Below are 144,179 nucleotides of genomic sequence, written 5' to 3' on the forward strand. Positions count from 1 at the left end.
ATTTATAGAACTTTTTATATGGTATGTGATATTTTTGTGTGTCGCAGTGAAGGGAGACAGTGTCTCTACCTCATACAGGTCTCCGATCAGTGTGATCCCCAGGGGTTCTATGGGACTTTAACTTTCATTACTGGTATAATGCATTGCCTTGCACCAGCATAGCAATAACTAACACCTGTCAGTGACAGAAGCCACTTAAACCATGGCAGAACATGGTCTAAAAGGCTTGCCGTCGTTCGCTGACCTAGAGGTCATCATGACATCCTCGGGGCATAGCAATGATGTTGCAGGGTGCTGATCGGATGGGAGAGGGAACGCAGTCCCTCTCCCAGCCTACTCAAGGTTGTGATCGATATCGATCGACGCATTTAGGGGGTTGAACAACCAGGGGCAGTTTCCAGATCTAAAACACCCTTTAGAGGTCCAGGGGATTGAGGGAGAAGGCATCAAGAATGGACAGTGGAAGGCGGAGGAGTGCACCTGGGAATGAGAAAGTGGAAAAACGGTATTCTTGTTTAATAAGCCCACCCTCAGTAAGGATAGACCCAAGCAATCATGACGTCAGGATTTGGGTTGAGGTAGGGGGACAAATTATTTTCCTATTGGTGGGCCCTGTAACCGGTTACTCAAAGGGCAATGAATACTCTTAATCAAAGTGTATGTATTACTTACCCGACTCCCCCCGGTAATCCCTACCATTACTTTCCTTTTGGGCGTCCAGCACTGACATCCATGCGGCATCAGTGGAAGGCCTGAATGATCAAGGCTGCGGCTTCTTTCATGGCTAGACCGTAGGTTTCATGACACCCCCCCCAACCGACCTGTTCCTTCTCCTGACTTTCCCCCCCCTCCTTACTTACTCAATTACGGCTGATGCTTTGTCTTCCTTTCTGCCCTCACTTCTAATGACCTCTCTGCATCTCAGAAACCTCCCGGTTGCAGTTGTCTGAGATACAGAACTAGTACTAGTCCGATTTCCATTTTTAGGCCAAATTATTACCGTATTTTTCGGACTATAAGACGCACTTTTTTTCCCCCAAGTGTAGGGGAAAAGTGAGGTGTGCGTCTTATAGTCTGAATGTGGCTGCGGGTAATGAGGGTGCTGCGGTGGAGCGGGTCATTGGGGGCACGAGCAAGCTGCATTAGCGCCTGCCGTGACCACGTGGGCCCGCTCATTACATATGCACGCCCGTCCTCCCGCCCATCATCCCTCAGCGCTGAAGCCAGGGCTGACAGGTGGGCGGGGGGGTGCGTGCATAATTAACAGCCGGCCCGCACGATCACCCCTGGCAACTACAGCCTGGAGTGATCATGTGCAGCTGTATTCACTGCTCACCGCGCATCATCATCATCAGCGTGAAGCGCAGTGAATATTACGGTATACTCACCGGTCACTTTCCTGCAGCATCACGATCTCCTGTCTGCCGGCCAGCTGATCTGTGTAGAGAGCGGTGAGCACAGTGATGACGTCATCGCTGTGCGCGCCGCTAGTCTCCACGCAGGTCAGCTGACCGGCAGACAGGAGGACGAGCGATGCTGCAGACAAAAGGTAATGGCTCTACACAGATTAGCGGCGCTGCTGCCGTCACAGACGGGAGGAGGAGCGATGCTGCATGGAGCGAGGAAAGGTGAGTATAAACGTTTTTGTTTTTTTGTGACACAGGATACATGCCATATAGCAGGATGGATGGGGGTATAAAGTATTCCAGGATGGCAGTATATAGCATGATGCCAGTATATAGCAGGATAAGGGCGTATACCAGGATGGGGTACATATATACAAGGATGGGGATCATATACAAGGCAGGATGATCATTACCAGGATGGGATACCTTAGTAGAGAATTTGAGGACATTACCCCCCCATAAGTGTCAGCAGCAGATCCTCGCCTCATAGCAGTGTCATGACCACATTTTTTGCTTAAAATTTTATTTTCCTCCTCTAAAACCAGGGTGCGTCTTATGGTCCGGTGTGTCTTATGGTCCGAAATATACGGTATATGGACAACAATTCAAAACAATTTACACTGGAGTTTTTGTTTAAAAGAAAACTTTTCTCCGCATCTTAGGAATATGGAACTTTATTGTACAGTATCCTTAACTTAAGTGAACAAAAAAAAAAAAATCTCTTGGGGCAGCGTCCTCCATATATGACCTAGGACAGTCCATAGTGGAAAAGAATAGATAAATTACAAAGGGGTTCAGTCTTGGTCTTCATCCCAGTCCTTCTTGCCCGTCGGTGCCTTGGGGCCACCTGCTGGTTTTGCCATAATAATCTGATGGAGAGAAATATAAATAAAAAATAAAGTAAATATATGAGGCGATTACCAAAATGTTCTGTTTCCGGCATGCGGCTCCTGATAACACACATCATTACCTGCGATACATAAAACCATCCTGTGACCTGTAATTCCAGGATTTACCCATCCTTCAGAAAACAAAGAGCCGGCAACGTGCTTCTTGGAATCTGCCAAGTGGACGGGCGACTGTCCAGTGTACCGGCGACTGTCCAGTGTACCGGCGACTGTCCAGTGTACCGGCAGACGCTCTTCTCCAGAGTCTCCCTATGTAGCCACCATTGTATTAGGTGGACGGCTATGCATCCTGAATGGCTGCCCAATAATACATGGCCGCTACAAGGGAAGAACCTGGACCTCCGTTGCATCCCCTTGGCTAACAACTTTCAGGCCACTTTTACACTGCAGCGTGAGATTTCAGGGGCTGCAAATCTGATTTGGAGCATTATATCACCCCCCACCTCTGATGTGGATAAGCTTAACATCCAGAAGAAGCCATCATACATGCAGTGTAGGTGAACTACTTCTCCTAGCAAGGCTGTGAGAGACAGAAGAGGGCTTCTTTCCCCCTTTAGGAGCAGCGTCTCTCTTGTCCATAGGCAGCGTGTGATATCGCAGCTCGTGACCAGGTCAGCGCTGTAATATCAGACCCAGCCTATGGATAAGAGAGGCGCTGTTTCTGAAATATTTATCGTTTTCCTGCTAACTTCAAAATTATTAACACAACACATCAGAAGGCACACCAGGCTGTTAGTAAATGTGACGGCATGCAGTGTGTGGTCCGTGCAATGCACACCATATGGCACCTGCTCTTTTTACAAGAGACCTATGGTTGTTCGGGCTCATCCTGCCAGTCATCTTTATCCCAGTGTCCTTGCTGCTTTGGGGCTCTCGGTCCTCCCGCTGCTTTTGCCATTATAATCTATAAAGGTTTTACAGAGTTCAGCATGAAATAGAAACCCCATAAAGACGCCCCCCTCCACGTTCCTCATCAGCCATGACACTGCACGACAAGGTCTCGTGAACACTTGATTGTCCCGATTTTGGTCCTGTATATAATTAATTCTTATACAATAACACATGTGGTTCTGCACCACTGCGTTATACATTGAAATGGTGTAGGGAAGGAGTAGGTAATGCGCAGGTCTTTATCCAATAGCACAATGGTCATGGGTGCACGTTGAAGAGGAAGAAGGGAATTTTGTTTACTTACCGTAAATTCCTTTTCTTCTAGCTCCAATTGGGAGACCCAGACAGTGGGTGTATAGCTACTGCCCTCTGGAGGCCGCACAAAGAACTACACTTAAAAGTGTAAGGCCCCTCCCCTTCTGGCTATACACCCTCCCGTAGGAGTACAGATTCCTCAGTTTTAGTACCAAAGCAAGAAGGAGGAAAGCCAATAACAGTTTCAAAAACAAATTCAATCCGATAACACGATCGGAGAACTTAAGAAACAACATGAACAACATGTGCACCCGAAAAAACGAAACCCTAAGAACAAATAGGGCGGGTGCTGGGTCTCCCAATTGGAGCTAGAAGAAAAGGAATTTACAGTAAGTAAACAAAATTCCCTTCTTCTTTTTCGCTCCTAATTGGGAGACCCAGACAGTGGGACGTCCAAAAGCAGTCCCTGGGTGGGTAAAAAGATACCACATGAACGGGCTGTCAGACAGCCTCTTCCTACAGGTGGGCCACCGCCGCCTGAAGGACCTGTCTACCTAGGCTGGCATCTGCCGAAGCGTAGGTATGCACTTGATAGTGTTTGGTAAACGTGTGCAGACTCGACCAGGTAGCCGCCTGGCACACTTGCTGAGCCGTAGCCTGATGCCGTAATGCCCAGGACGCACCCACGGCTCTGGTAGAATGGGCCTTCAGTCCAGATGGAATCGGAAGCCCAGCAGAACGGTATGTGTGAAGAATTGGTTCCTTGATCCACCGCGCCAGGGTGGATTTGGAAGCTTGCGATCCCTTATGCTGACCAGCGACTAGGACAAAGAGCGCATCCGAACGGCGTAGAGCCGCCGTGCGAGAAATGTAAATCCTGAGTGCTCTCACCAGGTCCAACAGATGTAAACCCTTTTCAAATTGGTGAACTGGATGCGGACACAAAGATGGTAAGGTGATATCCTGATTGAGATGAAAGGAAGAAACCACCTTGGGAGAAAACTCTGGAATTGGACGCAGTACTACCTTGTCTTGGTGAAACACCAGGAAGGGAGATTTGCAAGATAACGCCGCTAGCTCGGACACTCTTCGAAGAGACGTGACCGCCACAAGAAAAACTACCTTTTGTGAAAGCCGAGAAAGGGGAACCTCTTTCAAAGGCTCGAAAGGCGGCTTCTGGAGAGCAATGAGAACCTTGTTCAGATCCCAGGGTTCCAATGGCCGTCTGTAAGGAGGAACGATATGACAAACTCCTTGGAGAAACGTGCGTACTTTAGAAAGCTGTGCCAAGCGCTTCTGAAAGAATACGGATAGCGCGGAGACTTGACCCTTAAGAGAGCTAAGCGACAAACCTTTTTCCAACCCAGACTGCAGGAAGGAAAGAAAAATTGGCAATGCAAATGGCCAGGGAGAAAACCCTTGAGCCAAGCACCACGCTAAGAATATCTTCCACGTTCTGTGATAGATCTTAGCTGAGGATGGTTTTCTAGCCTGTCTCATTGTGGCAACAACCTCCTGAGATAAACCTGAGGCCGCTAGGATCCAGGACTCAATGGCCACACAGTCAGGTTCAGGGCCGCAGAATTCAGATGGAAAAACGGCCCTTGAGACAGCAAATCTGGACGGTCTGGTAGTGTCCACGGTTGGCCTACCGTGAGATGCCACAGATCCGGGTACCACGACCTTCTTGGCCAATCTGGAGCGACGAGTATGGCTCGATGGCAGTCGGACCTGATTTTCCGGAGAACTCTGGGTAACAATGCTAGAGGTGGGAACACATAGGGGAGTCGGAATTGCGACCAATCCTGAACCAAGGCGTCTGCCGCCAGTGCTCGGTGATCGTGAGACCGTGCCATGAAAACTGGGACCTTGTTGTTGTGCCGTGACGCCATCAGATCGACGTCCGGCGTCCCCCAGCGGCAACAGATCTGCTGAAACACGTCCGGGTGAAGTGACCATTCTCCTGCGTCCATGCCCTGGCGACTGAGAAAGTCTGCTTCCCAGTTTTCCACGCCTGGGATGTGAACTGCGGATATGGTGGACGCTCTGCTTTCCACCCACGTCAAAATCCGTTGGACTTCTTGAAAAGCTTGGCGACTGCGTGTTCCCCCTTGGTGGTTGATGTAAGCCACCGCCGTAGAATTGTCCGACTGAATCCGAATCTGCTTGCCTTCCAGCCATTGTTGGAAGGCTCGCAGGGCAAGATAGATTGCTCTGATTTCCAGAACATTGATCTGCAGGGTGGACTCTTCCAGAGTCCACATCCCCTGAGCCCTGTGGTGGAGATACACCGCTCCCCACCCTGATAGGCTCGCATCCGTCGTGACCACTGCCCAGGACGGGGAAAGGAACGACTTTCCCTGTGACAATGAGTTGGGGAGAAGCCACCAACGGAGAGAGTCCTTGGCAGTCTGAGAGAGGGAGACAGTCCTGTCGAGGGACGTCGATTTCCCGTCCCATTGGCGTAGGATGTCCCATTGTAGAGGGCGCAGATGAAACTGCGCGAACGGGACTGCCTCCATTGCTGCTACCATCTTTCCTAGGAAATGCATGAGGCGCCTCAGTGAGTGCGACTGGCTCTGAAGGAGAGATTGCACTCCAGTCCGTAGCGAGCACTGCTTGTCCAGTGGAAGCTTCACTATCGCTGATAGAGTATGAAACTCCATGCCAAGATAAATCAGAGATTGGGTCGGGGTTAGATGAGACTTTGGAAAGTTGATAATCCACCCGAAACTCTGGAGAGTGTCTAGTGCCACCTTCAGACTGTGTTGGCATGCCTCTTGAGAGGGTGCCTTTATAAGCAGGTCGTCTAGATACGGGATGACCGAGTGACCCTGCGAGTGCAGAACAGCTACTACTGCTGCCATGACCTTGGTGAAGACCCGGGGGGCTGTTGCCAGACCGAAAGGTAACGCTACGAACTGTAGGTGTTCGTCGTGTATGACGAAGCGTAGGAAACGCTGATGCTCTGGTGCGATCGGCACGTGGAGATACGCATCCTTGATATCTATTGATGCTAGAAAATCTCCTTGAGACATTGAGGCTATGACGGAGCGTAGGGATTCCATCCGGAACCTCCTGACTTTTACGTGTCTGTTGAGCAACTTTAGATCCAGGACGGGCCGATACGATCCGTCCTTTTTTGGGACCACAAACAGATTGGAGTAAAGACCGTGACCTTGTTCCTGAAGCGGGACGGAGGTCACCACTCCTTCCGCCCTTAGAGCGGCCACCGCCTGCAACAGAGCATCGGCTCGGTCTGGTGGTGGAGAAGTTCTGAAGAAACGAGTTGGCGGACGAGAACTGAACTCTATCCTGTACCCGTGAGACAGAATATCCCTCACCCAACGGTCTTTGACGTGTGACAGCCAGATGTCGCCAAAGTGGGAAAGCCTCCCACCGACCGCGGGTGTGGGAATCGGAGACCGCAAGTCAGGAGGACGCCGTCTTGGCAACGGTTCCTCCGGCTGTCCTTTTTGGGCGTGACCGAGACCTCCAAGAATCTGAGCGTCTCTGGTCCTTTTGAGTCTTTTTTGACGAGGCGAATTGGGACCTGCCCGGTCCTCGAAAGGACCGATAACCAGACTGACCCTTCCTTTGTTGGGGTTTGTTTTGTCTGTGTTGCGGTAAGGATGAGTCCTTACCCTTGGAGTGTTTGATGATTTCATCCAAACGCTCTCCAAACAATCGGTCACGAGAAAAAGGCAAATTGGTTAAGCACTTCTTGGAATGAGAATCTGCTTTCCAATGTCTCAACCACAGGGCCCTACGCAAAACAACGGAGTTGGCTGACGCCACTGCCGTGCGGCTTGTAGCGTCAAGAACAGCATTAATCGCGTACGACGCGAATGCCGCCATTTGCGAGGTCAATGGTGCTACCTGCGGGGCACATGCACGTGTGACGGAGTCAACTCGCGCAAGCCCGGCTGAGATAGCTTGGAGTGCCCATACGGCCGCAAAAGAAGGCGCTAATGACGCTCCAATCGCTTCATAGATGGATTTCAGCCAGAGCTCCATCTGCCTGTCAGTGGCATCTTTAAGTGCCGCTCCATCTTCAACTGCAACCAAGGATCTAGCTGCAAGCCTGGAAATTGGAGGATCCACTTTTGGACACTGGGTCCAACCCTTGACCACCTCAGGGGGAAAAGGATAGCGTGTATCTTTAAGCCGTTTAGGAAAACGCCTTTCAGGATAAGCGTGGGGTTTCTGGATTGCGTCTCTAAAGTCAGCGTGGTCCAGAAAAGTGCTTAAAGTACGCTTAGGGTATCTGAAATGGATTCTCTCGTGCTGCGAAGCTGACTCCTCCACAAGAGGAGCTGGTGGGGAAATATTTAACATCTTATTGATGTTAAATATAAGATCATTAACTATGGCGTCACCATCTGGTGTATCTAGATTGAGAGCGGTCCCAGGATCAGAATCCTGATCAGTTACGTCCGCCTCATCACCCATAGATTCATCTCGCTGGGATTCTGACCATTGAGATGAATGTGAAGGCCCGTCATAGCGAGCCCGCTTAGGCTGCCCGGGGCCATCGTCCGAGTCAGAGTCTTCACCCTGAGGTGTATATGCCCGTCCCGGAGCTTGGAGCTGAGGGGGACCAGGGGGCAATGATTGCACAGTGTCCGTGGCCTGAAGTACAGGCCTAGCTCGCAATGTGTCAAGAATTTGTGACATAGTGAGAGACATTCTGTCAGCAAAAGCTGCAAACTCAGTTCCTGTCACCTGGACAGCATTCACAGGTGGTACACCCTGGGTCACGTCCAGCAGAGGTCCCGACTGTGCAAGCGCCGCAGGGGCCGAGCACTGCACACAATGGGGGTCCGTGGAGCCTGCTGGTAGAAAAGTCCCACAAGCGGTGCAGGAAGCATATAATGTCTGTGCCTTGGCACCCTTGCGTTTTACGGACGACATGTTGCTGGCTCTCTGCAATGTGAGAGAGTCTATAGCCAAAGGGCGCCCAGCGCTATGCAATACAAAGTATTTGTATAAACAAAATACTAAGAATAATACTGGCACAAGAGGGGGCTTACCGCCCGCTGAATAGCGGGTAAGAGGCTGCAGATTCCCTGTCTGGGTCTCCCCGGCTCCCCTCTGCAGCTCAGCGTGTCAGCAGGAATGGCTGCCGGCGTCTGTGGAGAGGGGCGGTCCGTGGGAGTTCCCAAACAAAAGTGCGGGAACAGTGTCCCCTCTGTGCCGATTGTGAGGGCTGGAGTATGTAAAAACGACTCCAGCCCTCAGCGCTGATGCACTGGCCAGCGTCCCGCCCCTCTCCTGACTGGCAGGTCTGGGGGCGGGAACGAACGGAAGCAGGCCGCAAAAGCCGGGGACTCGAGTTATCAGCGCGGCCGCCGTAAAAGCGCGGGCCGCGCTGAAGTCCCCGGCGCACCACAAGTGTCAGCCGCGCCGCAGTCCCAGCGGCCGGCATGACCGTTCCTAGACGTGGCCAGCGTCCCGCCCCTCTCCTGACTGGCAGGTCCGGGGGCGGGAACGAACGGAAGCAGGCCGCAAAAGCCGGGGACTCGAGTTATCAGCGCGGCCGCCGTAAAAGCGCGGGCCGCGCTGAAGTCCCCGGCGCACCACAAGTGCCAGCCGCGCCGCAGTCCCAGCGGCCGGCGCGACCGTTTCCCGCTAGTGTGCCTGCTTCAGCGAAGCTGAATGAGGCCTGGCACAAGCGCCGTAGCGCTGATGTCCCCCGGCGCACTACAACACCCAGCAAGCTGCGGTGTGAGCGCCTGCACGGGGACACAGAGTACCTTGAGGATGCAGGGCCATGTCCCTGATGTACTCCGCTCCATCCAGCATCTTCTCCAGGGGCTGTAGATGGAGCACGGTCTCAGTGCCTGGAGACCGGTAAATCCCACTTCACCCAGAGCCCTGTAAAAAGGGATGGGGAAGGAATCAGCATGTGGGCTCCTGCCGCCGTACCCGCAATGGGTACCTCAACCTTACAAACACCTCCGACATACAGTGGGGTGAGAAGGGAGCATGCTGGGGACACTATATGTGTCCTCTTTTCTTCCATCCGATATAGTCAGCAGCTGCTGCTGACTAAAAACAATGGAGCTATGCGTGCGTGTCTGACCTCCTTGCGCACAAAGCTAAAACTGAGGAATCTGTACTCCTACGGGAGGGTGTATAGCCAGAAGGGGAGGGGCCTTACACTTTTAAGTGTAGTTCTTTGTGCGGCCTCCAGAGGGCAGTAGCTATACACCCACTGTCTGGGTCTCCCAATTAGGAGCGAAAAAGAAAAAGAATTCCAAAAGGAGTTCCAGGAGATCAGAAGACAACGGCACAATCCATTTGATATCCAAAACGTGGTTTATTTAATCCAAGAAGTGCATTAAAAAGCGGGGAGAGAGCCGGGTGCAGGCCCCCAGGGGACAACGGCCATTTCGCACCTCACTAGTGCTTCCATGGGTCCACTCTGGACCCGTGGAAGCAGTAGGAGATGTGAAACGGCCGTCGTCCCCTGGGGGCCTGCACCCGGCTCTCTCCCCGCTTTTTAATGCACTTCTTGGATTAAATAAACCACGTTTTGGATATCAAATTGATTGTGCCATTGTCTTCTGATCTGCTGGGACTCATATAATTAATTCTTACCAGGATTGTAAGACAAAAAGCATTCCTCTTATCCAAAGACCATGTCTGGTATTGATCCAAGCCCCATTCAGATGAATATAGCATAGGTACAATACCAGATACAACCCAAGGAGGAGTATAGACTAGAGCCGGTGTGGGTCATCCCATACAGATTATTTTCTATCTAGTTTATTACCGGAGCTTCAGCTTAGGTACCTGCCCAGGAGGAGACTTTTTTTTCTTAAGGTTGTAATTCTACGCGTCAGCCTCCTGGTGGCAGCAGTGTACAGCCTGTGTCCCCCAATGAAGCACCAGAAACAGGCTTTTTACCGAAACCCCCTCTCCCTCAGTTGTGTATGGTACTACAGCTCAGTGACATTAAATAGGGCTGAGCTGCAATAGCAGATACAACCTATTGTCAGAGGGTGGCACTGTTTTTGTAAGTTTAGGTTTACACCAATTAGTGTACAATTACTACGGTCCCCCAAGGAAGAATACGAAACGTGCGCGTCGGGGCACGTTACAACAGAGTGTATAACCTAACATGGGTGAGTTATTATAGATTTAACTTAATTGCTTAGAGGGTTTTTTTTACCTCCTGATGGTGTTACATCAATGGACTTAATGCTATGGTGGATTAAGTTATATCTTTAATAACATCTTCTTGTGGGATGACATTTTTCACACTGTGTGTGGTCATTAAATTATTATAGGAAATAGGCCTGGACTATATATAGGAATCATCTCGCAAAATAGTGATGTATGTGATCTTTTTTTGAACTAGCATATATTATACCCATCTATTTATGTGTATTAATGAAACACTGTCATGTTTCACATCTAGTGTTTTTCTTAGGGATTCCCTATGTTTACTTGATCTTTACTGATTGGATTTTATCTCTTGCCGTGATTGGTCATTTGTATGGCTTTGACCACTATAACCCCTTGTTCTCTTATTCTAACCATTGATGAAGTTTCGGCTTTAATAGGAAGCTGAGACCTGTCGTCCTTATCAGGAAGGGTAGATTAGTGACCGGTGACGTGATATAACCATCTGCCGCACCAGTCCTGATGGCCGCATATCACCCAGCACAAAAGCGAGGCGGTGATCTGCAGGTTATCGTGGTGTCTCTTACCTGATCCACTCGCAGGACAGTGACGGCAGCATTTGTGGCGAGCTTGATACCCCAGTATTTCAGAAGGTATGTGTCCAAGACGTTACTCTCCAGCATGTCCTTCACTGCAGCGCTCTCAGCCTGGAGGTAAGCAGACATCATCATTATGTGCAACGGCTCTGGCCGCAGAATGAAGCTGATGTCACAGATTAGTGTCAGACCCCCCCTGCCACGTCGTCCCCCCCCCCTCCTTTACCTCTATGTCGAAGCCCACATTCTTGTTTCCCTCTTGATGCATCGCGTACAATTTTGAGATCACTTCATTTGCCTTCACCCCAGAATTTTCGGCAAGAGCTCTGGGAATAGACTCGAAGGCTTCTGCAAACTTCTTGATGGCGTACTGGTCGAGCCCTGGACACGTCTAGAACCAGAGAGTGACGTGAGCCGCTATGTACGTACATGTGCAGGTTACGAGCCGCGTCTGCTCGGGTGGTGCGGCCTTACCTCTCCATAGGAAGTAATATGCTTCGCCAATTCAATTTCAGTGGCGCCACCGCCTGGAACGAGACGCTTGTCCTTTATGAAGAAAGAAGAAATACGTGTAAGCAATCTCACATGTAACGCTGATGAGATGAGCAGTTTCTTTGCTGCTACACCCATATATGATCAGGGAATTGCATACATAATTCCCTAATGGAACCATTCATTCCCAGTCCAGTCCCATCTATTTATCGGCTGCAGTGGGACTTTAGTCTGTGCCCAATCTGAATACTCTGGGGGCCTTATACGTATATTCAACAATATAAATTTGTTCCTACGTCTCCATGTGGCTTTTACTCACCCTGGTGAGGACTTTGAAGGTGTTGACAGCATCGTCCACCGCGCGCTCCACGTCGTCCATCAGGTTGTCTGTAGACCCTCGTATGACTATTGTAGCAATGGCACCGTCTTCTTTTTCTAGAAGAAAAATAGACAAATATTGTATAAAATATTGAGTTTCTTTGTCGCTCCATTGGGAGACCCAGACAATTGGGTGTATAGCTTCTGCCTCCGGAGGCCACACAAAGTATTACACTTTAAAAAGTGTAACCCCTCCCCTCTGCTATACACCCTCCCGTGCATCACGGGCTCCTCAGTTTTATGCTTTGTGTTGAAGGAGGCACACATTCACGCAAGCTCCACGTTTTAGTCAGCAGCAGCTGCTGACTTTATCGGATGGAAGAAAAGAGGGCCCATAACAGGGCCCCCAGCATGCTCCCTTCTCACCCCACTCTGAGTCGGCGGTGCTGTTAAGGTTGAGGTACCCATTGCGGGTACACAGGCTGGAGCCACATGCTGTTTTCCTTCCCCATCCCTTAGGGGCTCTGGGGAAGTGGGATCCTATCCGGTCATCCAGACACTGGGACCGGTCTCCCTCCGCAGCCCCTGAGGGAATCTGCCGGACAGGAGACGGAGTATCGTCAGGGACATGGCCCTGCATCCACAGGTACTCTGTGTCCCCGTTGGGACGGCGCATAAAGCACCTTGGGCCCAGACGCTGCAGCGACTGCGGCGTGGGTATGTGTACGGGACTACCGCGCCGACCGTGCACAGCCGGCCGGCCGCGGTTTTAACTTTAGTCCCCGGCTTTTGCGGCCTAGTATGGTATTCTCCCGCCCCCAGGCCTGCCAGTCAGGGAAAAGGGCGGGACGGTCGGTATAACGCCGACAGTGAGGGCTGGAGTACACTGAGCTGTCCTCCGCCCCCCTCACTACTCACGCTGGGGCACCAGATTCCCGCACTTTTGTGACTACGCCCACGCCTCCCTCCTCCTCAGAGAACGCCGTCAGCCATTTTTTTTCAGCACATTCTGCAGAGAACTTCTGGCTGCAGCTGAGGGAGACCCGGGTCAGGGAATCTGGTGGCCACAAGCCACATCCGCACAGGGACATGGCCCTGCATCTACAGGTACTCTGTGTCCCCGTTGGGGCGGTGCATGAAGCACCTTGGCCTCAGGCGCAGCTGCGACTGCGGTGTGGATTTTTTGTCTGGGACTACCGCGCCGACCGTGCCTGTTTGCCGGCCGCGGTTTTTACTTTAGTCCCCGGCTTTGCGGCCTAGTGTGTTAAACTCCCGCCCCTGAGCCTGCCAGTCAGGGAGAAAGGCGGGACGGTCGGTAGGATGCCGACAGTGAGGGCTGGAGCGCACTTCGCTGTCCTCCGCCCCCCCTCACTGATCACTATAGGCCACCAGGTTCCCGCACTTTTGCGGTTCCGCCCACGGCTCTCCTCCCCTCGGAACGCCGGCAGCCATTGTTATAATTCTGCCGGTGGAGGATCTCAGAATCTGCTCCACTGCTACAGGGACAGAGTTTGCTGGGAGAGGGGGATCCTAACCGGTCGCCATGCACTGGGACCGGGCTCCATCCGCAGCCCCTGGGGAAATCTGACGGACAGGAGACTGGACATCATCAGGGACAGAGCCCTGCATCATAAGGTACTCTGTGTCCCCTGAGGGACGGTGCATGCAGCATCTGTGTTACAAATGCCGCAGCGGTGGCTGAGTGGTTTGTGAGACTGGGACTACCGCGCCGACCACGCCATGTTTGCCGGCCGCGTTTTTAAATTTAGTCCCCGGCCCTTACGGCCTAGTGCCATATACTCCCGTTCTCGGGCCTGCCAGTCAGGGGTAACGACGGGACGGCCGACTGGACGTCGGTAGGGAGGGCTGGAGCATACGTTGGTATCCTCCTTCACCCTCACTGAGCACTGGGGGGGGGCACCAGTTTTTTTCAGGTGCTGTTCCCCCCTTGGTGCCGCAGTATATATATATATATATATATATATATATATATATATATATATATATATGTTTATTTATATGGTATATGAGCTCACTGTTCGGCAGCATTATTTGCTTTTGGCTGTATACCCTCACTGTTTACTCTGCGGACGACATGCTGTTGTCTGCTCTTAAAGAGTAAGGGTGCCAAGGCACTGGCTTATTTTACAACCTGTACCTCTTGTGCGGCTATATTACAGGCACTGCACAGATGACAGCGACAGAGTTGGCATGTTGGAATCAGCATATCTCTGAATAGCTTTCACATTCCAGGACTCAGTCTATGGACAGAGGGTCTGCTAAGATACTGGAAGCCTTGCAGTCCAGACCGATAACACAGGGCCAGGGAGCTGTGAGTTCATCGCTCCCGGGTCCCTCTGGGTCGGTACAACATCCTGAGGTAACACCCAGATCCCACGGTGAGAACTCCGTCACGGATCGCGGCCTATGATAGGCTAAGCGGGCCCGCTGGGAACCTTCCCCGACTTCATCAGGAGTGTGTGTTTCGATCACTAACTCCAGAGGGGCCGTCCAGTAGCACAGAACTTGACGGACAAGCGCTTACTAAGCGCCTTATTGACACGCGTTACCCTTTTTTCCCCCCTGACGTGCTTAAGGGTTGGGCTCAGTGTCACAGGGTGGATCCTCCAGTCTCTAGGCTGGCGGCTGGATCCGTAGTATTAGTGGCAGATGTCCATCTCTCACGAATGCCACTTACAGGCAAATAAAGCTTATGATGAAATCCATCTATGAAGCCATAGTCGCATCTTTTGCTCCAGCCTTCGCAGCCGTGAGGGCACTCCAAGCTATCTCAGCTTCTCTGGCTGAGATTATTGCGGTTGCACATACCTCTGCCACGCAGGTTGTGTCCTTCACTTCTCAGGCATAGGTTTTTTCGTTCTATGCCATTCCTGGACTCTGCGAGCCGTACAGCGGTAGCATCCACCAATTCGGTGGCAGTCTGCAGGGCCATGTGGCTACGTGAATGGAAGGCAGGCTCTGCTTCCAAGAAGTTCTTAACCGGTTTGCCATTTTCTGGCGACCGTTTGTTTGGCGAGCAATTGGATGAAGTTACTAGACAGTCTCGTCCTTGCCCCAGTCAAAGACCGATGGGTGAGAGACATTCTGTCTCACGGTTACAAGATACAACTCGTCCTCCGACTCGTTTCTTCAGAACATCTCCACCCCACGAGTGAGCCGATGTACTTTTTCAGGCGGTGAACACTCTGAAGCCTCGATGTCACAAGGAGACTTCCTAGCATCAATTGACATCAACGATGCTTATCTCCATGTGCCGATCGCACCCGAGCCTCAACGCTTTCTGAGTTTCGCCATCAGGGACGAACACCTTCAGTTCGTGGCTCTGCATTCGGCCTGGCGACAGCCCCACGGGTCTTCACCAAGGTCATGGCAGCAGTGGTGGCGGTCCTACAGGGCCTCTCGGTGATCACTTACCTAGACGATCCTCTAGTCAAGACACCCTCCTGGGGGGCATGTCAACACAACCTGACCATTCCTCTGGAGACTCTCCAGGGGTTCGGGTAGATCATCAAAATTCCAAGACTTATCTCGGGATGGAGTTTTATACTCTCTCAGCGATAGTGAAGCTTCCGCTGCATAATCAGCGTTCACTACAGACAGGGGTGCAATCTCGCCTTCGTGCCCAGTCACCCCTTGAGGCGCCTCATGCACTGTCTCAGGAAGATGGTGGCAGCAAGGGAGGCAGTTCCCTTGCGCAGTTTCGTCTGCGTCCGATTTTATCGGACACCGCAAATGGGACAGGAGGTCGACGTCCCTAGACAAGAACGTCTCTCTTTCCCTTGCAGCAAAACCTTTCTTCAGTGGTGTCTTCTTTCCACTTCCTGGGCGAAGGGAAAATTTTTCCGGCCCCCAGCCGGGGCTGTGGTCACGACGGACACGAGTCTGTCAGGGTGGGGAGCGGTCTTCCTCCACCACTCGGCTCAGGGAACCTGGACTCCGACAGAGTCCTCCCCTCGGTTCAATGTTCTGGAGATAAGGGCAGTGGATCTAGCCATAAATGTGTTCCAGCGGTAGCTGGAGGGCAGGCAGATCCGAATTCAGTCGGACAACGCCAAGGCGGTTGCGTACATCAACCACCAGGGCGGCACACGCAGTCGTCACGCCTTCCGAGCAGTTCGGCGGATTCGGCTGTGGGCGGAAGCCACAGCCTCCAACATCTCCGCAGTTCACATCCCGGGCGTAGAAAACTGGGAAGCAGATTTTCTCAGTCGCCAGGGCATGGACGCAGGGGAATGGTCTTCACCCGCACGTGTTTCTAGAGATCTGTTGCCGTTGGGGAACGCCGGACGTCGATCTAATGGCGTCTCAGCACTACAACAAAGTCCCGGCATTCATGGCTCGGTCCAAGGATCACAGAGCTCTGGCGGCAGACGCGCTAGTTCACGACTAGTCGCAGTTTCGACTGCCTTATGTATTTCCTCCTCTGGCATCACTGCCCAGAGTGTTACGCAAGATCAGGTCAGACTGTCGCCGCGCCATCCTCGTTGCTCCAGACTGGCCGAGGTGATCGTGGTACCCGGATCTGTGGCACCTCACGGTGGGTCAACCGTGGACTCTCCCAGACCGACCAGACTTGCTGCCTTAAGGGCCATATTTCCTTCTGAATTCTACGGCTCTAAACCGCACTGTGTGGTGGTTCCTAGCGTCATCAGGGATATCTCCAGATGTCATTGCCACCATGAGACAGGCCAGGAAACCAACGTCCGCCAAGATCTATCACAGGACTTGGAGGATCTTCTTATCCTGGTGCTCTGATCAGGGTTTTACTCCCTGGCCGTTTGCCTTGCCCACTTTCTTTCGCAAACGGTGGCCTTCCTAGTGGCAGTCACATCACTCAGAAGAGTATCTCAGCTGGCAGCGCGGTCATGCAAAGCCCCCTTCCTGGTGTTTTACCAGGATAGGGTGGTTCTATGTCCAGTCCCGGACTTTCTCCCTAAGGTATCCCGTTTCGTCTTACCCTCTTTGGGTACGCATCCAGTTCACCAATGTGAAAAGGATTTGCATTTATTAGATCTTGTGAGAGCACTCCGGCTCTACATCTCTCGCACGGCGCCCCTGCGCCGGTCTGATGCGCTCTTGTCCTTATCGCGGACCAGAGTAAGGGATTTCAGGTTTTCAAGTCAACCTTGGCTCGGTGAATCAAGGAACCGATTCGTGAAGCCTACCGTTATTTTAGGCTTCCGATTCCTGCAGGGCTGAAGGCCCATGCTACCAGAGCCATCGGTGTCCTGGGCATTGCGACACCAGGCTACGGCTCGGCAGGTGTGTCAGGCGGCTACCTGGTCGAGTCTGCACACTTTCACGAAACACTATCAGGTGCATGCCGAGGATTCGGCAGATGCCAGCCTAGGTAGGCGACTCCTTCAGGCGGCAGTTGCCCACCTGTAAGAGGGGGCCGTTTTTCGGCTCTTTTTATCGAGGTATTCTTTTACCCACCCAGGGATTGCTTTTGGACATCCCAATTGTCTGGGTCTCCCAATGGAGCGACAAAGAAGAAGGGAATTTTGTTTACTTACCGTAAATTCCTTTTCTTCTAGCTCCTATTGGGAGACCCAGCACCCGCCCCTGTTCCCTTCGGGCTGTTGTTCTTTTGTGTACACATTTTGTTCATACTCAATTGTTCTTTTGGTTCATGGTTCAGTTCTCCGAACATCCTTCGGATTGAATTTACCTTAGACCAATTTATAAGTTTCCTCCTTCCTGCTTTTGCACCAAAACTGAGGAGCCCGTGATGCACGGGAGGGTGTATAGCAGAGGGGAGGGGTTACACTTTTTAAAGTGTAATACTTTGTGTGGCCTCCGGAGGCAGAAGCTATACACCCAATTGTCTGGGTCTCCCAATAGGAGCTAGAAGAAAAGGAATTTACGGTAAGTAAACAAAATTCCCTTCTTTTCGTATTAACTGTCAAGGTAGAAATTTGGGTAAAGACTGCTAATGGAGTCTGTGTTTAGGATATTCAGAGGCCGGTGCCGTATTAGCTATACATCAGTGCCGATATTAATGAATTGGACAATGATTACACAAGACATGTTTTCTGTTTGAGCTCAGGCTTGCGTCTGACGTATATTCGATAGATCCAATTATACAGCATGCATCAATAATCTTGAAGCCAGAACACAGAGTTTAGGGAGGATTTCACTCCCCAATTTCTCCCAGCATGTTATAAAACACATCTCTGTTATACATTCTTTTTGTGTGAATCTTCTGATAAGACTTTGCAGTTTCACATTCTGGCTTCATTATCTTTGGTTAACTCCTTCATGACTATACAGCTTAGAATTATATTATGGGTCTATGCGATGGCTACATAGACAGATTATTATGCAACTACATCTACATTTTGATTATTTACATATACAGATATTCTTATTACGTTTGAACAAACAAGCTATAGCTCAGACCACCTCCACATTCCTACTTCATAATGATCAGTATTTTTTGTAGGTCTCCTGCAGGGAGTATGTGGACGCACAGTAATGGCGGGCGCGTTGTAATACTCACCATGTTTAAATACAACGACTTGTGTGTCCCCAACTTCAGACAGGTACACACTGTCACAGTGTCCCATTTCTTCCGGCGTTGGTGCCGTCTACAGGAGGGAAATCACAGAAATAACATCTTGGCTCTGAGGGGCTTGTGCGGGCTACAAAGGCAGAGCCGCTGAGATCAACAATTGTCTGCAGCGTTGTCAGCGATTACTGAAGCCAAACAGGAAAGCGGTGGAAACATGGAGGTAGACCCCCAGAGGGTAAGAAAAGCTGTGAAATTCAGAAGAAGTTTTCTGAAAGAGTAAACCACTTTAAATGGGCCACAACCACATGATAGGTGACCTATCGGTGAGGTCCACAGGGATCCAAAGAATGGGTTTTAAGAGACCCGGGTGGAAAGGAGCGATGGCCATACAGTAAACACCACTGCGACATATGGCATCTGTATGACTGATCAAGATGGTGGGGGTCTCAGTGGTCCTACAGCGCTTTGTATCAAAGCATTTCCTACACACTGGTGCTCCTGGTATTCAATACAGTTAAAGGGGATTTCTGGACATAGATTACTATGAGATTGTGGGGGTGGGAATCAGACTCTTGACACCCTGCTGATTAAAGATGTAATCGCGTCCCTGTGATGGTGTGATATTGTGTAGGTTCATATTGTAGGCGTGGTTCACTGTCTATTCTCTGTATTGCTTGTATGTACATTGCATTGTCTGTAGATAATCACCCCCTGTAGTGTTCCTGTCCCTACGTCTGGGGGAGGGGGCCTGGGATCCACCTAAACTCTCTGCTTACCTGAATAATTGGGCAGTCTATTTGAGAACTTCAAGGAAGAAGATTGATCCTTTGGGCTGAAGCTGCGGCTTCTCAGAGAGACCTGGACATTTATCGCTTTCTGGACTATATTCGTGTTTCTGAACTAATTTTACCCTCTGTATTGTGGATTATGTTACGGACCGTTTGATTTGCTTGGAATAAATATTCTTGGATTGCTCACTCATCTCTCGCTCTGTTGATTGTGTGATATGGGAGAAGGACCCAGTCACAGCCCCCTTCTGCCCTTTGTAGTGGCTTGGCCTTATTTTGCAGCTCTGGATTGCTCCTTTAAGTCTAACAGAGGTGAGAATCCTCTTACCAGCCTCGGCAGGGCGGTGGCGCTCACGGTTTTGCACAGTCTTCTCAAATCCCACTTAGAATTTAACCTAAAAAAAAACAAAAATCATCAGAAAAACAAGAGCATAAAACACATTAAGCAAAATGGCTACAACTATGGACTACTGGTCATATCAGTCGCAGGGCTCACCTGACCACCATGAGGTTGTACTTGTTGGCATAGTGCAGAGCCATGTCCGCCACTTTGCCGCCTGTGACTACGATGTTGGCTCCGCTATCGGCGATGGCTTTGACTTGCTCTTCCATGAGGTTTTCTTCTCCTTTGCTGAAGTCCATCAGCTCCTGTGCACTGTTAATGAGCACCGTGCCCTGTGAATGAAGGCATGTATATAACAGTTGTGACGACATGGACTGTCAGTGCCTAGCATGGGTTAAGTGTCTTAAAAATCAGTCAGACATGATGATATCTTGTTTATAAACGGGTGATGAGCCTCTCATTGTTTCTACAAGACTCTAAGGCTATGTGCACACGGTGCGTTTTTCTCGGCGTTTATGCGCGTTTTTCGGGTGCGTTTTTGGCCTCAAAACTGCATGACTTTGCTTCCCCAGCAAAGTCTATGAGTTTTCATTTTTGCTGTTCCCACACAGCGTTTTTTTTTCAGCTGCGTTTTTGTGGTGACCACAAAAACGCAGCATGTCAATTATTCCCGCGTTTTTCACTGCGCTTTTCATCCATTGAGTTCAATGGGATGTTGAAAGACGCAATGAGAAACGCAAATAGCTGCGTTTTGGTGCGTTTCTAAGACCAAAAACGCAGCTATAAGCGCAGGAGGTGGGTAGTAAAGTGACGTGTACAGGAAGAGGATTCCTTCTGTCAGTAAACACAGAAGCGTGAATCCTCCCGGTACCGTCACCGCCGCGTCCATCTCCCGTCCTGTGCATGTATGCTGCCGTGCGGCGCCATGTACAGGCAGGAGGTGGAAGCGGCTGCGAAAACAAAAGTTAACAGTAGAATAAAAAAAAAAAAGTTATACTCACCTGTCTGCAGCCTCGCGGTGCCATGCCCGCTCCCAGCTCCTGTCACGGTATCGCCGCTCCCGCTCCGGCTGTGTGCAGTCTCCCCGGGGCAGGACCTTGCTTCCAGGACCTGGCGATGGATCACCTGATGCAGTCACCTGACGCATCAGCTGATCGAGTCTCGGGCTGACGCGGGCGCCCGGCCGGTATCAGCGGATGCGTCAGGAGACTTCATCCCTGATTACCGGCAGCTGCTGCAGCGATCGGACAGGATCAGACTCTCGCCCCATCGCTCCGGGAGCTGCCGGTAATCAGCACATAAGTGAGTATTATTTTTTTTTTTTTCTACTGATGCATCTGCTGATTGTATAATCGGCTTTTATACAATCAGCTGATGTGTCATGTGATTCAGGCACTTGATCCTGACACATCATCTGATCGCTTTGCCTTCCAGCAAACCGATCAGATGATATTGGATCCGGATTGGACGGCGCGGGACCCTAACCCAGGATTACTGCGGAGGGGGGTTCTTTATTTCAATAAAGATGGAGTCACTAATTGTGTTGTGTTTTATTTCTAATAAAAATATTTTTCTGTGTTGTGTTTTTTTTTTTATCTTTACTAGAAATTCATGGTGGCCATGTCTAATATTGGCGTGACACCATGAATTTCGGGCTTAGGGCTAGCTGATAATATACAGCTAGCCCTAACTCCATTATTACCTGGCTAGCCACCCGGCATCAGGGCAGCCGGAAGAGTTGGATACAGCGCCAGAAGATGGCGCTTCTATGAAAGCGCCATTTTCTGGGGTGGCTGCGGGACTGCAATTCACAGCGGGGGTGCCCAGAAAGCATGGGCACCCTGCACTGTGGATTCCAATCCCCAGCTGCCTAGTTGTACCCGGCTGGACTCAAAAATGGGGCGAAGCTCATGTCATTTTTTTTTTTAAATTATTTCATGAAATTCATGAAATAATTTAAAAAAAAAGGGCTTCCCTATATTTTTGGTTCCCAGCCGGGTACAAATAGGCAGCTGGGGGTTGGGGGCAGCCCGTACCTGCCTGCTGTACCCGGCTAGCATACAAAAATATGGCGAAGCCCACGTCATTTTTTTTTTTTGGGGGGGCAAAGAAATCCTGCATACAGTCCTGGAAGGAGGATGCTGAGCCTTGTAGTTCGACAGCTGCTGTCTGCTCTCCTGCATACACTATTGGATGGAGGATGCTGAGCCTTGTAGTTCGACAGCTGCTGTCTGCTGTCCTGCATACACTATTGGATCGAGGATGCTGAGCCTTGTAGTTCTGCAGCTGTCTGCTCTTCTGCATACACTAGTGGAGAATGAAGAACACATTGAAGAAGAAAATGACATCAGACCTTTTTTTTTTTGTTCACTGATAAAAAACGCATAAGGACGCAGTGAGCAAAAACGCAGCAAAACGCAGCAAAAAACGCACCAAATCGCGGCAAAACGCGTGCGTTTTTTGCCGCGTTTTTTCGACGCAGGTGCGTTTTTGTGCGTTTTTAGCGGCCAAAAACGCACAAAAACGCAGCGTCAAAAAAACGCAGCGTGTGCACATAGCCTTAGGAGTCTAGTGTTAAAGTTCTTGTTGACTCATGTATATGCCTTGGCCAGTGAAGGTCAGATACCCAGACAAATCAATTATGCGAACCTCCCATTGTATTGCTGGATGTGAGGTGGCTTGGCCGTCTCTCCCTTGTCACTGTCAGGGACCATTACTACTAGGGATATTTTGTATTCGGCTTCAAATCTAGCCAATAAGAGCCCAGTCTTATCCACCAATCGTGAAGACCCCAATGGTCTGAATGGAGAGCTCAGGGGTATAAGTAGGACTGTCCATTGCCCGGGTAGTCTCTTGCTACACGATACCAATCTAGGATCTGCAGATCTGATTGGCAAGCCATAGCTGAACCTGGATTATAATACTACATGGACTTCAGCATTGAATGCAAGGATTCGGCTGATCTATCAAGGACTACCTAAGGAAGGAATCCAGTTTGGGACAATCCCGTCACCTGACTACAGGTTTTGCAGACCTCAGCCAGCGTTCTAAATCCAGCGTTATTCCATTCTTGGTGGGTGCCCGCCGAAAGCGGGGTGCTGCTGGTTTGGAGTAAGTAGCCCTGGAAGCTCTGAGGCACGGACAGTCTAATCCCTGGTGAGCCAGCGGAAGGGGGAGAAACTGTGCCGGTTACATTTGTGTGTTTTGCTGGTTATGTGCTATGTGCTGTTAATATTGTGACTCCCTCACCCTGTGTTGTCTGAGTAGTGTTCCACCCACGGGTAAGGAGGTCGGACGTTCAGTTGGGATGCCCCCTGGGCCATGCGGTCTTTCTAAAGGCGGCCGGGCCAGCGGACGAGAGCACCCACTGACCCCCGTGCCTCCACAATAGTGACAATAGTGACCTAACAACTGCAGCCCTTCCTGACAGAGGGTGTAATAATACCTCTTATATCTGGTCCCTGTGTATGGAGCGGGCTCGGGAGCGGAGCCTGCACCACATGCAGAAGACACTGGCTCTGTTAACTCAGCCGACACCCTGTGACAACAAGGACCATTTAATGGCATTGCCATCAGATGACATCATATGTACCCCAGAATGAGATCAATAAAACTTAGCACATCACAGCCCAAAAAATAACTACACAGGTTTATAATCGTACTACTGACCTAAGAGTCGTGTTCACACCTGGTCATTTATTCTGAACAATTAACCAAGTGAGAAAAAATAAAAAATGGCAAAATTGTCTTTTCCTACCATTTTACTTCACTTAGATTTTTTCTTTCCTGTTTTCATTTTATTATCTGGTAAAGTGAAAAGAAGGGAATTTTGTTTACTTACCGTAAATTCCTTTTCTTCTAGCTCCAATTGGGAGACCCAGACAATTGGGTGTATAGCTTCTGCCTCCGGAGGCCACACAAAGTATTACACTTTAAAAAGTGTAACCCCTCCCCTCTGCCTATACACCCCCCCGTGCATCACGGGCTCCTCAGTTTTGGTGCAAAAGCAGGAAGGAGGAAACTTATAAATTGGTCTAAGGTAAATGCAATCCGAAGGATGTTCGGAGAACTGAAACCATGAACCAAAAGAACAATTCAACATGAACAACATGTGTACCCAAAAGAACAACAGCCCGAAGGGAACAGGGGCGGGTGCTGGGTCTCCCAATTGGAGCTAGAAGAAAAGGAATTTACGGTAAGTAAACAAAGAAGGGAATTTTGTTTACTTACCGTAAATTCCTTTTCTTCTAGGTCTAATTGGGAGACCCAGACAATTGGGTGTATAGCTACTGCCTCCGGAGGCCACACAAAGTATTACACTTAAAAGTGTAAGGCCCCTCCCCTTCTGCATATACACCCCCCGTGGGATCACGGGCTCCTCAGTTTTAGTGCAAAAGCAAGAAGGAGGAAAGCCAATAAACTGGTTTAAGCAAATTCAATCCGAAGGAATATCGGAGAACTGAAACCATTCAACATGAACAACATGTGTATACAAAAAAACAGGGGCGGGTGCTGGGTCTCCCAATTAGAGCTAGAAGAAAAGGAATTTACGGTAAGTAAACAAAATTCCCTTCTTCTTTGTCGCTCTATTGGGAGACCCAGACAATTGGGATGTCCAAAAGCAATCCCTGGGTGGGTAAAATAATACCTCGTGATAGGGCCATAAAAACGGCCCTTTTCTACAGGTGGGCAATCGCCGCCTGAAGGACTTGTCTACCTAGGCTGGCGTCCGCCGAAGCATAGGTATGCACCTGATAATGCTTGGGAAAAGTGTGCAGACTCGACCAGGTAGCCGCCTGGCACACCTGCTGAGCCGTAGCCTGGTGCCGTAATGCCCAGGACGCACCCACGGCTCTGGTAGAATGGGCTTTCAGCCCTGAGGGAACCGGAAGCTCCGCAGAACGGCAGGCTTCAAGAATTGGTTCCTTGATCCACCAAGCCAGGGTGGATTTGGAAGCTTGCAACCCTTTACGCTGGCCAGCGACAAGGACAAAGAGTGCATCCGAGCGGCGCAGAGGTGCCGTGCGGGAAATGTAGATTCTGAGTGCTCTCACCAGATCCAACAAATGCAAGTCCTTTTCACATTGATGAACTGGACGAGGACACAAAGAAGGTAAGGAGATATCCTGATTGAGATGAAAGGGGGATACCACCTTAGGGAGAAACACCGGAATCGGGCGCAGAACCACCTTGTCCTGGTGAAACACCAGGAAGGGAGATTTGCATGACAGCGCTGCTAGCTCGGACACTCTCCGAAGAGACGTGACCGCTACTAGAAAGGCCACTTTCTGTGAAAGGCGAGACAGGGACACATCCCTCAAAGGCTCGAAAGGCGGCTTCTGGAGAGCAATTAGAACCCTGTTCAGATCCCAGGGCTCTAACGGCCGCTTGTAAGGAGGGACGATATGACAAACCCCTTGCAGGAACGTGCGTACCTGAGGAAGTCGTGCTAGGCGCTTCTGAAAAAATACAGATAGCGCAGAGACTTGTCCCTTAAGGGAGCCGAGCGACAGACCTTTTTCCAACCCGGATTGCAGGAAGGAAAGAAAGGTAGGCAAGGCAAATGGCTAGGGAGAAACTTCCTGAGCAGAGCACCAAGCTAAGAATATCTTCCACGTCCTGTGGTAGATCTTTGCAGAGGTTAGTTTCCTAGTCTGTCACCAGAAAATGGCAAACTGGTTAAGCACTTCTTGGAAGCAGAATCTGCCTTCCATTCCCTTAACCACAAGGCTCTGCGTAAAACTACGGAGTTGGCGGACGCCACTGCCGTACGGCTCGTAGAGTCCAGGACAGCATTAATAGCGTAAGACGCAAATGCAGACATTTGAGAGGTTAAGGACGCTACTTGTGGAGCAGATGTACGTGTGACAGTGTCCATCTGCGCCAGACCAGCTGAAATAGCTTGGAGTGCCCATACAGCTGCGAATGCAGGAGCAAACGACGCGCCGATAGCTTCATAGATGGATTTCAACCAGAGCTCCATCTGTCTGTCAGTGGCATCTTTAAGTGAAGCCCCATCTTCCACTGCAACTATGGATCTGGCCGCAAGCCTGGAGATTGGGGGATCCACCTTTGGACACTGGGTCCAGCTCTTGACCACGTCCGGGGAAAAGGGATAACGTGTATCCTTAAGACGTTTGGAGAAACGCTTATCTGGATAAGCGTGGTGTTTCTGGACAGCCTCTCTAAAGTCAGAGTGGTCCAGAAAAGTACTCAATTTACGCTTGGGATACCTGAAATGGAATTTCTCCTGCTGTGAAGCTGACTCCTCCACTGGAGGAGCTGGGGGAGAAATATCCAACATTTTATTGATGGACGCTATGAGATCATTCACTATTGCGTCCCCATCAGGTGTATCCAGATTGAGAGCGGTCTCAGGATCAGAATCCTGATCAGCTATCTCTGCCTCATCATACAGAGAGTCCTCCTGCTGGGACCCTGACCAGTATGATGAAGTCGAGGGTCGCTCATAGCGAGCTCGCTTAGGCTGTCTGGGACTGTCGTCCGTGTCAGAGCCGTCACCCCGGGATGCCTGGGACCCCCCCGGAGCACGGATTTGTTCCAAATGAGGGGGGCCAGGGAGCATTGAATCAACAGTGCCCATGGTCTGAGTTATCGGTCTGGACTGCAAAGTCTCAAGGATTTTAGTCATAGTCACCGACAATCTATCAGCAAAGACTGCAAACTCCGTCCCTGTCACCTGGACAGTGTTCACAGGTGGTTCTCCTTGGGCCACCTCTAGCAGAGACCCCGGTTGAGCAAGTGCTACAGGGGCCGAACATTGCACACAATGGGGGTCAGTGGCACCTGCCGGTAGAACAGCCTCACATGCGGTACAAGTAGCATAGAAAGTCTGTGCCTTGGCCCCCTTGCTTTTTGCGGACGACATGCTGTTGTCTAGCAATCTAGGAGGGTATATAGCCAAGAATAGCGACCGTACAGTGCAATGTACAAATGAACACTGCGGCACTAGTGGGGTCAGCACCTCAGGTGCTGCTTACCGCCCGCTCAAAAGCGGTTGTGTGGTCGTCAGAATCCCGTGCCTGGGTGTCCCAGAGCTTGTCTCCCTTCTCCACTCAGACTGCAAACAGGAATGGCTGCCGGCGTCCTGTGAAGAGGGGCGGGCCGTGGGCGTGCCCCAGACAAAGTGCGGGAAACTGGCGTCCCACTGTGCCCAGTGAGGGGGGTTGGAGTATGCTAAGCAGACTCCAGCCCTCGGCGCTGATGTTGTGAACAGCGTCCCGCCCTTCCCCTGACTGGCAGGCCTGGGGGCGGGAACGAAACGGAACTAGGCCGCAAAAGCCGGGGACTCGATTTATAAGCGCGGCCGTCGTATAAGCACGGCCAGCGCGGAAGTCCCCGGCGCACCACAAGTCCCAGCCGCGCCGCAGTGTAAAAAAAACGCCAGCAGCGGCTGGCGCGGCAGTTCCTAATACATAAACTCACTCAGCAAAGCTGCAGTGAGTAATAGCACAAGCGCGCCGCGCTGCTGTCCCCGGCGCACTAACACACCCAGCAATGCTGGTGTGTGTGTGCGCGATCTGTAAGGGGACCCAGAGTACCTTAATGTAGCAGGGCCACGTCCCTGACGATACTCAGCTCCATGTCCAGCAGATTTCCCAGGGGCTGTGGACGGAGCACGGTCTCCTGTGCCTGGAGACCGATAGGATCCCACTTCACCCAGAGCCCTAAGGGGATGGGGAAGGAAAGCAGCATGTGGGCTCCAGCCTCCGTACCCGCAATGGGTACCTCAACCTTAACAAACACCACCGACAAAAAGTGGGGTGAGAAGGGAGCATGCTGGGAGCCCTAGTATGGGCCCTCTTTTCTTCCATCCGACAAAGTCAGCAGCTGCTGCTGACTAAACAGTGGAGCTATGCGTGGATGTTAGCCTCCTTCGCACAAAGCATGAAAAACTGAGGAGCCCGTGATCCCACGGGGGGTGTATATGCAGAAGGGGAGGGGCCTTACACTTTTAAGTGTAATACTTTGTGTGGCCTCCGGAGGCAGTAGCTATACACCCAATTGTCTGGGTCTCCCAATAGAGCGACAAAGAAATTCCCTTCTTTGTCGCTCCATTGGGAGACCCAGACAATTGGGACGTCCAAAAGCAGTCCCTGGGTGGGTAAAATAATACCTCGATAAAGAGAGCCGAACAGCGGCCCCCTCTTACAGGTGGGCAACCGCCGCCTGAAGGACTCGCCTACCTAGGCTGGCATCTGCCGAAGCATAGGCATGCACCTGATAGTGTTTCGTGAAAGTGTGCAGACTCGACCAGGTAGCCGCCTGACACACCTGCTGAGCCGTAGCCTGGTGCCGCAATGCCCAGGATGCACCCACGGCTCTGGTAGAATGGGCTTTCAGCCCTGAAGGAATCGGAAGCCCAGAAGAACGGTAGGCTTCAAGAATCGGTTCCTTGATCCACCGAGCCAAGGTTGACTTGGAAGCCTGCGACCCCTTACGCTGGCCAGCGACAAGGACAAAGAGCGCATCAGAACGGCGCAGGGGCGCCGTGCGAGAAATGTAGAGCCGAAGTGCTCTCACGAGGTCTAACAAGTGCAAATCCTTTTCACATTGGTGAACTGGATGAGGGCAAAAAGAAGGTAAGGAGATATCCTGATTGAAATGAAAAGGGGATACCACCTTAGGGAGAAATTCCGGAACCGGACGCAGAACCACCTTATCCTGGTGAAATACCAGGAAGGGGGCTTTGCATGACAGCGCTGCAAGCTCTGACACTCTTCGGAGTGACGAACTGCCACTAGAAATGCCACCTTCTGCGAAAGACGTGATAGAGAGACATCCCGCAGCGGCTCAAAAGGTGGTTTCTGAAGAGCCCGTAGAACCCGGTTAAGATCCCAGGGTTCCAGCGGCCGCTTGTAAGGTGGGACTATGTGGCAAACTCCCTGCAGGAACGTGCGGACCTGCGGAAGCCTGGCTAGACGCTTTTGAAAAAGCACGGAAAGCGACGATACTTGTCCCTTGAGAGAGCCGAGAGACAAACCCTTGTCCATTCCGGATTGAAGGAAGGAAAGAAACGTGGGTAAGGCAAACGGCCAGGGGGTAAACCCCTTATCAGAGCACCAGGCTAAGAAGATCCTCCAAGTCCTGTGATAGATCTTGGCTGACGTTGGTTTCCTGGCCTGTCTCATAGTGGCAATGACCTCTAGCGATAATCCTGAGGACGCTAGAAGCCAGGACTCAATGGCCACACAGTCAGGTTGAGGGCCGCAGAATTCAGGTGGAAAAATGGCCCTTGAGACAGCAAGTCTGGGCGGTCTGGGAGCGCCCACGGTTGACCCACCGTGAGGTGCCACAGGTCCGGGTACCACGACCTCCTCGGCCAGTCTGGAGCGACGAGGATGGCGCGGCGGCAGTCGGACCTGATCTTGCGCAACACTCTGGGCAGCATTGCCAGAGGAGGGAATACATAAGGCAGTCGAAACTGCGACCAATCCTGAACTTAAGGCGTCCGCCGCCAGAGCTCTGTGATCCTGAGACCGTGCCATGAATGCCGGGACTTTGTTGTAGTGCCGCGACGCCATGAGATCAACGTCCGGCGTTCCCCAGCGGCAACAGATCTCTTGAAACACGTCCGGGTGAAGAGACCATTCCCCTGCATCCATGCCCTGGCGACTGAGAAAGTCTGCTTCCCAGTTTTCTACGCCCGGGATGTGAACCGCGGAGATGGTGGAGGCTGTGGCCTCCGCACACAGAAGAATCCGCCGAACTTCTTGGAAGGCTTGACGACTGCGAGTGCCGCCCTGGTGGTTGAGGTACGCGACCGCCGTGGCGTTGTCCGACTGAATGCGGATCTGCCTGCCCTCCAGCCACCGATGGAACGCTTTTAGGGCTAGATACACTGCCCTTATCTCCAGAACATTGATCTGAAGGGAGGACTCCGTCGGAGTCCAGGTTCCCTGAGCCTTGTGGTGGAGAAAAACCGCTCCCCACCCTGACAGACTCGCGTCCGTCGTGACCACAGCCCAGGATGGGGGCAGAAAAGATTTTCCCTTCGACAGAGACGTGGGACGAAGCCACCACTGAAGCGAGGCCTTGGCTGCCAGCGAAAGAGAGACATTCTTGTCTAAGGACGTCGACCTCTTGTCCCATTTGCGAAGAATGTCCCATTGGAGTGGACGCAGATGAAACTGCGCAAAGGGAACTGCCTCCATTGCTGCCACCATCTTCCCCAGGAAGTGCATGAGGCGCCTCAAGGGGTGTGACTGGGTCCGAAGGAGAGATTGCACCCCTGTTTGCAGCGAATGCTGTTTGTCCAGCGGTAGTTTGACTATCGCTGAGAGAGTATGAAACTCCATCCCGAGGTAAGTCAGAGATTGGGTCGGAGTCAATTTTGACTTTGGGAAATTGATGATCCACCCGAACCTCTGGAGAGTCTCCAGAGCCACGGTCAGACTGTGTTGACATGCCACCCGGGAGGGTGCCTTGACTAAGAGATCGTTTAAGTACGGGATCACCGAGTGGCCCTGAGAGTGTAGGACTGCCACAACGGATGCCATGACCTTGGTGAAGACCCGTGGGGCTGTCGCCAGGCCGAAAGGTAGTGCCACAAACTGAAGGTGTTCGTCCCCGATGGCGAAACGCAGGAAGCGTTGATGCTCTGGAGCGATCGGCACATGGAGATAGGCATCCCTGATGTCGATTGACGCTAGGAAGTCCCCTTGGGACATCGAAGCGATGACAGAGCGGAGGGATTCCATGCGAAACCGCCTGGTTCTCACATGTCTGTTGAGCAATTTGAGGTCCAAAACGGGACGGAATGAACCGTCCTTTTTTGGTACCACGAACAGGTTGGAGTAAAAACCTCGACCCCGTTCTTGAAGGGGAACGGGAATCACAACTCCTTCTGTCTTCAGAGTGTCCACCGCCTGAACAAGTGCTACGGCTCGCTCGGGGGGCGGAGATGTTCTGAAAAAACGAGTCGGAGGACGAGAGCAGAACTCTATCCTGTAACCGTGAGACAGAATGTCTCTCACCCATCGGTCTTGGACATGTGGCCACCAGGCGTCGCAAAAGCGGGAGAGCCTGCCACCGACCGAGGATGTGGTTTGGGGAGGCCGAAAGTCATGAGGAGGCCGCCTTGGAGACGGTGCCTCCGACAGTCTTTGGAGGACGTGACTTAGACCGCCATGCAGAAGAGTTTCTCTGGCTCTTCTGTGGCCTGTTGGACGAAGCGGATTGGGATCTGACTGAGGGCCGAAAGGACCGAAACCTCGCTTGAATTTTTCGTTGCTGGGATCTCTTTGGTCTGGGCTGAGGTAAGGACGAGTCCTTTCCCTTGGATTGCTTAATAATTTCATCCAATTGTTCGCCAAACAATCGGTCGCCAGTAAAAGGCAAACCGGTCAAGAACTTCTTGGAAGCAGAGTCTGCCTTCCATTCACGTAGCCACATGGCCCTGCGGACTGCCACCGAATTGGCGGATGCTACCGCTGTACGGCTAGCCGAGTCCAGGACAACATTCATGGCGTAGGATGAAAATACAGACGCCTGAGAAGTCAAAGACGCTACTTGCGGAGCCGAGGTACGGGTGACTGCATTAATCTCAGACAGACAAGCTGAGATAGCCTGGAGTGCCCACACTGCTGCAAAGGCTGGGGCAAAGGACGCACCTATGGCTTCATAGATGGATTTCATTAGGAGCTCTATCTGCCTGTCCGTGGCATCCTTGAGCGTTGAACCGTCCGCCACTGCCACCACGGATCTAGCCGCCAGTCTAGAGACTGGAGGATCCACCTTGGGACATTGAGCCCAATCCTTAACTACGTCAGAGGGGAAGGGGTAACGTGTGTCATTAAGGCGTTTAGTAAAGCGCTTGTCCGGGAAAGCCCTGTGCTTCTGGACAGCATCTCTGAAGTTCGAGTGATCGAAGAAAGCACTCAGAGTACGTTTGGGAAACCTAAACTGGTGCTTCTCCTGCTGTGCGGCCGACTCCTCTATAGGTGGAGTTGGGGAGGAGAGATCTAGCACCTGGTTGATGGACGCTATAAGGTCATTTACTATGGCGTCCCCTTCAGGTGTATCAAGATTGAGAGCAACGTCAGGGTCAGAGTCCTGGGCTGCGACCTCCGCCTCATCCTCTATAGAGTCTTCAAGCTGAGACTCCGAACAGCGTGATGAAGTCGGGGAAGATTCTAATCGAGCCCGCTTAGCCGGTCTGGGACTGCGGTCCGTGCCGGAGTTTTCCACGTAATAACTAGAGGCCACCTCAGGCGCACGCTTGGTCGCGGAGCGAGAGGGGCCTGGGGGCGATCCCGCAGTGCCCGGGGCCTGTGTAAGGGCCGGTCTGGACTGCAAGGCTTCTAGTATCTTAGCAGACCATTTGTCCATAGACTGTGCTATGGATTGTGACAGTGACTCAGAGTTTGTCAGCTAAAACTGCAAATTCTGTCCCTGCCACCTGGACAGGGGCCACCGGCGGTTCTACCTGGGCCGAGGGCCCCACCATTGCCCCAGGCTCCGGCTGAGCGAGTGCCGCAGGGGCTGAGCATTGCTCACAGTGAGGGTAGGTGGAACCTGCAGGTAGCATAGCCGCACAAGAGGTACAGGTTGCAAAATAACCCTGTGTCTTGGCGCCCTTGCTCCTTGTGGACGACATGCTGTTGTCTCCCAGGAGCACTGAGGGATATATAGTCACAAGCTAACAATACAGCCGAACCGATAAAAAGTATACAAATATAATATATATATATATATATATACACAATTCGGCACTCTATGGGGTCCAACACCGTGTGACCGGTGTGGCTTACCGACCGCTTAAGCGGTGTGTGGCCCCCAGATTCCCTGCCTCGGGTCTCCCAGAGATGCAGCCAGAAGTCCTCCACCGGCAGAATGTGCTTAAAACATGGCTGTCGGCGTTCACAGGGGAGGAGGGAGCCGTGGGCGTAACTACAAAGAAGGGAATTTTGTTTACTTACCGTAAATTCCTTTTCTTCTAGCTCTAATTGGGAGACCCAGACAATTGGGTGTATAGGCTATGCCTCCGGAGGCCGCACAAAGTATTACACTAAAAGTGTTAAGCCCCTCCCCTTCTGCCTATACACTCCCGTGCTCCCACGGGCTCCTCAGTTTTAGTGCAAAAGCAAGAAGGAGGAAAAGAAGGGAATTTCTCCATCGTTTCATTGGGGGACACAGGACCATGGGTTATGCTGCTGTCACTAGGAGGCTGACACTAAGTAAACAGAAAAAGTTAGCTCCTCCTCAGCAGCATACACCCTGAGCCGGAGGCGGACTCAATCAGTTTTTAGCTTAGTGTCGTAGGAGGCTGATGTGGGCCGTCTCGGCCTCCCTCAGCCATTTGTTTTTTGCGCCTTTTTTCCCTATTTTCGGCGCCGCTCATCGCTCTCATACCTGTCTTCTTGTTTTCTGCAGGTATTTTCTTCATCATCCTCCGCAGCCCTGTGGGTACCACTCCCCAGGGTCGCAGGGGTTTCAGACTTTGGGCCCTCTCCCCCGTCCATCCCCATGGTACCACTCCTGGGGGTGTTCGTGTGGGCAGGTTGTCGTGGGCACCCCTGATTCGCCCTGCGGTATCACCCCAAAGGGCGTACGGGGGGCATACAGCAGGGATGGGACCTCAGCAGCGCGTCTGAAATCTGATGGGGCCCGCATCGCTGCCTTCTCCTGAGGGGGGGCTCCTTCCCCCATCATGATGCCCACTTCCCTGCCTCAGCACGCTGCTCCCCCGGAGCCAGCAGTCTCCCTGGACGGGGGCACGGCACACAGGCAGGGGCAGGGCGCCCTGCCTGCACCGCATCCATTTCTGGACCAACGCCACCGAGATCAGGTAGGACCGACCTTCTCCTACCTTCTTCCCAGGCGGCTGCAAAATTGAGGCCCCGGTCTCGGCCTAGTCTGCGCCCCGGCCACATCTCAGCAGTCGGCGGCGCGCGCCGGCTCAAGCCCACAGCTCTCTCTGGGCGCTCCGGTCATCGCCGCTGCCCCACCACTGTTTGCAGGTAGGACCGCCGGTCTCTACCTCCCCGCGAGCCGGCAGCCCCAAAATTTAGGCCCCGGCTCGGGCCTTGTCTCCAGTGTCCCAGGCCCGCCCTCCACTACAGTGCGATTGGTCGCCGGCCGGCCGTCTCCGCCCTCCGCTCTGCCCCAGGCATCACAGGGGGGGCGGTGGCTGTGTGTTTTCCCGCTCTCCAGACTTCATCTTATCAAAAAAAAAGTAGAAAAGAAATAGAACTCCCGGTGTGCGGCTTGCTGAGGCTGCAGCAACCGGTTATAACAGTTAAAACAAGCCCTCAAAAGAGCCACAATCATATGAGGATTGTGTTTTTATAGTGTTTTCATGTGCATGTGTGTATGTGTATGTATATATATGTATATATATATATATATATATATATATATATATATATATATGTGTATATATATATATGTATGTGTATATATATGTATATGGGTATATATATATAGATTGATTTGTACAGGCAACTAGTTGGCTATAGATACAGACTTATAGAAGGGAACGGTGGTTTTTTCACTGCCAAGATATCTTCCCAGAATAATACCTCAATTGTGAATTCACCCAAATCTTTCAGATTTAGTGATCACAGCCACCGCAGCCCCTGACACAGCAGGTCCCGGCATCCCGCCCCGGCCGGCTGGTTAGCGCCCCGGGCTCAAACCTTAAATCCCCTCGCTGATGTCTTCGGATTGGTGCGCATACGCTGCGTCCCTGGCTGACGCTCTGTCATACCTACACAGGACTGGCGCAATCCCCTCGGGGAGTTTTCACCTTCATCCCCAGGTCCAGACGGCTGCTCCTCCGTAGCCTTTCGACCTCTCAGGTGATGGCCCAAGCGTACCGCCTCTGCTGGATTCCAAGCGGGCGCATGATGTTCGGCACATGAGAATAGCCTGGTAGAAACGGTGAGTCAAGCCATAAAGGTGCGAACAGCCCTTTTTTCTTTCCGGGCACGCACAGGGGGAGGTGAGTCCCGTACCAGGGGCCCCCTTTTTTCCCCCGCTCAACGCGGACCCGCTAGGTCTCATCTTCTGCAGGCCCCCAGGTTTTTCACCTTAATTCCCAGGTCCAGTCTGCCTCTCCTCCGGTAGCCTTTCGACCTCTCGGGTGATGGCCCAGGCGTTCCACCTCTGCTGGACTCCAAGCAGGAGGACCCGGATGTTTGGCGCATAACGATTAGCCTGGTTGAAATGATGAATCAAGCCTTAAAGGTACGGTCAGCCCTTTTCTCTCAGTGCACTCGCCGGGGGAGGTGAGTCCCGTACCAGGGACTTTATCCACTACTCGAAGCGGACCTGCCAGGTCTCGCCTTCGGCGCCTCCCCCTGGTTTTTCCTTCATTCCCAGGTACAAGCTACCGCTCCACCGGAAGCCTTCCGATATCTCTGGTGATGACCCAGGCGTACCACCTCTGCTGGATTCCGAGCAGGCGCCCGATATTCGGCGCAGGGCGAATAGACTGGAGGAAATGGTGAGTCAGACCATAAGCGCACAGATAGTCCTCTTCTCCTCTCTGAGCACACAGGTTTCCTTTAGGACTTTTCCGGCAATCCCGTGATGTATTCAGTGGACATCCAGTAGTTCGCCGATTTGCTGCATCATCACAGACAACAACCAGACATGACGTTTACCAGCGGTAAGTCTTGTATTGTCATTATCCCTTCTCCAAAGGGGCTCCGGAGAAAAGGGGCATGCCCCCCTGTGATCGGCCCGCCAGGGTTCCGCCTGGCTTATCATCCCTAACGTGACGTCTCTCAGGGACTCCACGGACACCGTTCCATCTCTGTCCAGCGGACTACGTTCCATCTCTGCCGATTCAGGACTGGTTGACATCTTCGGTAAGTACCTTATCATCACAGCCCTGGCGTCTGCCAGCTGCACGGCCTGAGCCTATAGCAGCAGTGTGACCACCCGTCGAGACCTCTGACTCAGGATCTGAAACGCGGAGGCGGCATCTAAGGAGTCGCTGACTTCCCTTACGCCCTTAGGTGGCCGTCCCGTCGGAGATAGGCTAATCCAGTGGATCCCCTAGGCTACGTGAGGGTGGAATACTCCTTCCCCTAGGCTACGTGAGGGAAGAGCACAGCTCTTCCCAGCATCAGCCCAGACGCTCGGGATCGTCGCCTCACCGCTCGATCCCAGTCTGTTCGAGCCGCAAACGTCAGGGCGCCGCTATCTCTCAGCAGTCCCTCCGCCTTGCATCGCTGCGGACCATTCCAGCTTTGTTTAAGAAGCGCTTGCAGGGATCAGGGCGGCTGTCCCTGCACAGCCTACTCGACAGGGCCGCTAAGTTCACTCCACCCAGAAACGACCTGGTGGTTTAGACTTCCCCCTAGTCTTGGGGTTTAGACAGTCACTGTTACTCCTCCGCTACTAGGGTAGCTGAGCTACCGCTTGGAGTCCTATCAGACCCCGGCCCGGTAGATCATTCCTTTAGGCACGGTATTCGAGCCCGTCCGAGGGAAGTTACTCTTCACGCAGGAGTAGTTTTCTTCCCCGCACCGAGTCGGGTTCGGTATGCGAGTCCTTGGCTGTTGGTGGAGGTGATAGCAGCGGTACACTTACCAATTTTTCATCTTTGGCCTTCCACGGGATCCCACTGAAGAACGAACACAGGTAGCTTCCGTTTGCCCTGGGAACCCCCCAACCCCTTCCTAGTGGACCAGTCTTCATAACCGTCCCTCGGGAGGGTCCTCTCTCCTTCTTCTCTGGAGGATAGTATCTACCGTCACCAGTCTCCTGTGCTAGGGTACGCTATCCCACCATCCCACAACACGGTCCCGAGGGTCACCACTAGAGGTTGCCCCCCCCTTTTCAACATTCCGGAAGCCAGAGCCATCCGGTTAGCTGGTTACGATTTTCTTCACTGGGACGAGGTTACCCGGTCAGGTTCCAGTCGAACCATGCCACAGCGGTGGCGTGCATCATACACTGGGGAAGCGCAAGGAGTGTCATGTCAAGGGAAGAGGTTAAGAGGATCTTGCTCTGGGCCGGATCTCGTCGCTCTCTAATCTCGGCAGTACAAATCCCTACCATGGACGTTTGGACGGCCGTTTTTTCCCGGCAGAAAGAGCCTCGCCTAGGCAAATGGCTTTTCAACAGGGTCGTCACCAGCCAGATCTACGACGAAGGGAAACCTACAGTCGTGGTCCTATGGACCTCCCGATCCAACTTTAAGTCAACGGGGCATCAAGGGTGTCCTCCTTCTCTGCACTAGGTGTCGACGCCCCCACCCAGCCGGGAGGCCAGTTCAATCTCTTGGGCATCTTCCCACGGCTTCCCATGATCTCGAGGGTTCTCAAGTTGGACCAAGGCAGAGGGTGGCTCTGGAGTGGCCCAGGCGACCATAGTTAACAAAACTCACTCAACTCCTCGCAGATACTCCGTGGCGCCTTCCAGACCGTCCAGTTCTTCTGAGTCGGGGCCCTCTCTTCCACGAGGTCTCAAAGGTCCTAGGTTTGCGGCCTTAATAGCGGATCCCAGGTACTTGCTTGCACAGGCCGGTTGGCAAGAAGGATGCAAACAATGATGGAGACCGGGAAGATGGTTTATTACCACACGTGAAGAGCTCTTCCGGGATGTGAGGAGCGCATCTTCTCTTCTCTCTCTCTCTCTCCCTCCCTTCCGGCACTGCTACCATGCTTGCAGTCAGATCTGGATGCGGTTTTTTCTAGCGCGTCCCGCTAGGGGCCGAGTGTCGACGCGGTCATTTCAATTTCAGAGACTTATCACTTCTTGTCACACGATCAGGTTTTTCACGCAGAGAAGCGTCCGTCTGGCTCGGCAGCATCACCGTCCACTAGAAACGCGGGACCTGGCTCCCGGTTTGGACCTTGCCGAGTGCTTTCTACTCCCACCTGTTTGGATGGGTGGGCTCCTCGTGGCCGTCTCTTCTGCAAGGGGCATCAGGGCGGACAGCCCTCTCTTGCTGCTTTTTCCCCCCTTTTTCCGGGTCCTCCAGCAGGACAAGGGGGGTGCTCCGGCCACAACTCCCCCTTTTCGATCCAAGGCAACTGCCTTCCTTCCAGATAAGGAGATTGAGTTTCGAAATCGGTCCTAGTCTCTTCTCTCAGCCTAAAAAGGGGGCCTAGTTTGTTCCTGAGCTGGTTCGTGCCCTCAGTCGTTTATGTCTTCAGGACCGGACTTTCGGTTTACGCCGGCAGTCAGTTCCTCTTTTCACTCGCTCCCCGGAGTCGCATGCCAGCGCCCAGGTCCAAGATGGCCACATGGATTCATTCCGTGATGTTGTGAAGCCTATTGCATAGTGGACGGACCTCTACCGCATTCTACGGTCCAAGGGGAGCCTCTTGGAGGATTGGACTTCAGACGTTGGTCGTCCATGTCCACCGGGCCTCCACCTGGTCTACTCGGCATACCTTTACTAGTTCCTATCAGGTTCACACACATGCTTTGGCAGAGGCCAGTCTTGCTGTTATCTTTGCGGGCGGCAGAAGCACACCTGTACCAAGGTAGGTCTTTGTAGGTCTGGGTCAAGCCCGACAGGAGGAAGCGGTTTCCTACCGATCTCCGGTGATGGTTCTCTTCCCACCCAGGGACTGCTTTTGGACATCCCATGGTCCTGTGTCCCCCAATGAAACGATGGAGAAAGATAGATTTTTGTGTACTCACCGTAAAATCTCTTTCTCTGAGTCTTCATTGGGGGACACAGCACCCACCCTGTTTGTGTTTTTTGGTTGCATATTACCTGCCTGTTGCCTCAGTGGCCATATTCCCTGCCACTGGTCGCATGAATAATTGCTTATAGTTTTTACCTAGTTTGATCTAGAGTTGTTTGGTTCTCCTCCTACTGCTTGTGCACTAAACTGATTGAGTCCGCCTCCGGCTCAGGGTGTATGCTGCTGAGGAGGAGCTAACTTTTTCTGTTTACTTAGTGTCAGCCTCCTAGTGACAGCAGCATAACCCATGGTCCTGTGTCCCCCAATGAAGACTCAGAGAAAGAGATTTTACGGTGAGTACACAAAAATCTATCTTTTGTTTACTTACCGTAAATTCCTTTTCTTCTAGCTCCAATTGGGAGACCCAGACAATTGGGTGTATAGGCTATGCCTCCGGAGGCCGCACAAAGTATTACACTAAAAGTGTAAAGCCCCTCCCCTTCTGCCTATACACCCCCCGTGGTCACACGGGCTGCTCAGTTTTGGTGCAAAAGCAAGAAGGAGGAAAAACAATTATAAACTGGTTAAAGTAAGCTCAATCCGAAGGAATATCGGAGAACTGAAACCATTCAACATGAACAACATGTGTACACAAAAAAACAGGGGCGGGTGCTGGGTCTCCCAATTGGAGCTAGAAGAAAAGGAATTTACGGTAAGTAAACAAAATTCCCTTCTTCTTTGTCGCTCCTAATTGGGAGACCCAGACAATTGGGACGTCCAAAAGCAGTCCCTGGGTGGGTAAATAATACCTCATAATAGAGCCGTAACGGCTCCGGCCTACAGTTGGCTAACCGCCGTCTGAAGGACTCGCCTACCTAGGCTGGCATCTGCCGAAGCATAGGTATGCACCTGATAGTGTTTCGTGAAAGTGTGCAGGCTCGACCAGGTAGCCGCCTGACACACCTGCTGAGTCGTAGCCTGGTGCCTCAAGGCCCAGGACGCACCCACGGCTCTGGTAGAATGGGCTATCAGCCGTGAGGGAACCGGAAGCCCTGCAGAACGGTAAGCTTCGAGAATTGGTTCCTTGATCCACCGAGCCAGAGTTGATTTGGAAGCCTGTGACCCTTTACGCTGGCCAGCGACAAGGACAAAGATTGCATTCGAGCGGCGCAGCGGCGCCGTACGAGAAATGTAATATCTGAGTGCTGTCACCAGATCTAACAAGTGCAAATCCTTTTCACATTGGTGAACTGGATGAGGACAAAAAGAGGGTAAGGAGATATCCTGATTCAGATGAAAAGGGGAATACCACTTTAGGGAAAAATTCCGGAACCGGATGCAGAACCACCTTGTCCTGGTGAAACACCAGGAAGGGGACCTTGCATGACAGAGCTGCGAGCTCCGACACTCTCCGAAGTGAAGTGATTACTACTAGGAAAACCACTTTCTGCGAAAGGCGTGCGAGAGAAATATCTTTCATTGGCCCACACGATGGTTTCTGAACAACCAGCAGCACCCTGTTCAGATCCCAGGGTTCCAACGGACGTTTGTAAGGAGGAACGACGTGACAAACCCCCTGCAGGAACGTGCGTACCTGTGGAAGCCTGGCCAGGCGCTTCTGAAAAAACCCAGAGAGCGCAGAGACTTGTCCCGTAAGGGAGCCGAGTGACAAACCCTTTTCTAATCTGGACTGAAGGAAAGAGAGGAAAATGGGCAAGCCCTGACAGGACTATCTTCCACGACCTGTGGTAGATCCTGGCGGACGTTGGTTTCCTAGCCTGTCTCATAGTGGCAATGACCTCCTGAGATAATCCTGAGGACGCTAAGATCCAGGACTCAATGGCCACTCAGTCAGGTTCAGGGCCGCAGAATTCAGATGGAAAAACGGCCCTTGAGACAGTAAGTCTGGTCGGTCTGGTAGTGCCCACGGTTGGCCGACCGTGAGATGCCACAGATCCGGGTACCACGACCTCCTCGGCCAGTCTGGAGCGACGAGGATGGCGCGGCGGCAGTCGGCCCTGATCTTGCGTAACATTCTAGGCAACAGTGCCAGAGGAGGAAACACATAAGGGAGTTGAAACTGCGACCAATCGTGAACTAAGGCGTCTGCCGCCAGAGCTCTGTGATCGTGAGATCGCGCCATGAATGCCGGGACCTTGTTGTTGTGCCTGGACGCCATTTGGTCGACGTCCGGCATCCGTCAGCGGCAACAGATCTCCTGAAACACGTCCGGGTGAAGGGACCATTCGCCTGCGTCCATGCCCTGGCGACTGAGAAAGTCTGCTTCCCAGTTTTCCACGCCCGGGATGTGAACTGCGGAGATGGTGGAAGCCGTGGCTTCCACCCACATGAAAATCCGTCGGACTTCGTGGAAGGCTTGCGAACTGCGTGTCCCGCCTTGGTGGTTGATGTAAGCCACCGCTGTGGAGTTGTCCGATGAATTCGGATTTGCTTGCCTTCCAGCCACTGGTGGAACGCCTTCAGGGCAAGATACACTGCCCTGATCTCCAGGACATGTATCTGGAGTGAGGACTCTTGCTGAGTCCACGTACCCTGGGCCCTGTGGTGGAGAAAAACTGCTCCCCACTCTGACAGACTCGCGTCCGTCGTGACCACCACCCAGGATGGAGGTAGAAAGGTTTTCCCTTTCGATAGTGAAGTGGGAAGAAGCCACCACCGAAGAGAAGCTTTGGTTGCCTGAGAAAGAGAGACGTTTCTGTCGAGGAACGTCGGATTCCTGTCTCATTGCGTAGGATGTCCTTTTGAAGAGGACGCAGATGAAACTGCGCAAAAGGAACAGCCTCCATTGCTGCTACCAACTTCCTTAGGAGGTGCATGAGGCGCCTCAGGGGGTGCGACTGGCCCCGCAGGAGATATTGCACTCCTGTCTGTAGAGAACTCTGTTTGCTCAGCGGGAGCTTCACTGTAAGATATGTTAGCGATTGGGCCGGTGACAGATTTGACTTTGGAAAATTGATAATCCACCCGAAACTCTGGAGAGTTTCTAGAGTAGCGTTGAGGCTGTGTTGGCATGCCTCTTGAGAGGGTGCCTTGACCAGCAGATCGTCCCAGCAAGGAATCACTGAGTGACTCTGAGAGTGGAGTACTGCTACTACTGAAGCCATGACCTTGGTGAAAACCCGTGGGGCTGTCGCCAGGCCGAACGGCAGTGCAACGAACTGAAGGTGTTCGTGTCCTATGGCGAAGCGCAGGAAGCGCTGATGCTCTGCATCAATCGGTACGTGGAGATAAGCATCTTTGATATCGATCGATGCGAGGAAATCTCCTTGGGACATTGAGGCGATGACGGAGCGGAGGGATTCCATCCGGAACCGCCTGGTCTTTACGTGTTTGTTGAGCAGTTGCAGGTCCATGACAGGACGGAAAGACCCGTCATTTCTTTGGAACCACAAACAGGTTGGAGTAAAAACCGTGACCCTGTTGCTGAAGAGGCACAGGGACCACTACTCCTTCCGCCTTTAGAGTGTCTACCGCCTGCAGAAGAGCATCGGCTCGCTCGGGAGGCGGAGATGTTTTGAAGAATCGAGTCGGAGGATGAGAGCTGAACTCTATCCTGTAACCGTGAGACAGAATGTCTCTCACCCACCGGTCTTTTACTTGTGGCAGCCAGATGTCGCAAAAGCGGGAGAGCCTGCCACCGACCGAGGATGCGGTGTGAAGTGGCCGTAAGTCATGAGGAAGCCGGCTTGGTATCGGCACCTCCGGCTGTCTTTTTAGGACGTGAGTTAGACCGCCATGAGTCGGAGTTCCTCTGATTTTTCTGAGGCCTTTTGGACGAGGAGAATTGGGACTTGCCCGGACCCCGAAAGGACCGAAATCCCGACTGTCCTTTCCTCTGCCGGGGTAAGTTTGGGTGGCCTGGGGTAAGGATGTATCCTTTCCCTTGGATTGCTTGATGATTTCATCCAATCTCTACCCAAACAAACGGTCGCCAGAAAATGGCAGACTGGTTAAACACTTTTTGGAAGCGGAATCCACCTTCCATTCTCGTAGCCACAAGGCCCTGCGCAATACCACCGAATTGACGGCTGCAACCGCTGTACGGCTTGCAGAGTTCAAGACAGCATTAATAGCGTAGGATGCAAATCCCGAAGTTTGAGCTGTTATGGAAGCCACTTGCGGCGCAGACGTACGTGTGAGTGCGTCAATTTGCGCTTGACCCACTGAGATAGCTTGTAATGCCCATACGGCTGCGAATGCTGGAGGAAAAGACGCGCCGATAGCTTCATAGATGGATTTCAACCAGAGCTCCATCTGTCTATCTGTGGCATCCTTGAGAGAAGCCCCGTCTTTCACTGCAACTATGGATCTAGCTGCCAGTCTGGAAATTGGAGGATCTACCTTGGGACACTGAGTCCAGCCCTTGACCACGTCAGGGGGGAAAGGATAACGGGTATCCTTAAGGCGCTTAGAAAAAACGTTTGTCTGGACAAGCTCGGTGTTTCTGGACTGCGTCTCTGAAGTCAGAGTGGTCTAGAAACATACTCGTTGTACGCTTGGGAACCTGAGACGGAATTTCTCCTGCTGAGAAGCTGACTCTTCTACAGTAGGAGCTGAGGGAGAAATCTCCAGCATTTGATTTATGGACGCGATAAGATCATTCACTATGGCGTCCCCATCAGGAGTATCAAGGTTGAGAGCGCCCTCAGGATCAGAATCATGATCAGCTATCTCCTCTTCTCCATACAGAGAGTCCTCCCGCTGAGACCCTGAACAATGTGATGATGTTGAGGGATTTTCCCAGCGAGCACGCTTAGGCAGTCTGGGACTGCGGTCCGTGCCAGAGACCTCACCCTGGGATCTATGAGACACCCCAGGAGGACATGGTTGAACAAACTGAGAGGAACCAGTGGGCAATGATTCTGCAGTGTCCATGGTCTGACATACTGGTCTGGGCTGCAAAGCTTCTAGTATCTTAGCCATAGTCTCAGAAAGCTTTTCAGTAAAAACTGTACACTCCGTTCCTGTCACCTGGACAGTGTTAACAGGTGGTTCCACCTGGGCCACGCTTAGCATAGGCTCCGGCTGAGTGAGTGCCACAGGGTCTGCACATTGCACACAATGAGGGTCTTGTGGAAACTGCCGGTAGCGAAGCCGTACATGCTGCACAGGCCGCATAGTAAGCCTGTGTTTTGGCACCCCTGCTTTCTATGGGCGCCATGCTGCTTTACTCTCCTAAGCAACCTAGGAGGGTATATAGCCAAAGAACAACCGTGCACTACCCAGTGGTAAAGTAAAGCATAAAAAACTTAAATACACTGCTGCACAAGTGGGGCCAGCACAAAGAAGGGAATTTTGTTACTTACCGTAAATTCCTTTTCTTCTAGCTCCAATTGGGAGACCCAGACGATTGGGTGTATAGCTACTGCCTCCGGAGGCCACACAAAGCATTACACTAAAAAGTGTAAGGCCCCTCCCCTTCTGGCTATACACCCCCCGTGGGATCACGGGCTGCTCAGTTTTAGTGCCAAAGCAAGAAGGAGGAAAGCCAATAACTGGTTTAAACAAATTCAATCCGAAGAACATCGGAGAACTGAAAACCGTTCAACATGAACAACATGTGTACCCGAAAAAACCAAAAATCCCGAAGGAAACAGGGCGGGTGCTGGGTCTCCCAATTGGAGCTAGAAGAAAAGGAATTTACGGTAAGTAACAAAATTCCCTTCTTCTTCGGCGCTCCATTGGGAGACCCAGACGATTGGGACGTCCAAAAGCAGTCCCTGGGTGGGTAAATTAATACCTCATGTTAGAGCTGCAAAAACAGCCCTACCCTACGAGGAGGCAACCGCCGCCTGCAGGACTCTTCTACCTAGGCTGGCGTCCGCCGAAGCATAGGTATGCACCTGATAATGTTTGGTGAAAGTGTGCAGACTCGACCAGGTAGCTGCCTGGCACACCTGTTGAGCCGTAGCCTGGTGTCGTAATGCCCAGGACGCACCCACGGCTCTGGTAGAATGGGCCTTCAGCCCTGAAGGAACCGGAAGCCCGGCAGAACGGTAGGCTTCAAGGATTGGTTCCTTGATCCATCGAGCCAGGGTGGATTTGGAAGCCTGCGACCCTTTGCGCTGACCAGCGACAAGGACAAAGAGTGCATCCGAGCGGCGCAGGGGCGCCGTGCGGGAAATGTAGATTCTGAGTGCTCTCACCAGATATAACAAATGCAAATCCTTTTCATACCGATGAACTGGATGAGTACAAAGAGAAGGTAAGGAGATATCCTGATTGAGATGAAAGGAGGATACCACCTTAGGGAGAAACTCCGGGATCGGGCGCAGCACTACCTTGTCCTGGTGAAACACCAGGAAAGGGGCTTTAGATGACAGCGCTGCCAGTTCGGACACCCTCCGAAGAGACGTGACCGCTACCAGAAAGGCCACTTTCTGTGAGAGTCGAGAAAGTGAAACATCCCTCAGAGGCTCGAAGGGCGGCTTCTGGAGAGCAACTAGTACCCTGTTCAGATCCCATGGGTCTAACGGCCGTTTGTACGGAGGGACGATGTGACGAACCCCCTGCAGGAACGTGCGTACCTGAGGAAGTCGTGCTAGACGCTTTTGAAAAGAAGGGAATTTTGTTACTTACCGTAAATTCCTTTTCTTCTAGCTCCTATTGGGAGACCCAGACGATTGGGTGTATAGCTACTGCCTCCGGAGGCCACACAAAGGATTACACTAAAAAGTGTAAGGCCCCTCCCCTTCTGGCTATACACCCCCAGTGGGATCACTGGCTCACCAGTTTTAGTGCCAAAGCAAGAAGGAGGAAAGCCAATAACTGGTTTAAACAAATTCACTCCGAAGTAACCTCGGAGAACTGAAAACCATTCAACATGAACATGTGGACCCGAAAAACCAACCCAAAAATCCCGAAGGACAACAGGGCGGGTGCTGGGTCTCCCAATAGGAGCTAGAAGAAAAGGAATTTACGGTAAGTAACAAAATTCCCTTCTTCTTCGGCGCTCCATTGGGAGACCCAGACGATTGGGACGTCCAAAAGCTGTCCCTGGGTGGGTAAAGAAATACCTCATGTTAGAGCTGCAAAGACAGCCCTCCCCTACGGGGAGGCAACTGCCGCCTGCAGGACTCTTCTACCTAGGCTGGCGTCCGCCGAAGCATAGGTATGCACCTGATAATGTTTGGTGACAGTGTGCAGACTCGACCAGGTAGCTGCCTGGCACACCTGTTGAGCCGTAGCCTGGTGTCGTAATGCCCAGGACGCACCCACGGCTCTGGTAGAATGGGCCTACAGCCCTGATGGAACCGGAAGCACAGCAGAACGGTAGGCTTCAAGAATTGGTTCCTTGATCCATCGAGCCAGGGTGGCTTTGGAAGCCTGCGACCCTTTGCGCTGACCAGCGACAAGTATAAAGAGTGCATCCGAGCGGCGCAGGGGCGCCGTGCGGGAAAGTAGATTCTGAGCTCTCTCATCAGATCCAACAAATGCAAATCCAATTCATATCGAAGAACTGGATGAGGACAAAAGGAAGGTGTCACGAACCACCGGGGGGGTCACTCAGAAATCCCCCGCGCTGGCTACCAGTACGTCACAATCGGGGGGTAACAAGTGGGGGTCACCCCTCCTTTATACCTCCCGACCGACAGACAGAGCACGTGACGCGCTCTCTAGCGCCCCTCTTATAGTCAGGCCAATTATGGAATTGCCCGACAATAAGCAAGGAGGCCGCTATACTACTTATGCCGATTATTGAAGGGTCCCCGGTGAGAGTAGGGTATATATTCCCCCGACCTCCGCGGGCGGAATATATAAAACCTCCCCGAATCTCACTGGCCTCCCCACAATAATCCTTGGCACAACTCGCTGCCACCAACCGCTTCACGGTAACTATTAGCCGAACACACAGACGTGGGATTCAAGATCGAGATAACAGAACAGCCCAAGATTAATTATATAATTTAATCGGCCTAAAGCCACACTAGAAACTACAATATATACAATAGGGAATCTACAGAATATACATATGTCAGAGTACAGTTACAATCAAAGCATGGGTTACAAACAGGCATACACAGTTCCAGCAGTTACCTTGTGCGTCTGGCCACAGGGGGGCGCTGTAGACCAGGTTTCCAGGAACTCCCTCACAGGTCTTTCCCAACCAGGCCCCCGAGCAAAAGAACACTGGAAAATGGCCGAAGTAGGGTTATCAACCTGGGCAAATCCAGGTCCCCTCCTACCTTAGTGACCTCAGAGGGAGCACTGCTCCACCCCTGGCTGGAGTTATGGACAAAATCCACAACATGGAATATGGCCATAACTTGGCCTGGGAGCGTCGTAGGCGGACGCCGACGCTCTCATTGTGACAGCTATGAATTTAGCTACAGAACGAGAGGACTCATGACTTGTCTACTAGTTCCCCATTGGCTGATATCACGCCTGGGGTATTTCCCCAGGTCCTGCTCCCATAAAAAGGGTGTGCCAGCATCGTCCGCATGCGGAGACACCATTTTTATGGTTGCCATATTTATCGGAAATATGGCTTGCGAGATATGAACCATTTTTTACTGGAGTCGTCCTGTCTGGATACTTCCAAGCTTGCTAACTAGATAGCAGCCCCTACTACAGGGTCACGGCAGGGAGTCATCCTGTGTCCATTGTTCCCACATCACCTAATCTCCATATCACAGGAGATGGCCATGGGATGTGACACCTTCACAGATGCTGGACATCTGAGAACAAGAAGGGAGGGGGCACTGCCATGGAGTGATGAGAGCGATTATGACTGGAAGTCATAATTCATCTTCATATCCCAGGGTTTGCCTCACACCTCCCCCCTTTTGAGGGCGCTAGGGGGCAGCACACTCCGGTGTTCCCCCGTGCGCCCGTCCGCGACCTCTCCTTGTCGGGACAGCCCGTCTGCGTTACCGTGGTCCCGGCCCCTTTTGTGGCGAATGGTGAAGTTGTATTGCTGGAGCGCAAGGCTCCATCGCAACAATCGCCCATTCGTCCCAGAGACGGTGTGCAACCAGCTGAGGGGATTGTGGTCCGTCTCCACGATGAAGTGGCGCCCGTATAGATAGGGTTGCAGACGCTGCAGGGCCCACACTATGGCCAGGCACTCCTTTTCCATCGTGGAATAGGCCACTTCCCGTGGTAACAGCTTCCTGCTCAGGTACAAGACTGGGTGCTCTTGGCTCGCAGAGTCCACCTGGCTGAGCACCGCACCGAGGCCGAAGTCACTGGCGTCGGTCTGTACTACAAACGGCCGCGTGAAGTCGGCTGCCTGTAGCACGGGCGGGCTGGACAGGGCGTCCTTTAGGGCCCGGAAGGCTGTCTCGCAGTCCATTGTCCAATCGACTGCAGAGGGCAGCTTCTTCTTGGTGAGGTCCGTCAAGGGCTTTGCCAGGCTACTATAGCATGGAACAAACCTCCTATAGTACCCAGCGGTCCCCAAGAAGGACATCACCTGCTTCTTGGTCCTGGGGGTGGGCCAGGATGCGATGGCTTCCACCTTATCAGGCTCGGGCTTCAGTGTTCTCCCGCCTACCCGGTGACCGAGGTACTGGACCTCGCTCATGGCCAGCTGACACTTTCCCGGCTTGATGGTCAAACCTGCCTGGTGGATCCGCCTGAGCACCTGTGCTAGATGCTCTAGGTGGTCCTCCCAGGTGGGACTGAAGACGGCAATGTCATCCAGGTACGCGGCCGCGTACCCTTCAAGTCCCTTGAGCAGGGTGTTGACCATCCGCTGGAAAGTGGCAGGGGCATTCCTCATCCCGAATGGCATCACCGTGGACTCGTACAGTCCAAATGGGGTAATAAAGGCAGAGCGTTCCCTGGCCTTGCGAGTCAGGGGGATCTGCCAATATCCCCGGCTCAGATCCATGATGGTCAGGTACTGAGCCCCGGCCAACTGATCGAGCAGGTCATCGATGCGTGGCATTGGGTACGCATCGGCGACCGTGACAGCATTGAGCCCCCTGTAGTCCACGCAGAACCGAGTGGTTCGGTCCTTCTTAGGGACGAGGACTACAGGCGAGGCCCAAGCGCTGTTGGATGCCTGGATCACCCCCAGCTTCAGCATCTCGTCAATCTCCTGGCGCATGTGTTGCTGCACCTCCAGGGAGACCCGATATGCTGAACGCCGGATCGGGGGATGATCCCCAGTGTCCACGTGATGGACAGCCAAGTTAGTCCTTCCGGGCTGGTTGGTAAACAACCCCCGGAAGGGGAGGAGGGTGGCCCACAGCTGGGACCGTTGGTCCTCCAAGAGCTGGTGGCCAACCTCCACATCCTCAATGGATCCGCCTGCCCTAACCTGGGCTAGCATATCCAAGAGTGTTTCCGCTTCTCCCTCCTCGGGCAGATTGCACACGGGGAGCGCACATGCCTCCCGCTCATGATGTGCCTTCATCATGTTCACATGGAAGGGCTTCCGCCTTCCACGGGCAGGGTCCAGGGTGACCAGGTACGTCACAGGGTTGAGCTGCTGGTACACGAGGTATGGGCCTTCCCAGGCTGCCTGAAGCTTGTCCTGTGGTACGGGGACCAGTACCCACACCTTTTGACCCACTTGGTAGGTCCTCTCACAAGCGTTCTGGTCGTACCAACGCTTCTGATCGGCCTGGGCTTGAGCCATATTGTCGTGTACCAGTTGCGTCAAGGCCTGCATTTTGTCCCGGAAGCGCATGACATACTCGATAACCGACACTCCAGGGGTGACCAAATCCCCTTCCCAAGCCTCTTTCACCAGAGCCAGGGGGCCCCGCACACGTCGCCCGTACAGGAGCTCAAACGGTGAGAATCCTGTTGAGGCCTGTGGAACCTCCCGGTAAGCAAATAACAGGTGTGGGAGATACCGCTCCCAGTCACGCCCATGGGAGTCGACCAACATCTTAAGCATCTGCTTTAAGGTGCCATTAAACCGCTCGCACAGGCCATTAGTCTGTGGATGGTACGGGCTGGCCACCAGATGTCGCACCTGGACTTGCTTACAGAGGGCCTCCATCAGCTGGGACATGAATTGGGTCCCCCGGTCAGTGAGCATTTCCTGGGGAAAACCCACTCGGGAGAAAATCTCCAGCAATGCGGTGGCCACCTTGTCAGCCCGAATGGACGACAAGGCCACTGCTTCTGGGTACCGGGTGGCATAGTCCACTACCGTCAGTATGAAGCGTTTCCCGGAGCTGCTGGGGATGGCCAGCGGGCCGACCAGATCCACAGCCACCCTCCTGAAAGGCTCATCGATGATTGGCAGAGATACTAGTGGGGCTTTGGGGTGTGGCCCCGCCTTCCCCACTCTCTGACAGGTTTCACACGAACGGCAGTAGGCAGCCACATCGGCCCCCATTTTTGGCCAGTAGAAATGCTGGTTTAACCTGGCCTTAGTCTTAGCGATCCCTAGGTGTCCGGCCATCGGAATCTCATGTGCGATCCGCAACAACTCCGTCCGGAACGGATAGGGTACCACCAACTGTCGGTCCCTGGGCCACGCCTCCGGTGAACCCTGCTGGACCGTGGCCCGGTACAGCCGTCCTTGGTCCCAGACCACTCGCTCCGGGTCCGAGTCCGAGGGAGGCTGTGCCGCCTGCTCCTTAAGAGCTTTCAGGCTGTCGTCAGCTTCTAACGCTGCCTGAAACCCCTGACTAGATGTGGCCAGAATCGACGAGACTGTCACATCTTCAGTCAGTACCCCGGGACCTGTGTCCTGGCCTCCACCTGACTCGGCTGCCACTTGGTCAGAAGGGGAAGAGCTATCGGACCTCCGGGAGGCCCCTTGGCTTCCAGCACTCCCACTGCGGGTGACAGCGGCCACAGCCGCTGCGACCGTGGGTCGTGCCTGCTCCTCCTCCGTTCCTGACCAAGTCGCCGGTTCAGGCAGACCTACCTGGCTTCCTGACACCCCGGTTGTGGGGGAACCCTGCACCGAGATCTTACCTGGGAGCACTTCCGCTCCGGGACCGGCCCCAATCTCACCTGCCTGTTCCCCTCCTGCAGCAACAGAACCCCGCTGTGAAATCTCTGGGGACCCCACATTTGCTGTGGTAGCCCCCACCCCACACACTGGTCCTCCCCCTGCAGCACCCTGCTCTCTGCTTATCCCTGCAGAGGGCAACAGATCCCAGCTCACTGGCTGGTTACTTGTAGAGGCATTGTCACACCTTTCTCTGACCCCCTCCCCTGTCACAGCTGCAGCTGAGTGTGTGTCTATGGTGTCTATGCAAGCAGAAATATCAGAGTTCACTCCCTCCTCCCTTACATCATTCATAGATAACACATTAACATTGTTAGGAGTCATGTCAGTACGGGCTGAAGGTTCAGCCCTTGGGGGGGGCCCAAACTGGGAGGTTATCTGCCCCAAATCTGTCCCAAGTAGCACGTTTGCAGGGATCCGATCAGTTACCCCCACCTCCCTCACCCCTCGCCCTGCGCCCCAGTCCACATAAATGTCAGCAACAGGCAGCGCCGGGTCAATGCCTCCAATCCCGGAGACAGCGAGGGTTTTTCCCGGGATCAAGTCTTGGGGGGACACCATGTCAGGCCGCACCAGAGTCACCTCCGAGGCGCTGTCTCGCAGTCCTATGGTCACAGACCGGCCGACGGTGACAGGTTGGAAGCTGTCCAGGGACCTACCACCACCCCCACAATACACCTTGGGCGGCCCTTGGGACGGGGACGGAGCCGGGGCCTTGGGACGCTGAGGGCACATGGCCTTGAAGTGTCCAGGTAAGTTGCACTGGTGGCACCGTCTTGGTTCTGCCACGGGCCTGGAGAGGGGAGTTGAGGGGGACACCCCCTGCAGTCTAGGGGCAGGTGGGGCAGTCGCAGAGTTCATCTTACCCCCTCTCCAGGTGCTGCTGGTGGCTGCTCTCCTGGCCTCAGGAGCCCGATTGTTGGTGTAGTCATCGGCCAGGGCAGCTGTAGCCGTGGACCCCTTTGGCTTCTGGTCTCGGATGAACTGGCGGAGATCCTCAGGGCAGTTCCACAAGAGTTGCTCCGTGATGAACAAGTCCAGGATCTCCGGTCCGGTGGAAAGCTGCAGGCCTTGGGTCCAGTGGTCGGCAGCTCGGGCAAGTGCCCGCCGGTGGTCAGCCCAGGAGTCCTTTGGTCCCTTTTGCAGGGTCCGGAACTTCTTGCGGTAGGACTCTGGAGTGAGGTTGTACTGTTGGATCAGGGCCCGCTTGATGGTGTCGAAGCCCTGATCTGCCTCAGCAGGCAAGTCCCCAAGGATATCCAGGGCCTTACCCCTTAGACGGGGGGTCAGGTATTTGGCCCACTGATCCTTGTCCAGATGGTGCTGCAAGCAAGTCCGTTCAAAAGCAGTCAGGAAAGAGTCCAAGTCTCCATCCTTCTCCAGCACTGGGAAGTCCTCAACACGGACCTTTGGAAGTTTGGTGTTTTGAAGGTCACATGTGGCTGATGAGGGCCGGAGCTGAGCTAGCTGCAGCTGGTAGTCACGGTCTGCCTGTCGCTCTCGCTCTCGCTCTTCACGCGCTGCCTGCCGCTCCGCAGCCTCACGCGCTGCTTGCCGTTCCGCAGCCTCAGCGTCACGCGCTGCTTGCCGCTCCGCAGCCTCAGCGTCACGCGCTGCCTGTCGCCCACGCTCGGCCATGAGTATCTCGTAGGTATCCCGGTCTCCAGCCATAAGCCTGGCCAAGGCAGCTTGAAGGAGGGCCTCTGCACCTCTCAGGCCGGAGGGATTGGCAAGTGGTGATCTGCGGCACGCTGCAGAGCCAGGTGATTCACTGTCCATTTCAGAGCGGAGGACTGGCATCTGGCTCGTTGAGGACCCTTGGGCGAGCTCCTCCTCATCTTGTCCAGCAGTGCCAGGTTGTGCAATGTCCTCTGCAGAGCGGTTTTCTGGCGTCGAGCTCCTGGAGGACTCGTGGGCAACCTCCTCATTACTGTCCACAGCACCGTCCTCCCTCTCTTCGGCTCCTGCTTTAGCATTGGCCAGTTGCCTAGCTCTGCTCCTGGTGCCATCAGCCATTCTTGCAGACTTTTGGTCACTGACACAGAACTGACACCTGATGCCTCCACACACCTTACAGTATCTGCACTCTGACACTCTAGTGTTGAGCTAGTCTGAAGACCCCAGCAGCCACAGCTGCTGCAGGCAGTCTTTAGTGTCTGGGAGTATGGGTCTCACACTCACACACACTATTATCTCGATCCCACCGCTATGCCACCAATATGTCACGAACCACCGGGGGGGTCACTCAGAAATCCCCCGCGCTGGCTACCAGTACGTCACAATCGGGGGGTAACAAGTGGGGGTCACCCCTCCTTTATACCTCCCGACCGACAGACAGAGCACGTGACGCGCTCTCTAGCGCCCCTCTTATAGTCAGGCCAATTATGGAATTGCCCGACAATAAGCAAGGAGGCCGCTATACTACTTATGCCGATTATTGAAGGGTCCCCGGTGAGAGTAGGGTATATATTCCCCCGACCTCCGCGGGCGGAATATATAAAACCTCCCCGAATCTCACTGGCCTCCCCACAATAATCCTTGGCACAACTCGCTGCCACCAACCGCTTCACGGTAACTATTAGCCGAACACACAGACGTGGGATTCAAGATCGAGATAACAGAACAGCCCAAGATTAATTATATAATTTAATCGGCCTAAAGCCACACTAGAAACTACAATATATACAATAGGGAATCTACAGAATATACATATGTCAGAGTACAGTTACAATCAAAGCATGGGTTACAAACAGGCATACACAGTTCCAGCAGTTACCTTGTGCGTCTGGCCACAGGGGGGCGCTGTAGACCAGGTTTCCAGGAACTCCCTCACAGGTCTTTCCCAACCAGGCCCCCGAGCAAAAGAACACTGGAAAATGGCCGAAGTAGGGTTATCAACCTGGGCAAATCCAGGTCCCCTCCTACCTTAGTGACCTCAGAGGGAGCACTGCTCCACCCCTGGCTGGAGTTATGGACAAAATCCACAACATGGAATATGGCCATAACTTGGCCTGGGAGCGTCGTAGGCGGACGCCGACGCTCTCATTGTGACAGCTATGAATTTAGCTACAGAACGAGAGGACTCATGACTTGTCTACTAGTTCCCCATTGGCTGATATCACGCCTGGGGTATTTCCCCAGGTCCTGCTCCCATAAAAAGGGTGTGCCAGCATCGTCCGCATGCGGAGACACCATTTTTATGGTTGCCATATTTATCGGAAATATGGCTTGCGAGATATGAACCATTTTTTACTGGAGTCGTCCTGTCTGGATACTTCCAAGCTTGCTAACTAGATAGCAGCCCCTACTAAAGGGTCACGGCAGGGAGTCATCCTGTGTCCATTGTTCCCACATCACCTAATCTCCATATCACAGGAGATGGCCATGGGATGTGACACCTTCACAGATGCTGGACATCTGAGAACAAGAAGGGAGGGGGCACTGCCATGGAGTGATGAGAGCGATTATGACTGGAAGTCATAATTCATCTTCATATCCCAGGGTTTGCCTCACGCTCTGGTAGAATGGGCCTACAGCCCTGATGGAACCGGAAGCACAGCAGAACGGTAGGCTTCAAGAATTGGTTCCTTGATCCATCGAGCCAGGGTGGCTTTGGAAGCCTGCGACCCTTTGCGCTGACCAGCGACAAGTATAAAGAGTGCATCCGAGCGGCGCAGGGGCGCCGTGCGGGAAAGTAGATTCTGAGCTCTCTCATCAGATCCAACAAATGCAAATCCAATTCATATCGAAGAACTGGATGAGGACAAAAGGAAGGTAAGGAGATATCCTGACTGAGATGAAAGGGGGATACCACCTTAGGGAGAAACCCCGTAATCAGGCGCAGCACTACCTTGTCTTGGTGAAACACCAGGAAAGGAGCTTTGGATGACCGCGCTGCTAGCTCGGACACTCTCTGAAGAGACGTGACCGTTACTAAAAAAGCCACTTTCTGTGACAGTTGAGAAAGTGAAAAAAACATCCCTCAGAGGCCCCAAGGGCGGCTCCTGGAGAGCCATAAGTACCCTGTGCAGATCCCATGGGTCTAACGGCCTCTTGTACGGAGGGAGAATGCGACCAACCCCCTGCAGGAACGTGCGTACCTGAGGAAGACGTACTATGCGATTCTGAAAGAATACAGACAGCGCTGGGACTCGTCCGTTAAGGGAGCCGAGCGACAAACCATTTCCCAAACTAGATTGCAGGAAGGAAGGAAAGGTAGGCAATGCAAATGTCCAGGGAGACACTCCCTGAGCAGAGCGCTAAGAGAAGAATATCTTCCACGTCTTGTGGTAGATCGTGGCAGACGGCAGCTTCCTAGCCCGTCTCATGGTGGCAATGACGACTTGAGACAATCCTGAAGACGCTAGGATCCCGGGCTCGATGGCCACACAGTCATGATCAGGGTCGTAGAATTCAGTGGAAAAAACGGCCCTTGGGACAGTAAGTCTGGCCGGTCTGAGGGTGCCCACGGTTGGCCGACCGTGAGATGCCACAGATCCGGGAACCACGACCTCCTCGGCCAGTCTGGGACTACGAGGATGGCGCGGCGGCAAGCGGAGCTAAGCTTGCGTAGCACTCTGGGCAACAGTGCCAGAGGTGGAAACACATAGGGTAGCTGGAACTGTGACCAATCCTGAACTAAGGCGCCTGCCGCCAGAGCTCTTTGCTCATGAGACCGCGCCGTGAAAATCGGGACCTTGTTGTTGTGTCGAGACGCCATTAGGTCGACGTCCGGCATCCCCCAGCGGCTACAGATTTCCTGACACCATTCTGGGTGCAGAGGCCATTCCCCTGCGTCCATACCCAGGCGACTGAGGAAGTCTGCTTCCCAATTTCCTACGCCCGGGATGTGAACTGCGGATATGGTGGATGCTCTGTCCCCCACCCACATCAGAATCCGCCGGATTGCCAGGTAGGCTTGGCGATGCGTGTTCCGCCTTGGTGGGCGATGTCTGCCACCGCTGTGGAATTGTCCGACTGAATTCGGATCTGTTTTCCTTCCAGCCACTGCTGAAAGGCTTGCAGGGCAAGATACACTGCCCAGATTTCCAAAACATTGATCTGAAGGACGGACTCCATGACCGTCTGAGAAGGGAAACGTTCCTGTCTAGGGACGTCGACTCCTCAACCCATTGGCAAAGCATGTCCCATTGAAGTGGACGCAGATGAAACTGCGCGAAAGTGACTGCCTCTGCATGAGACGTCTTAAGGGGTGTGACTGGCCTTGAAGGAGAGACTGCACCCCCGTCTGTAGTGAACGCTGCTTGTCCAGCGGAAGGTTCACTACCGCTGAGAGAGTGTGAAACTCAATGCTCAGATATGTCGGTGATTGGGTCGGTGCCCGATGTAACCTTGAAAAGTTGATGATCCACCCGAAACTCTGGAGAGTCTCCAGCGCCACGTTCAGGCTGCGTTGGCATGCCTCTTGAGAGGGTGCCTTGACAAGTGGATCGTCCCAGTAAGGATCACAGAGTGACCCTGAGAGTGCAGGACTGCTCCCACTGCTGCCCTGAACTTGGTGAAAACCCGTAGGGCTGTCGCCAGACTGAAGGGCAGGGCTACGCACTGAAGATACTCGTCTTCAATGACGAAAACGTAGCACACGCTGGTGCTCTGGAGCAATCGGCACGTGGAGATAGGCATCCTGATGTCTATTGATGCTAGGAAATCTCCTTGCGACATTGAGGCAATGACGGAGCGGAGGGTTACATCCAGAACCGCCTGGCCTTCACGTGCTTGGTGAGCAGTGTTAGGTCCAGAACGGAACGGAAAGAGCCACCCCTTTTTTGGCACCCCAATCAGATTGGAGGAAAAAAACGTGTCTTGTTCCTGAAGAGGAACAGTGATTACCACTTCTTCTGCCTGCAGAGGAGCGACGGCTCGGTGGGGGGAGGGGGGGAGAATGAAGAATCGCGTCGGAGGACGAGAACAGAGTTCTATCCTGTACACGTGAGACAAAATGTCTCTCACCCACCGGTCTGTGACCTGTGGCAGTTAAATGTCCCCAAGCGGGAGATTCTGCCACCAACCGCGGATGCGGAAAGAGAGAGCTGACAGTCATGAGGAGACCGCCTTGGTAGCGGTTCCTCCTGCTGCCTTCCTTGGGCGTGATTGAGCCCGGCCGGAATCTGAGCCCCTCTGAGCCTTTTGAGCCCTTTTGGGCGAGGACAATTGGGACCTGCCCGAGCCTGGGAAGGACCAACCTCGACTGTCCCTCTAGGACAGCATAACTAGGGTAAGTCTCAATGCAGACATTGCGAGGTTAAGGACACCACCTGCGGCACAGATGTACATGTGCTCAAGACCAGCTGCGCAAGCGCCGCTGAAATAGGTAAGAGTGCCCATACGGCTGCGAATGCCGGAGCAACCGACACGCTGACAGCTTCACAGACAGACTTCAACCAGAGGTCCATCTGTCTGTCAATGGTATCTTTAAGTGAAGTCCCATCTTCACTGCAACTATGGATCTAGCCGCAAGCCTGGGGATTGGGGGATCCACCTTTGGACCCTGGGTCTAGCGCTTCACCACGTCAGGTGAAAGGGATAACGTGTATCGTTAAAACGTTTGGAGAAAACGCTTATCTGGTAAGCGTGGTGTTTCTGAACTGCTTCTCTGAAGTCAGCGCCAGAAAAATACTCAATATACACTTGAGATACTGAAAGAGGGATTTATCCTGCTGTGAAGCTGACCCCTCCCCTGGAGGAGTTGAGGGGGAAATACCCAACTTTCAATTGATGGACGCTATAAGATTATTCACTATAGCGTCACCATCCGGTGCATCCGGATTGAGAGCGGTCTCAAGATCCGAGTCGTGCACCGCTACGTCTGCCTCATGATACAGAGAGTACCCCTGTGGTGACCCTGACCAGTGATGAAGTCGAGGGCCATTCCCATGGAGCTCGCTTAGGCCGTCTGGGACTGTCGTCCGTGTCAGAGCCTGCACCCTGGGATGCATGGGACCCCCCTGGAACCCTGATTTATTCCCAATCAGGGTGGCCAGGGGCATTGAATCAACCTTGGCCAAGGTCTATCTGGACTGCAAAGTCTGTAAGATATTAGTCATAATCACAGACAATAAAGCAGCGGAAACTGCAACTCCATCCCTGTCCATGGACAGGGATCACAGGTGGTCTTTTGGCTACCTGTAGCGGAGACCCCGGTTGAGCAATTGCAGATACTGGGGGCCCTGGAACCGTATCACATGCAGTACAAGCAGCATAGAAAGCCTGTGCCTTGGCACCCCTGCTTTTTTGCTGTTGTTGTCTAGCCATCTAGGAGCATTAGCTCAGAATAGCGACCTTACAGTGAATGCATACAAGCATGAAGTACAAATAAACACTTCAGCACATGTAGTACAAGCAGCCTAGAAAGCTTGTGCCTTGGCACCTTTGCTTTTCTGCTGCTGTTGTCTAGTTATTCAGGAGCATTAGCGAAGAATAGCTACATACAGCGAATGTATAGCATACAAGCATGAAGATAAACACTGCAGCACATGCAATCCAAGCAGTATTGAAAGCTTGTGCCTTGGCACCCTTGCTTTTCTGCTGCTGTTGTCCAGTTATCCAGGAGCATTAGCCAAGAATAGCGACATACAGTGAATGTATAGCATACAAACATGAAAATAAACACTGCAGCACATGCAATTCCAGCAGCCTTGAAAGCTTGTGTCTTAGCACCCTTGCTGTTTGCTGCCGCTGGCTAGCCATCTAGGCGGGTAGACAGCCAAGAATAGCCATTACAGTGCCATGTATAGTCTGTGCTTTAGCACCGCTGCTTATTAGCTGGTGTTTCTAGGCCTGCATCCTGAATAGCGACTTTACAAAAAGTACAGCAGGACACTTCGGCATTAGTGGGTCAGCACTGCAGCTGCCGCTTACCGCCCGCACAAAAGCAGGTGTGTGGCGCCTCCTGTGACTACTAGCTCAGCGCTTGTCTCAGTTTTCCCGCTCTGCGTGCCGGAATGGCTGCCGGCGTCCAGAGAAGAGGGGCGGGCCGAGGGCGTGCCCGAGACAAGAGCGGGAACCCGGCGTCCCACTGAGTCTAGTGAAGGGGGCTGGAGAATGCAAAGCAGACTCCAGCTCCCTGCGCTGACTTACTGTACAGCGTCCCGCCCCTTCCCTGACTGGCAGGGCTGGGGGCGGGAACGAAAGGAAAACTAGGCCGCAAAGCCGGGGACTCGAGTAATAAGCGCGGCCGTCCTATGTGCACGGCCGGCGCGGAAGTCCCCGGCGCACCACAAGTCCCAGCCGCGCCACAGTGTAAAACACCCAGCAGCGGCCGGCGCGGCCGTTTCCAATACATAAATTCACTCAGCAAAGCTGCAGTGAATAATAGCACAAGCGCTCTGCGCTGTTGTCCCCGGCGCACAAACACTCCCAGCAATGCTGGTGTGTGTGTGCGCGCTTGCCCGGGGACACAGAGTACCTTAATGTCGCAGGGCCCTGTCCCTGAGGATACTCAGCTCCAAATCCAGCAGGTTCTCTGGGTCTGTGGATGGAGCCCGGTCTCAGTGCCTGGAGACCGGTAAGATCCCACTTCACCCAGAGCCCCATCAGGGGGATGGGGAAGGAAAGCAGCATGTGGGCTCCAGCCTCCGTACCAGCAATAGGTACCTCAACCTTACAGACCACAAGTGGGGTGAGAAGGGAGCATGCTGGGGGCCCTATATGGGCCCACTTTTCTTCCATCCGACATAGTCAGCAGCTACTGCTGACTAAACAGTGGAGCTATGCGTGGATGTCTGACCTCCTTCGCACAAAGCAGAAAAACTGGTGAGCCAGTGATCCCACTGGGGGTGTATAGCCAGAAGGGGAGGGGCCTTACACTTTTTAGTGTAATGCTTTGTGTGGCCTCCGGAGGCAGTAGCTATACACCCAATCGTCTGGGTCTCCCAATGGAGCGCCGAAGAAAATACAGATAGCGCTGAGACTTGCCCTTTAAGGGAGCCGAGCGACAAACCTTTTTCCAACCCAGACTGCAGGAAGGAAAGAAACGTAGGCAATGCAAATGGCCAGGGGGACACTCCCTGAGCAGAGCACCAGGATAAGAATATCTTCCACGTTCTGTGGTAGATCTTAGCAGACGTGGGCTTCCTAGCTTGTCTCATGGTGGCAACAACACCTTGAGATAATCCTGAAGACGCTAGGATCCAGGACTCAATGGCCACACAGTCAGGTTCAGGGCCGAAGAATTCCGATGGAAAAACGGCCCTTGTGACAGCAAGTCTGGTCGATCTGGCAGCGCCCACGGTTGTCCGACCGTGAGATGCCACAGATCCGGGTACCACGACCTCCTCGGCCAGTCTGGGGCGACGAGTATGACGCGGCGGCAATCGGACCTGATCTTGCGTAGCACTCTGGGCAAGAGTGCCAGAGGTGGAAACACATAGGGCAGCTGGAACTGCGACCAATCCTGCACTAAGGCGTCTGCCGCCAGAGCTCTTTGATCGCGAGACCGCGCCATGAAGGCCGGAACCTTGTTGTTGTGCCGAGACGCCATTAGGTCGACGTCCGGCATTCCCCAGCGGCGACAGATTTCCTGAAACACGTCCGGGTGAAGGGACCATTCCCCTGCATCCATACCCTGGCGACTGAGAAAGTCTGCTTCCCAGTTTTCTACGCCCGGGATGTGAACTGCGGATATGGTGGAGGCCGTGGCTTCCACCCACAGCAGAATCCGCCGGACTTCTTGGAAGGCTTGCCGACTGCGTGTCCCGCCTTGGTGGTTGATGTATGCCACCGCTGTTGAGTTGTCCGACTGAATTCGGATCTGCTTTCCTTCCAGCCACTGTTGGAAGGCCAGTAGGGCCAGATACACTGCCCTGATTTCCAGAACATTGATCTGAAGAGTGGACTCCTGCTGAGTCCACGTACCCTGAGCCCTGTGGTGGAGAAAAACTGCTCCCCACCCTGACAGACTCGCGTCTGTCGTGACCACCGCCCAGGAAGGGGGTAGGAAGGACCTTCCCTGTGATAATGAGGTGGGAAGAAGCCACCACTGAAGCGAGTCCTTGGCCGTCTGGGAGAGGGGGACTTTCTTGTCTAAGGACGTCGACCTCCCGTCCCATTGGCGGAGAATGTCCCATTGAAGTGGGCGCAGATGAAACTGGGCAAACGGGACTGCTTCCATTGCTGCCACCATCTTCCCCAGGAAGTGCATGAGGCGTCTTAAGGGGTGCGATTGACCTTGAAGGAGAAACTGCACCCCTGTCTGTAGTGACCGCTGCTTGTCCAGCGGAAGCTTCACTACCGCTGAGAGAGTATGAAACTCCATGCCAAGGTATGTCAGTGATTGGGTCGGTGATAGGTTTGACTTTGAAAAGTTGATGATCCACCCAAAAGTCTGGAGAGTCTCCAGCGCAATGTTTAGGCTGTGTTGGCATGCCTCTTGAGAGGGTGCCTTGACAAGCAGATCGTCTAAGTAAGGGATCACCGAGTGTCCCTGAGAGTGCAAGACTGCTACCACTGCTGCCATGACCTTGGTGAAAACCCGTGGGGCTGTCGCCAGACCGAAGGGCAGGGCTACGAACTGAAGATGGTCGTCTTCTATCACGAAGCGTAGAAAACGCTGGTGCTCCGGAGCAATCGGCACGTGGAGATAAGCATCTTTGATGTCTATTGATGCTAGAAAATCTGCTTGAGACATTGAGGCAATGACGGAGCGGAGGGATTCCATCCGGAACCGCCTGGTTTTTACGTGCTTGTTGAGCAGTTTTAGGTCCAGAACAGGACGGAACGAGCCGTCCTTTTTTGGTACCACAAACAGATTGGAGTAAAAACCTTGACCTCGTTCCTGAAGAGGAACAGGGATCACCACTCCTTCTGCCCTTAGAGAGCATACCGCCTGCAGAAGGGCATCGGTTCGGTTGGGATGTGGGGAAGTTCTGAAGAACCGAGGCGGAGGACGAGAACTGAACTCTATCCTGTACCCGTGAGACAAAACGTCTGTTACCCACCGGTCCTTGACCTGTGGCAGCCAAATGTCGCAAAAGCGGGAGAGTCTGCCACCGACCGATGATGCGGAGGGAGGAGGCCGAAAGTCATGAGGCAGCCGCCTTGGAAGCGGTTCCTCCGGTTGCTTTCTTTGGGCGTGAGTGAGCCCGCCAGGAATCTGAGCTCCTCTGCTCCTTCTGAGTCCACTTGGACGAGGAGAATTGGGCCCTGCCCGAGCCTCGAAAGGACCGAAACCTCGACTGTCCTCTCCTCTGTTGAGGTTTGCTTGATCTGGGCTGGGGTAAGGAAGAATCCTTACCCTTGGACTGTTTAATGATTTCAGCCAATTGCTCACCAAACAGTCTGTCTCCAGATAATGGCAAACTGGTTAAGCATTTTTTGGAAGCAGAATCTGCTTTCCATTCCTTTAACCACAAGGCTCTGCGCAAAACCACAGAGTTGGCGGACGCCATTGAGGTACGGCTCGTGGAGTCTAGGACCGCATTGATAGCGTAAGTCGCAAACGCAGACATTTGCGAGGTTAAGGACGCCACTTGCGGCACTGATGGACGTAAGAGAGTCCACCTGCTCCAGACCAGCTGAAATAGCTTGGAGTGCCCACACGGCCGCGAATGCTGGAGCAAACGACGCGCCGATAGCTTCATAGACCGATTTCAACCAAAGGTCCATCTGTCTGTCATTGGCATCTTTTAGTGAAGCCCCATCTTCCACTGCAACTATGGACCTAGCCGCAAGCCTGGAGATTGGGGGGTCCACTTTTGGACACTGGGTCCAGCGTTTGACCACGTCAGGGGGAAAGGGATAACGTGTATCCTTAAGACGTTTGGAGAAACGCTTGTCTGGATAAGTATGGTGTTTCTGGACTGCTTCTCTGAAGTCAGAGTGGTCCAGAAAAGTACTCAATTTACGCTTGGGATACCTGAAATGGAATTTCTCCTGCTGTGCAGCTGCCTCCTCCGCTGAAGGGGCTGGGGGAGAAATATCCAACAGTCTATTGATGGCCGCTATAAGATCATTTACCATAGTGTCACCATCAGGAGTATCCAGATTGAGAGCGGTCTCAGGATTAGACTCCTGATCAGCTACCTCTGCCTCATCATACAGAGAAGCCTCTCTCTGAGACCCTGACCAGTGTGATGACGTCGAGGGTCTTTCCCAGCGAGCTCGCTTAGGCTGCCTGGGACTATCGTCCGAGTCAGAGCCTTCAGCCTGTGATGCCTGAGACCCCCTTGTAGCCTGGACTAGTTCCAACTGAGGGGGACCGGGGAACATTGCATCAACAGTGTCCATGGTCTGAGTGACCGGCCTGGACTGCAAAGTTTCAAGAATTTTTGTCATAGTCACAGACATCTTATCAGCAAAAACTGCAAACTCTGTCCCCGTCACTGGGGCAGGGTTCACAGGCGTCTCTGCCTGGGCCACTACCACCATAGACTCCGGCTGACGAAGTGGCACAGGGACCGAACATTGCACACAATGGGGGTCAGTGGAACCTGCCGGTAGATCAGCCCCACATGCGGTACAAGCAGCATATAAAGCCTGTGCCTTGGCACCCTTGCTTTTTGCGGATGACATGCTGTTGTCTCCTCAGAGCAATGGGGTATAAGCCAAGAAGCGACCGTACAGTGCAATATATAGGTACAGACAAAAAGTACACTAAATAACACTGTGGCACTAGTGGGGTCAGCACTTTTGTGCTGCTTACCGCCCGCTTAACAGCGGGTGTGTGGTCGCCAGAATCCCTTGTCTGGGTCTCCCAGGGCTATGTCCGTTCTCCAGCTCAGACTGCATGCAGGAATGGCTGCCAGCGTCCTGTGAAGAGGGACGGTCCGTGGGCGTGTTCAGACAAAGTGCGGGAAACTGGCGTCCCACTGTGCCCAGTGAGGGGGCTGGAGTATGTAAATAAGACTCCAGCCCTCGGCGCTGACTGATTGTACAGCGTCTCTCCCCTTCCGTGATTGACAGGGTTGGGGCGGGAACGAAACGGAGCTAGGCCGCAAAAGCCGGGGACTAGATTTATGAGCGCTGCCGTCGTAAAAGCACGGTCAGCGCGAGTCCCCGGCGCACTACAAGTCTCAGCCGCGCCGCCGCTCCAGGGGCGGTCGGCGCGGTAGTTCCCAACACAGAAAGTCACTCAGCTAAGCTGTAGTGAATAAGACCCAGGCGCGCAGCGCTACTGTCCCCGGCGCACTAGCACACCCAGCAACTCTGGCGTGTGTCTGTGCCTGTCTGTACGGGGACACAGAGTACCTGAATGTTGCAGGGCCTTGTCCCTGACGGCACTCAGGTCCGTATCCAGCAGGATCTCCGGGTCTGTGGATGGAGCCCGGCCTCAGAGTCTGGAGGCCGGTAAGATCCCACTTCCCCAGAGCCCTTCAGGGGGATGGGGAAGGAAAGCAGCATGTGGGCTCCAGCCTCCGTACCCGCAATGGGTACCTCAACCTTAACAAACACCGCCGACAAAAGTGGGGTGAGAAGGGAGCATGCTGGGGGCCCTAGTATGGGCCCTCTTTTCTTCCATCCGACATAGTCAGCAGCTGCTGCTGACTAAACAGTGGAGCTATGCGTGGATGTCTGACCTCCTTCGCACAAAGCTTGAAAACTGAGCAGCCCGTGATCCCACGGGGGGTGTATAGCTAGAAGGGGAGGGGCCTTACACTTTTTAGTGTAATGCTTTGTGTGGCCTCCGGAGGCAGTAGCTATACACCCAATCGTCTGGGTCTCCCAATGGAGCGCCGAAGAAAGTGCTGCTTACCGGCCGTTCAAAACGGTTGTGTGGCCACCAGAATCCCTGCCTGGGTCCCCCAGAGTTTGTCGCTCTTCTGCAGCGTCAGGGGGGCTGAGAGCAATGGCTGCCGGCGTCCTGAGGAGAGGAGGGAGCCGTGGGCGTGACCCAGAAAAAGTGCGGGAACTGGTGCCGTGCTGTGTACAGTGAGGGGGGAGGAGTATGCAAAGCATGCTCCAGCCCTCAGTACTGCCGTCCTGCACAGCGTCCCGCCCTCACCTGACTGACAGGGCTGGGGGCGGGAAGAAAAGGAATCTAGGCCGCAAAAGCCGGGGACTCTAGTAATAAGCGCAGCCGCCGTATAAGCGCGGCTGGCGCGGAAGTCCCCGGCGTACTAACAGTCCCAGCCGCGCCACAGTGTTAATAATGGCAGCGGCGGTCAGCGCGGCAGTCCCAATAAACAAACACACTCAGCGACGCTGTAGTGTGTAATGTCACCAACACAGTCAGCGCTGCTGTCCCTGGTGCACTAGCACACCCAGCAATGCTGGAGTGTTGCTGTGCGCGGTCCCCACGGGGACACAGAGTACCTTATAGTAGCAGGGCCATGTCCCTGAACGATACCCGGCTCCTATCCAGCAGGCTCCACAGGAGTTGTGGATGGAGCACAGTCTCAGTGCCTGGAGACTGATAGGATCCCACTTCACCCAGAGCCCTAAGGGGGATGGGGAAGGAAAACAGCATGTGGGCTCCAGCCTCCGTACCCGCAATGGATACCTCAACCTTAACAACACCGCCGACAAAAAGTGGGGTGAGAAGGGAGCATGCTGGGGGCCCTGTTATGGGCCCTCTTTTCTTCCATCCGACATAGTCAGCAGCTGCTGCTGACTAAGCAGTGGAGCTGTGCGTGCATGTCTGCCTCCTTCGCACAAAGCAAAAAACTGAGCAGCCCGTGTGACCACGGGGGGTGTATAGGCAGAAGGGGAGGGGCTTTACACTTTTAGTGTAATACTTTGTGCGGCCTCCGGAGGCATAGCCTATACACCCAATTGTCTGGGTCTCCCAATTAGGAGCGACAAAGAAAGAATTATAAACTGGTTTAAAGTAACTTCAATCCGAAGGAATATCGGAGAACTGAAACCATTCAACATGAACAACATGTGTACACAAAAAAACAGGGGCGGGTGCTGGGTCTCCCAATTAGAGCTAGAAGAAAAGGAATTTACGGTAAGTAAACAAAATTCCCTTCTTCTTTGTCGCTCTATTGGGAGACCCAGACAATTGGGACGTCCAAAAGCAGTCCCTGGGTGGGTAAAATAATACCTCGTAAAAGAGCCGTCAAACGGCCTTTTCCTACAGGTGGGCAACCGCCGCCTGAAGGACTCGTCTACCTAGGCTGGCATCCGCCGAAGCATAGGTATGCACCTGATAGTGCTTCGTGAAAGTGTGCAGGCTCGACCAGGTAGCCGCCTGACACACCTGCTGAGCCGTAGCCTGGTGCCTCAAAGCCCAGGACGCGCCCACGGCTCTGGTAGAATGGGCCTTCAGCCCTGAGGGAACCGGAAGCCCAGCCGAACGGTAAGCTTCGATAATTGGCTCCTTGATCCACCGAGCCAGGGTTGATTTGGAAGCCTGTGACCAAGAGTGCATCCGAGCGGCGCAGGGGCGCCGTACGAGAAATGTAGAGTCTGAGTGCTCTCACCAGATCTAACAAGTGCAAATCCTTTTCACATTGGTGAACTGGATGAGGACAAAAAGAAGGTAAGGAGATATCCTGATTGAGATGAAAGGGGGATACCACCTTAGGGAGAAATTCCGGAACCGGACGCAGAACCACCTTGTCCTGGTGAAACACCAGGAAAAGGGCTTTGCATGACAGCGCTGCTAGCTCAGACACTCTCCGAAGTGAAGTGACCGCTACTAGAAAAACCACTTTCTGCGAAAGGCGTGAGAGAGAAATATCCCTCATTGGCTCGAATGGTGGTTTCTGAAGAACCGTCAGCACCCTGTTCAGATCCCAGGGTTCTAACGGCCGCTTGTAAGGAGGGACGATGTGACAAACCCCCTGCAGGAACGTGCGTACCTGTGGAAGTCTGGCTAGGCGCTTCTGGAAAAAACACAGAGAGCGCCGAGACTTGTCCCTTAAGGGAGCTGAGCGACAAACCCTTTTCCAGTCCAGATTGAAGGAAGGACAGAAAAGTGGGCAAAGCAAAAGGCCAGGGAGAAATACCCTGAGCAGAGCACCATGACAGGAAAATTTTCCACGTCCTGTGGTAGATCTTGACGGACGTTGGTTTCCTAGCTTGTCACATAGTGGCAATGACGTCTTGAGATAACCCTGAAGACGCTAGGATCCAGGACTCAATGGCCACACAGTCAGGTTGAGGGCCGTAGAATTCAGATGGAAAAACGGCCCTTGAGATAGCAAGTCTGGTCGGTCTGGTAGTGCCCACGGTTGGCCGACCGTGAGATGCCACAGATCCGGGTACCACGACCGCCTCGGCCAGTCTGGAGCGACGAGGATGACGCGGCGGCAGTCGGCCCTGATCTTGCGTAACACTCTGGGCAACAGTGCCAGCGGAGGAAACACATAAGGGAGCTGAAACTGCGACCAATCCTGAACTAAGGCGTCTGCCGCCAGAGCTCTGGGATCTTGAGACCGTGCCATGAACGCTGGTACCTTGTTGTTGTGCCGGGACGCCATGAGGTCGACGTCCGGCACCCCCCAGCGGCAACAGATCTCCTGAAACACGTCCGGGTGAAGGGACCATTCCCCTGCGTCCATGCCCTGGCGACTGAGATAATCTGCTTCCCAGTTTTCCACGCCTGGAATGTGAACTGCGGAGATGGTGGAGGCCGTGGCTTCCACCCACAGTAGAATCCGCCGGACTTCCTGGAAGGCTTGCCGACTGCGTGTGCCGCCTTGGTGGTTGATGTATGCCACCACTGTCGAATTGTCTGACTGAATTCTGATCTGCTTGCCTTCCAGCCACTGCTGGAACGCTTTCAGGGCAAGATACACTGCCCGTATTTCCAGAACATTGATCTGAAGCGAGGACTCTTGCTGGGTCCACGTACCCTGAGCCCTGTGGTGGAGAAAAACCGCTCCCCACCCTGACAGACTCGCGTCCGTCGTGACCACCTCCCAGGATGGGGGTAGGAAGGATTTCCCTTTCGATAATGAAGTGGGAAGAAGCCACCACCGAAGGGAAGCTTTGGTCGCCTGCGAGAGGGAGACGTTCCTGTCGAGGGACGTCGGCTTCCTGTCCCATTTGCGAAGGATGTCCCATTGAAGAGGACGCAGGTGAAATTGCGCAAAAGGAACTGCCTCCATTGCTGCCACCATTTTCCCCAGGAAGTGCATGAGGCGTCTCAAGGTGTGTGACCGACCTTGAAGGATAGATTGTACCCCTGTCTGTAGTGACCGCTGCTTGATCAGCGGAAGCTTCACTATCGCTGAGAGGGTATGAAACTCCATGCCAAGGTATGTCAGCGATTGGGCTGGTGTCAGATTTGACTTTGGAAAATTGATGATCCACCCGAAACTCTGGAGAGTCTCCAGGGTAGCGTCGAGGCTGTGTTGGCATGCCTCTAGAGAGGGTGCCTTGATCAACAGATCGTCCAAGTATGGGATCACCGAGTGACCCTGAGAGTGGAGGACCGCTACTACAGTAGCCATAACCTTGGTGAAAACCCGTGGGGCTGTTGGCAGGCCGAACGGCAGTGCCACGAACTGCAGGTGTTCGTTCCCTATGGCGAAGCGCAAGAAGCGCTGGTGCTCTGGAGCAATCGGTACGTGGAGATAAGCATCCTTGATATCGATCGATGCAAGGAAATCTCCCTGGGACATTGAGGCGATGACGGAGCGGAGGGATTCCATCCGAAACCGCCTGGTCTTTACGTGTTTGTTGAGAAGTTTCAGGTCCAGGACAGGTCGAAAAGACCCGTCCTTCTTTGGGACCACAAACAAGTTGGAGTAAAAACCGTGGCCCTGTTGCTGAAGAGGAACAGGGACCACCACTCCTTCTGCCTTCAGAATGCCCAGCGCCTGCAGAAGAGCCTCGGCTCGCTCGGGAGGCGGGGATGACCTGAAGAATCGAGTCGGGGGACGAGAGGTTAACTCTATCTTGTAACCGTGAGACAGAATGTCTCTCACCCAACGGTCTTTTACCCGTGGCAGCCAGGTGTCGCAAACGCGTGAGAGCCTGCCACCGACCGAGGATGCGGAGTGGGGATGCCGAAAGTCATGAGGAAGCCGCTTTGTAGCGGCACCTCCGGTGGTCTGTTTAGGACGTGACTTAGACCGCCATGCATCAGAGTTCTTTTGATCTTTCTGAAGCCTTTTGGACGAGAGAATTGGGACCTGCCCGCGCCCGAAAGGACCGAAACCTCGACTGCCCCTTCCTCTGTTGGGGTATGTTCGGTTTGGGCTGGGGTAAGGATGTATCCTTTCCCTTGGATTGTTTGATGATTTCATCTAAACGCTCGCCAAACAGTCGTTCGCCCAAAATTGGCAAACTGGTTAAGTGCTTTTTGGAAACAGAATCTGCTTTCCATTCCCGTAGCCACAAGGCCCTGCGGAGTACCACCGAATTGGCGGCTGCAACCGCCGTACGGCTCGCAAGAGTCCAGGATAGCATTAATAGCGTAAGACGCAAATGCCGACGTCTGAGTGGGTATGGACGCCACCTGTGGCGCGGACGTGCGTGTGGCTGCGACAATTTGCGCTTGACCTGCTGAGATAGCTTGTAGCGCCCATACGGCTGCGAATGCTGGGGCAAAAGAAGCGCCGATAGCTTCATAGATGGATTTCAACCAGAGCTCCATCTGCCTGTCAGTGGCATCTTTGAGTGAAGCTCCATCTTCCACTGCAAGTATGGATCTAGCTGCCAGTCTGTATCCACCTTGGGACACTGAGTCCAGCCCTTGACCACGTCAGGGGGGAAAGGGTAACGTGTATCCTTAAAGGCGCTTAGAAAAACGCTTATCTGGACAAGCAAGGTGATTCTGGACTGCCTCTCTGAAATCAGAGTGGTCCAGAAAAATACTCGGTGTACGCTTGGCGAACCTGAAACGGAATTTCTCCTGCTGGGAAGCCGACTCCTCTGCCGGAGGAGCTGAGGGAGAAATATCCAACATACGATTGATGGACGCAATAAGGTCGTTCACTATGGCGTCCCCGTCCGGAGTATCAAGATTGAGAGCGGCCTCAGGATCAGAATCCTGATCAGCTACTTCCGCGTCATCGACCAGCGATTCCCCTCGCTGAGACCCTGAACAATATGATGATGTCGAGGGAAAATCTAAGCGAGCTCACTTAGTCGGTCTGGGGCTGGGGTCTGTGTCAGAACCCTCAGCTTGGGATCCATGAGAGACCCCGGGAGGACATTGTTGGTCCAGCTGAGGTGGGCCCGGGAACAAAGAATCAACAGAGTCCCTGTGCTGAGATACCGGCCTGGACTGCAAGGCTTCTAGTATCTTAGCCATAGTCTCAGAGAGTTTTGCAAACTCCGTCCCTGTCACCTGAACAGTGTTAGCAGGTGGCTCCCCCTGGGCCCCCCCTAGCAGAGGCTCTGGCTGAGCAAGTGCCACAGGGGCCGAACAGTGCAGACAATGAGGGTCAGTGGAACCTGCTGGTAGCGGGGTCGTACATGCGGCGCAGGCAACATAATAAGCCTGTGTTTTGGCACCCCTGCCTTTCGTGGGCGCCATGCTATTATCTTCCCTGAGCAACACAATAGGGTATATAGCCAGAAAAACAACTGTGCACTATACAGTGTAAAGTAAATATATAATGTTACACTACTGCACAATGGGGCTAGCACCACAGGTGCTGCTTACCACCCGCTTAAAGCGGTTGTGAGGCCACCAGAGTCCCTGCCTGTGTCTCCCAGATTTTGTCCCCCTCTGCAGCGTTCGAGGAGCTGACAGGAATGGCTGCCGGCGTCCAGAGGAGAGGAGGGAGTCGTGGGCGTGGCCCAGAAAGTGCGGGAACTGGTGCCTGCACTGTGCACAGTGAGGAGAGTGGAGTATGCAAAGCATGCTCCAGCCCTCAGTGCTGCTCGTTCTATGCAGCGTCCCGCCCTTCCCCTGCCTGTCAGGGCTATGGGCGGGAGGAAAGGAAACTAGGCCGCAAGAAGCCGGGGACTCTAGTAATAAACGCGGCCGCCGTAAAAGCGCGGCCGGCGTGGAAGTCCCCGGCGCACTACAAGTCCCAGCCGCGCCGCAGTATTACCAAGGCAGCAGCGGTCAATGCGACAGTCCCTATACATAAACACACTCAGCCACGCTGAGTGTGTAATGGCACATATTAACCCGGTCAGCCCCGCGGCCCCGGTGCACTAGCACACCCAGCAAATCTGGTGTTGCTGTGCGCGGTCCCCACGGGGACACAGAGTACCTCCAAGTAGCAGGGCCATGTCCCTGAACGATACCCGGCTCCTATCCAGCAGGCTCCACAGGAGTTGTGGATGAAGCACGGTCTCATGTGCCTGGAGACCGAAAGGATCCCACTTCCACCAGAACCCTGAGGGGGATGGGGAAGGAAAACAGCATGTGGGCTCCAGCCTCCGTACCCGCAATGGATACCTCAACCTTAACAACACCGCCGACAAGAGTGAGGTGAGAAGGGAGCATGCTGGGGGCCCTATATGGGCCCACTTTTCTTCCATCCGACATGGTCAGCAGCTGCTGCTGACCAATCTGTGGAGCTGTGCGTGCGTGTCTGACCTCCTTCGCACAAAGCAAAAAACTGAGGAGCCCGTGGGAGCACGGGAGTGTATAGGCAGAAGGGGAGGGGCTTAACACTTTTGAGTGTAATACTTTGTGCGGCCTCCGGAGGCATAGCCTATACACCCAATTGTCTGGGTCTCCCAATAGAGCGACAAAGAAAGTGCGGGAATCTGGCCCCAGAGTGATTAGTGAGGGGGGCGGAGGACAGCTACGTGTGCTCCAGCCCTCACTGTCGGCGTCAGACCGACCGTCCCGCCCTTACTGCTGACTGGCAGGCCCGGGGGCGGGAGTTTAATGCACTAGGCCGCAAAAGCCGGGGACTAAAGTTAAAAACCGCGGCCGGCTAGCAGTCGCGGTCGGCGCGGTAGTCCCGGACTCATCAGGAATCTGGGCCCCAGAGTGATTAGTGAGGGGGGCGGAGGACAGCTATGTGTGCTCCAGCCCGCACTGTCGGCGTCAGACCGACCGTCCCGCCCTTACCCCTGACTGGCAGGCCCGGGGGCGGGAGTAAAGAAGGGAATTTTGTTTACTTACCGTAAATTCCTTTTCTTCTAGCTCTAATTGGGAGACCCAGACAATTGGGTGTATAGGCTATGCCTCCGGAGGCCGCACAAAGTATTACACTCAAAAGTGTTAAGCCCCTCCCCTTCTGCCTATACACTCCCGTGCTCCCACGGGCTCCTCAGTTTTAGTGCAAAAGCAAGAAGGAGGAAAAAGAATTATAACTGGTTTAAAGTAACTTCAATCCGAAGGAATATCGGAGAACTGAAACCATTCAACATGAACAACATGTGTACACAAAAAAACAGGGGCGGGTGCTGGGTCTCCCAATTAGAGCTAGAAGAAAAGGAATTTACGGTAAGTAAACAAAATTCCCTTCTTCTTTGTCGCTCTATTGGGAGACCCAGACAATTGGGATGTCCAAAAGCAGTCCCTGGGTGGGTAAAATAATACCTCGTAAAAGAGCCGTAAAACGGCCTTTTCCTACAGGTGGGCAACCGCCGCCTGAAGGACTCGTCTACCTAGGCTGGCATCCGCCGAAGCATAGGTATGCACCTGATAGTGCTTCATGAAAGTGTGCAGGCTCGACCAGGTAGCCGCCTGACACACCTGCTGAGCCGTAGCCTGGTGCCTCAAAGCCCAGGACGCGCCCACGGCTCTGGTAGAATGGGTCTTCAGCCCTGAGGGAACCGGAAGCCCAGCCGAACGGTAAGCTTCGATAATTGGCTCCTTGATCCACCGAGCCAGGGTTGATTTGGAAGCCTGTGACCAAGAGTGCATCCGAGCGGCGCAGGGGCGCCGTACGAGAAATGTAGAGTCTGAGTGCTCTCACCAGATCTAACAAGTGCAAATCCTTTTCACATTGGTGAACTGGATGAGGACAAAAAGAAGGTAAGGAGATATCCTGATTGAGATGAAAGGGGGATACCACCTTAGGGAGAAATTCCGAAACCGGACGCAGAACCACCTTGTCCTGGCGAAACACCAGGAAAAGGGCTTTGCATGACAGCGCTGCTAGCTCAGACACTCTCCGAAGTGAAGTGACCGCTACTAGAAAAACCACTTTCTGCGAAAGGCGTGAGAGAGAAATATCCGTCATTGGCTCGAATGGTGGTTTCTGAAGAACCGTCAGCACCCTGTTCAGATCCCAGGGTTCTAACGGCCGCTTGTAAGGAGGGACGATGTGACAAACCCCCTGCAGGAACGTGCGTACCTGTGGAAGTCTGGCTAGGCGCTTCTGAAAAAAACACAGAGAGCGCTGAGACTTGTCCCTTAAGGGAGCTGAGCGACAAACCCTTTTCCAGTCCAGATTAAAGGAAGGACAGAAAAGTGGGCAAAGCAAAAGGCCAGGGAGAAATACCCTGAGCAGAGCACCATGACAGGAAAATTTTCCACGTCCTGTGGTAGATCTTGACGGACGTTGGTTTCCTAGCTTGTCACATAGTGGCAATGACGTCTTGAGATAACCCTGAAGACGCTAGGATCCAGGACTCAATGGCCACACAGTCAGGTTGAGGGCCGTAGAAATCAGATGGAAAAACGGCCCTTGAGATAGCAAGTCTGGTCGGTCTGGTAGTGCCCACGGTTGGCCGACCGTGAGATGCCACAGATCCGGGTACCACGACCGCCTCGGCCAGTCTGGAGCGACGAGGATGACGCGGCGGCAGTCGGCCCTGATCTTGCGTAACACTCTGGGCAACAGTGCCAGCGGAGGAAACACATAAGGGAGCTGAAACTGCGACCAATCCTGAACTAAGGCGTCTGCCGCCAGAGCTCTGGGATCTTGAGACCGTGCCATGAACGCTGGTACCTTGTTGTTGTGCCAGGACGCCATGAGGTCGACGTCCGGCACCCCCCAGCGGCAACAGATCTCCTGAAACACGTCCGGGTGAAGGGACCATTCCCCTGCGTCCATGCCCTGGCGACTGAGATAATCTGCTTCCCAGTTTTCCACGCCTGGAATGTGAACTGCGGAGATGGTGGAGGCCGTGGCTTCCACCCACATCAAAATCCGTCGGACTTCCTGGAAGGCTTGCCGACTGCGTGTCCCGCCTTGGTGGTTGATGTAAGCCACCGCTGTGGAGTTGTCCGATTGAATTCGGATCTGCTTGCCTTCCAGCCACTGCTGGAAAGCCTCCAGGGCAAGATACACTGCTCTGATTTCCAGGACATTGATCTGGAGTGAGGACTCTTGCTGAGTCCACGTACCCTGGGCCCTGTGGTGGAGAAAAACTGCTCCCCACCCTGACAGACTTGCGTCCGTCATGACCACTGCCCAGGATGTAGGTAGAAAGGATTTCCCCTTCGATAGTGAAGTGGGAAGAAGCCACCACCGAAGAGAAGCTTTGGTTGCTTGAGAAGAAGGGAATTTTGTTACTTACCGTAAATTCCTTTTCTTCTAGCTCCTATTGGGAGACCCAGACGATTGGGTGTATAGCTACTGCCTCCGGAGGCCACACAAAGCACTACACTAAAAAGTGCAAGGCCCCTCCCCTTCTGGCTATACACCTCCCGTGGGATCACGGGTTGCTCAGTTTTAGTGCTAAAGCAAGAAGGAGGAAAGCCAATAACTGGTTTAAACAAATTCACTCCGAGTAACATCGGAGAACTGAAAACCGTTCAACATGAACAACATGTGTACCCGAAAAAAACAAAAATCCCGAAGGACAACAGGGCGGGTGCTGGGTCTCCCAATAGGAGCTAGAAGAAAAGGAATTTACGGTAAGTAACAAAATTCCCTTCTTCTTCGGCGCTCCATTGGGAGACCCAGACGATTGGGACGTCCAAAAGCAGTCCCTGGGTGGGTAAAGAAATACCTCATGTTAGAGCTGCAAAGACAGCCCTCCCCTACGGGGAGGCAACTGCCGCCTGCAGGACTGTTCTACCTAGGCTGGCGTCCGCCGAAGCATAGGTATGCACCTGATAATGTTTGGTGAAAGTGTGCAGACTCGACCAGGTAGCTGCCTGGCACACCTGTTGAGCCGTAGCCTGGTGTCGTAATGCCCAGGACGCACCCACGGCTCTGGTTGAGTGGGCCTTTAGCCCTGCAGGAACCGGAAGCCCAGCAGAACGGTAGGCTTCAAGAATTGGTTCTTTGATCCATCGAGCCAGGGTGGCTTTGGAAGCCTGCGACCCTTTGCGCTTACCAGCGACAAGGACAAAGAGTGCATCGGAGCGGCGCAGGGGCGCCGTGCGGGAAATGTAGATTCTGAGTGCTCTCACCAGATCTAACAAATGTAAATCCTTCTCATACCGATGAACTGCATGAGGACAAAAGGAAGGCAAGGAGATATCCTGATTTAGATGAAAAGAGGATACCACCTTAGGGAGAAACTCCTGAATGGGGCGCAGCACTACCTTGTCCTGGTGGAAGACCAGGAAAGGAGCCTTGGATGACAGCGCTGCTAGCTCAGACACTCTCCGAAGAGATGTGATCGCTACCAGAAAAGCCACTTTCTGTGATAGTCGAGAAAGTGAAACATCCCTCAGAGGCTCGAAGGGCGGCTTCTGGAGGGCAACTAGTACCCTGTTCAGATCCCATGGATCTAACGGCCGCTTGTACGGGGGTACGATATGACAGACCCCCTGCAGGAACGTGCGCACCTTAGAAAGTCGTGCTAGACGCTTCTGAAAAAAGACGGATAGCGCCGAGACTTGCCCTTTAAGGGAGCCGAGCGACAAACCTTTTTCTAACCCAGATTGCAGGAAAGAAAGAAAAGTAGGCAATGCAAATGGCCAGGGAGACACTCCGAGCAGAGCACCAGGATAAGAATATCTTCCACGTTCTGTGGTAGATCTTAGCAGACGTGGGCTTCCTAGCCTGTCTCATGGTGGCAACGACCCCTTGGGATAATCCTGAAGACGCTAGGATCCAGGACTCAATGGCCACACAGTCAGGTTCAGGGCCGCAGAATTCCGATGGAAAAACGGCCCTTGGGACAGTAAGTCTGGTCGGTCTGGTAGTGCCCACGGTTGGCCGACCGTGAGATGCCACAGATCCGGGTACCACGACCTCCTCGGCCAGTCTGGGGCGACGAGTATGACGCGGCTGCAATCGGATCTGATCTTGCGTAGCACTCTGGGCAAGAGTGCCAGAGGTGGAAACACATAAGGGAGCCGGAATTGCGACCAATCTTGCACCAAGGCGTCTACCGCCAGAGCTCTTTGATCGCGAGACCGCGCCATGAAGGTCGGGACCTTGTTGTTGTGCCGAGACGCCATTAGGTCGACATCCGGCACCCCCCAGCGGTGACAGATTTCCTGAAACACGTCTGGGTGAAGGGACCACTCCCCTGCGTCCATACCCTGGCGACTGAGGAAGTCTGCTTCTTAGTTTTCCACGCCCGGGATGTGAACCGCGGATATGGTGGATGCTGTGTCCTCCACCCACATCAGAATCCGGCGGACTTCCTGGAAGGCTTGCCGACTGCGTGTCCCTCCTTGGTGGTTGATGTATGCCACCGCTGTGGAGTTGTCCGACTGAATTCGGATCTGCTTTCCTTCCAGCCACTGCTGGAAGGCTAGTAGGGCCAGATACACTGCCCTGATTTCCAGAACATTGATCTGAAGGGTGGACTCCTGCTGAGTCCACGTACCCTGAGCCCTGTGGTGGAGAAAAACTGCTCCCCACCCTGACAGACTCGCGTCCGTCGTGACTACTGCCCAGGATAGGGGTAGGAAGGATCTTCCCTGTGATAACGAGGTGGGAAGAAGCCACCACTTCAAAGAGTCCTTGGTCGTCTGGGAAAGGGAGACTTCCCTGTCCAGGGATGTTGACTTCCCGTCCCATTGGCGGAGAATGTCCCACTGAAGTGGGCGCAGATGAAACTGCGCAAACGGGACTGCCTCCATTGCTGCCACCATCTTCCCTAGGAAGTGCATGAGGCGCCTTAAGGGGTGCGACTGACCTTGAAGGAGAGACTGCACCCCTGTCTGTAGTGACCGCTGCTTGTCCAGCGGAAGCTTCACTATCGCTGAGAGAGTATGAAACTCCATGCCAAGATACGTTAGTGATTGGGTCGGTGACAAATTGGACTTTGAAAAGTTGATGATCCACCCGAAAGTCTGGAGAGTCTCCAGCGCAACATTCAGGCTGAGTTGGCATGCCTCCTGAGATGGTGCTTTGACAAGCAGATCGTCTAAGTAAGGGATCACCGAGTGTCCCTGAGAGTGCAAGATTGCTACCACTGCCGCCATGACCTTGGTGAAAACCCGTGGGGCTGTCGCCAGACCAAATGGCAGAGCTACGAATTGTAGATGGTCGTCTCCTATCACGAAATGTAGAAAGCGTTGGTGCTCTGTAGCAATCGGCACGTGGAGATAAGCATCTTTGATGTCTATTGATGCAAGGAAATCTCCTTGAGACATTGAGGCAATGACGGAGCGGAGGGATTCCATCCGGAACCGCCTGGCGTTCACATGCTTGTTGAGCAGTTTTAGGTCCAGAACAGGACGGAATGAGCCGTCCTTTTTTGGCACCACAAAGAGATTGGAGTAAAAACCTTGCCCTTGTTCCTGAAGAGGAACAGGGATCACTACTCCTTCTGCTCTTAGAGAGCCCACCGCCTGCAGAAGGGCATCTGCTCGGTCGGGATGTGGGGAAGTTCTGAAGAACCGAGGCGGAGGACGAGAACTGAACTCTATCCTGTACCCGTGAGACAAAATGTCTGTTACCCACCGGTCCTTGACCTGTGGCAGCCAAATGTCGCAAAAGCGGGAGAGCCTGCCACCGACCGAGGATGCGGAGAGAGGAGGCCGAAAGTCATGAGGCAGCCGGCTTGGAAGCGGTTCCTCCGGTTGCTTTCTTGGGGCGTGAGTGAGCCCGCCAGGTATCTGAGCTCCTTTGCTCCTTCTGAGTCTCTTTGGACGAGGAGAATTGGGGCTTGCCCGAGCCTCGAAAGGACCGAAACCTCGACTGCCACTTCCTCTGTTGAGGTTTGCTTGATCTGGGCTGGGGTAAGGAGGAGTCCTTACCCTTGGACTGTTTAATGATTTCAGCCAATTGCTCACCAAACAGTCTGTCTCCAGATAGCGGCAAGCTGGTTAAACATTTCTTGGAAGCAGAATCTGCTTTCCATTCCTTTAACCACAAGGCTCTGCGCAAAACCACAGAGTTGGCGGACGCCATTGAGGTACGGCTCGTAGAGTCCAGTACCGCATTGATAGCGTATGTCGCAAACGCAGACATTTGCGTAGTTAAGGACGCCACTTGCGGCACTGATGGACGTATGATAGAGTCCACCTGTGCCAGACCAGCGGAAATAGCTTGGAGTGCCCACACGGCCGCGAATGCTGGAGCAAACGACGCGCCGATAGCTTCATAGACAGATTTCAACCAAAGGTCCATCTGTCTGTCATTGGCATCTTTAAGTGAAGCCCCATCCTCCACTGCAACTATGGATCTAGCCGCAAGCCTGGATATTGGGGGATCCACCTTTGGACACTGGGTCCAGCGTTTGACCACGTCAGGGGGAAAGGGATAACGTGTATCCTTAAGACGTTTGGAGAAACGCTTGTCTGGATAAGCATGATGTTTCTGGACTGATTCTCTGAAGTCAGAGTGGTCCAGAAAAGTACTCAATTTACGCTTGGGATACAGAAAATGGAACTTCTCCTGCTGTGCAGCTGCCTCCTCTGCTGAAGGGGCTGGGGGAGAAATATCCAACAGTCTATTGATGGCCGCTATAAGGTCATTTACCATTGCGTCACCATCAGGGGTATCTAGATTGAGAGCGGTGTCAGGATTAGACTCCTGATCACCCACCTCTGTCTCCTCATACAGAGACTCTTCTCGCTGAGACCCTGACCAGTGTGATGACGTCGAGGGTCTTTCCCAGCGAGCCCGCTTAGGCTGCCTGGGACTGTCATCCGAGTCAGAGTCTTCAGCCTGTGATGCCTGGGACCCCCTTGAAGTACGGATTAGTTCCAACTGAGGGGGACCGGGGAGCATAGACACAGCAGTGTCCATGGTCTGAGTAACTGGCCTGGACTGCAAGGTCTCAAGGATTTTTGTCATAGTCACAGACATCTTATCAGCAAAAATTGCAAATTCTGTCCCCGTCACCGGGGCAGGGTTCACAGGCGTCTCTGTCTGGGCCACTACTACCATAGACTCTGGCTGCCGAAGTGGCACAGGGATTGAACATTGCACACAATGGGGGTCATTGGAACCTGCCGGTAGATTAGCCCCACATGCGACACAAGCAGTGCATACCGCCTGTGCCTTGGCACCCTTGCGTTGTGCGGATGACATGTTGTTGTCTCCTCAGCAATATAGGGTATAAGCCAAGAAGCGACCGTACAGTGCAATATAAATATATATGGTACAGGGAAAAAGTGCACCAAATAACACTGTGGCACTAGTGGGGCCAGCACTTATGTGCAGCTTACCGCCCGCATAAACGCGGGTGTGTGGTCGCCAGAGCCCCTTGTCTGAGTCCCCCAGAGCCTGTGTCCGTTCTCCAGCCAGACTGCATGCAGGAATGGCTGCCGGCGTCCTGTGGAGAGGGGCGGGCCCTGGGCGTGTTCAGACCAAGAGCGGGAAACTTGCGTCCCCACTGTGCCCAGTGAGAGGGCTGGAGTATGTAAATAAGACTCCAGCCCTCGGCGCTGACTATAGAACAGCGTCTCTCCCTTTCCTTGACAGGGAGGGGGCGGGAACGAAGCGGAGCTAGGCCGCAAAAGCCGGGGACTAGATTTATGAGCGCTGCCGCCGTAAAAGCGCGGTCAGCGCGAGTCCCCGGCGCACTACAAGTCCCAGCCGCGCCGCCGCTCCCGGAGCGGCCGGCGCGGTAGTTCCCAACACATAAAATCACTCAGCTAAGCTGCAGTGACTCTAACCCGAGCGCGCAGCGCTACTGCCCCCGGCGCACTAGCACACCCAGCAAGTCTGGAGTGTGCGTGGCCTGTCTGTGCGGGGACACAGAGTACCTGAATGTTGCAGGGCCTTGTCCCTGACGGTACTCAGCTCCTCCAGCAGGGTCTCTGGGTCTGTGGATGGAGCCCGGCCTCAGGGTTTGGGGGCCGGTAAGATCCCACTTCCACAGAGCCCCTTAGGGGGATGTGGAAGGAAAGCAGCATGTGGGCTCCAGCCTCCGTACCCGCAATGGGTACCTCAACCTTAACAAACCGCAAGTGGGGTGAGAAGGGAGCATGCTGGGGACCCTATATGGGCCCTCTTTTCTTCCATCCGATATAGTCAGCAGCTACTGCTGACTAAACAGTGGAGCTATGCGTGGATGTCTGACCTCCTTCGCACAAAGCTTGAAAACTGAGCAACCCGTGATCCCACGGGAGGTGTATAGCCAGAAGGGGAGGGGCCTTGCACTTTTTAGTGTAGTGCTTTGTGTGGCCTCCGGAGGCAGTAGCTATACACCCAATCGTCTGGGTCTCCCAATGGAGCGCCGAAGAAAGAGAGACGTTTCTGTCGAGAGACGTCGGATTCCTGTCCCATTTGCGTAGGATGTCCCATTGAAGAGGACGCAGATGAAACTGCGCAAAAGGAACTGCCTCCATTGCCGCTACCATCTTCCCTAGGAAGTGCATGAGGCGCCTCAGGGAGTGCGACTGGCCCTGCAGGAGAGATTGCACTCCTGTCTGTAGTGAACGCTGTTTGGTCAGCGGGAGCTTCACTATCGCTGCTAGAGTATGAAACTCCATGCCAAGATATGTTAGCGATTGGGCCGGTGTCAGATTTGACTTTGGAAAATTGATAATCCACCCGAAACTCTGGAGAGTTTTTAGAGTAGCGTTGAGGCTGTGTTGGCATGCCTCTTGAGAGGGAGCCTTGACCAGCAGATCGTCCAAGTAAGGAATCACTGAGTGACCCCGAGAGTGGAGTACCGCTACTACTGAAGCCATGACCTTGGTGAAGACCCGTGGGGCTGTCGCCAGGCCGAACGGCAGTGCCACGAACTGCAGGTGCTCGTGTCCTACTGCAAAGCGCAGGAAGCGCTGATGCTCTGCAGCAATCGGTACGTGGAGATAAGCATCTTTGATATCGATCGATGCGAGGAAATCTCCTTGGGACATTGAGGCGATGACGGAGCGGAGGGATTCCATCCGGAACCGCCTGGTCTTCACGTGTTTGTTGAGTAGTTTCAGGTCCAGGACAGGACGGAAAGACCCGTCCTTCTTTGGAACCACAAACAGGTTGGAGTAAAAACCGTGACCCTGTTGCTGAATCGGCACAGGGACCACCACTCCTTCCGCCTTTAGAGTGCCTACCACCTGCAAAAGAGCATCGGCTCGCTCGGGAGGCGGAGAAGTTTTGAAGAATCGAGCCGGAGGACGAGAGCTGAACTCTATCCTGTAACCGTGAGACAGAATGTCTCTCACCCACCGGTCTTGTACCTGTGGCAGCCAGATGTCGCTAAAGCGGGAGAGCCTGCCACCGACCGAGGATGCGGTGTGAAGTGGCTGCAAGTCATGAGGAAGCCGCCTTGGTAGCGGCACCTCCGGCGGTCTTTTTAGGCCTCGGTGGGGGTCTGTTCGGTTTGGGCTGGGGCAAGGATGTATCCTTTCCCTTGGATTGTTTGATGATTTCATCCAAACGCTCGCCAAACAATCTGTCGCCAGAAATTGGCAAACTGGTTAATCGCTTTTTGGAAGCAAAATCTGCTTTCCATTCCCGTAGCCACAAGGCCCTGCGGAGTACCACCGAATTGTCGGCTGCAACCGCCGTCCGGCTCGCAGAGTCCAGGACAGCATTAATAGCGTAAGACGCCAAGCCGAGGTCTGAGTGGTAATGGACGCCACTTGTGGTGCGGACGTGCGTGTGGCTGCTTCAATTTGCGCTTGACCTGCTGAGATAGCTTGCAGCGCCAATACAGCTGCGAATGCTGGGGCAAAAGAAGCGCCTATAGCTTCATAGATGGATTTCAACCAGAGCTCCATCTGCCTGTCAGTGGCATCTTTGAGTGAAGCCCCATCTTCCACTGTCTGGAGATTGGAGGATCCACTTTGGGACACTGAGTCCAACTTTTAACCACGTCAGGGGGAAAAGGATAACGTGTATCCTTAAGACGCTTAGAAAAAACGCTTATCCGGACAAGCATGGTGATTCTGGACTGCCTCTCTGAAATCAGAGTGGTCCAGAAACATACTCTGTGTACGCTTGGGGAACCTGAAACGGAATTTCTCCTGTGAGAAGCCGCCTCCTCTGCCGGAGGAGCTGAGGGAGAAATATCCAGCATTTGATTGATGGACGCAATAAGATCGTTCACTATGGCGTCCCCGTCTGGAGTATTAAGATTGAGAGCGCCCTCAGGATCAGAATCCTGATCAACTGTTTCCGCTTCATCAATCCGAGATTCCCCTCGCTGAGACCCTGAACAATATGATGATGTTGAGGGAAAATCTAAGCGAGCTCGCTTAGCCGGTCTGGGGCTGGGGTCTGTGTCAGAACCCTCAGCCTGGGATCTATTAGATACCCCGGGAGGACCTTGTTGGTCCAACTGAGGGGGGCCAGGGAACACAGATTCAACAGAGTCCCTGTGCTGAGATATCGGCCTGGACTGCAAGGCTTCTAGTATCTTAGCCATAGTGTCAGAGAGTTTTGCAAACTCTGTCCCTGTCACCTGGACATTGTCAGCAGGTGGCTCCCCCTGGGCCCCTCTTAGCAGAGGCTCTGGCTGAGTAAGTGACACAGGGCCCGAGCACTGTACACAATGAGGGTCAGTGGAACCTGCCGGTCGTACATGCGGCGCAGGCAGCATAATAAGCCTGTGTTTTGGCACCCCTGCCTTTTGTGGGCGCCATGCTATTATCTTCCCTAAGCAACACAATAGGGTATATAGCCAGAATCAACTGTGCACCATACAGTGTAAATTGTATAGTTACACTACTGCACAAATGGGGCTAGCACCACAGGTGCTGTTTACCACCCGCTTAAAAGCGGTTGTGAGGCCACCGAAGTCCCTCAGACTTTGTCCCCCTCTGCTGCGTCCAAGGAGCTGACAGGAATGGCTGCCGGCGTCCTGAGGAGAGAGGGGAGTCGTGGGCGTGGCCCAGAAAGTGCGGGAACTGGTGCCTGCACTGTGCACAGTGAGGGGAGTGGAGTATGCAAAGCATGCTCCAGCCCTCCGTGCTGCTCGTTCTGTGCAGCGTCCCGCCCTTCCCCTGCCTGTCAGGGGTGAGGGCGGGAGGAAAAGGAGACCAGGCCGCAAGTCAAGCCGGGGACTGTAGTAATAAGCGCTGCCGCCGTATAAGCGCGGCCAGCGCGGAAGTCCCCGGCGCACTACAAGTCCCAGCCGCGCCACAGTGTTCTGTGGCAGCGGCGGATAGCGCGGCGGTCCCTATACATAAACACACTCAGCAACGCTGAGTGTGTAATGGCACATTAAACCCTGTGAGCGCCGCGGTCCCCGGCGTACTAGCACACCCAGCAAAGCTGCAGTGTTGCTGTGCGCGGACCCTACAGGGATACAGAGTACCTTACAGCAGCAGGGCCATGTCCCTGAACGGTACCCGGCTCCTATCCAGCAGGCTCCACAGGAGATGTGGATGAAGCACGGTCTCCTGTGCCTGGAGACCGATAGGATCCCACTTCACCCAGAGCCCTGAGGGGGATGGGGAAGGAAAACAGCATGTGGGCTCCAGCCTCCGTACCCGCAATGGATACCTCAACCTTAACAACACCGCCGACAAAAGTGGGGTGAGAAGGGAGCATGCTGGGGGCTCTATATGAGCCCACTTTTCTTCCATCCGACATAGTCAGCAGCTGCTGCTGACTAATCTGTGGAGCTGTGCGTGCATGTCTGCCTCCTTCGCACAAAGCAAAAAACTGGGGAGCCCGTGGGAGCACGGGAGTGTATAGGCAGAAGGGGAGGGGCTTAACACTTTTGAGTGTAATACTTTGTGCGGCCTCCGGAGGCATAGCCTATACACCCAATTGTCTGGGTCTCCCAATAGAGCGACAAAGAAATGCACTAGGCCGCAAAAGCCGGGGACTAAAGTTAAAACCGCGGCCGGCCAGCAGGCGCTGTCGGCGCGGTAGTCCCGGTCTCATAACAAACACCGCAGTCGCTGCAGCGTCTGAGGCCAAGGTGCTCCATGCACCGTCCCCAAGGGGACACAGAGTACCTGTAGTTGCAGGGCCCTGTCCCTGATGATACTCAGTCTCCTGTCCGGCAGATTCCCCCAGGGGCTGCGGAGGGAGCACGGTCCCAGTGTATGGTGACCGGTTAGGATCCCACTTCTCCCAGAGCCCCTAAGGGATGGGGAAGTAAAACGGCATGTGGCTCCAGCCTGTGTACCCGCAATGGGTACCTCAACCTTAACAACACCGCCGACTTAGTGGGGTGAGAAGGGAGCATGCCGGGGGCCCTGTTAGGGGCCCTCTTTTCTTCCATCCGATATAATCAGCAGCTGCTGCTGACTAACATGGGAGCATGAGTGCATGTGTGCCTCCTTCAACACAAAGCATAAAACTGAGGAGCCCGTGATGCACGGGGGGGTGTATAGGCAGAGGGGAGGGGTTACACTTTTTAAAGTGTAATACTTTGTGTGGCCTCCGGAGACAGAAGCTATACACCCAATTGTCTGGGTCTCCCAATGGAGCGACAAAGAAACTACAACTCATACGGCGATGTCACCGGAAAAATAAAGCTATGGCTCCTGAAAGAAAGGTGGGAGAACCAAGGTGCAAAAATGAGGACTGGCCGTAGGGGTATGGAGTTGAAGGGGTCTCCCGACAATAATGCACATGGGAACACAAACTTCATGGAAATTTTGTTTTTGGTCACATATGAACCCTCAAGCGGCCCACACAGAACAACGCCACAAAAGGGGTCTGTGCCAAATGTCTGGGCTGTGTGCCCTGCTGGAGATCTATGTACGCACCACGTACCTTTGTCTCGGTGACCATGCCATCAAACGGACAGGAATAGACGGCGATTTTGCCATCTTTCACAGACGTGATATCCCCTTCGGTCTCCTTCTTGAACACCATACCGTGCAGGACCGACGACGCGCAGACACCAGAACCCTGGGAAGGAAGTCACACATTATATATACATACATATATATATATATACATAGATCTATATCTATCAGTACAGGCCATGCGATGGGTGCATTTAGGAGATGGACTCACCAGGATTTTGCAAACTCGGATGCCATCAACATTGAAATGTCCAGACTCGGGGAGGATGGAGACTAGATAAAAATATAAAAGAAATAATGTCAGGAAGGTTTTCCAGAGACGAGTCACTCAGTACATGGATGTGTGCCGTGTCTCACCACAGGCCTGGGCTATCAGTTTGGACAGGAAGGCCTCGTTGCCATATTGCTTGCTCATGATGGAGGTTTGCAGGAGGGCGGCAGCTTCATCCAGGTCGCGGAGGTTCTTGGCGGAGCTGCACACCAGATCAGGGAGGATCTCCAGCGCTTTCTTACAGGCCTTCTCATAGCCTTCAATCACCTGGACATGTACAAGGTTAAAGAATAAGATCCGCTGCGGGATATACTACACGGGGAGCACAACACTGCAGATTAGGCCGGTGTCACACTTGCGAGTGCCTCACATGTATCTCGCGCGAGTCTCACGTTGCATCACCCGTCACGGACTCACACTCTCCGGACAGGAGAGTCTCAGCTGCATAGAGATGCATGCAACCGACCCGCTCCTGTGAGGAGAGTAAGTCCGTGCCGGGTGATGCAACGCAAGACACACGCGAGGCACTCACAAGTGTGACACCGGCCTAAGTGTCCAACCAACAAATTCCATTCCAGAAACCCTCGACAGACCCTGTATTATTCTCCATGCCAGACAAACCCTTATGCACCTTCTTCTTGATCGGTCGCACTTTGTAACTGCTGCAGATGATCACGTTCTAATAAATGATGGATGAATATGGCAGGAGGCCGGACTTGATCTGCACATAATACGGGGGCCCCTGTGTATTCTAATCGACATTCTGATGTTTTATGCCAATCACATGCTAATTATTAATATTTATGTAATATTTGTGCCATGTTTTCCTTTTCTTGCTCGGAAGGGTCTCATCTCCTTAAGTGATAGGATATATCAATTCAGTATCAGTTGATGTTCGATCTCTGAAATTCGCACCAATCATGAGAACTAAGGGGCTGACGTACGGCTGCTACATTGTTACCCAAAGAGTGGCGCTCCTGGCCACCAATGTGCAAACAACCACAGCTGCCGCCACATTTACTCGGATGAGGGAAAAAATAGGGATTGGGCGCCAAATCAGTGTTGCGTCCCGTCCATTTTCAGTAGTCAGGGTCCATTGATCACATATAGAATTGGTGCAAATGACTTTGCAGAACCTAGTCCATCAGTGATCTGAAGCTCTCAAGACAGAAGCCCTAAGGACCACCTGCTACCTCCCACCCTCCGTGCCTTCTCCGTGGACTTTCCGGCCACATTTTTATCTCATATCAACAGTGACATGGCACCCGCTGGCTAATCCAAGCCGCGGACACCAGGAGTTGGATCTCAGGGGTCCCCGTCTGACGGCCGCAGATTACTGAGGTGATCGATTAACTGGGCTCTGCAAAACGATTGTCACCCAGTCTAATGACAACCTAACGATACACCGACACTATAGAAGATGGGAATACTTGTATGATCCCAATTACTAAGGCCAACCATGTAAAAACAAGATAGCGCCCCCATCAGCCTGCAGGGCTGCAATACTGGACCTTATTTAGAGTAGGCTGGACAGTGCACAGCAGACCCCCCCCCCCACCCCCAATCAATTGTCTCCTTATACTTTAGTGCCAAATTGCCCATAGTCAGAGCCCCAGCTATCCTTTAACACTACTTTGCACCATGTATTTCTATATAGGTGTCACGAGTCCAGTAGTTCTAGTGTTAAATGGGGAGGACAAGTAGCCATTTGTGTGAGAGGAGAGAAGCCGCACCTCAGACACGGAGAGCCCCATCCTCAGCAGCTCCTCCGCCAGCTCAAGGAGCGCTCCGGCAAACACCAGCACGAAATTCGTGCCATCTCCGACCTCCTGCTCCTGCATGTGTGACGCCATCACAATCATCTTTGCGGCTGGGTGCTGGACCTAATATATCCAAAAACAATAAAAGTGACATTAGTGACTACCGGTAAAATTGTACAAGAATGATCTCAGCCCCCTTGTTACACCGCAGCTAGGTCTGAGCGCTCACCTCCAGCTCCCGGATGATGGTGGCCGCGTCGTTTGTAACAAACAGCTTCTCCAGGTGATTAATAACCATTTTGTTCATCCCTGAAAATGAAGAAGAAACAAGAAATAGGTTAATAGTCAGTGACTAAGTATCGGTATGGATGGAAGGGGAAAAGGAGGATTGGGTACCATTTGGTCCATACGCGGTTCGGGTCGTCTGGGCAAGTTCTTTGCAGGCCTGGATGTTCCTGAATACGGCTTCTTCTAACCCGGAATAATGCTGCAAAAAGGACGTGGAGATGATAAATCAAAAGAAGTAAAAACCCGACCAATATAAATAATAATGTGCTGTTCAAGCTCCATACACAATATGTACAGTAAAGGTAGACATTGGAGGAGGCGTCACTGCTGCTGGGAGCACAGGACATGTACAGTAAGGTAGAAGTGGAGGAGGCGTCACTGCTGCTGGGAGCACAGGACATGTACAGTAAGGTAGAAGTGGAGGAGGCGTCACTGCTGCTGGGAGCACAGGACATGTACATTAAGGTAGTGGAGGAGGCGTCACTGCTGCTGGGAGCACAGGACATGTACATTAAGGTAGAGGTGGAGGAGGCGTCACTGCTGCTGGGAGCACAGGACATGTACAGTAAGGTAGAAGTGGAGGAGGCGTCACTGCTGCTGGGAGCACAGGACATGTACAGTAAGGTAGAGGTGGAGGAGGCGTCACTGCTGCTGGGAGCACAGGACATGTACAGTAAGGTAGAGGTGGAGGAAGCGTTACTGCTGCTGGGAGCACAGGACATGTACAGTAAGGTAGAGGTGGAGGAGGCGTTACTGCTGCTGGGAGCACAGGACATGTATAGTAAGGTAGAGGTGGAGGAGGCGTCACTGCTGCTGGGAGCACAGGACATGTATAGTAAGGTAGAGGTGGAGGAGGCGTCACTGCTGCTGGGAGCACAGGACATGTACAGTAAGGTAGAGGTGGAGTCGTCGTCACTGCTGCTGGGAGCACAGGACATGTATAGTAAGGTAGAGGTGGAGGAGGCGTCCCTGCTGCTGGGAGCACAGGACATGTACAGTAAGGTAGAAGTGGAGGAGGCGTCCCTGCTGCTGGGAGCACAGGACATGTACAGTAAGGTAGAGGTGGAGGAGGCGTCCCTGCTGCTGGGAGCACAGGACATGTACAGTAAGGTAGAAGAGCTATAAGAAGGGGCAGACAATCCCACTTGTCTTGTTGTCAGATCGATCTCCCAATTATTCCATTATTCCAGTTTTTCCATAATGACTAATGGTCGTCATTGTGAGAGGACGCGGTTATTGACAGTACCATCCTGTACGGTTTATGTGCCGCCTCATAGTGCACATTCACTATGGGAAGACGGCTGCCGTAGAGACATACTACATCACATACACACCCAACACTGAGAACACGAGCACAAGCCCGCACACATCTGAGAGGGGAGAAAAAGGATGAAGGATGAGAGGACGACTCAACTGCCATAAAAGGACATTTTTCTTAAACTGTCCCTTTAATTAAAGGGGTTTTGCATGATCATCGCTGTGTATTGATTGGTCAGGTCTGGCGGGCGCTGTCAGTCCCCACAGACCAGAGCAATAGATGAGCGATCGCCTGCGGTACTGCGTCCTGTCATATAAGATGTGGCCGTTATCCCCGGCCTGTTCTGGAAGCTTCCATGTGCCGCACATGGCGCCTCTCCCCGCCCAGACACCAGCTCTCGTTACCTTGGCTCCATCTTTGAGCATCTGGGCAAAGCCCGGGGCCTTCGGGACGTGCAGCGCCATGTGTGCGGCTCCGGTGTCCGGGGAGACAGAGACAAGCGACGCGCTCACACCCGGCGAGAAGACGGGAGGGGCGGAGACAAAGACGGCTACCCACAACACCCTGCGGCTCAGACCTGAGCAGCCGCAGCGCCGAACGATGGATCAGAACAAGCAGCGGGAACAGTGGAGGCAATAGAGGAAGTGGCGCTCTGATCGATGCGCTCCGGGTGCCGCTACTTACTGTGCAGGCAGCGTGGTCTAGGTGTGCACTGCGCACAAAGAACGAGACTGAATGGAGCCGTGGTGCGCATGTGCAAACCTGTCATTGTCTATGGGGCTGCTGAGCGCTCTGATGTCCTATAGAGAATGACTGGTGCAAAGACCGAGCATGCGCACTACGGCTCCATTCAGGACTGGGTGCAGAGCCCCATTCTTAGCATCCCAGAGGCAGGAGCAATCACCAAGAAGTCCTGTATTTTGTGTATTTTATTTTAAGGGGGGGGGAGGAGGGGAATAGCCCTATAAATAGGTTTTCTGACAACTAAGAAATAGGTGTGGGCAGGGGCGGCCACTGAGAGCAAAGGGCCCCTGTGCAAGAATTGTGTATGCCCCCCCCCCCCAAAACAGATCTACCGCTCCATACTGCCCCCTATGCTCCCACTTATCCATACTGCCCCCTATGCTCCCACTTATCCATACTGCCCCCTATGCTCCCACTTATCCATAATGCCCCCTATGCTCCCACTTATCCATAATGCCCCCTATGCTCCCACTTATCCACACTTCCCTCTATGCTCCCACTTATCCATGTGCCCCCTATGCTCCCACTTATCCATGTGCCCCCTATGCTCCCACTTATCCATAATGCCCCCTATGCTCCCACTTATCCATAATGCCCCCTATGCTCCCACTTATCCATACTGCCCCCTATGCTCCCACTTATCCATAATGCCCCCTATGCTCCCACTTATCCATAATGCCCCCTATGCTCCCACTTATCCATAATGCCCCCTATGCTCCCACTTATCCATAAAGCCCCCTATGCTCCCACTTATCCATACTGCCCCCTATGCTCCCACTTATCCATAATGCCCCCTATGCTCCCACTTATCCATAATGCCCCCTATGCTCCCACTTATCCATAAAGCCCTCTATGCTCCCACTTATCCACACTTCCCTCTATGCTCCCACTTATCCATGTGCCCCCTATGCTCCCACTTATCCATGTGCCCCCTATGCTCCCACTTATCCATGTGCCCCCTATGCTCCCACTTATCCATGTGCCCCCTATGCTCCCACTTATCCATGTGCCCCCTATGCTCCCACTTATACACACTTCCCTCTATGCTCCCACTTATCCATAATGCCCCCTATGCTCCCACTTATCCATACTGCCCTCTATGCTCCCACTTATCCATACTGACCCCTATGCTCCCACTTATCCATAATGCCCCCTATGCTCCCACTTATCCATAATGCCCCCTATGCTCCCACTTATCCATAAAGCCCCCTATGCTCCCACTTATCCACACTTCCCCCTATGCTCCCACTTATCCATGTGCCCCCTATGCTCCCACTTATCCATGTGCCCCCTATGCTCCCACTTATCCATGTGCCCCCTATGCTCCCACTTATACACACTTCCCTCTATGCTCCCACTTATCCATAATGCCCTCTATGCTCCCACTTATCCACACTTCCCTCTATGCTCCCACTTATCCATGTGCCCTCTATGCTCCCACTTATCCACACTTCCCTCTATGCTCCCACTTATCCATAATGCCCCCTATGCTCCCACTTATCCATACTGCCCCCTATGCTCCCACTTATCCATAATGCCCCCTATGCTCCTACTTATCCATAATGCCCCCTATGCTCCCACTTATCCATAATGCCCCCTATGCTCCCACTTATCCACACTTCCCTCTATGCTCCCACTTATCCATGTGCCCCCTATGCTCCCACTTATCCATAATGCCCCCTATGCTCCCACTTATCCGTAATGCCCCCTATGCTCCCACTTATCCGTAATGCCCCCTATGCTCCCACTTATCCACACTTCCCTCTATGCTCCCACTTATCCATACTGCCCCCTATGCTCCCACTTATCCATACTGCCCCCTATGCTCCCACTTATCCATAATGCCCCCTATGCTCCCACTTATCCGTAATGCCCCCTATGCTCCCACTTATCCATAATGCCCCCTATGCTCCCACTTATCCATAAAGCCCCCTATGCTCCCACTTATCCACACTTCCCCCTATGCTCCCACTTATCCATGTGCCCCCTATGCTCCCACTTATCCATGTGCCCCCTATGCTCCCACTTATCCATGTGCCCCCTATGCTCCCACTTATACACACTTCCCTCTATGCTCCCACTTATCCATAATGCCCTCTATGCTCCCACTTATCCACACTTCCCTCTATGCTCCCACTTATCCATGTGCCCTCTATGCTCCCACTTATCCACACTTCCCTCTATGCTCCCACTTATCCATAATGCCCCCTATGCTCCCACTTATCCATACTGCCCCCTATGCTCCCACTTATCCATAATGCCCCCTATGCTCCCACTTATCCATAATGCCCCCTATGCTCCCACTTATCCATAATGCCCCCTATGCTCCCACTTATCCACACTTCCCCCTATGCTCCCACTTATCCATGTGCCCCCTATGCTCCCACTTATCCATAATGCCCCCTATGCTCCCACTTATCCGTAATGCCCCCTATGCTCCCACTTATCCGTAATGCCCCCTATGCTCCCACTTATCCACACTTCCCTCTATGCTCCCACTTATCCATACTGCCCCCTATGCTCCCACTTATCCATACTGCCCCCTATGCTCCCACTTATCCATACTGCCCCCTATGCTCCCACTTATCCATACTGCCCCCTATGCTCCCACTTATCCATAATGCCCCCTATGCTCCCACTTATCCATAATGCCCCCTATGCTCCCACTTATCCATAATGCCCCCTATGCTCCCACTTATCCATAAAGCCCCCTATGCTCCCACTTATCCATACTGCCCCCTATGCTCCCACTTATCCATAATGCCCCCTATGCTCCCACTTATCCATAATGCCCCCTATGCTCCCACTTATCCATAAAGCCCTCTATGCTCCCACTTATCCACACTTCCCTCTATGCTCCCACTTATCCATGTGCCCCCTATGCTCCCACTTATCCATGTGCCCCCTATGCTCCCACTTATCCATGTGCCCCCTATGCTCCCACTTATCCATGTGCCCCCTATGCTCCCACTTATCCATGTGCCCCCTATGCTCCCACTTATACACACTTCCCTCTATGCTCCCACTTATCCATAATGCCCCCTATGCTCCCACTTATCCATACTGCCCTCTATGCTCCCACTTATCCATACTGACCCCTATGCTCCCACTTATCCATAATGCCCCCTATGCTCCCACTTATCCATAATGCCCCCTATGCTCCCACTTATCCATAAAGCCCCCTATGCTCCCACTTATCCACACTTCCCTCTATGCTCCCACTTATCCATGTGCCCCCTATGCTCCCACTTATCCATGTGCCCCCTATGCTCCCACTTATCCATGTGCCCCCTATGCTCCCACTTATACACACTTCCCTCTATGCTCCCACTTATCCATAATGCCCTCTATGCTCCCACTTATCCACACTTCCCTCTATGCTCCCACTTATCCATGTGCCCTCTATGCTCCCACTTATCCACACTTCCCTCTATGCTCCCACTTATCCATAATGCCCTCTATGCTCCCACTTATCCACACTTCCCTCTATGCTCCCACTTATCCATAATGCCCTCTATGCTCCCACTTATCCACACTTCCCTCTATGCTCCCACTTATCCATAATGCCCTCTATACTCCCACTTATACACACTTCCCTCTATGCTCCCACTTATCCATGTGCCCTCTATGCTCCCACTTATCCACACTTCCCTCTATGCTCCCACTTATCCATGTGCCCTCTATGCTCCCACTTATCCACACTTCCCTCTATGCTCCCACTTATCCATAATGCCCCCTATGCTCCCACTTATCCATAATGCCCCCTATGCTCCCACTTATCCATAATGCCCTCTATACTCCCACTTATCCATAATGCCCCCTATGCTCCCACTTATCCATAATGCCCTCTATATTCCCACTTATCCATAATGCCCCCTATGCTCCCACTTATCCATAATGCCCCCTATGCTCCCACTTATCCATAATGCCCCCTATGCTCCCACTTATCCATAATGCCCCCTATGCTCCCACTTATCCATAATGCCCCCTATGCTCCCACTTATCCATAATGCCCCCTATGCTTCCACTTATCCATAATGCCCCCTATGCTCCCACTTATCCATAATGCCCCCTATGCTCCCACTTATCCATAATGCCCCCTATGCTCCCACTTATCCATAATGCCCCCTATGCTCCCACTTATCCATAATGCCCCCTTTGCTCCCACTTATCCATAATGCCCCCTATGCTTCCACTTATCCATAATGCCCCCTATGCTCCCACTTATCCATACTGCCCCCTATGCTCCCACTTATCCATACTGCCCCCTATGCTCCCACTTATCCATACTGCCCCCTATGCTCCCACTTATCCATACTGCCCCCTATGCGCCCACTTATCCATAAAGCCCCCTATGCTCCCACTTATCCACACTTCCCTCTATGCTCCCACTTATCCATGTGCCCCCTATGCTCCCACTTATCCATGTGCCCCCTATGCTCCCACTTATCCATGTGCCCTCTATCCTCCCACTTATCCACACTTCCCTCTATGCTCCCACTTATCCATAATGCCCCCTATGCTCCCACTTATCCGTAATGCCCCCTATGCTCCCACTTATCCGTAATGCCCCCTATGCTTCCACTTATCCATAATGCCCCCTATGCTCCCACTTATCCATAATGCCCCCTATGCTCCCACTTATCCATAATGCCCCCTATGCTCCCACTTATCCATAATGCCCCCTATGCTCCCACTTATCCATACTGCCCCCTATGCTCCCACTTATCCATAATGCCCCCTATGCTCCCACTTATCCATACTGCCCCCTATGCTCCCACTTATCCACACTTCCCTCTATGCTCCCACTTATCCATGTGCCCCCTATGCTCCCACTTATCCATGTGCCCCCTATGCTCCCACTTATCCATGTGCCCTCTATGCTCCCACTTATCCACACTTCCCTCTATGCTCCCACTTATCCATAATGCCCCCTATGCTCCCACTTATCCGTAATGCCCCCTATGCTCCCACTTATCCGTAATGCCCCCTATGCTTCCACTTATCCATAATGCCCCCTATGCTCCCACTTATCCATAATGCCCCCTATGCTCCCACTTATCCATAATGCCCCCTATGCTCCCACTTATCCATAATGCCCCCTATGCTCCCACTTATCCATAATGCCCCCTATGCTCCCACTTATCCATACTGCCCCCTATGCTCCCACTTATCCATACTGCCCCCTATGCTCCCACTTATCCATACTGCCCCCTATGCTCCCACTTATCCATACTGCCCCCTATGCTCCCACTTATCCATAATGCCCTCTATACTCCCACTTATCCATACTGCCCCCTATGCTCCCACTTATCCACACTTCCCCCTATGCTCCCACTTATCCATAATGCCCCCTATGCTCCCACTTATCCACACTTCCCTCTATGCTCCCACTTATCCACACTTCCCTCTATGCTCCCACTTATCCATAATGCCCCCTATGCTCCCACTTATCCATAATGCCCCCTATGCTCCCACTTATCCATAATGCCCCCTATGCTCCCACTTATCCATAATGCCCCCTATGCTCCCACTTATCCATAATGCCCCCTATGCTCCCACTTATCCATAATGCCCCCTATGCTCCCACTTATCCATAATGCCCCCTATGCTCCCACTTATCCATAATGCCCCCTATGCTCCCACTTATCCATAATGCCCCCTATGCTCCCACTTATCCATACTGCCCCCTATGCTCCCACTTATCCATACTGCCCCCTATGCTCCCACTTATCCATACTGCCCCCTATGCTCCCACTTATCCATAATGCCCTCTATACTCCCACTTATCCATACTGCCCCCTATGCTCCCACTTATCCATACTGCCCCCTATGCTCCCACTTATCCATAATGCCCCCTATGCTCCCACTTATCCATACTGCCCCCTATGCTCCCACTTATCCATACTGCCCCCTATGCTTCCACTTATCCATAATGCCCCCTATGCTCCCACTTATCCATACTGCCCCCTATGCTCCCACTTATCCATACTGCCCCCTATGCTCCCACTTATCCATAATGCCCTCTATACTCCCACTTATCCATACTGCCCCCTATGCTCCCACTTATCCACACTTCCCCCTATGCTCCCACTTATCCATAATGCCCCCTATGCTCCCACTTATCCACACTTCCCTCTATGCTCCCACTTATCCATGCTGCCCCCTATGCTGCCACTTATCCATGCTGCCCCCTATACTCCCACTTATCCACACTTCTCTCTATGCTCCCACTTATCCATGCTGCCCCTATGCTCCCACTTATCCACACGTCCCTCTATGCTCCCACTTATCCATGCTGCCCCCTATGCTCCCACTTATCCACACTTCCCTCTATACTTCCACTTATCCATAATGCCCTCTATACTCCCACTTATCCACACTTCTCTCTATGCTCCCACTTATCCATGTGCCCCTATGCTCCCACTTATCCACACTTCCCTCTAGACTCCCACTTATCCATAATGCCCTCTATGCTCCCACTTATCCACACTTCCCTCTATACTTCCACTTATCCATAATGCCCTCTATACTCCCACTTATCCACACTTCCCTCTATACTTCCACTTATCCATACTGCCCCCCTATGCTCCCACTTTTCCATACTGACCCCTATGCTCCCACTTATCCATGCTGACCCCTATGCTCCCACTTATCCATACTGACCCCTATGCTCCCACTTATTCATACTGCCCCCTATGCTCCCACTTATCCATACTGACCCCTATGCTCCCACTTATTCATACTGCCCCCTATGCTCCCACTTATACATAATGCCCCCCTATGCTCCCACTTATCCATACTGACCCTAAACTCTCACATACTGCCCCCCTATGCTCCCATTTATCCATACTGTTCATCCTAAGCTCCCACTTATGCATACTGTCCACCATGGTCCCCCTTAGCCATACTGCCCCCCCTATGCTCTCACCTATCCATACTTTCCCCCATGGTGCCACTTATCCGTACTGCCCCCCATCATTGTCCCACTTATCTGTACTGTCCCCCATGGTCCCACTTATGCATACTGTCCCCCCCATGGCCCCACTTATCCATACTGTCCCCCTTGAGCTCCCACTCATCTATACTGTCCCCCCCATGGTCCCACTTATCCTTACTGTCCCTCATATACTCTTAATTATCCATGCTGTTCCCCCCTATGCTTGCACTTATCCCTACTGTAACCCCTATGCTCCCACTTAGCCCTACTTTTCCCCCTATGCTCCCACTTAGCCATACTGTCCCCCCCTAAGCTCCCACTTAGCCATACTGTCCCCCCCCTAAGCTCCCACTTAGCCATACTGTCCCCCTTAAGCTCCCACTTAGCCGTACTGTCCCCCCCTAAGCTCTCACTTATCCATATTGTGCCCCCAAATTCTCACCTCTCTATACTGTTCCCCCCTACTTCATACTGTTCCTTCACTTGTAAATACTGTGCCCCCCATTCTCCATGTGGTCCACCCACCCCACACTGTTCTCTCACACTGTCCCTCAGTGTGCACTCACGGTCTCTGCTGCAGTCTGATGCTGTGTAATTGCTGCCTCCGCGGAACAGCGGTAACCAATGATGGTCATTAACTGTCACTACTGTGCACCGCGCGCTGATGGCAGTTACAGGCACATGGCAGTGACGTTTAAAGGCCACCAGCCTATCAGAGGCCACTTGCTAACATGCGCGACCTTTGATAGGCTGGTGGCCATTGAATGTCAATGCTATGTGCTGTATGCTGACGTCAGTGCGCGGAGCATAGCAGTGATGTTTGATGGTGTATAGGCCTGTTCTAACAACTGCTTGTTACTGGCGGAGGGCCCCTCTATGTCCAGCTCAGGAGCCCACCAAGGACCCAGAGCCCACGCTGTGCCGTCAGGCCGGTCAGACCCTGGTTGTGAGGCCCTCCCTCCCCACTGGGCTGCATCGACTATATGTCCGCCACTTGTTGCGGGGCCTGTAGTGTGACGCACAGCGCTGCCAAACAGCAGATTGCATGTTAGTCCTGAGTGAGTAATAAATGTAAAAAAAAAAAAGTAAAAACATCTTCCCCACGATCCTAGTTTCCCCCCCACCACAATTTTTTTTTTTTTTTTTTACTTTTTTTATTTTTTATATTTAAAGAAGCTAAAAAAGTCACATATTTGGTATTGATGGATCGGCAATAACCTGCACTATATCACCGGATCATTACCTGTTCTTACACCAAAATTATCACTTTTGTTCATCCTGCCTCACTATAAAGTGATCAAAAATTATTATGGATTAACAGAAACCAATATAATTATTATTATTACTATTATTATTCCTATTATGTGTATTATTTTTTTTAATATTGTTACTATTATTATTTATCATTTTTGCTATCATTAGTTACATTGCTAATATTAATTATTTATATTATTACTATTAGCATTATTGCTATTATTACTATTATTTGTATTATTACTATTATTACTACTATTTGTGTTATTATATGTATTATTATTATTACTTTTATTATTCATATTACTATTACTATTGTTGCTTTTATTAGCATTAATACTAATTATTGATTATCATTTATATTCCTATTATTATTATTGCTATTATTTGTATTATTATTATATTACTATTATTTATATTATTATTTGTATTATATTATTACTATTTGTATTATTATTACTATTATTTGTGTTATTGTTTGATTCATATTATTTCTGTTAATATTCTTAATATTATTGCTATTATTAATAATACTAATCTTTCTATTATTATTGCCATTATTAGTATTATTACTAATATTATTCATTAATGTTTCTATTATTACTACTACCATTATTAGTGTTATTATTGTTGTTATTATTGTATTATTACTATTATTATGTACAATATATTAGTATTATTACTATTATTTATTACTATGATATTGTTACTATTATCTTTATTATTATCATTATTATGTGTATTATTACTACAATTTATTATTAATAATAAAATAATAATAATTATTATTATGCATTGCTTATATAGCGCTATCATATTCCTCACATGCTGCAGCTCATTATACACAAAAAAACAACAACGCCTCATATAGCTCAGAAAAGATAAACTAATGGTTCCCAGAACATAAGAATATGGGAAAAAAATATACTGTCCTCACAGCTCCCTATACACGCTATGATGGTCGATACAGCTCCCTATTCACTGTATAATAGTAGTCTCCACAGCTCCCTATGTACTGTGTGATGGTCCCTACAGCTCCCTATACACTGTATTATGGTCCCCACATTTCCCTATATACTGTGTGATGGTCCCTACAGCTCCCTATATACTGTGTGATGGTCCCTACAGCTCTCTATATACTTTGTGATGGTCCCTACAGCTCCCTATACACTGTATGATGGTCCCTACAGCTCCCTATACACTGTATGATGGTCCCCACAGCTCCCTATACACTGTATGATAGTCCCTACAGCTCCCTATACACTGTATGATGGTCCCCACAGCTCCCTATACACTGTATGATAGTAGTCCCCACAGCTCCCTATACACTGAATGATAGTAGTCCCCACAGCTCCCTATACACTGTATGATAGTAGTCCCCACAGCTCCCTATACACTGTATGATAGTAGTCCCCACAGCTCCCTATACACTGTATGATAGTAGTCCCCACATCTCCCTATATACTGTGTGATGGTCCCTACAGCTCCCTATACACTGTATTATGGTCCCCACATCTCCCTATATACTGTGTGATGGTCCCTACAGCTCCCTATATACTGTGTGATGGTCCCCACTGCTCCCCATACACTGTATGATAGTAGTCCCCACAGCTCCCTATACACAGTATGATGGTCCCTACAGCTCTGTATATACTGTGTGATGGTCCCCACAGCTCCCTGTCCACTGTATTATCTCCCTGATAACCTCTTATACACTTTATTAAGGCCCACAATTCTCCTAAGGCCCTGCGCCCACAGGAGAAACTAACCGCAGATTATGCCGCGGAAAACCCGCAGATTTTCTAGATTTTCCAGATAAATCCGCGGGTTTATCCTATGTTATCCTATGGGATTTGGGGAGTGCTGTATCAATGCTGCGGTATTTGCGGCTGCGGAAAATGCTGCGGATTTCCCGCAGCCGCACGTAACTGCACGTCCATTATTCATACGGAATCCGCACTGTTTCCGTACGAAATCCGCACTGTTTCCGCAGGTTTACCGCAACAATTCCGCAGAAATACCGCAGCAATGTATAACTACGGATTCCGAGAAGTTGCTGCGTGAAGCTGCGGAAATATCTGCAGAAAAGTCCACAGGTACGATCTCCCGTGGGCACATGGCCTAAGGGTAGACTTGTGTATGGCTTCTGATGCGAGAGCATCGGATGCGATATGCTAATGGCCCTCGGATCAGGCTCTGTTGCGAGCGTGAGCCGAGTGTCAAACGACTGTGGTCCGTTCCTGAGATCAGATCCCAGCTGCGGAGGAGAGGGAGGGACTAATCTCCACATCTCCTCCATTGTCAGCCCGTGTGTTTATCACACTGCATTTGGATAACATCCGAGTGCAGTCCGATGTTTCTCTCGCACCCATAGACTTGTATGGGTGCGAGTGATGAGAGACTGGCAGACAGTTGCAGCATGCTGCAATTTTTTTCCTCAGTCCGATTATGGTTGAGGAAAAACTCACAAATCTGAGCTGAGGCATTATCTTAAATGGGGACAAGTGCAATGTGAGATTTTCCCATATTACACTCGTGCGAGTCCTACGCAAATGTGACTGTGCCGTTATACACAGTTTAACGCCTTCACAACCTTGCAATATTCTGTCTTTGTGTTTTCGTTTTTTCCTCCCCTTCTTCCAAGAGCCGTAACTTTTTTTTTTCTATCTACATAACCATATGAGGGCTTGTTTTTTGCGGGACGCGTTATACTTTGGAATGACACCATTCATTTTATGATGGGATGTACAAAAGCAGGAAAAAAATTCCAAGTGCATTGAAATTGCAAAAAAGCGCAATTTTGTCTACCATGTTCACTATATGACAAAACTAAAACTAGCAATATGATCCCCCAGGCCAGTGCGAGTGCGCAGAAACTAAACATGTATGTATCTTTTTTTATTTAAGTAATAATTTTATTTCTTACAATTATAAAAAAAAATGTTATGCGTGTCACCATTTTCCGTGACCCTTAATGTTTTATTTTTTGGGGATCTGGGACTGTGTGAGGACTTATTTTTGTGCCCTAAGCTGATGCTTTTACTGATACAATTTTTGAGGTATATACACGATGTTTTGATTGCCTTTTATTGCAACATTGCGGCTGCCAAAAAAATGTGATTCTGGAGTTTTTACTTTTTTTTTTTTCTCGCTATGTTGTTTACCGATAGGATTAATTTATTTAATATTTTGATAGATCAGACTTTTATAAGAGCAGCGATAAAAAATACCATATATACTAAAGTATAAGCTGAGTTTTTCAGCCCATTTTTTTATGCTGAAAACACCCCCCTCGGCTTACACTCGAGTGAGGGTCCCACAAAAAAAATTATTCTCACCTGTCCTCCGTTCCCGCAGTGTCCTCTTATCTGCTTCTTGAGGACCGCAGGCACACAGATCCCTCAATGATCACGGCCAGTGCACGTCGCCGCCGCTGCCGTCAGCGCTTTACTATAGTTAAATGCTTTGCGCCGCTGCAAAGCATTCAACTGTAGTAAAGCGACTACGGCAGCGGCGGCGACGTGCACTGGCCGTGATCATTGAGGGATCTGTGTGCCTGCGGTCCTCAAGAAGCAGATAAGAGGACACTGCGGGAACGGAGGACAGGTGAGAATATTTTTTTTTTGTGTGTATGTGAACAACGGCATATTAGGGGACAAGTAGGGGACTGGAATGAGGACATTGCTAAAGGATGGGAATCTTACTACAAGAGACAATATGGGCACATTACTACAGAAGACAATATGGGCACATTACTACAGGGGACAATATATGGACACATTACTACAGGGCACAATATGGTCACATTACTACAGGGGACAATATATGGAAACTACAACAGGGTAGAATATGGGCACATTACTACAGGAGACAGTATGGCCACATTACTACAGGGGACAATATGGCCAAATTACTACAGGTGACAGTATGGCCACAATACTACAGGGGACAATATGGACACATTACTGCAGGGGACAATATGGGCACATTACTACAGGGGACAGTATGGCCACATTACTACAGGGGACAATATGGCCACATTACTACAGGAGACAGTATGGGCACATTACTACAGGAGACAGTATGGGCACATTACTACAGGAGACAGTATGGGCACATTACTACAGGGGACAATATGGCCACATTACTACAGGGGACAATATGGCCACATTACTACAGGAGACAGTATGGGCACATTACTACAGGAGACAGTATGGGCACATTACTACAGGAGACAGTATGGGCACATTACTACAGGGGACAATATGGCCACATTACTACAGGGGACAATATGGCCACATTACTACAGGAGACAGTATGGCCACATTACTACAGGAGACAGTATGGGCACATTACTACAGGAGACAGTATGGGCACATTACTACAGGGGACAATATGGCCACATTACTACAGGAGACAGTATGGGCACATTACTACAGGAGACAGTGTGAGCACATTACTACAGGAGACAGTATGGGCACATTACTACAGGGGACAATATGGACACATTACTACAGGAAACAGTATGGGCATATTACTACAGGGGACAATATGGACACATTACTACAGGAGACAATATGGACACATTACTACAGGAGACAGTATGGGCACATTACTACAGGAGACAGTATGGGCACATTACTACAGGAGACAGTATGGGAACATTACTACAGGGGACAGTATGGGCACATTACTACAGGGGACAATATGGGCACATTGCTACAGGAAACAGTATGGGCACATTACTACAGGGGACAATAAGGACACTTTACTACAGTGGACAATATGGGCACATTACTACAAGGGACAATATGGGCACATTACTACGGGAACAATATGGGCATATTACTACAAGAGACAATATGTTCAAATTACTACAGGGGACAAGATGGGCACATTACTACAGGGCACAATTAATGGACACATTACTACAGGGCACAATATGGTCACATTACTACAGGGGACAAAATGGCCACATTACTACAGGGGACAATATATGGAAACTACTACAGGGTACAATATGGCCACATTACTACAGGAGACAGTATGGCCACATTACTATAGGAGACAGTATGGCCACATTACTACAGGGGACAATATGGGCACATTACCACAGGGGAGAATATGGACACATTACTACAGGGGATAATATGGGCACATTACTACAGGGGACAATATGGCCACATTACTACAGGAGACAATATGGCCACATTACTACAGGGGACAAAATGGCCACATTACTACAGGGGACAATATATGGAAACTACTACAGGGTACAATATGGCCACATTACTACAGGAGACAGTATGGCCACATTACTATAGGTGACAGTATGGCCACATTACTACAGGGGACAATATGGGCACATTACCACAGGGGACAATATGGGCACATTACTACAGAAGACAATATGGGCACATTACTACATGAGACAATATGGAAACATTACTACAGGAAATGGTATGGGCACATTACTACAGGGGTCAGTATGGGCACATTACTACAGGAGATAATATGGACACATTACTACAGTGGACAATATGGGCACATTACTACAGGGGACAATATGGGCACATTACTATAAGGAACAATATGGACACATTACTGCAGGGGACAATATGGGCACATTACTACAGGGAACAATATGAGCACATTACTACAGGGGGCAATATGGGCACATTACTATAGGGAACAATATGGACACATTACTGCAGGGGACAATATGGGCACATTACTACAGGGGACAATATGGGCACATTACTGCAGGGGACAATATGAGCACATTACTACAGGGGACAAAATGGCCACATTACTACAGGGGACAATATATGGAAACTACTACAGGGGACAATATGGACACATTACCATAGATCAGACTTTTACAATACATTACAATATGTGTATTCTTTTTTTAATTCTTTTGTTTTTGAACTTTTTTTATTTATATTTTTTAAAAATTTTTCCCCCCACTTTATATTGTATGTAATATTTTTATTTAATAGCCATCATGTGCGGGGAATGAGGCGGACTCGGTGCAGTACGTCAAAGGATGTGAAGTGGTTAATGCCCCTACACAGTTCCCTGTATATAGCTTTTGCACCGTTCTCTGTCACAGGATTGAAATGTATCAGCGACAATATGACACCGACACAGTTCAATGCGGCGGTCGGCAGGAGATCTGGGCAAGAAGTTCAGGGCCAAAGTCCCAGATCTTTGACGCTAGCGATGCCTCTGGTGGCGGTAAAATACTTGCCTTGCACTGGGCTATGGCATCCTCCACTTCACCTGGGTGAGAATCTAAAGGATGCCTGGTTTTCAATTATCCTCTTGATGCACTTTATTACTGTGGAATAAGCTGTTTAAAAAGTTTGAGGAATCAATACAACAATATAAGAAACTAACAGAAGAGTGAAATATAGAAAAGAGATCAAAACAATAATAAAACAAGAGAATGAAAACAAATAAAATTATACAATCAAGAGTGCGTTGTTTTATAAAACTAGGAGAAGAGATCGGGAACAGTCAGTATTAAAAATAAAGGGATTGTAATAAAAATAGCATCATGGGCTACAGTTTAAAAGTAAAGCTACCTAAAGATTTTAAGTTGTACCTTTGATTATATACGAAATATTTATATAGTATATACATTACAGACCAAAAGTTTGGACACACCTTCTCATTCAAAGAGTTTTCTTTATTTTCATGACTCTGAAAATTGTAAATTCACATTGAAGGCATTAAAACTATGAATTAACACATGTGGAATGAAATACTTAACAAAAAAGTGTGAAACAACTGAAAATATGTCTTATATTTTGGGTTCTTCAAAGTAGCCACCTTTTGCTTTGATTACTGCTTTGCACACTCTTGGCATTCTCTTGATGAGCTTCAAGAGGTAGTCACCGGAAATGGTTTTCCAACAGTCTTGAAGGAGTTCCCAGAGATGCTTAGCACTTGTTGGCCCTTTTGCCTTCACTCTGCGGTCCAGCTCACCCCAAACCATCTCGATTGGGTTCAGGTCTGGTGACTGTGGAGGCCAGGTCATCTGGCGTAGCACCCCATCACTCTCCTTCTTAGTCAAATAGCCCTTACACAGTCTGGAGGTGTTTGGGGTCATTGTCCTGTTGAAAAATAAATGATGGTCCAACTAAACGCAAACTGGATGGAATAGCATGCCTCTGCAAGATGCTGTGGTAGCCATGCTGGTTCTGTATGCCTTCAATTTTCAATAAATCCCCACCGGTGTCACCAGCAAAGCCCCCCCACACCATCACACCTCCTCCTCCATGCTTCACGGTGGGAATCAGGCATGTAGAGTCCATCCGTTCACCTTTTCTACAAGGACACGGTGGTTGGATCCAAAGATCTCAAATTTGGACTCATCAGACCAAAGCACAGATTTCCACTGGTCTAATGCCCATTCCTTGTGTTCTTTAGCCCAAACAAGTCTCTTCTGCTTGTTGCCTGTCCTTAGCAGTGGTTTCCTAGCAGCTATTTTACAATGAAGGCTGCTGCACAAAGTCTCTTCTTAACAGCTGTTCTAGAGATGAGAAGGTGTGTCCAAACTTTTGGTCTGCACTGTATGTGTGTAAGTACAGTATGTATGTATGTATGTATGTCCGCTAAACGAATCCGCACTGTCACATTTACAATCACAAAATTTTGCACAGCCTCCTCATGTGACTCCAGGATTGTCATACACTATGTTTTGAGGGAAAAAGTTAACCCCGTGCTTTACAGTTATGCACCAAAAAACCTGCTTACATTAAACCGAATGGAGCTGGGAGCTACAGGTCATTAATAGGAGCTGTGATTGGTTGCTATAAGAGCGAAGGACATTCTTAGTATAAGATGCTTATGTGTGAGGTAATATCAGACAAACATAGGCAGACAGAGAGAGTTACCTCTAGGGGATCTGGGATCAGGAGGTCTCAACACTTAATTGTTTGCAGGTCCGCTGTGGGATCTACAGAGTATTGGAGTGGATTTACTTTCATTTGATGCTGAAGGGGTTAAGGACTTTTTCCTTTCTGTTTGAGATTACCCAGCCTTAATCACAGCTGCATCATCTTATCATCACTCCCTTCTAGCTATATTTACCCACTTCTGGCTTCACTCCATGCCAATGATAGATCTTCTATACTGACCACTTTGAAGGATCCTGTCACTGGAGAAGATCAGTTGCAGCTGTGAAGATTCCTGCTGGAGAAACTCAGGAGTGCTCTTTGTTGTGTCTTTTCTCACCCATTTGTCTCATGTTGTTTTATTGCCATAGTGAACCTAGTGTCTCGCTGGCCTATAAACTATTCAGTGTGAGTTCAGGGCCAGCAATGGCACACAGGGGAAGGACCTGTCTAGGAATGTTAGGGAGTGCAGGGATCAGACTCAGGTGAATGTTAGGAGATGATGATCCCGTTTCCCTCTCCCTAACACCTGGGCCTTCCTTTACATCTTCCCTGGTTTTCCCTTTGTGTTGCACTGCTCACTGTGAGTCCTCTCGCACACAGCATGACACTTGTACTCAGTATCTGGCAGATGCACGAGTTTCCCACTGACTTCCATGATACATGAGTCACCCCCATTCAAGCATCCGACTGCTTGTTACGAGTACTGAGCACCCGAGCATGGTAGTGCCCGCTCATCACTAGTCACGAGTACTGATTACTCGAGCATGGTAGTGCTCGCTCATCACTAGTTACGAGTACTGAGCCCCCGAGCATGGTAGTGCCCGCTCATCACTAGTTACGAGACCTGAGCATGGTAGTGCCCACTCATCACTAATTACGAGTACTGAGCACCTAACCATGGTAGTGCCCACTCATCACTAGTTACGAGTACTGAGCACCTGAGCATGGTAGTGCCCACTCATCACTAGTTACGAGTACTGAGCACCTGAGCATGGTAGTGCCCGCTCATCACTAGTTATGAGTACTGAGCACCTGAGCATGGTAGTGCCCACTCATCACTAGTTACGAGTACAGAGCACCCGCTCATCACTAGGCAGCCGATGGTCATACGACTGTTATGCGATCTTGCGATCGGATCACAGAGACGGAGAAAAGGGATGGAGCACTTTCTCCCTCTCCTCCGTGGCCTGTCTCTGCGTACATCGCACTGCTGTCGGATGACATGCGAGTGCAGTGCAATGTTTCACACGCTCTCATAGACTTGTATGGGAGTGCATGAGCCGAAACTCTCTGCCAAAGGCAGCGTGCTGCGATTCATTCCTCAGACCGATATGGCATGAGAAATCAATCTCAGTTGGACACTGCCCCATAGTTTTGCACTGGTGCGAGTGCAATCTGATGTTTTATCGGATTGCACTCGTCTGTGCAAAACGCAAGTGGAACCGAACCCATAGAGAGATTTTCATCAGCATACACATGGCTGGAAACTGCAACAATAAAGACCAGTAAAGTTTACAGTTCCAATGTTGGCCACTAGGGGGCACTCTTGCACTGTAACAAGTTTTGTAAACTTTTTTCTTTAGGTTAAGTTATTGTGAAAAAAAAATATCCATAAACTCTGCTTGATTCATAAATGTCAATACACAGCTGAAATAAAAAGTCACAGCAGCGGATTTCTTCATAAAATTATTTTAGCAATACCTGCTAAAAAAACGCCATCAAAGTATAGCCAAGATTTTCAGACTTCTCCGGCTTGTGCCCATATTCCTTTTCGTACAGGTTCAATTTTCTGCCTCTTTTTCTGATTGCGTGCAGGTTACTTTTACTCGTTTTATGGCTTTTGAAGTTTTTTGTAGCCTTTTTTTTAGCAATTGTGCCTAACTTGTTAAAGGGAATCTGTCAGCAGGTTTTTGCTATGTAAGCTGAAGCCAACATTCTGCAAGGGTTAACACAGAGAACTCAGGGATGCTTGTCTTGTCAAGGTTCGATCTGTTGTTTATTTCATATGTTTGTTTAAGCAGCAGGACTCTTATCATTGCTAGACTACAATGTCACGAGCAGGGCAGTCTGGCACGCCCCCTGCTGTGATTGACACCTCACTGTCAATGTACAATGTGTATAGAGAGGCTGGTGTGGGCGGGGACAGCTCTCTCCGCTCTGCTACATGGCTAAATCTAAAAATTCTAAAATGGCAAAATCTAAAAATTAAGTATTACACAGTGCTCATTGAAATCAATGGGCTGTGTGTGTGAGTGATGGAGGACAGAACAGATCTCCAGATCAAGAGATAGCTCTCCACTCTGGCTTGTCCATTTTCATGCATGACCAACTCCCCCCCCTCCCCCCCAACACCATCTGCATGGATTGCGTCTCGCCATACTACTAATGCTTGACATTTGGCTGCATTATATCGGTATTCCTGTCATTCAGCAAAAATGTGAATGTAAGCAGATTTTATTTGCTGCCACATATACCGTAATAAGACACAGTGAAGCGATATAAATTTGGCAGCGGGAGAGGACGGTACTAAATTAGTCGTCAGAAGTGAGGTCATTGATTTTATCATTAGAACGATCGCAGGGGTTTTTCTTACTTAGCTTCTTAGAAGAAAATTAATTTAAATGGCATCTCAATAAAATTGAAATTTTTAGTTGAATTAGCTTAGTGTATAGCTCATTTGGACTTTGGGTTGACTTGTCTTCATTCACTGACAGCAATGAGTGGTAGGATTTAAAGGGCCACTCACCTAAAGATCACAGCATAGGAAACATAAATATAGGGCAAATATATGTAAAGGTACTGTCACACATAACGAGATCGCTAGCGAGATCGCAGATGAGTCACCATTTTGGTGACGCAGTAGCGATCCCGTTAGCGATCTTGTTATGTGTGACACCTACCAGGGATCAGGCCCCTGCTGTGAGATCTCTAGTCGTTGCCGAATGGTCCAGGTCATTTTCTTCAAAGGCGATGTCCTGCTGGGCAGGACACATCGCTGTGTTTGACACTGTGTGACAGGGTCACAGTGACTGCTGAGATCGTTATACAGGTCGCTACTGCGACCTGTATCGTTCCTGCATCGCTGGTAAGGTCTGACTGTGTGACATCTCACCTGCGACCTCCTAGCGACTCAGGGGTGCTTCACACATAGCGATATCGCTACCGAAATCGCTGCTACGGCACGGTTTTAGTGACGCAACAGTGACCTCATTAGCGATCTCGCTGTGTGTGACAATGAGCAGCGATCTGGCCCCTGCTGCGAGATCGCTGCTCCTTACACACAGCCCTGGTTCGTTTTCTTCAAAGGCGCTCTCCCGCTGATAAGCACACATCGCTGTGTGTGACAGCGAGAGAGCGACGAAATGAAGCGAGCAGGGAGAAGGAGCCGGCATCTGGCAGCTGCGGTAAGCTGTAACCAGGGTAAACATCGGGTAACCAAGGTGGTTACCTGATCTTTACCTTAGTTACCAGCCTCCGCCGCTCTTGCTTCCTGTGCTGCCGGCTCCGGCTCTCTGCACATGTAGCTGCTGTACACATCGGGTTAATTAACCCGATGTGTACTGTAGCTAGGAGAGCAAGGAGCCAGCGCTAAGCAGTGTGCGCGGCTCCCTGCTCTCTGCACATGTAGCACAGCGACGTTATGATCGCTGCTTCTGCTGTGTTTGACAGCAAAGCAGCGATCATAACAGCGACTTACCAGGTCGCTGTTACGTCACAGAAAATGGTGACGTAACAGCGACGTCGTTGTCGCTGTCGCTATGTGTGAAGCACCCCTTACTTGCGATACCTATCAGGTCGGGATCGCTGGTAAGTCGTTGTGTGTGACTGGGCCTTAAGAAACTAGAGTCAGTAAAGGTAAACAATATAGCTTATCTTTCCTCAAGGTGAAGTGGATGATAACAGGGAGTAATAGTTTACATTCCAAACACAGAATATGGAGATAATGTAAAAAGATATCATATGGCAATTGCACAAATAATTCTGCTGTCAATGAATGTTTCTTTCTCCTACTCAATGAATCCTTCTCCTACTTTTTGATCTTTCTGTTTCTTGGCGCAGCAGGTTGCCATGTCATCCTGATCGGACATCATGCCTCCAGCCTTTCTTGACCGGCTCAAGTGACAGTTCGCCTCCTGAGTATTCAGGTAGATGGCATCCCTGCCCAAGCTGAATGCTTCTCAGTGCTATCTCTGCATTAACAACCAGACTTACTCAGTTCTGCTGCTGAGTCAACTCTGCTGTACTATTGTACCAGTTGTACCAATATCCTTTTCCCGGGCAGGATATTCACACATCCGGCTTGTTCCAGAACTGTTTTTTTTTTTTTTTTTTGTTCAACCGGACAGATTTCTGGGCCACTGGTGGTGCGTGGCCAGGACTGCCGTTCGGAGTAGCTGGAGCCAGTGTGGATGGACTGTTGGCTGCTACCGATTGAAAGTGTTTATTGCAATGCAAATGTTTCTTTTTCCTCTCTTTTCTTCTTCAGCTTCATCTTCTTTTTCTCCCTTTTTCTTCCTTTCCCTTTTTGAAAATTGAGTCCCTGTAAAAGTGGATGTTACCTTGTTGATATATGAAAATTTTTGCGGTGTACTTTGTTGTTGCAGCCCCGGAGTGCTGCGTTTCGCTCTGGGTGAGTGTAACGCCCCTGTAGTATGGTCGTTACAGGGTATTGTATAATATCCTTTTCCCGGGCAGGAGGAGGTAAGTTTACACACACACATCACATCACCAGGAAAGGGTTAATAGGTTTTCAGCATGTAGCTCAGGTTTGCATGACTCATCCTGTCTCCTAATGAGCAGGAAGCAGGTGGCTTCACACAGACAGGTCACCATGATGACTTCCTGGGCCTGAGCTATGAGTGAGGTGCAGAGCAGGCAGGAAGTCTAATCAGAACCATCTGGAATGTGAGTGGAGACAGACCTCTACAGGGACAGCTCCTGTAGAGGGGAACCAGCCAGACCAGGGCTAGTAACACCTGGAGGAAGGGAACGGGTCAGGTACTGAGGATCATGGAGAATGTGCCTGGTGGTGCCTAAAGGGCAGGGGCGCTACTGGAGTAATGGAGAGTGACAGAGAGGCGGCGAGTCCCCAAGAAGCTTCATCCCACGGGGACGGCAACCAAACGAACACGACAGAGGGACCCTCAGATAACCTTACCGGACTCTGCCTCCGACCTGCCCGGGACCGACCGGAGGCTACAATGGCGAGGACCGGCACCAGGGTGCGACGTTGGAAAAGACCGTTGAATATAAAGAAACTGGAACTCGTACTCAGTGACTCTTGTGAGTAAATGCCGCCGCCCTGTGCCCCGGTGCTCCCATGGACTGCCACCCTCAGTTCTCACCAACCTCCCGGGGCTTCACCGCTCCACCCGTGGGCAGCAATTCCATCTTAGCTGCCCGTAACACCTGCCCCGGAGAGAGACTGTGCAGCGGCAGCTAAACACCTGGCCGCATACCACGGGTGGCGCTGCGTGCAACCACCGTTCCCGTCCCATACCGTTCCTGGGGAGAGAAAGGTTGCAGGGAGAGGGGGTCCACGGCAGAAGAGACCGAGACCCCAGTCACCGCAGCAAGCGGTGACGTGCTCCCAGGAACCCCGTTACCCTCTTGCCGTTACCACCCCCTCTTGTGGACTGTCGAACTTTTTAACCCCTTAACGACCTTTGACGGATCTTTCTGTCATGGAGTGTGTGCCGCTAAGCCCCGCCCCCTGCCACGGGCAGGATGCGGCGATCGGCGCACATATCGGCTGTTTTCAACAGCTGACATGTGTGCCTGCATGTTACGAGTGGAATCGTATTCCTCCCGTAACATTAACCCCTTACATCTCGCTGCCAAAGTCTGGCAGCCAGATGTATATACGCGCGGTTACGATTTTTACTTACCGCCGCCCCCACAGGAAGTCACGTGAGTGATCACGTGACTTTCGGTGGTTGCCATCATAGCACAGGGTTATGTGATGACGCTTGCAGCCATTACGAGTCACTTTCGTTTTTACCCGGCCCGGAGGCCAGAGAAGCAGGAAGTGACTGTATCTGCTGGTTACAGCTGTATAGCTGTGATCAGCAGATAGATAAGAGCGATCGGATTGCTGATCGCTATAGCCCCCTAGGGGGACTAGTAAAATAATTAAAAAAAAGTTAAAAAAGTTTTAAAAAATAAAAAAAACCAAAAACCTAAAAGTTCAAATCACCCCCCTTTCACCCCATTGAAAATTAGAGGGTTAAAAAAAAAATAAAAAAAAAATAAACACATATTTGGTATCGCCGCTTTCAGAAATGCCCGATATATCAAAATATAAAATCAATTAATCTGATTGGTAAACGGCGTAGGGGCAAAAAAATTCCAAACGCCAAAATTACGTTTTTTGGTCACCGCAAGTTTTACGCAAATTGCAATAACAGGCGATCAAAATGTAGCATCTGCGCAAAAATGGTACCATTAGAAACGTCAGCTCGTGACACAAAAAATAAGCAATCAGTGAGCCATAGATCCCAAAAAATGAGAACGCTATGGGTTTCGGAAAATGGCGCAAAACGTGCGCCACTTTTATTGGACAAACTTGTGAATTTTTTTTAACCCCTTAGATACAAGTAAACCTATACATGTTAAGTGTCTACAAACTCGCACCGACCTCAGGCATCACACCCACATATCAGTTTTACCATATAGTGGACACCATGAATAAAACATCCCAAAAACTATTGTGCCATCACACTTTTTTGCAGTTTTTCCACATTTGGAATTTTTTTGCTGTTTTCCAGTACACCATATGGTAAAACTTATGGTTTCATTTAAAAGTACAACTTGTCCCGCAAAAAACAAGCCCTCATATGGCAAGATTGACGGAAAAATAAAAAAGTTACGGCTCTCGGAAGAAGGGGAGCAAAAAACAAAAACGGAAAGTGCCCGGGGGCTGAAGGGGTTAATGAAACCTGCTGGGGTCACAGAAGCCGGGTCGGGCCGCTCACAGCCCGACCCCGAACACCACCGTCCTGGTGAATGAGTGAGCCCTGCAAGCCCCGGCGTGGGCATTTCACTTGGACCTAGTGACTAAATCAGCTCTACTGCCAAGTGAACTCTGCTATACCTCTGTGCCAGTTGTGCTTTGGAGTGAGTGACATACTCTGTTCTGCTGCTAACCCAATAGCTGAAGTTCAAATTGCCCTCTCCCCTCAAAAAGAAAAAAAACTGGTGGGGTCACAGAGGAGCATACCACACAACCTTGCAGCCCTAATAAAGTAATTTTCCTCCCCCTTTATGCACCCATAAAGTATGATGCCAACAAAAATGCCACACAAACTCTGTATGATACCCCCACAGTGAATTCCTCCACACACACAGTATGATGATCATACTGCACCCACCCAGCAAAATATGATGACCCCAACACAGTATGATCCCCCAACTGTGACCCCTACACAGCCCTCCATACAGTATAATGTCTCCCATACCTCGCCACACAGTATGATGGCCCCAACAAACCCTCCACACTATAATGACCCCTCTACCATCCAAGCATTATAATAGATCTCACTTTACCTTACCCCTATATAGTATAATGCACCCCCATAACCTACCTTATAGTATAATAGGCCCCACATAATCCTCCATACAGTATAATGGCTCCCACATAACCTTCCATGTAGTATAATGGCACTCACATTGCCTTCCATATGGTATAATAGGTCCTACATAGTCCTCCAGACAGACAAATGGGCCCCACATTGCCGTTCAATGCGCCCCACATTGCCTTTCACATGGTATAATGGGCCCCATAGAGTCCTCCATATAGTATAATGTGCCCCATATAGCCCTCCATATACTATAATGTGCACCATATAGCCCTCAATATACTATAATGTGCCCCATATAACCCTCCATATACTATAATGTCCCCATATAACCCTCCATATACTATAATGTGCCCCATATAGCCCTCCATATACTATAATGTGCACCATATAACCCTCCATATACTATAATGTGCCCCATATAGCCCTCCATATACTATAATGTCCCCCATATAACCCTCCATATACTATAATGTGCCCCATATAGCCCTCCATATACTATAATGTGCACCATATAGCCCTCCATATACTATAATGTGCACCATATAACCCTCCATATACTATAACGTGCCCCATATAGCCCTCCATATACTATAATGTCCCCCATATAACCCTCCATATACTATAATGTGCCCCATATAGCCCTCCATATACTATAATGTGCCCCATATAGCCCTCCATATACTATAATGTGCACCATATAGCCCTCCATATACTATAATGTCCCCCATATAACCCTCCATATACTATAATGTCCCCCATATAACCCTCCATATACTATAATGTGCCCCATATAGCCCTCCATATACTATAATGTGCCCCATATAGCCCTCCATATACTATAATGTGCTCCATTATAAAAAAAAATAAAAAATACCTTTCCTCGTTTCCTACTGCTGCGGTCTCCCCAGTGTGTATTCCGTAGCTCGTCATTGCTGAGTTCTCCGGGAGCGATGAAGTGATGTCATCGCGTGCTACGCTGAGCTGTCAGTGCTCAGACGCAGGAGGAGAATGATGGGGAATGGGAGAAGACGGCTGCCTCTTTCATCATCCGTTTCAACTGTATTGTCATTCACGATAACAATAGTTGAATGCACTGGTGGACACAGAATAAAAAGAGCCTCTGTGCAAGTACAGTATCTGAACCCTTTGCAGCCCAATAGCTCATCATAATGCACAATTATGCCTGCTTTGCAGGTGGTAGTGGGTCCCATTATATACTAGGGCCCTCTGCGGCTGCACAGGTGGCACCAATGATATGTCTGCCCCTGGTTGAACATGCAATGCAGGGTGGGGGGAGGGGTGGTGCCGGGCCTGGCATCGGGCCCTCCCGACTCATGGGCCCCATAGTAGCCGCATGGTCTGCCACCATTGACGGTACGCCACTACCACTGTGCTAATTCTGAATTGGACTCTGACAAACTCCGCTCTGCTGATGAGTGAACGCTGCTATCTCTGTATCAGCTCCGCATTTGATTCTACTCCAAACTCAGTCATCTATACTGCTGAGTAGAGTTGAGCGGATAGTGAAAAATCCGGGTCCGGCGGGTTGAGAATGAAGTCCGGATCCGATCCGGAGTTCGGCCCCATATATGTCAATGGGGGAGTGGAATCCGGGGACGAGAGAGAGAGAGAAGAGAGAGAAGAGAGAAAGAAGAGAGAGAGAGGAGAGAAGAGAGAGAGAAGAGAGAGAGAAGAGAAAGAAGAGAGAGAGGAGAGAAGAGAGAGAGAAGAGAGAGAGGAGAGAAGAGAGAGAGAAGAGAGAGAAGAGAGAGAAGAGAGAGAAGAGAGAGAAGAGAGAGAGAAGAGAGAAGAGAGAGAAGAGAGAGAAGAGAGAGAGGAGAGAAGAGAGAGAGAAGAGAGAGAGAAGAGAGAGAGAAGAGAGAGAGAAGAGAGAGAAGAGAGAGAAGAGAGAGAGAAGAGAGAAGAGAGAGAAGAGAGAGAGAGAAGAGAGAGAAGAGAGAGAGAAGAGAGAGAGAAGAGAGAGAAGAGAGAGAGAAGAGAGAAGAGAGAGAGAAGAGAGAGAGAAGAGAGAGAGAAGAGAGAGATAGAGAGAAAAAAAAAAAAGAAAAAACCCGGGTCCGGATCGTGCACCTGGAATCCCGCGTCCGGGTCGGACTCGGATCTGCCGCTCAAACCGTGCGGATCCGGATTTTGCGGATCCGGGTCCGCTCAACACTACTGCTGAGTCTACACTACTTTCTTCTGGATTGCAAATCTGCTACATCAGCTTTATTTCTGTTTCATTAGCTCCTTGTGGTTCCAAAGCTTCTCCTCCTGTTGCCGTTCAGCCACGACAGCCTCATTTGTACCGTCATCTGCTGATGTTCTGTAACAACCTGTCATCTGGATCAAAGGCTTTGTGGATCCTTCTCACCAGGTAACATTCGTACCCTTGACTGATTACCTTTTCTCCTAAGAATTTTGCATATTGCTAAGAATTGTTCAGGTGCCATTTCTCAGAATCCAAATGCAGAAAGGAAGTAGATGCTAGAGAACACTTTAATAATATGCCACACATAAAAGGCCAGAGTGTGCGGGTACAATCGTACCATAGTTTATCACTATAGAATGCTGAATGTGAAGTTCAGACAACAGCCACAGCCTCAGAGTCACATAGTAGCTGTTGAGCCCGTGAGACCTGGTTTGTCCACCAATGTGTGATTGACAGCTCTCCATGTATATATACTGATCACAGTCTGTCCGTTACTGGATATTGGTGGGGGAAGCAGGACTCACAGGTTTTTTCCTATAGGTGATCAGGAGAAGCAGGACTCATAGAGTTTCTCTATAAAGGTAATAAGGGGTTAATGACAGCTCAGAGCTACTACTAAGCCCTAGATTAGTAATGGGGAGGAGCCCCCCATTACTAATCTGTAAGTGAAAAGAAAAAACACAAACAGCGAAAAAATAATTTATTTGGAATAAAATACAAAAACTCACCCTCTTTCGCCCCTTTATTACCCCTTTATTTATATTTAATTAAATATATTTTATTTAAAATAGCCAGGTCCAACATAATCCACAAAAGGTCCCACGACGATTCCAGCTCTGCTAAACTACTGAAGGCACAGCGTGCATGCATAGAACATGACCACCCGCTGTGGGCTTTGGGAGAGACTGAGCCGCAACGATGATGTCGCTAAGTTTATTTGCGGTTACAGCTGGAGGTACCCACTGTCCTCCATCTGTAATCACAGGTAATCTGACCTCAGGTAACCTCACTAAACAGGTCACTGAGTTTACAGACCTGCATCTCCTAGCAGAAAACTGTGGGGTTTTATTGCCAAGAGATGCAGATTTGGTGCTGAAATTTTTACACCAAAATCCTGCACCCAATCTACACCTCCTGGCAAAATAAAAAATCGCATCATAACGCATGTGGTTGTGATGTGATTTTTTTTTGCCAGGAGGTGTAGAATAGGTGCAGGAATATGGTGTAATAATGTCAGTACCAAATCTGCATCTCTTGCAAAAAAATGAACAAAAACGATTTTGATGCTGAAATGTCTGCCACTGCTCATCGCTGCGGCTCAGTTTCTGCCTGAACCCCACAGCGGTCGGTCATGTTCCATGCACACGCTGTGCCTTCAGTAATGTAGCAGAGCTGGAATCATCGTGTGATGTCAAATACATTTTTTTTGATGTTTGTGTTTACTTCTTTTCACTTACAGACTAGTAATGAGGGGGTGGTCTCATAGACCCTCCCAATTACTAATCTAGGATTTAGTGGCAGCTGTGAGCTGCAATCGGGATGAGCTGGTAAAGTTACGGGATTGTCGCATCTAATGGGTGCGACAATCATGGCCGGCTGTAGGCTGCTATTTTTAGGCTGGGGGGCAATAACCATGGGGCTCCCCAGCCTGAGAATACCAGCATCCAGCTGTCAGCTTTATTAGCATTACTCAAAAATATACAACTAAACAATAGGATAAAGAGTTGCACACCAGTCACAATGTATAGGGGAATAATGAAAAGCAGAACTGCTATGGGAATACTAGACTGAAAAATACAATGGACTATCTGAAAAAAGTAAAAAACATGAAAATGGTATGTGCATAATTGCTATGAATAATAGGAATGAGAGATATTTAGCCATTGTATTGATCAATGCAAAGGAGCCCCAAAACCAAACGCCAAGGTAATCTCTATTTTTGGGGTCCCTAACTTATGTGTAATCTCACCTGCAGTTAAAAAACTTGCTATGTATGGGAAGCAAAGGACCAAGCTATATATGTGAAATATGACACATGGCTATGGATGGGGCAGGGTTCTCAGACAGAAAATGCATACTAATTAAAGAATGTACGTCTGGAACACCAATGGTGTGAACAAGGTGCAAGACTCAAAAATATACAACTAAAGAATAGGATAAAGAGTTGCACACCAGTCACACTGTATAGGGGAATAATGAAAAGTAGAACTGCTACAGGAATGCTAGACTGAAAAATACAATGGACTATCTGAAAAAAGTGAAAAACTTGAAAATGGTATGTGCATAATTGCTATGAATAATAGGAATGAGAGATATTTAGCCATTGTATTGATCAATGCAAAGGAGCCCCAAATCCAAACGCCAAGGTAATCTCTAGCTCTTATAAAAATACTGTTTTCTGCCAGGAGATGCAGATCTGATTGAACTCAGTTCAAATGAGGTGAGGTCACTGAGTTCAATGAGGTCACCTCAGGTCAGTTTACCTGCGGTCACAGGTGGGGTACCGTGGGAACCTCCTGCTGTGGCCGCAGATAAACTGAGTGGCGTCACTGCTCATAGCTGCAGTTCAGTCAGCCTGAAGTCACAGCGCACGATCATGTTTTGTGCCTGCGAGCTGTGACTTCAGTATGTAGCAGAGCCTCTATGAGAGACTTCCAGGCTTTCCCTGTTATTGGTTGAGGAAAGCAGTATTAATAGCTAAAAAAAAAAATCTGAATTTTATAAAAAAAAAAGAATTCTGAAGTTTGTCTTGGCATATTGAAAGATTCATAACTTTTTCTACTTTTCTGTCCATAGGTTTGTAAAGCTGTTTCTTGCATGGCGAGCTGACATTTTTTGGGCACCATTTGAGGGCAGATATAGTACATTTTGATCAATTTTATTGCAGTTTTTGAGGAAAGTTCTGATTCTGAACAGAGGCAATTCTGGTATTTTTTATTTATTTTCCCCTTTGTTTACCATAGTGGTTACTTAATTTTTTAAACTTTTTTTAAATTGTTTTACTGGTCTGATGGGATTAGTGGTTGCATGCTCGCTTGCAATGTATATCGTGATATTAAAGTATTGCCATGTATAATGAAAATCAACAATGATCAACCCCATCAGAATCCTGCAATTGTGTTGTGGAGAAAAGGGTTGCGATGTCAGCCCAAAATGGAGCACCATGGAATTCTCAACACATAAATATTATTGTCGGAGATTGACAGAGGCATTTAAGTAGCTAAATAGCAGCAATCGGCGCTATCTCCATTTGCTGCTGTTATACACTGTTGCTGGCTGTATAATGCAGTTTCTGAGACTGCTCTATGAATTCTTATCTGACATAGAATGTATCGGGATATGTCACGTCGGGAAGGGGTAAAGGATACAATGGTATAATTATGGTCTGCAGGCCCCAGTCACAGTGGGGCCCGGCTGTGTCGGTTCAGTACTATACATGGCTAAATTGCATGCGAAGGGCCGACACTTGCAAATTAGCCATGTGCCTGGACTAGAGGCAGGATCAGTGGAGGAGAGCAGGTGTAGCATGTCATCCTGCTGCCCAGCGTGCAGCAGCGTGATGATGTCATCACTCTGTGACCTCATCACACTCCTGCAGTAACAGAGCTATGGAGTGGCGAGGATGCGACAGCTGGCGGGGACAGGTAAGCACTCAAAGAGCTGAACAATGGGGCTGGGGGTGGTGGGGGCCCGCCGACTCCAGCCCCTGCCTTACTTAAGCTGGATGTGTGTCAAAGGGCGCACATCCAGTTGAAACTCATTGCACCTCAGAGAGGACGCCTTGCGGCGTGGGAGCTGGGGAGGGTGAGTAAAATGTTTTTAGGGTGTATTTTTTAGAGGGTGTATTATGGAAAGGGGCAGTGTAGAGGGTGTACCTCATTTTCTGGAACAACTTCAAGGGGTGCTAACATTTTTGGCCTTGACACTATATATATATATATATATATATATATATATATATATATATATACACACACACTACAGTTCAAAAGTTTAGGGTCACTTAGATATTTCCCTATTTTTTAAAGAAAAGCACATTTTGTTCAATGACGCTAAAATTAAATTAAACAGAAATCCACTCTATACATTGTTAATTGGTAAATGACTATTCTAGCTGCAAGCGTCTGGTTTTGAATGCAATATTTACATAGGTGTATAGAGGCCCATTTCCAACAACCACCAATCTAGTGTTCTAATGGTACATTGTGTTTGCTAACTGTGCTAGAAGGATAATGGATGTTTAGAAATCCCTTGTGCAAGTATGTTAGCACAGCTGAAAACAGTTTTGCTGATTAGAGAAGCTATTAAACTGACCTTCCTTTGACCTAGTTGAGAATCTGGAGCATTACATTTGTTGGTTCCATTAAACTCTCAAAATGGCCAGAAAAAGAGAACTTTCATGTGAAACTCAACAGTCTAATCTTGTTCTTAGAAATGAAGGATATTCCATGCGAGAAATTGCCAAGAAACTGAAGATTTCCTACAACGGTGTGTACTATTCCCTTCAGAGGAGAGCACAAATGAGCTCTAACCAGAGTAGAAAGAGAAGTGGGAGGCCCCGCTGCACAACTGAGCTACAAGACAAGTACATTAGAGTCTCTTGTTTGAGAAATTGATGCCTCACAGGTCCTCAACTGGCAGCTTCATTAAATAGTACCCGTAAAATGCCAATGTCAACGTCTACAGTGAAGAGGCGACTCCAGGATGCCGGCCTTCAGGGTAGAGTGGCAAAGAAGAAGCCATATCTGAGACTGGCTAATAAAAGGAAAAGATTATGGGTAAAAGAACACAGACATTGGACAGAGGAAGATTGGAAAAAAGTGTTATGGACAGACAAATTGAAGTTTGAGGTGTTTGGATCACACAGTAGAACATTTGAGAGAACTACTGAAAAGATGCTGGAAGAGGGCCTGACGCCATCTGTCAAGCATGGTGGAGATAATAGAAGTTGGAATGGGGTTGCTTTGGTGCTGGTAAAGTGGGAGATTTGTACAATGTAAAAGGGATTTTGAATAAGGAAGGCCATCACTTCATTTTGCAACGCCCATGCCATAACCTGTGGACAGTGCTTGATTGGAGCCAATTTCATCCTACAACAAGACAATGACCCAAAGCACACCTCCAAATTATGAACACCAATAGTAAGAAAATAACCCGTACCACACCAACAGATATATATATGACAATAGTTACTGTCAAAACGTTATAGTAGGTGTGGGGGTACCTTGGACCATAAGGACCATTCGGATTTAACATATATATCACCAAAAAAGAGAGAGCCGAACAAGAGGTCATGAAAAATTAATAATCTTTATTCATATACATAAAAAGAGCATAATAAATATCTCATGCAAATATTAGAAAACACAACTGTTGACTAGAGAAAAAGGGGAGTGACAAATTAATCTGCATATAAATATCAATATAAATATCAATATAAATTAATAAAAGGATGAGGGTGAAGTATAAGGGTGAATCACAAAGTGCACATCAGTAATTCTCAAAATAAACTCATATATTATGAAAAGCGTGGTCAGAGGTCATACCACGGAGTATGCTGTCAGCAGAGAAAAACCAGAGTGACTCACCCAAAGCAAATCACCCACACATCCTAATGCAGGTATAGGCAGAGGAAAGACTGCTCAGAGTAATGACAACCAGTGGGCAAATCGTCCAGAGAGATACAGTGCCTACAAGTAGTCTTCAACCCCCTGCAGATTTAGCAGGTTTGATAAGATGCAAATAAGTTAGAGCCTGCAAACTTCAAACAAGAGCAGGATTTATTAACAGATGCATAAATCTTACAAACCAACAAGTTATGTTGCTCAGTTAAATTTTAATAAATTTTCAACATAAAAGTGTGGGTCAATTATTATTCAACCCCTAGGTTTAATATTTTGTGGAATAACCCTTGTTTGCAATTACAGCTAATAATCGTCTTTTATAAGACCTGATCAGGCCGGCACAGGTCTCTGGAGTTATCTTGGCCCACTCCTCCATGCAGATCTTCTCCAACTTATCTAGGTTCTTTGGGTGTCTCATGTGGACAAGTTTTCAATTGGGTTAAGGTCAGGAGACTGACTAGGCTACTGCAACACCTTGCTTTTTTCCCTATTGAACCAGGCCTTGGTTTTCTTGGCTGTGTGCTTTGGGTCGTTGTCTTGTTGGAAGATGAAATGACGACCCATCTTAAGATCCTTGATGGAGGAGCGGAGGTTCTTGGCCAAAATCTCCAGGTAGGCCGTGCTATCCATCTTCCCATGGATGCGGACCAGATGGCCAGGCCCCTTGGCTGAGAAACAGCCCCACAGCATGATGCTGCCACCACCATGCTTGACTGTAGGGATGGTATTCTTGGGGTCATATGCAGTGCCATCCAGTCTCCAAATGTCACGTGTGTGGATAGCACCAAAGATCTCGATCTTGGTCTTATCAGACCAGAGAACCTTGAACCAGTCTGTCTCAGAGTCCTCCAAGTGATCATGAGCAAACTGTAGACGAGCTTTGACATGACGCTTTGAAAGTAAAGGTACCTTACGGGCTCGTCTGGAACGGAGACCATTGCGGTGAAGTACGTTACTTATGGTATTGACTGAAACCAATGTCCCCACTGCCATGAGATCTTCCCGGAGCTCCATCCTTGTTGTCCTTGGGTTAGCCTTGACTCTTCGGACAAGCCTGGCCTCGGCACAGGTGGAAACTTTCAAAGGCTGTCCAGGCCGTGGAAGGCTAACAGTAGTTCCATAAGCCTTCCACTTCCGGATGATGCTCCCAACAGTGGAGACAGGTAGGCCCAACTCCTTGGAAAGGGTTTTGTACCCCTTGCCAGCCTTGTGACCCTCCACGATCTTGTCTCTGATGGCCTTGGAATGCTCCTTTGTCTTTCCCATGTTGACCAAGTATGAGTGCTGTTCACAAGTTTGGGGAGGGTCTTAATTAGTCAGAAAAGGCTGGAAAAAGAGATAATTAATCCAAACATGTGAAGCTCATTGTTCTTTGTGCCTGAAATACTTCTTAATACTTTAGGGGAACCAAAAAGAATTCTTGTGGTTTGAGGGGTTGAATAATAAATGACCATCTGAATAAACTTTTCACAATTTAAAAAAAAAAAAATAAAAAAAGAAATAACATTCTTTTTTGCTGCAGTGCATTTCACACTTCCAGGCTGATCTACAGTCCAAATGTCACAATGCCAAGTTAATTCCAAATGTGTAAACCTGCTAAATCTGCAGGGGGTTGAATACTACTTGTAGGCACTGTATATGAAGCGTCAGAATCTGCACCAAAATATATATATAACAATAGGGTATTTACCTAAGGCTAAGTTCACACTTCCGTTGTTTTGCATCAGTCACAATCCGTAGCCTTGAGGAATTACGGTATCCTGCAAAATATTTTGCAGGAATCCTGTTTTTCCCCATAGGCTTCTATTAGTGACGGATTGCGACTGATGATGCTGCGTTGCATCCGCTGCGTCGCGGTCAGTCGTTTTTTAACTGACCGCCGGGCGGGAGCAACGCAGCATGTAACGTTTTTTGAGCAGCGTGATCCGTAGGATTTCGCTGCGCATGCGCTCTCTGGCTCCCCGCCCCTGTAACCAGGATAAACATCGGGTAACCAAGGAACACGCTTTGGTTAGTTACCCGATATTTACAGTGGTTACGGGTGCAGGGAGCCCGCGCTGAGCTGGTATCCAAGATAAATATCGGGTAACCAAGCAAAAAGTGCTTTGCTTATACCCGATATTTACCCTGGATACAGTGTGCAAGGAGGCCGACACTTCACCACTCTGCTCAGCCCCCTCCCGCACTCTGCATGTGTCCAATCACACACTCACACACACACTCACTTGTCCCCAGCCCTGCAGTCCCCGCGGCACTGACGTCCTCAGCTCCACGACCTCGCTCGGCTCCGCTCCATCACGCTCCGCTCCCTCCCGCACTCCGCATGTACACACGCATGTAGACACACAAACACACACACACCTGTCCCCAGCTATGCAGACCGCGGCACTGACGTCCTCAGCTCCGCCCCCAGAACTCCGTCCCCCGCACACAACGGAGTCCGACAAAGAAATTCTTTTCTTTGTCACCGTTGTCATCCATTGTACAAAGCATCAGTCCATGCGTCAAGCAACGCATGTGACTGATGCAAAACAACGGAAATGTGAACTTAGCCTAACAGGTTGTGGAGCACTATTTCCAGAGAGGTAAAGTGACACCCACCGCAACGCCATGCCGTACCCTGTGGACAGCGCTTGATTGGAGCCAATTTCATCCTACAACAAGACAATGACCCAAAGCACACCTCCAAATTATGCATGAACTATTTAGGGAAGAAGCCGGCAGCTGGTATCTATCTGTAATGGAGTGGCCATCCTAGTCACCAGACAGCCCAGGAAAGAGACAGCCGGGAAAGAGACAGTTGGGCAAAGAGACAGCCCGGGAAAGAGACAGTCGGGCAAAGAGACAGCCCGGGAAAGAGACAGTCGGGCAAAGAGACAGCCCGGGAAAGAGGCAGACAGGCAAAGAGACAGCCGGGCAAAGAGACAGATGGGCAAAGAGACAGCCGGGCAAAGAGACAGCCGGGCAAAGAGACAGAGAGCGAGAGACAGACAGATACAGAGATTGAGACAGATAGACTGATGCAAATACAGAGAGATAGAAACAGACAGACAAGGAAAGAGACAGACAGCGAGACACACACACACACAGAGACTGGGAAAGAGAGAGACAGTTACTATCCCGGGCAACGCCCGGGTACTATAGCTAGTATATATATATATATATATATATATATATATATATATATATATATATATATATATAAAACTTAACGTATCTCCTGTAGAGACGTCTTCACACATTTCTGCTGTCATCCTTTATTGCACATATTTTACAAGCCGTGGACATGAATGGCAGCCGCGCTGTCTGGCGTCTCTCGGGGACAATCTTTACGCACCGCTCAACAGTGAAACATATAAAAATGCTCCCGCGTCTGAATACAGTGTATACGGGAGCTGAGTTGTGTGTGTTGTTGTCTCACAAGCGGCTACAACTGTCAGTACATTGTATGGTCGGAGAAAAATGTGAGTGATGGTGATGGGAAGAACGCTCCTCGAAGAATCTCTTAGTTTGTACCTTCTAAGAAATGGGAGGAAAGACAAGAATTTATAAGCGCTGGAATGTCAGCATCGTACATAGGAACCGTATAAATACTGGTCACATACTAGGTCGGGGCGACGTGTGACGGGATGCGTTGTACTTTTGTAGGACACCATGCATAATATACCAAAAAATGGGTAAAAAATAATTCCAAATTTTTTTTTTTACAAAAATTTGTTTTTTGGGGGATTTTGTTTTTAGGATGTTCCCTTCATGGTAAATGTCAGAATTATCGCAAATTTGTATAGTTTCCTAATTAAATAAAATAATAACCTGCATAAAATATTTATGTCACCATTAGTGATGAGCGAGTACTAAAAAGCTCGGGTGCTCGAGGCTCGGGCCGAGCATCCCAAGATACTCGTGTACTCGGCCCGAGCACCGAGCCCAATGTTATCCTATGGGAGACCCGAGTATTTTTGTGAAATGACCCCCGGCAGCATGTAGAAACCCTAAAAATGGCACAAAAGTCTCAGAAGAGTGCTCAAATGACATGGCAACAGCATGGGGAAGACCCCTTGAAGCATTTATCACTCAAAAGTCACAGCTGTGAACAATTTTGTCCGCGTTTTACGCCATTTTTACGGACTCACCAGAAAACCTTCCAAAATGACACCAAAATGAATTTTCATGGCGGAAATGTTAAGGGCACATACCCAATAGTGAGATAGAGCTAATGTATGTTACTTTTTGAGATCAATACATGAAAGATTTTACGTAAAACATTGTGTGGCACTCCGATGTCCCTGAGAAGAGACGTACATAAAGGCCTCTGAGTCTAATGTGCCCATTTTGAGGAAGTGAGTCTTTGTAGTATTTTCCTTTGCCAGGGCAGTCCAAAATTGTGAGGTTCACCAATGCCCCTGCATACAGACGTGCATGATGGCCTGTAAACCTGAAGTGCCCATTGTAAGGAAGTGGGTCTATTGTAGTATAGCCCTTAGGCAGGGCAGCCAAAAATTGGGAGGCTCCACGTTGTCCCTGGATAGAGACGTGCATGATGGCCTGTAAACCTGAAGTGCCCATTGTAAGGAAGTGGGTCTATTGTAGTATAGCCCTTAGGCAGGGCAGCCAAAAATTGGGAGGCTCCACGTTGTCCCTGGATAGAGACGTGCATGATGGCCTGTAAACCTGAAGTGCCCATTGTAAGGAAGTGGGTCTATTGTAGTATAGCCCTTAGGCAGGGCAGCCAAAAATTGGGAGGCTCCACGTTGTCCCTGGATAGAGACGTGCATGAGGGCCTCAAAACATTAAGTGTGCATTGTCAGGAAGTGGGTGTATTATAGTATAGCCCTTAGGCAGGGCAGCCAAAAATTGGGAGGCTCCACGTTGTCCCTGGATAGAGACGTGCATGAGGGCCTCAAAACATTAAGTGTGGATTGTCAGGAAGTGGGTGTATTATAGTATAGCCCTTAGGCAGTGCAGCCAAAAATTGGGAGGCTCCACGTTGTCCCTGGATAGAGACGTGCATGAGGGCCTCAAAACATTAAGTGTGCATTGTCAGGAAGTGGGTGTATTATAGTATAGCCCTTAGGCAGGGCAGCCAAAAATTGGGAGGCTCCACGTTGTCCCTGGATAGAGACGTGCATGAGGGCCTCAAAACATTGTTCCCATTGCAAAGGAGCGGGTCTCCTGTCGTTGTAATGTCCATTCTGCAAAGAATGGGCGAAAAAATTTACCACTGGGGGTATACCTGAAACAAAGGCCTAACTATTGTAACGGTCATCATGGTGGCGCATGAGGAGAAGGAGGAGCAGTCCAGCGATTATCCAAAGTCCAGAAGTGTGTACCCATGGGTGACTGGAGGTACATGGCAAATTCCCGTTACAAACTTTAAATTCCGCTCTCATTTGCTGGTGATGTGGTGAAGTCTGGCCCAATCCAACCCTTGTTCATCTTGATCAGAGTCAGCCTGTCAGCATTTTCAGTTGACAGGCGGGTGCGTTTATCTGTAATGATTCCACCTGCGGCACTAAAAACACGCTCTGACAAAACGCTAGCGGCAGGGCAGGCCAGGAGTTCCAAGGCGTAGAGAGCCAATTCATGCCACGTGTCCAGCTTGGATACCCAATAATTGTAAGGCACAGAGGAATGTCGGAGTACAGTTGTTCGATCTGCAAGGTACTCCTTGAGCATCTGGGCAAACTTAGGATTTCTTGTGGCACTACCCCGCACCTCAGGGGCTGTGGTACGTGAGGGGCTGAGAAAACTGTCCCACATCTTAAAGACTGTTCCCCTACCTCTGGCGGATTGGACTTGTGCCTCTCTCGGCTGTACGCCTTGGTTGTCCACTGATTCCTGACCTATGCCGCTAGCGTTTTGTGAGGGGAATGCTTTGCCTACTTCCGTGACTATGGCCTTCCGGAACTGCTGTATTTTGGTTGACCTCTCCGCCTCGGGAATAAGAGACATAAAGTTCTCCTTGTAGCGTGGGTCTAACAGTGTTACCAACCTGTAATGATTGTCGGCCAAGATGTTCTTAACGCGAGGGTCACGAGACAGGCAGCTTACCATAAAGTCAGCCATGTGCGCCAGACTCTTAACAGCCAGGACTTCAGTAGCCTGACCAACACGATGACTGAACATGCTGTCCTCCTCCTCCTCCTCATCTACCCTGTCCTCTGGCCAGCCACGCTGAACCGAGGATATGACTGGTGTGCATGTCATATCCTCAATTTGGCCGGAGAGTTGCTCCATGTCTTCATCCTCCTCCTCGTCATAGTCCTCCACTGCACGTTGTGATGAGACGAGGCTGGGCTGTGTGTTATCACCCACACCCACTACTGTTTCTTGCTGCAACTCATCGCGCTCCGCCTGCAATGCATCATGTTTGTTTTTGAGCAGAGACCGTTTTAGAAAGCAGAGTAGCAGTATGGTGACGCTAATAATGGCGTCATCACCACTCACCATCTTGGTGGAGTCCTCAAAGTTTTGGAGGATGGTACATAGGTCGGACATCCATCTCCACTCCTCAGGTGTTATGTGTGGAGTTTGACCCATTTCCCGACGGCTTAGGTGATGCAGGTACTCAACAACTGCCCTCTTCTGCTCACATATCCTGACCAACACGTGCAGAGTTGAATTCCAACGCGTGGGGACATCACACACCAGTCTGTGAGCCGGAAGATGCAAACGGCGCTGAAAGCCGGCAAGGCCGGCTGAAGCAGTAGGTGACTTTCGAAAATGTGCAGACAGGCGGCGAACTTTTACCAGCAGATCAGACAGCTCTGGGTATGACTTTAGAAACCGCTGAACCACGAGGTTGAGCACATGGGCCACGCATGGAACATGTGTCAGCTGGCCTCGCCTCAAAGCCGCCACCAGGTTCTGGCCATTGTCACACACGACCTTTCCTGGCTTTAGGTTCAGAGGTGTGAGCCAGTGATCTGCCTGCTGTTTCAGAGCTGTCCACACCTCTTCTGCATTGTGGGGTTTGTCACCTATGCAGATTAGCTTCAGCACAGCCTGTTGCCGCTTCGCCTAGGCAGTGCTGCAGTGCTTCCAGCTTGGGACTGGTGTGGAGGGTAAAGTGGATGAGGATGCGCAGGAGGAGGAGGAGGCTGAAGAGCATGACATTCCGGAGCTGTAGAGTGTGGGTGAAACCCTGACTGAGGTAGGGCCTGCAAACCTTGGTGTGGGAAGGACGTGTTCCGTCCCTCGCTCAGACTGGGTCCCAGCTTCCACAATATTAACCCAGTGTGCCGTCAACGAGATGTAGCGGCCTTGCCCACAAGCACTTGTCCACGTGTCTGTGGTTAGGTGGACTTTGGGTGAAACAGCGTTGTTCAGGGCACGTGTGATGTTTTGTGACACGTGGTTATGCAACGCGGGGACGGCACACCGGGAGAAATAGTGGCGGCTGGGGGCGGGTAACCTGGGACAAGGACGTGCTTGATGATGGTGTTATTTCTGCGTAGGCAACTGCAGGTGCAGGACCGGAGGAGGCTTGTTTGCAGGCAGCATGGACAGGGGATTGGCTCGCATGCACAACCAGCGAAGACGTAGCAGTGACATCAGCAAGCACTGCTCCTCGACTCTGTTGTACTTCCCACAAAGTCGGGTGCTTGGCTGACATGTGCCTGATCATGCTGGTGGTGGTCAGGCTGCTAGTTTTGGTACCCCTGCTAATGCTGGCATGGCAGGTGTTGCAAATGGCCTTTTTAGAATCATCTGGAGCCAACTTAAAAAACTGCCAGACTCGGGAAGACCTAACATTTGTACAGGCACCTTGTGTCGTGTTGTTGTTCCGGGGAACGGTTGCCTGACTTCTGCCTGGAGCCACCACCCTGCTTCTTACTGCCTGTTGGGATGCTACGCCTCCCTCCCCCTGTGCACTGCTGTCCTCGCTCTGCATATCCTCCTGCCAGGTTGGGTCAGTTACTGGATCATCCACCTCGTCGTCTTCCTCTTCCGCACCCTGCTCCTCCTCCTGACTTCCTGACAATTGTGTCTCATCATCGTCCACCCCTTGTTGAGACACGTTGCCAACTTCGTGAGAACGTGGCTGCTCAAATATTTGGGCATCTGTACATACGATCTCCTCATGACCCACTTCAACATGAGCTGGCGAGAGGCCAGAATGTGCGAATTGAAACGTGAACAGCTCTTCCGAGTGTCCAAGTGTGGGATCATTAAGTTCCGAGGACGTGTACTCAGCCTTGTGGTAGGAAGGAGGATCAGGTTCTGAAATGTGCGGTGCAGTATCACGGCTACTGACACTTGACCGTGTGGAAGACAGAGTGTTTGTGGTGGTGCCAATCTGACTGGAAGCATTATCCGCTATCCAACTAACAACCTGTTGACACTGGTCTTGGTTCAAGAGTGGTGTACTGCTGCGGTCCCCAAGAATTTGGGACAAGACGTGCGAGCGACTAGATGTGGCCCTTTGTTGTGGCGAAATTAGAGCTTGCCCACGACCTCGGCCTCTGCCTGCACCACCATCACGTCCACTTCCTTGTTCCTTGACAATGCCCTTGCGCATTTTGCAATGCTGTGCTGACGTGTATTCACTACACTTGTGCGTTATATAATAATAGTTTGTGAAAAACGCACACAAGTGCACCTGTACGCTGCCACCGACAGGCACACACGTGCGGTTTTTAAATGCAAGCACGGACGCACTAAGAACCTAACAGGTTTTTAGCAGAAAAAATTACTGAGAAGTCTGACACTATCTGGACTGTTTTAGACTGTGTACACCAGCCCCAGATATGATGAAGGCTGGTATACGGTCACCACTAGGAATGGCTATATACCCTGCCTGCCTGTATACTGCTACAATAGTCCTGAGAAGGACTCTTCTGGTCACTAGCCTGTATTCCGACCTGGCTATACCCTGCCTGTATATAGCAACAATAGTCCTGAGAAGGACTCTGCTACTGTACTCCGACCTGGCTATACCCTGCCTGCCTGTATACAACTAGAATAGTCCTGAGAAGGACTTCTGGTCACACTGTTTACCGAGTAGTAACAAGCATACTCGCTCATCACTAGTCACCATATTTTCAGAGATATTCGGTAACTTATTAATTTTTCTATTGTTAGTGTCATATCAGTTATTTTTTTTGTTTTTTAGAACTTCTATTTTAGGGAAACTATCTCTTTTTATTCAGTTTTGTTGCGGGATGTCAAGTTACAACAAAAACCAACAATTTTGCAATTTCAGGTTTTTTTTTCTGTTTCAACATTCATTGTCTGGGATAAATATTTTAATATTGACATATTGCAATGTATTGTCAAATCAACAGTCTTTGAAGCCCAGCCACAGGCCATACAATGGGTACGGAAAGTATTCAGATCCCTTTAAATTTTGCTCAATACTGAACAAGGGGTCTGATTACTTATGACCATGTGATATTTCAGTTTTTCTTTAATAAATTTGCAAACATTTCTACATTTCTATTTGTTTCTGTCAAGATGGGGGATGGGGTGCAGAGTGTACAATAATTAGAAAGAAATGAACTTTTTTGAATTTACCAAATGGCTGCAATGAAACAAAGAGTGAAAAATTTAAAGGGGTCTGAATACTTTCCGTACCCACTGTAGGTGTACTAATATGGCCGACATGGGGACCTTCTGTAGGTCTCCCGCTGACATGACAAGCCTTCGACGACACTCAGCCATGTTGCATAAGGGTGGGATGAGCTCTTCGTCAACCCCACTAAACACTGAAGAAGACAAATAGGAGGACACACGGGGAGAAAATGCAAGAAGGTAAATGAAACCCTGTGTCTAGGGAAGGGAAGCGGGAGATGACAAAACCTACCGCTGGTCCCTGGGGTCCCTGACCACACTAGAAAGGTTCCACACCTATGCGCCGAGCCGGATACCAGACCCTAGGTATCCCCCAGTGTTGGGCCCTAAATAGGGAATGGGTGGCATGAGCTCTTCATCAACCCCACTAGGCACTATAGAAGACACAAGGAGGCCACACGGGGGAAAATGCATGAACTACTTATCCACAGATGACTCAAGTAGAAGTTCAACAAAGTTTCAGCAATGATAACACAGATGAGTACAAGCCACCTGCTTGCAACCAGAGTTTTAATGAACTGAATAATCAGCAGCTGGATGGAAGGAGAGCTCCGCTGGGTCTTAAAGTGGAAGAGATGCAAACCCAGCTGGAAACCTACCTAGTACAATGAATACTAACAGAAGGAACAATAGAAAGTCAGGGAGCATTTTGTGCAGCCAAACGATGTGACTTTCTATTGCCAAAAACCACATGACTGTCTGTCACCCGTGACACATGGCTCTATCAGAAAAACTATACTATGTTTCTAATTGGACGTATTTTCTAACATTATTATGATTATTCCTCCTACCACATATTGGAATAGGATCTTGGAGATGGGAATATCTCTTTAAGTGCAATGTTGTAGTGCTGATGTTACACAACCACATGTCGTGGGGAGCCCTCTGGCTGTGTGCACACGCTGCGTTTTTTTCATGTTTTTTTTATTCGTTTTTTTTCTTGTAGATTTTAATCAGTCTGCAAGGGAAAACGCATCTCAGTAACGTGTGAGACTCCTGAAGTGCTGTGCACACGTTGCAAACTTTTTCCTTGTAGATTTTGGTGCAGAAAAATACTGTACTAAACAATTGACACATCAGTTGTTTTTGCATTTTTTTTCCAGCGTTTTTCCTATCACAATGCATAAAAAAAAAGCATAGAAAAACACAAAACCACCGCAAAAACATTTGTTTTTTCCGCAGCATTTTTCCTGCCAAGAGATGCAGTTTAGGTGCAGAAAATCGGCAAACAAATCTGCAACACCGGAACATACCCTTAATTGGGTTTTCAGGTTTTTGGAAAAATCCTGTCCCTCAGCTGCAGTTGTTTTTTTCTTTTTCATTTTGTAACTTACCCTCCCCGGTCTAATGCTGGGTCACCGCCACTGCTCCTGCTGTCTGTTGTCTGGAGAGCAGGGGAAAGGGGCTCCTAGACTGGGGGGACCCTAGCTATGCCTTATCTCAGAGTTACCTCTGAAGGTGAGGATATCTGAGCCGCCTACTTGACCCTTCTCTTGATCAGTCCTGTTCTTATATCCCCTCCAACCAACCCTAGAGGAGGACCGGGACAGGAATGTGAGTAAACCAACTGTGATAGACAAACGGGGGTAACTAAAACTCAATCTCACACCACGCTCACACAAAGGTATAAGACAATAAGAGGTAAGCGGCAAAATAAGAGCAGGGTGGAAACAACAAGACGATGAGGAAATTCCACAACAACTCCAAGCACCACGCAATATAATCACCAGCAGGACTGTGACAGAACAACACAGCAATAAACTATATAGTCGGCGTGGAATGACAGATTCCACCACCATAAAAATGTGGGGAGTATATGTAATAGGTTTCCAACACTTGTGATCCCAGAGGTAACCAGCAAGCTAGCAGAGGTTAATTCTTGCTAACTTGACCACTAATGAGCACAGCTGGTCGATGCCTGAGCCTTCCTGTGTAACCCAGAAACACCAGAGAAACCATAGTATGGAGTGTCATAATCTGTAGTGTAAACAGTGTCTGATTCCGCCATGACTCTCGGCGACTTTTGAGCAAAAAATCCATGTGACAGTAGAATGTGTTGGTTAAATGTCGCCATCTAGTGGCTGGTTTAGACAGTCTGTATCAACAGTAAGGATAAGCCGTAGTTAAGTGGTTGTCCACTACTTGGATAACCCGTACTCCCATTGTTCACACCCGTAATAATAAACAAGCCTATACTCGCCTCTGGTGTGACCTCCGTTAAAGCGATGCCTGAAGTCATGTTCCTGGGACCCACGTGACATTGTTACGGGGAGACAAACGCTGGGTGCTGATTGAAGGCAGGGTTCACGTGTCCTAACAATGTCACGTGGGATCTGGGAACGCGACGTCCAACAACACTGGAACCACGGCTGTCCCGGTGGTGAATATAGGCTTGTTTATTTGTACGGGACGAACAAGGGGACTGACCATGACCGTGTTGGTCAAGTAGTGGACATCCCCTTTAAGTGTAAGATCAGCCCACTGAGGGAGGAGCCAGTCACAGGAAACAGGCTAACTCCATCTTTGTTACATAGAGACTGATTAGATTGGACGTGCAGGTTGCTCAATACCTTGGACTGCAGTTAATGGGTGCAAGTTATCCCAAAAATTAGTCTACAGTCAGTGAGGCAATGTGAAGCCTAGAGGAGCAGCCAGACACAAGTAAGGGTGGACCCTGAAGCCAGTTTGTGGCAAGAGCGGGCAACCACTACCACAGTAAGGTCTACTGGAGGACGCTTAGCATAGGCATGGGCAAACAGGCCAGCACGGTAACGGACGTTGGACAAGCTGAATAGTCTATGCAGTCCGGTCGATGAATGTATATAATTCCTAGTAGGTGGGACTTCGACCTCGAGCCGACGTGGACTTAATGACTCTGATGTGCTGGACCGTGATGCCAGGCTGGTGGAGGAGTATGGACTTACAATATCTAAGCGGCCACAGCGAACAGTGGAGAAGTGTGTGCGTCGTGTTAAGATAATGGATCATTCCAGTAGCTCATCATCCTACTCAGAACCTTTGGAGGTATCAACTAGTGTAAGGCCCTTTGCTATGATTGTGGGCAAAACCATCTCCCTCTCCTGTCCCTATTGGGAAGGTTTACCGGGACTTAGACACGAGCGACCATGTCCCCCGCCATAGTCCCTGTATCTCGGGGTGGGCCCCCAGAATCAAAGGATAAGAAAGTAGTCCAATAGGAGTTAAACCTAAGGTCAATGATGTGCTTTGTAAGGAAATAAGTGTAGAAGATGTTGTGCCCGGCATTAGAGGCTTTGTGCTGTGAACCTAAATTGTGTTAAAATTGAATTAAGAGAACATGTCCGCTGTCTCAACTGTAAAGTTGGAACTGTTGATCTAAAGATTAACCAGAAAAAGAACTGTTTGCCTCAGTGTTTGCTTTCACTACCAGAGGGACCTAAGTAGTCTGGGCTCCAAAGGTATGACCCGCACGACACCACCTCTTGTTCTATGGGGATGGCTGGGGCGCGGACTACATAACGGTATCCTTAGACCTCAGCTACCTCCCTGAACCACCCTTGGTATATGGATGTGCAGGGTCCTCCAGGCTTTACATCTATTTTCAACATACCATATTTGAGGTTTAGCAGACATTTTGCGTTGAGGAACACATCTGAGCGTTTTACCTTGAAAGACCTGTGCCACGGAGCAGAAAAGGAGATTGATGACTGCGCTCTGATCTCTCCTCTCAGTATCATGCTCCACAGCTCTCCTCGCTGATAAGTTCAATGATTTTCTGCTATGAAGTAACTTTTACATTATGAGGAGACTTAAACTTTTTCCAGATCACCTGGGAGCCGTTCTCCATGAATCTGGACATCCGTGTTAAAGACAGAGAATCATATATTATTTCCTATTTAGTTCATAAGTAATGTGAATATTTCCAAAGCAAAATCTATAACTTGGTCCTCTTAGGCCGGCTTCACACGCTACAATATATCGGGCAATATGTTGTCGGGGTCACGTCATTAGTGATGGGCATCCAGCATCATTAGACATATCGTAGTGTGTGACAGCTACGAACGAATGTGAACGAGCAAAAATACTCACCTTATCGTTGCTCATTGACACGTCGTTCATTTTCAAAATGTCGGTCCTCCTTCTGTGCTCCGGTGGTTCATCGTTCCCGAGGCAGCACACATAGCTCCGTGTGACACCCCGGGAATGACGAACACAGCTTACCTACGTCCTGCCGGCAATGAGGAAGGAAGGAGGTGGGTGGGATATTACATCCCGCTCATCTCAGCCCCTCCGCTTCTATTGGCCGGCCGCTGTGTGCGCTGTGTGACGTCGCTGTGACGCAGAACGTCCCTCCCCCTTCAGGAAGAGGATGTTCGCCGCCCACAGCGACGTCGTCCGGGAGGTAAGTGCATGTGACAGGGGGTTAATGACTTTGTGTGCCACGGGCAACTAATTGCCCATGACGCACAAACAACGGGGGCGGGGTACGATCGCTCTTGCGATTGCACGATAGATCATCCCGTGTGACGCCGGCCTTAGTCTGCTGCCTTTTATAAAATTGCTGCCTTCTTATGGCATGCTTACATTTTATTGTGTGGGAAAAAAACAATATTTTACAGTAACGGCAAAATAATGTTTTTCTCTACCAGCAAAATGATTGATCTTTCTAAAATCTCATTCACACAGTTCATTTTTTCTAGCTTTTTTGACCTTGTGGTGAGTTTTAGGTCATGTGTATGTTGTAGGATGGTGAGTCTTGATCCTATAGTACTATGAGAGCCACTAGTGTGGCTTTTGCCTATCCACATACCTCCATCTATGGGTGTGTCTCATATGTTATAATGGTGTCTGTTTGTTTGACACTTGGTCAGTGTGTGGAGGTTGTTATACCTCTGGATGGAACATCTGAGAGAGAGGGTTCGATTGCCCTGATAAGGATATTGTGTGGAGGCTGCTGATAACTCCACGGGGATACTTCTAGGGAGAAGTTGTATTCAAATCTGTGCAGGCGTACCGCAAGTGAAATGGACTGTAAAACCTTTTTTATGTTCTTTGAAGCCAGAGGTGGGCTTGTGTTATGTTCCTGGAGAGCGGTTTATGTGTTGTTAAATAAACCTGCTGGACTTTTTAAGGAAAAGTGTTCTTGTTGTGCCGCCCCCGTGCCAGAAGCCTGTGCTGCTCGGATCCGGATCTGCGGTATGGCTCGTGGGACTCTACTGGACCCGGGGATCACACGGACACTTCGAATAAAAAGGGGGACGTAATTATACGGGGCATGTTAGAAACTGTCTGTGAAGCCACCCACGGTGTGTGGTGAGATGTAGCACCACCGCTGCTGTTATGGGATGCCCGGGGAGATGTGATGGCAGCTGGATGTTAACCCCTCCGTGGGTAGGGATGGATGCCCTGGGGCCCAGTGTTGTGCAGGGTTGCAGGGATCAGCACACTTATAGTTCGGTTGTCCTGGATGAGGTTGCACTCATGTGTGGAGTGACTGGTTATCGTGGTGCTGGATGAGGTTGCACTGATGTGTGGAGTCAATAAACACAACGTTCTTTTGGTAAACCAAGGTGATGGTGGCCGGCCTCCGCAGACGGGTGTATCAGGTCCCACACCCGAGCTAGTGGTCAGTGTCCCTTTCCTCTGCACTTCTGTAGTTTTCAGTGATGGACTTCCCGGTGTGTAACACGGGAGTCCGCTCCCGGTCCTTTGGTTGGGAGCCGTGCCCATCAGACGCTGACCCATGGGATCTACTGGGCCCTGGCGGATGCCCTATCCCTCTCTGTGGGTGGCTTCAGGGTCCAAGTACCCCCTTTGTGCACGGTTTCCGGATCGGTTCTCCGGTGTCGGTGCTGGCGGGCTACAACCCTGCCCCGGTCCACCTCGGATCTCCGGCAGCCGTCTTCCCATCTACTGCTGGCACTGACCACTGTCTACCACCTAGCCAAGGTGACAGGGCTCCGACCCTGGCACCTGTCAGCTTTGACTCCAAACTACTCCACTCACTCTAAACTCCAAAACCAAACTAACTGTTTTTCCACCCCCGGGTTCTCTAGACCCCTAGGTGGGCGTTCTCCCGCCCTCTGGTGTGTCTGTCCTTCCCGGGGGGGGGGGGGGGTGACTACGATTTCAGGTCGGCTGGTTTAACCCTGTGTGGGATAGGTGTTATGTGGGGGCTAAACTGTGTCACTACCTGGTTCTGCCAGGGTGTCACATTGTCGTTACCCCAAGGAGCAAGCTGAGTGAGTAACCCTATCACAGCACGAGTATTTGGCGGAGTTTTTTGACTCTAAGTTAAAACAAGGAGTGGGGGAAAAATACAGAAGTGGCGCCCGTGTTTCTATTATACTTTTCTTCTAACTGTTCCACTCCAGGTTTTGGCTACAAATACTGAGGTAAAAAAGTCATCAATACTCAATGTGTGCTTGTGGCCTTATAAAAAAAAAAGCATCAAAAATGCTGTGTGTGGTCACACCCTTATGTGGCAGAGGAGCTACTTTAAGGTGGTGGCTGAGTATGAAGAGTGATGTCCAACCAACCTCAGGTCCCCAGACCTGAACTTGACAGTGACTCGCCCACCCCAGGGCTATGGGACACCCGGTGCCGGGCCGGACTAGTCCGGGGGTCGTCAGTGGTGGCGGGGCCCGACTCCGTGGCCCTGGTGGGTGTCAGTTAAATATGGCTGGTGAATAAAGTTTATGGTTGTCGTGATGCCACCTGTGGTTTGCGGCTATTAAGCCGCCACTGCTGTATGGGGCCTCCGGGGCTGATGGAATGGCAGCTTGGATGGTCCTGCTCCCCACAGGTGGAGCGGTACCCCAGGGCAACAGTTGGTGCTCGTGAGAGTCTATGGTGTGATGTTGTGTGAATAATACGGTGCAGGGCCGACAGGCAGTGAAAGAAACAGGAACAAACAGTAGTCTCTTTACCTTCTCCTCTTTTACTTGGCAACAGTTTAGTCCAGGGAGACCGTCACAGGTGGTAAAGATGATCCGGCCGGCCTGGAAGTGCCTGGGGGTGATATCCTTGGCCAGTTGAGTATGAGGCCTACTCCCTGATCTTATTTTTCTTCTACAGGACCCTGCACTCTGAATTTAGCAATGGCCCTCTTGCTGCTGGGACCGGTGGTTCGTCCCTTTTTCTGTGTGGTAGGCTGCGCAGGCCCTCTCGGGTGCTTCTCTGCTGGAGTCCACACCGGGCCCTTGGAATGCGGCTGTACTTTCAGATTGCTGATGGGCCAGGGGGCTTGCAGCTCTCCTGCCCTCCGGATTCGGCCACCAGGGAAGGATTTTATACCCTGGCAACCACAGACTCCGATGTCTGAGTCTCTTCTGTGCCTCTCTGCAAATCTTGCTTCACTGGGCCAAGCTATTCCAGCTCCAGGCCCCAGTTCCACAAGACAGCACACTCTGCGTCTGCTTTCTCTGCTTTCTCTCTACAGACTGAACACTAACTCCTCCCTCAGGTCAGACTTAAGGATGCTCCCTTGAACTCCAGGTTCAGAGCTCCCCCTGCTGGCCTGAGGGAGAAACTGCGTTGGATGTTGAACTTACTGGCCAATGATTCCCCCAATTACCTCCAGGCTCAGCATTAACCCTTTGGAGGGGCAATGCTGTTGTGGCGACCAGGTCCTGGGGCGCCACACTCCCCCTTAGTTAAACTCAGTACTCCCGGACTGTAGAAACAAAACATAACATGTTAGAACATTTCATCCCATTATGGGAGGCACATTTTCTTAAACGTTAGAAACTTAAATAAAACTATAAGAGTCCAGTGTGGCTCCCTGCCGGGTGTCCAGTACACTGCTCCATTGGGGACCCGCCGCGATAAAACCCCCAACGTAGGCTCTGGGCGTGCGTCAGAGCATTGATGACCCCACTCTATGCACGCCGGACGGGTTTTTCTTCAGGGGTGCTGAGCACACTGGTGCTAACTATGTACAATTAGAGTGTTGGCCACCCATAGTCCAGTGGCCCAATTGTCCATTTACTCAATCATTTAAATAAAAAACATTTTATACACAACATTACAGACATTTTAAATAACTATTTACATTCTAATAGGTACTCTTTCTTTTTACTCTCTATACCTTGGAGGGGGCCGTCCCCGAGTGCTACGTTGGGACCTGCGTAGCTCTGGTGTTTGTCCCTGACTATTTGGAGTGTCTGCTACCTCAGCACTACGGGTAGGCCTAACCCTGATAGGTATGCGTGATGATTGCCTACGTGGTCTGAGAGTCGCCAAGGGTACAACAGGTTCACCACTGACAGGGGGTTGATTCTCCTGTTCCACTGCTGGCGTGTCATCTTGTGTTGGGGCGGACAGTTCCTTAGGTGGATCTGGAACCTCTTCTGTCTCTGGCTCGACCAACTGCGGGAACGTCAAGACTGGTACCACTATGGCATTATTTATTCGGGTCCAAGTTTTGGGGAATTTGCCAAGGATTGTTTGTATCATCTCTTCCTCTTTTTCTTGAATTTCTTCCACTTCTTTTTGCATTTTGCACCGCTCAGGGCACGCTTTCAGGCGGTCTCTAGAAACTGTTTGATAGGTCTTGCCTTCATCTTTGCTTATGAGGCATACCTTACTATTGTCAAAGTTGGAGGGAATAATGGTGTAGGGTTCATTCTCCCACTGATCATCTAATTTATGCGCCCTCCGCTTTTTCTTGAGGACCTGTTCTCCAGGTACTAAGGGAGTTGCTGGGGCTGTTTGATTGTAGTTCTGTTCTTGTCTCGTTCTTGCTTGGGACAGGCTCTTTTCTACGCATTCCTGGACTTTGCGGTACTGCTGTTGTCGCTCTGTATCCCAGTCTTCTATCTCTTGAACCGCTTCAGGTGACACAGTTCCCATCTCAAAGTCTATAGGTAACTTGCCAGGTCTTGCTCGCATCAGGTAAGCAGGGCTGCAGTTGGTCGAATTTTCTGGGATATGGTTATACAGGTCTACCATATCTGGTAACTTCTCTGGCCATTGGTTTCTTTCTTCCAGAGGTAGAGTCTTGAGCATATCAATAACCACATGGTTCATCTTCTCGCACAATCCATTGGTTTGGGGGTGGTACGGTGTTGTTCTGATTTTCTTACAGCCGTACATGTTACAGAACTCTTGGAACACTTCTGCCTCGAATGCAGGACCTTGATCAGTCAGTACCCTTTCCGGATAACCGTGAGGTCGACAAAAGTATGCCTGAAATGCTCTAGCTGCTGTTCTGGCTGTCTGGTCTTTCACAGGCACTACTACAAGGAAACGAGAGTAATGGTCCACAATGGTGAGGGCGTAAACATAGCCTGACCGGCTTGGTGTCAACTTCACGTGGTCCAGGGCCACCAACTCCAGGGGCTGCTTCGTGACAATTGGCTGTAGGGGAGACCTCTGGCTGGCATCATCCTTCCGCCTCAGGTTACACGGACCACAGTCTCGGCACCACTTCTCGACTGTCTTTCTCATGTGCACCCAGTAGAACTGATCGCGGAGTAGGGTCTCCAACTTCTTCCACCCGAAGTGCCCTGTTTTATCATGGTAAGCTGCTAGGACCATTGGAGCATCCCTCTGTGGGACCACTATCTGCCAGACGAGTTCATTCGTTCTCCAGTTGACATATCTCTTGCAGAGCTTGCCTTGGTAGGTGAACAGTCGTCCCCTCTCCTTCCACAGCTGCTGGGCTTCTTGTGGAGCGTTTGGACTGAGATGGGTCTCAGCTTGTGCTAGCTTTTCTTTGACCAATCGCACGGCCGGGTCACCGTTCTGTGTCTCTTCCCAATTATGGTGGAGTAATGGGTTGACCGAGGCCTCGTGCTGGCTCGAGCGCTTCTCTCCTACAGCATGCTCACACTGGGAAACACCTTGGTGATGGAAAGCCGGTAACTCTATCTCTTCGAGTTCATCCAGGTCTTCTCCAGACTCGGGTAAGTGAGGCATTCTGGACAGCGCATCAGCATTGTTATTCTTCTTGCCAGCCCGGTACTTGATGGTAAAGTCAAAGTTAGACAGCCGGGCCATCCATCGCTGCTCCAATGCACCTAGCTTGGCTGTTGCTAGATGTGTCAATGGGTTGTTGTCCGTGAAAATGGTGAACTTGGCCGACGCCAGATAGTGCTTGAAGCGTTCAGTCACTGCCCAAACAATAGCGAGGAACTCCAGCTTGAAGGAACTGTAGTTTTCTGGATTCCTTTCTGTGGGACGAAGCTTCCTACTGGCGTAAGCTATCACCTTCTCTCTGCCTCCCTGCACCTGGGACAGAACTGCTCCCAGTCCTACGTTGCTCGCGTCTGTGTACAGTACAAACGGCTGGCTGTAGTCAGGGTAGGCCAGAATTTCTTCTCCCGTGAGAGCCCCTTTCAGCCGGACAAAAGATGTTTCTATTTGGCTGTTCCATTCAAATGGAGGGCTTTGCTTCTTAGCCTTCTTTGGCTGGCCCACCAGGAGATCTTGAAGAGGCGCTGCTATCTTGGTGAAACCATCAATGAACCTTCGGTAGTAGTCCACCAGCCCAAGGAACTGCCGCACCTCCTTTACCGTGGTGGGTCTTGGCCAGTCCTTGATTACGGTGACTTTCTCCGGATCAGGTGCCACACCTTCTGCGCTGACCACATGACCCAGGTACTGTACCTTTGGCTTCAAGAGGTGACATTTGGACGGCTTTGTCTTCAGGCCATACTCCGAAAAGGACTCAAACACTTCTGCTAAGTGCCTCAGGTGGTCTTCATAAGTCTTGGAGTAGACTATGCCGTCATCCAGGTACAATAGCACGGTTTCAAAGTTGTGATGGCCCAAGCAGCACTCCATCAATCTCTGAAATGTCCCTGGGGCGTTGCAGAGCCCGAACGGCATACAATTGAACTCGCAGAGACCCATTGGTGTCGTGAATGCAGTCTTCTCCTTGTCCGCCTCTGCCACGGGAACCTGCCAATACCCACTGGTGAGATCCAGGGTGGAGAAATAATTAGCTGATTTTAAGGCTGTTAGTGACTCTTCTATTCTGGGTAGTGGATAAGCATCTTTATGTGTAATGCGGTTAATTTGTCTGTAATCTACGCACATTCTCATTGTACCATCCTTTTTCTTTACGAGCACTAGTGGAGCTGCCCAGGGGCTACAACTATCTCTGATAACCCCAGCCTCCTTCATTTCCCGTAACATTTCTTTGGCACGCTGATACTGTGCTGGGGGTACAGGGCGGTATCTCTCTTTAATGGGATGATGATCACCCGTGGGGATTTGATGTTTAACCCCTTTTACCTGCCCAAAATCTAGGGGGTGTTTGCTGAAGACCCGCTCGTACTCCTGTACCACCCGGTAAACCCCATGCTTTTGGTGTGAGGGGGTGGAGTCGGTGCCCACATGTAATTTTTGGCACCAGTCTTCCAGCTGTCCCTTGGAGCCATTGTCTTCCGCCTGGTTGGACGGGATCAAGGGTTCCACTGCTTTGATGGTATTGTTACTGACAGTGTACAGTTTTGCTACAGTGGCGTACCGGGGCAATTTGGCTTCCTCCTCCCCACAATTCAGGACGCGGACGGGCACTCTTCCCTTGCGGACGTCTGCTACCCCTCTGGCTATCAGGACTCCAGGCCTACTTTCTGAATACACAGGTTCCACCAGGGCCTGGTAATCTTGACCCTTGAGGCCTATTGCTGCCCGACACCATATCAACATTTCACTTTTTGGGGGGATTGCAATGGGGAGAGGGTCACTTACCCTTAGGGTATGTGCGCACTAGGCGTTTTTTTCACGCTGCGTTTTTATGTGCGTTTTTGTCTCGATTTGGTGTGTTTTTTGCTGCGTTTTTGCTCACTGCGTTTTTAATCAGTGCACAATGCCATTAAAGATTGTTGATGAAAAAAAAAAAAAAAGGGTCTGATGTCATTTCCTTCTTCAAAATGTTCATTGTATGCAGGAGAGCAGACAGCTGCAGAACTAGTGTATGCAGGAGAGCAGACAGCAGCTGCAGAACTACAAGGCTCAGCATCCTCCATCCAGGACTGTATGCAGTTTTTTGCCCAAAAAGAAAAAAAAAATTACATGGGCTTCGCCATATTTTTGTATGCTAGCCGGGTACAGCAGGCAGGTACGGGCTGCCCCCAACCCCCAGCTGCCTATTTGTACCCGGCTGGGAACCAAAAATATAGAGAAGCCCTTTTTTTTTAATTATTTCATGAATTTCATGAAATAATTAAAAAAAAAAAAATGACGTGGGCTTCGCCTAATTTTTGAGTCCAGCCGGGTACAACTAGGCAGCTGGGGATTGGAATCCACAGTGCAGGGTGCCCAAGATTTCTGGGCACCCCCACTGCGAATTGCAGTCCGCAGCCACCCCAGAAAATGGCGCTTTCATAGAAGCGCCATCTTCTGGAGCTGTATCCAACTCTTCCAGCTGCCCTGATGCCGGGTGGCTAGCTAGGTAATAATGGAGTTAGGGCTAGCTGTATATTATCGGCTGGCCCTAAGCCCGAAATTCATGGTGTCACGCCAATATTAGACATGGCCACCATGAATTTCTAGTAATGATAAAAAAAAAAAAACAACACACAGAAAAATATTTTTATTAGAAATAAAACACAACACAATTAGTGACTCCATCTTTATTGAAATAAACCCCCCTCCGCAGTAATCCTGGGTCAGGGTCCCGCGCCGTCCATTCCGGATCCAATATCATCTGATCGGTTTGCTGGAAGGCAAAGCGATCAGATGATGTCAGGTTAAACTACGTGAATCCCATCACACATCAGCTGATTGTATAAAAGCCGGTTATACAATCAGCTGATGCATCAGTAGAAAAAAAAAAAATAATACTCACTTATGTGCTGTGTTGATTACCGGCAGCTCCTGGAGCGATCGATTGGACAGGAGTCTGATCCCGTCCGATCGCTGCAGGAGCTGCCGGTAATCAGCTGATGAAGTCCCCTGACGGCAGGATCAGCTGATAGCTGGCCGGGCGCGAAAAAGCCGGCGAGACTACGATCAGCTGATGCGTCAGGTGACTGCATCAGGTGATCCACCGCCAGGTCCTGCAAGCAAGGTCCTGCCCCGGGGAGACTGCACACAGCCAGAGCGGCGGTACCGGGACAGGAGCTGGGAGCGGGCATGGCACGGGGACCCTGCAGACAGGTGAGTATATATGACATTTTTTTTTTTCTACTGTTCACTTTGGTTTTCGCCGCTGCCTCCACCTCCCGCCCAGACATGGCGCCGCACGGAGCTGACATGGCACCGGGCGGGTTGTGGACGCAGCGGTGACGGTACCGGGAGGATTCATGCTTCTGTGTTTACCAACAGAAGGAATCCTCTTCCTGTACATGTCACTGTAGTACCCACCTCCTGCGTTTATAGCTGCGTTTTTAGTCATAGAAACGCGGCTATATGCGTTTTTCATTGCGTTGTTGAACATTCATTGAACTCAATGGGTGAAAAACGCAGTGAAAAACGCAGAAATAATTGACATGCTGCGTTTTTGTGGTCACCACAAAAACGCAGCTAAAAAAAAAACGCTGTGTGCGGACAGCACTTATGAAAACCCATTGACATTGCTGGGGAAGCAATGTCACAGCGTTTTCAGCACAAAAACGCCGCTAAAAACGCGGCAAAAACGCCTAGTGCGCACATACCCTTACACTGCCAATTTCTCCTCCGGCCAGCTCTACCTGCTGCCTCCTCATCAGGGCTCTGATCTCCCTATGTAGGGCACGCTGCTGCCCGGAGCTGGCACCTTCAGACGCCTGTTGCAACAAAATTATCACTTGGGCAAGACAATTTTCTATCACATTTGTACCAATGGGTCAGATTCTTTGCGATCAATATCTACAATTATCATCCCCTGACATGGCAATTCCACCCGCCCCACTTTAATGGTTACTTCCTTATACCCAATTTGAGGCAAGGGCTGACCATTACTGGCCACAATTGTTAAATCATCATCTGGGCCATGATCAATGTCTGAATCAGCCCAATGAGGGGCACTGCAGCCAGAAACTTGAGATGCTGCCCCCTGACTGCTGGCCCCTTTGCATGTTTAAATAGAGGTCTCCCCCTGGAAAGACACTGACCTGCCGCCCCCGCCTCCTGTGGTGTGACTGGCCTAAGCCCCACCTCCTGGATACATATCACCGTGCTGCCCAGCTTCCGGCCTCTCTGCTGCAGGACCCGGACCTGTTTGGGCAGCCGGACACAGGGACCCGCTCCTGGAGGCGGTAAGAGAGCTATCAGCAGGGAGGAAAGCGTTTCAGCTCACAGCGCTGTTAGCTGTGAGCGGCTTCCTCTCTGCTGAGGCACAAGCGATGTGTGCCGGTGAGCGTGGCGTTCTGAGGGAACTACCTGCCCGCTGGTCCGCTTGTGCTCGCCATTATTCAACACCCATCCCCCCCTCCCCTCCTCCTCCCCTCCTCCCCTAAAATCAGCAGGGAGGAAAGCATCCTGCTCACGGCGCTTTTAGCTGTGAGCAGCTCCCTCCCTGCTGAGGCACAAGTGACATGTACCGGCGAGCGGCGTTCTGAGGGAACTACCCGCCCGCCGGTCAGCTTGTGCTCGCCGTCAATCTGCCCCAACCACCCCCCCTCCCCTTTTCAGCAGGGAGGGAAGCGTCCTGCTCATGGCATTGTTAGCTGTGAGCGGCTCCCTCCCTGCTGAGGCTCAAACTATGTGTGCCGGCGAGCAGTGTTCTGAGGGAACTGCCCGCCCGCCGGTTAGTTTGAGCTGCTGCTAAATTTAAAAAGGAGCGCTTCGCGCTCTTTTTCTACGGCGCCGCCCACCCGCCGCCCTATCACTGCTGGCACGGGG

The 144,179-nt window shown here is 50.8% G+C and overlaps 1 protein-coding gene across 3 annotated transcripts; it reads right to left on the bottom strand.

Moving 5' to 3' along the window:
- Positions 1 to 2,064: 2,064 nt before the first annotated feature.
- Positions 2,065 to 88,168, bottom strand: CCT8 (chaperonin containing TCP1 subunit 8). Of its 3 annotated transcripts, none has more exons than XM_075335026.1 (16): positions 87,996 to 88,168; positions 86,442 to 86,532; positions 86,275 to 86,354; positions 86,019 to 86,168; positions 84,372 to 84,552; positions 84,226 to 84,287; positions 83,980 to 84,117; positions 19,817 to 19,995; positions 19,649 to 19,715; positions 18,521 to 18,608; positions 11,999 to 12,114; positions 11,662 to 11,733; positions 11,414 to 11,578; positions 11,179 to 11,298; positions 3,103 to 3,218; positions 2,190 to 2,275 (listed from the first exon to the last, which is right to left on the bottom strand). In XM_075335026.1, the coding sequence occupies exons 1-15, from the start codon at positions 88,053 to 88,055 to the stop codon at positions 3,123 to 3,125; spliced, it is 1,665 nt and encodes a 554-aa protein (XP_075191141.1). In that variant the 5' UTR covers positions 88,056 to 88,168; the 3' UTR covers positions 2,190 to 2,275; positions 3,103 to 3,122. The 3 variants fall into 3 exon arrangements, with proteins under 3 accessions (XP_075191142.1, XP_075191141.1, XP_075191143.1); XM_075335028.1 differs by having other exon boundaries at positions 2,191 to 2,275; positions 3,093 to 3,218; positions 87,996 to 88,157; XM_075335027.1 differs by lacking the exon at positions 3,103 to 3,218 and having other exon boundaries at positions 2,065 to 2,275; positions 87,996 to 88,166.
- Positions 88,169 to 144,179: the final 56,011 nt, after the last annotated feature.

The sequence above is a fragment of the Anomaloglossus baeobatrachus genome, chromosome 2, assembly GCF_048569485.1.
Source record: "Anomaloglossus baeobatrachus isolate aAnoBae1 chromosome 2, aAnoBae1.hap1, whole genome shotgun sequence".
In the NCBI taxonomy this organism is placed as follows: Eukaryota; Metazoa; Chordata; class Amphibia; order Anura; family Aromobatidae; genus Anomaloglossus; species Anomaloglossus baeobatrachus.

Bases quoted from the DNA above. Each gene is read 5' to 3' on its own strand.
- CCT8 (XM_075335026.1), bottom strand. From the start codon at position 88,055: ATGGCGCTGCACGTCCCGAAGGCCCCGGGCTTTGCCCAGATGCTCAAA. The intron at 19,996-83,979 runs GTACGTGGTGCG...CTTCATTCACAG, and splicing joins GCATGGTCACCGAGACAAAG to GGCACGGTGCTCATTAACAG. The intron at 11,299-11,413 runs GTAAAGGAGGGG...GCTTACCTCCAG, and splicing joins ATGTGGGCTTCGACATAGAG to GCTGAGAGCGCTGCAGTGAA.